The sequence below is a fragment of the Somniosus microcephalus genome, chromosome 31 (genome assembly GCF_052327205.1).
Source record: "Somniosus microcephalus isolate GS21.2 chromosome 31, FLI_Smic_1.0, whole genome shotgun sequence".
NCBI lineage: Eukaryota > Metazoa > Chordata > Chondrichthyes > Squaliformes > Somniosidae > Somniosus > Somniosus microcephalus.
The window spans coordinates 30034995-30142697 of record NC_141017.1 but is presented as its reverse complement, the minus strand read 5'-3'; the positions used below and the strand labels follow the sequence as shown (position 1 = coordinate 30142697).

The following is a 107703-nucleotide window of genomic DNA, read 5'->3' as shown; positions in this document are numbered from 1 at the left end:
GACAGGTATACACATGTGTTAGCTGTGGCTCAGTGTGTGGCACTCTCACCTCTGAGTCAGAATGTTGTGGGTTCAAGTCTCACTCCAGAGACTTGAGCATAAAATCCAGGCTGACACTCCAGACGTTAACCCGAGGCTCCGTCTGCTCTCTCAGGTGGATGTAAAAGATCCCACGGCCACTATTTCAAAGAAGAGCAGGAGGAGTTCTCCCCGGTGTCCTGGGCCAATATTTATCCCTCAACCAACATAACAAAAACAGATGATCTGCTCATTATCACATTGCTGTTTGTGGGAGCTTGCTGTGCGCAAATTGACTGCCGCGTTTCCCACATTACAACAGTGACATCACTTCAAAAGTACTTCATTGGCTGTAAAGCACTTTGGGATGTCTTGAGCGATGCTGTAGAATGCAAGTCTTGCATTTTCTTTTCACTTGATCCACTTCAGAAAGATTAGAAGGCTGAGTGAACCGTTCGAGAATTGGAACCCATAATTGTTTCTGAGCTTGAGTCCGTGCTCATCCCAACTCCACTGTATTCAGAATCATTTCTCCCGGTCAGGAGAGCCTACAGCAAAAGGAAGGCTAAGGCTAACCAATCAAATAAATTACGCCCCTTCGCTTGCCACTCTTTAACCCAGTAACAAATTTGTAATCTCCAAAAATAAGATTTTAAACTGAAGAAAAAAAATTCAAAGTTACACATTTCACAATAACATGGTTAAATTCACCATTCGAATTTCTGTATTTTAATCGTAGAATGATACAGGAGTGTGATGGAATACTCTCCACTGGCAGCAGAGGAGGCCAAAATGGATTATCCACTCGACACTTCTGACTGAAGATAGTTGCAAAAGCTTAACATAGAAACATAGAAGATAGGAGCAGGAGTAGGCCATTCGGCTCCTCGAGCCTGCTCCACCATTCAATGAGATCATGGCTGATCATCCAAATTCAGTACCCTGTCCCTGCTTTCTCCCATATCCCTTGATCCCTTTAGCCTTAAGAAACATGTCTAACTCCTTCTTGAATATATTTAATGAATTGGCCTCTACTGCCTTCTGTGGTAGAGAATTCCACAGGTTCACCACTCTCTGGGTGAAGAAATTCCTTCTCATCTTTGTCCTAAATGGCTCACCCCTTATCCTTAGACTGTGACCCCTGGTTCTGGACTCCCCGACCATCGGGAACATCCTTCCCGCTTCAGCCTTGTTTTTTTGCACTCTTGTGCTGGGCTCTGCCATCATTGAGGATGGGACTGTTCATGGAGCCTCCTCCTCCCGTTATTTGTTTAATTGTTCACCACCATTCACGACTGGATGTGGCAGGACTGCAGAGCTTTGATCTGATCCGTTGGTTGTGGGATCGCTTAGCTCTGTCCATAGCATGCTGTGTTGCAGCTTCCCCAGGTTGGCACCTCATTTTTAGGTATGCCTGGTGCTGCTCCTGGCATGCTCTTCTACACTCGTCATTGAACCAGGGTTGGTCCCCTGGCTTGATGGTAATGGTAGTGAGGGCTATGCCGGACCATGAGGTTACAGATTGTGGTGGAACACAATTCTGCTGCTGCTGATGGCCCACAGCGCCTCATGGATGTCCAGTTTTGAGCTGCTAGATCTGTTCTGAATCTATCCCATTTAGCATGGTGTAATGCCACACAATATGTTTTTTCTTCTCCGTGTGAAGACGGGACTTCGTCTTCACAATGACTGTGCAGTGGTCACTGCTACCAATACTGTCATGGACAGATGCATCTGCGACAGGTAGATTGGTGAGGACGAGGTCATTTTGGTTTTTCCCCTTGTGTTGATTCTCTCTCCGCCTGCCGCACGTGTGTGTATATGTATATGTGCACATATATTGCTGAGGAAAAAAATAATATCACAGTCGCATCTTGAGGTAGGTACTTGTCATTTCGTTCACTTGCCCAGAGATAGCTTCTTTAAGAGGCCCACAGCACTATAGGACACCAGAGAGAGCGTGGAAAAAATGGAGCTACTGCAATTGTGTGGTGTTGAGTTGGCTTCTAAAGACGATGCTTGCGTCTGCGCTCACTCGGAGGTCGAACTCTAAACCATCATAAACACCTTCACTGAAGCATACGAGAGCATAGGCCTTATACTAAACATCCGTAAGACAAAGGTCCTCTACCAACCTGCCCCCGCCACACAGTGCTGCCCCCCTGATTATCAAAATCCACGACAAGGCCTTGGACAACGTGGACCACTCCATACCTCGGGAGCCTACTGTCAACAAGGGCAGACGTCGTCGACGACGAAGCCCAACACCGCCTTCAGTGTGCCAGTGCAGCCTTCGGTCGCCTGAGGAAGAGTGTTTGAAGACCAGGACCTCAAACCCGGCACTAAGCTCATGGTCTACAGGGCAGCAGTATGCCTCAGAGACATGGACCATATACAGCAGGCACCTCAAAGCACTGGAGAGGTACCACCAACGCTGCCTCCGCAAGATCCTGCATATCCATTGGCAGGATAGGCGCACCAACGTCAGTGTTCTTGCTCAGGCCAACATCCCCAGCATCGAAGCTCTGACCACGCTCAATCAGCTCCAATGCACGGGTCACATTGTCCGCATGCCCGATAGGAGACTCCCAAAACAAGCGCTCTACTCGGCAAGAGAGCCCCAGGTGGGCAGAGGAAACGCTTCAAGGACACCCTCAAAGCTTCCTTGGAAAAAGTGCAACATCCCCACCGACACCTGGGAATCCCTGGCCCAAGACCGCACAAAGCGGAGGAGAAGCATCCGGGAAGGCGCCGAACACCTCGAGTCTCTTCGCCGGGAGCAAGCGGAAGCCAAGCGCAAGGAGCGCACGCCAACCCAAGCACCCCACCCACCCGCCCCTTCAACCACTGTCTGCCCCACCTGTGACAGAGACTGTAGGTCCTGCATTGGACTAATCAGCCACCTGCGAGCTCCTTTTTAATGTGGAAGCAAGTCATCCTCAGTTCCGAGGGACTGCCTAAGAAGAAGAAGAATCTGTTGATCTCAGCCAGGCAGCAGGGAGGGGCAGAATATGGTGGAGTGCTAATATTGACCTCACTGGGCCGAGCCAGAGGAGGGGTGAATCACTGGTGACCTCTGCTGGAAAGTGCATGCATATAGATCTTAGGTAAAAGATCGGATCAGACTTGGCTGTGATTTTTGTCCCTTTTTCCCCAGTTAAATATCTGGATGACGGGAACGGTAGCATAGTGGTTATGTTACTGGACTAGTAATCCAGAGGCCTGGACTAATCCAGAGACACACGTTCAAATTCCACCACGGCAGCTGGGGAATTTAAATTCAGTTAATTAAATAAATCTGGAATAAAAAAGCTGGTGTCAGTAATGGCGACCATGAAACTACCGGATTGTTGTAAAAACCCATCTGGTTCACTAATGTCCTTTTTAGGGAAAGAAATCTGCCATCCTTACCCGGTCTGGCCGATATGTGACTCCAGACCCACAGTGGTTGACTCTTAACTACCCTCTGAAATGGCCTAGCAAGCCACTCTGTTGTAACAAACCGCTAATAACAACAGCGGTTCAAGAAGGCGGCTCACCACCTTCTCGAGGGCAATTAGGGATGGGCAATAAATGCTGTCCTTGCCCGCAACGCCCACATCCCATGAATAAATAAAACAAAAATGACACTCCTCGTCTAGACTCTTGCATAAAGAATAGTCTCTTGGCTGAGGTAGTTGGCGTTGGATCACTCATGGCATAAGTAACCACCTTTAGGAGAGGGGGCACAGAAAGAGTATAGGCTATCTGGAGTTGACACTTGGGGAATAGAAATCTTTTAATAAAAGTTGTTTTGCCAATGTAATTATTGACCTGTTAATGGAATCCCATTCTCCGAAATATCATATTTTATAATCATGTCGTCGCACTATTTCATTACTGGTTCATTAATTACAGAAAGAAACCAGCATTAAAAGTAGAAGCCCATCATTGTATAGAGCGTTTCAGAATTGGTTTCATTGGGAGCTCGTCAGCCGTGGCTCAGTGGGCAGCACCCTCGCCTCTGAGTCAGGAGGTTGTGGGTTCATAGTCCCACTCCAGAGACTTGAGCACAAAAATCCAGGCTGACACTCCCAGTGCCGTACTGAGGGAGTGCTGCGCTGTCGGAATCCCCGTCTGCCCCCTCGGCTGGATGTAAAAGATCCCATGGCACTCTTTTGAAGAAAATCAGGTGAGTTCTCCCTGGTGTCCTGGGGCCAATATTTACCCTCAATCAGCATAACAAAAACAGATTATCTGGTCGTTATCACATTGCTGTTTGTGGGAGCTTGCTGTGCGCAAATTGGTTGCTGCGTTTCCTACATTATAACAGTGACTGCACTTCAGAAGTAGTTACAGGAAACTTTCTTTTATCCGGCACGGACGGGACCGACGTGGTGCCGGTTCATCAAAAATTCCGGATAACCGAACGCTATAGTAAAAGATAGGGAGAGCTGACGGCTCCGTATAAAGCAACAAACCCTGTTGCTTAGCAACAAGTGTAGAACAATGGCCACAAGTTGCAAGCGTCTCTGTAGCTTAGCAACAGCTGCAGCCACACCCTTGCACAGCAACAGACGGAGGAAGGCGAATACAATATGAAGTAAAACCTACTGAATTTTGCCGGTTAACCGAGATTTCCGGTTAGTTAGGTGCCGGTAAATCGAAAGTTTCCTGTAATTAAGGTGCAAAGTGCTTTGGGACATCCTGAGGTTGTGAAAGGTGCTATATAAATGCAAGTCTTTCTTGTACAGTGGATCAACTTGCGATGAGGCACCAGGAATTGGAGGAAGGTATTCCTTGCACTCCTCCTGGTGGCCACTATCAGAATGCAGTGTCACATTCCTGTCTTTTTGACTGTTGGTTCGTAGCCTAGGGAGATCACCAAATGAGAATGCGGGGGGAAGAAGTATCAGGAAAAGAGTTGGTCTCGCCCTCGAAAGAAAAAGAAATTGGATGTTAAGGTTGCAACATTCCCTTTTGACAATCACGCTGAGGTTGACAGTTTGCTACAGTGGGAGGAGAAAAGCCTGGGGAAATAGTACGGGTTAAACTCAGAGTAAAGGTATTCAACATTGCACTTTTAATAGCAGCCTCACATATTCTTTGCGCATTCCATCTGCAGCTTTCCCTATTCCAAAAAAGTGGTAGAGAGAAAACGGGGAATTACAGACTGGTAAGCCTGACATCGGTAGTGGGGAAAATGCTAGAGTCCATTATAAAAGATGTAATAGCAGAGCACTTGGAAAACAGTGACAGGATCGGACAAAGTCAACATGGATTTACAAAAGGTAAATCGTGCTTGACTAATCTACTGGAATTTTTTGAGGATGTAACTGGTAAAATAGATAAGGGAGAACCAGTGGATGTGGTGTATCTGGACTTTCAAAAGGCTTTTGATAAGGTCCCGCATAAGGGATTAGCGTGTAAAGTTAAGGCACATGGGATTGGGGGCAAGGTATTGACTTGGATAGAGAACTGGTTGGCAGACAGAAAGCAAAGAGTTGGAATAAATGGGTCTTGTTCCGAGTGGCAGGCAGTGACTAGTGGGGTACCGCAGGGATCGGGCCTTGGACCCCAGCTATTTCACAATATATATTAATGATCTAGACGAGGGAACTAGATGTAATATCTCCAAGTTTGCAGACGACACAAAACTGGGTGGGCATGTGTGCTGTGAGGAGGATGCTGAGAAACTCCAGGATGATTTGGACAGGTTGGGTGATTGGGCAGAAGCATGGCAGATGCAATATAACGTGGATAAATGCGAGATTATCCACTTTTGTGTCAAAAACAGGAAGGCAGATTATTATCTGAACGGCAATAGATTGGGAGAAGGGGAAGTGCAACGAGACCTGAGTGTCCTTTTGCACCAGTCGCTGAAGGTAAGTATGCAGGTGCAGCAGGCGGTTAAGAAGGCAAATGGTATGTTGGCCTTCGTAGCGAGAGGGTTTGAGTACAGGAACAAGGATGTCTTGCTGCAGTTGTACAGGGCCTTGGTGAGACCACATCTTGAGTATTGTGTGCAGTTTTGGTCGCCTTATCTGAGGAAGGATGTTCTTGCCATGGAGGGAGTGCAGCGAAGATTCACCAGACTGATACCTGGGATGGCAGGAATGACGTATGAGGAGAGATTGGGTCGATTGGGCTTATACTCGCTGGAGTTTAGAAGAATGAGAGGGGATCTCATTGAAACTTACAAAATTCTGACAGGACTGGACAGACTAGATGTTCCTGATGGTCGGGGAGTCCAGAACCAGGGGTCACAGTCTAAGGATAAGGGGTAGGCCATTTAGGACAGAAATGAGGAATTTCTTCACCCAGAGAATGGTGAACCTGTGGAATTCTCTACCACAGAAGGCAGTAGAGGCCAATTCATTAAATATATTCAAGAAGGAATTGGATATATTTCTTAAGGCTAAAGGGATCAAGGAATATGGGGAGAAGGCAGGGACAGGGTACTGAATTTGGATGATCAGCCGTGATCGCATTGAATGGCGGAGCAGGCTCGAGGGGCCGAATGGCCTACTCCTGCTCCTATCTTCCATGTTTCTATGGCCTTCGAGTGAGACTATAGGTTCACTGCCAAATCAGGTTTATGCAGTGAGTTCCTCCTGCCCAGTATGATCAGGCTCGAGACTGTCTAAGCTTAAGAAATATGTCAAGGGCAATTAGGGAAGGGCAATAAATGCTGGCCCTGCCAGTGATGCCCACATCCCAGGAATGAATTGTAAAAAGTTGGAAGCTGCGCTTGTCTAGAAACAAGCGACTGCACTTCAAAAAGTAATTCATTGATGGTGAAGTACTTTGCGGGATCCTGAGTCCTTGAACGGCACTATGTAAACACAAGTCTCGCCTGAGTCGGAAGGTTGTGGGTTCGAGTCCCACTCCAGAGACTTGAGCACAAAATCTAGGCTGACACTCCCAGTGCAGTGCTGAGGGAGTGCCGCACTGTCGGAGGTGCCGTCTTTCGGATGAGTCATTAAACCGAGGCCCCGTCTGCTCTCCCAGGTGGACGTGAAAGATCCCATGGCACTATTTGGAAGAAGAGCAGGGGAGTTATTGTCCTGGCCAATATTTATCCCTCAACCAACATAACAAGAACAGATTATCTGGTCATTGTCACATTGCTGTTTGTGGGAGCTTGCTGTGCACAACTTAGCTGCCGCGTTTCCCACATTACAACAGCGACTACACTTCAAAAAGTACTTCATTAGCTGTAAAGCGCTTCGAGACGTCCGGTGGTCATGAAAGGCGCTATATAAATGCAAGTCTTTCTTTCTAAGAGTGGGTTACTGTAGAAATAAGAGTCATGAAATCTGGGCTATGTGGGGCGAAACAGCTTTAGGCTAGCTCAAAAGAAAATGCTCCTCGTTACAGAAGCAGTGCAAACAAACAAGAGCTCTTACAGGGTGTAGCATAGTCTACAATCAGGGCACACCTTCACGTGCTTAATTTCTATTGATCCCTGTGTTTGCCTTGCCTCAAGCAGTGTGGGTTACTGTGTAAACACAAGTTAAATACCTGTACGATAGCAAAATACTGCGGATGCTGGAAATCCGAAGTAACAACAGAAAACGCTGGAAAAACTCAGCTGGTCAGGGCAGCATCCGTGGAGAGAGAAACAGAGTTAACGTTTCAGGTCGATGACCTTTCGTCAGAACTGGAAAAAAACAGGAAATGGAAAGCAGGTTTAGGGGCTGGGAAAAGGGGGCGGGGATGAAAGTACAAACGGGAAGGTCAGTGATAGGATAGAAAGCAGGAGAGATTAAGAGACATTAAGAGATATTCAAGGCGAGAGGAGGTGGTAATGGGACAGGTTAAGGAACAAAGGATGCTGAGCTCTTGGGGGAAGGTGCTATATGTTGGAATCATGAGGTTCTTTTGCAATTTCATGTCCTGTCGGCTGATGGGAGGGAGACCATAGTGTGAACCCTGATAACTGAAGTGCAGGCCCACCAAAATAGCAGCCAGGGTAAGAGAGCCAGTTTTTACAAGGAATTACAAAGAAATGACAGCACAGAAACAGACCACCTGGTCTATCCCAGCGTTTATGTTCCACACAAGCCAACGCTCACCCCACTTCATCTCACCCTATCAACATATCCTTCTGTTCCTTTCTGCCTGGTGTGCATACCTAGCTTCCTCTTAAATGCATCTGTTGCCTCAAGCACTCCACGTGGAAAAACTCAGCAGGCCAGGCAACATCCGTGGAGAGAAAATAGAGTCAACGTTTCGGGTCAAACCCTTTCGTCAAGACTGAAGGCCAGGCTGGGAGAGAACAAAAGAGAAGTGAAGAAACATTAAGAGGTATTCAAAACGAGACGAGATGGTGATAGGACTGGTGGAGACAAAAGACGGCTCTAGATTAGGTGTGAAATGTTCTGGCAGAATGGGAGACAGCTGCCATGTGGGAGAGAGAAAAAAAGAGGCGGGGGGGAAAGGGCCAAAACAAAGGTGTGGATAAAAAAATAAGTAAAAATGTAATGGGGGCCGAGGTTATGATCTGAAATTGTTGAACTCGATATTGAGTCCGGAAGGCTGTAAAGTGCCTAATCGGAAGATGAGGTGCTGTTCCTCGAGTTTACGCTGAGCTTCCGTGGAACAATGCAAGAGCCCGAGTACAGTGAGGTCTGAGTGGGAATGGGGCGGTGAATTGAAATGACAGGTGACCGGAAGCTCGGGGTCACCCTTACGAACTGAACAGAGGTGTTCCGCAAAGCGGTCACCCAATCTGTCATGTAGTGAGTTTGACATGCTCACCGCTCTCTAGGTCAAGAGGTTTCTCCTGAATTCCTTATTAGTGACTATCTCATATTTATGGCCCCTCGTTCTGGTCTTGCCCGCAAGTGGAAACATCTTCGCTACGCCTACCCTATCGAAACCCCTTCAGGTCACCCCTTTTCAGTCGGGTAAATGTAGGGAGCCCAGTTCATGTAAAAGCCGAGGCCCAATGCAGCTACTGAGGCCAGGGGGCTGAATGTCCACGCAGTGAATTCGTGCTGCTGAAAAAAGATCAGCGCAGGAGGAGGCCATTCGGCCCATTGGGCTTGTGCTGGCTTTTTGAAAGAGCTGCCCAATTAGCCCCATTCCCTCGGTGTTTCCCAATAGCCCTGCAAATCTGCCCTTAATCTTCTCTGCCCCAAAGGAGAACAGTCCCAGCTTCTCCAGTCCCTCCACATAACTGAAGCCCGTCATCCCTGGTACCATTCTGGTAAACTACCTCTGTACCCTCGCCAAGACCTTTACATCCTTCCTAAAGTGCGGTGCCTAGAATTGGACACAATACTCCCAACTGGGGCCTAACCAGTGATTTATAAAGGTTTAGCATAACTTCTATGCTTTTGTACTCTATGGGCAGGATTTTCATTGGGCCGTGGAGGCGGGATTGGAGGCGTGTGGGGGGTTAAAATCTCGAAATCGGGGGGCACGAACCCATCCCGCCCCCAACCCGCCTCCATGCCAGTTTCAAAGGAGGCGGATACCCGACCTGTGCTGGGACCCGCCTCCCCGAGGCAGGAAGGGGATTTGTGCCAATTAACTGCCTGTTAACAGGTAGTAAACAGGCAGTTTTTAGCCTAATCCCTATTTTTATTGCTGAAGTGTGGGATTCCCGACGGCTCCAAACCACGCCAAGTTAGCGAGGCGGACCGTCGGGCTGAAGGGCTTGGAGGGGTCGAGATGTCCGGTGTTCAGGTGAGTGATGGGTGCATGAGTGCAGAGGTAAGTGTGTTTGGTGTGTGTAAAGTGTTTAAAGAAGTTTTACTTACATTAACTTACCTTTACAGCCTTCCTTCATGTCTCGGGAGTCCCTCATCTCACCGGCACAGAAAGCAGAATGGCCGCGAGCTGTCAAAAGTTGCAGCATTCAGCTTTCTGTTCCAGAGAGATTCTAAATCAGCCTGAGAAGAAGGAATTAACTTAGTGTACAGATTGTCAGTGTTTGACAGCTTCAATCAGCTGTCAAACGCTGATATTTCACCTGTCAAAAGCTTTTGACAGATGAAATGTCAATCTGTGATGTCACCTGTTGCCGGGTGGCCCTTAACTGGCCTGCTGAGCCCGCTGGGTGGGCTCAACAAGGTCAATCAAGTGAAAATCGCGTGGGTTGGCCACAACTCGATGGAGGCGGGACTACAACCCCAAAAGTTGTAGTCCCGCCTCCTCAATGAAAATCCAGCCCTATAAAGCCAAGTATCCTGTATACTTTTTTAACAGCCTTATCAACTTGCCCTGCCATCTTCAAAGGTTTCTGTACGTAAGCCCTCAGGTCTCTCTGATCCTTTAAAAGTGTACTATTTAGAGAATATCAAAGAATGCCCCTTATAAGAATGTCCAAAACTGGACCCTCTGCAGCAAGCAGCCAAAAAAGATGGGAGCAAGGCACAGAGGAATGCAGAACTTTTCTGACTCTCCTGAAGGAAACTGAGGCGGCACCAAACCCTGGGTTTCCGTGCCAACAACCCTGCCTGGAATCTCACTCCGTGCCACCCGGATTGGAGGTGGTACTGGCACCTCGTCCCATCGAGGCTGCCCAGGAACAAGCTCCAAAGATGCAACCAGCGGTGGCTCCCTGGTCAAGCTGCTATGAGTGGAGGGCCTCCTCAATCCAATGACCCTTTTATCGAGCATTGAGCAACCAACCACCTCTCGCAATACAGACCCTCGGGCTGCACTAGGAGAAGCACCGGAAATAGGTGAAAGAAAGGCACATGCGACCACACAGGAGGTAGGAAAGAGGAGGTGGGCTTCTGTTCACTTTGGACTACATTGGCTCTCGGTCCGGCAATGCCTTGGCTTTAAAGTTCTGATCCTTGTTTTCAAATCCCTCCATGGCCTCGGCCCCCCTCCCTATCTTTGTAACCTCCTCCAGCCCTCCGAGATCTCTGCGCTCCTCCAATTCTGGCCTCTTGCGCCTCCCTGATTTTCATCGCTCCACCATTAGCGGCCGTGCCTTCAGCTGCCTGGGCCCCAATCTCTGGAATTCTCTCCCTAAACCTCTCCGTCTCTCTCTCCTCCTTTAAGACGCTCCTTAAAACCTGCCTCTCTGACCAAGCTGTTGGCCACCTGTCCTAATATCTCCTTATGTGGCTCGGTGTCAAATTTTGTAAGAAAACGCTCCTGTGAAGCGCCGTGGGACGTTTTACTCCCTTAAAGGTGCTATATAAATGCAAAGTTATTTTTGTTGTTCATTGTCATCATGCATTCATCCTTCAAAATTTGACCCTCCTTGAAATATTCAGGGAAGAAAATCCAATCAATGGATGGCTATTGGAAGACAAAGCCTAACCCCCTGCACCCATAGATAATGACCCCCAGTAAAAGTGGACTGAACAGCAGCAGAGGCGCACATGCCTCTGGCTGTGGCTCAGTGGGCAGCACCCTCGCCTCTGAGTCAGAAGGTCGTGGGTTCAAGTCCCACTCCAGAGACTTGAGCACAAAAAGGCTGACACTCCCAGTGCAGTGCTGAGGGAGTGCCGCACTGTCGGAGGTGCCGTCTTTCGGATGAGATGTTAAACCGAGGCCCCGTCTGCTCTCTCAGGTGGATGTAAAAGATCCCATGGCGCTATTTGAAGAAGAGCAGGAGGAGTTGTCCCCGGTGTCCTGGGCCAATATTTATCCCTCAATCAACATAATTAAAAACAGATGATCTGGTCATTATCACATTGCTGTTTGTGGGAGCTTGCTGTGCACAAATTGGCTGCTGCATTTTCTATATTTCCTACATTACAACAGTGGCTACACTTCAAAAAGTACTTCATTGTCCGGTGGTCGTGAAAGGTCTATAGAACTGCAAGTCTTTCTTTTACTAGATTGTCCATTAGGAGGACCACAGGGGGTCCTAGACAGATTGGAGGGATCTGCTCCAGAAAGTGTGTCATGAATAGTTGTAGCCTGTTGTGCCCTTCACAACTTCGCTATACAAAAAGGGCTGAACTTTGACCTACCTTGGTAGTATTTGATGGAGCAGGGAGTTCTCCCATGGCGCTGACCGTCATTCCTCCCCTCAGCTAATGCCACTAACTCGTCATTCAACTCAGTGCTGTTTATAAGAGCTTACTGACATGAATCAGTCATTCATGAAAGAAAGACTTATGAAATAATACTGAGCGGCCTGCGGGTGGTGCTGTCCAGGGAGAGTATAAATACTCGGGCACGGGCCCAGCTTGCTCAGGACATTCTTTTACAGGAACTAGTGAAGGACACAACTAGACCTCCATGTTGTAAAACAGTTGATTAAAGCTTTGTTTAATGCTTAGACCAAGTGCCTAGTAGTTTTCTTACGTTACTTACTATGCACAAAATGGCTGCTGTCTCAGCCCACATAACAAGAGTCAGTTGTAGGTAATTTTCGACTTCACTGCCTGGGCAGTAACCTGGCGAGCCTATCGCCCGCCCATTGTCGAATCCGCCCATTTTCGAATCCGCCCGATTTTCATTCCAATTTTTGCAATGGTTCTAAAAATGTTGGGTTATCTGCTCCGCCAGGATACCTCCCAGGAGGGGAAGTTGAAAATTACCCCCACTGTGCTTTGAGATGTTACTGAAACATAATAAGGTTCTACGTACAGGCTTTCTTCTATAGCCCGAGATTGTAGTTTTATTTATATCACACATTATTCTGATGGCGTAATCAAAATGATACTCATTGCTTGGCACTGAGCCGCATGGACCAGCTCGGTCTTCAGCTCGGTCTCTAGTCTGTCCTGAGTTAGTTAATCGCACCTTGGGGCAGCAGTGGTGCTAGGGTTAGTCTCAGCGCCCCTGAGCTAGGAAGGCTGAAAATCACCCAGCGTTTCCACTCCCAGTCGCTATCCAGTAACTCCCGCTGTCTTCTTAGGCAGTCCCGCGGAACCGAGGATGACTTGCTTCCACACTAAAAATTAGTCCAAAGCGGGACCTACAGTCTCTGTCACTGTTGGGGTTGTCCATGAGGGTCCTGACGTTCCAGGTCCCGAACTTCATTTTAAAGGGTGGAAGATGCCTGTGCGTGAATTCTTTTAACGTGGGGTGGCCGTTGCACACCAGCTACCACACGGGCTTGACAGAGCAAGGTCCTGGTCCAATGGCAGGGGATCCAAGATGATTGGAGACCAGGCTCTGCTACATCGGCCTAGCACACACACATACACAAACATACTGTGTGCATGTGGACATGGGGACCAGGACGGGAATCAAGCTCGGCTGTGATGCCCCATGCAGTCAAACAGTCTGCCGATAGTCACAAGGCGGTCTCGCTCAAGGAGATCGCCAACTTGGGGGGTAAAAGTGATTGGAGGGCAAGCTAGTGTCCGGCATGAATTGTGGGGGGGAGGGAAGGAAATAATGAATAAAACAGTGCCCACGTATATGTCGACTGATGGAACAAGTTTCAAATTGAACTTTAGTAACCTCACTCTGGAGGTGCAATCAGTTCAACACAAACAAGCTTCTGTATGCTCCCAGGAGTGTTTCAACACTGCATTCGTTCACTAAAGCAGTGATGTTTTCCCTGGAACCATTAGGATAACTCTGTCGGTGACTTATTATGCAGTGTATCCTAAATCGCACCAAGTCCCGCTCACCCATCACCCCTGTGCTCGCTGACCTACACTGGCTCCCCGACCGGCAACGCCTCGATTTTAAAATTCTCATCCTCGTGTTCAAAACCCTCCACGGCCTCACGCCCCCCCCCCCCCCCGCGCGTACCTCTATAATCTCCTCCAGCCCCACAACCCTCCGAGATCTCTGCGCTCCTATTCTGGCCTCTTGCACATCCCTGATTTCCTTTGCTCCACCATTGGCTGCCTGGGCCCTAAGCTCTGGAATTCCCTCCCTAAACCTCTCTGCCTCGCTACCTCTCTCTCTCTCTATCCTCCTTCAAGAAACTCTTTAAAAAACCTACCTCTTTGACCAAGCCCATTTCTATTATCTCTTTGTGGTAAACCACTGTTTGTATTCCACTGTGTACATGCCTGTACATGCCTCGGCTGACTCCTCCCACGAATCCAGGTATAAAGGTGACTGCTCCACAGCCCCTTTGTATTCTGGACCGGTCGACCACTTGAGGCACACCTTCATTCTCTTGTTAATAAAAGCCTGTTAATTACTCGCTTAATCTCAGTCTTTTGAGTTATTGATAGCGCATCACTCCTTATGTGGCTCGGTGTCAAATTTTGTCTGATAATACTCCTGTAAAGCGCCTTGGGACGTTTTACTACGTTAAAGGCGCTATATAAATACAAGTTATTGCGGTTGGTTTTAAACTCTATTATTATGGGCTACATATTGGTGCCTCCCCTTTTTGGATTGGGTGTTCTGTTCTTTCTGAACCGCAGATTGGATGACCGCTTTGAGGAACACCTCCGTTCAGTCCGTAAGGGTGACCCCGAGCTTCCGGTCGCCTGTCATTTCAATTCACCGCCCCATTCCCACTCAGACCTCACCGTCCGCGGCCTCTTGCATTGTTCCATGGAAGCTCAGCGTAAGCTCGAGGAACAGCACCTCATCTTCCGATTAGGCACTTTACAGCCTTCTGGACTCAATATCGAGTTCAACAATTTCAGATCATAACCTCGGCCCCTATTATATTTTTATATATTTTTTATCCACACTTTTGGTTTGTGCCTTTTTCTTTTTTCTCTCTCCCACATGGCAGCTGTCTCTCACTCTGCCAGCGCATTTCACACTTCATCTAGAGCCATCCTTTGTCTCTTTTACCTGTCCTATTACCATCTCGTCCCGCCTTGAATACCTCTTAATGTCTCTTCACCTCCCTTTTGTTCTTTCATCCCCTCCCCCATTTCCCAGCCCCCAAACTGGCCTTTTAATCTGTTTCATTTCCTGCCTTTTTTCTCAGTTCTGACGAAGGGTTTCGACCTGAAACGTTGACCCTGTTTCTCTCTCCACGGATGTTGCCCGGCCTGCTGAGTTTCTCCAGCGTTTTCTGTTGTTGTTTCAAACTATTTTATGCAAGACTAAAGGTACAATCTTTGTTAGGTTCAGTACTGGATGGGACATTTAAGGGCGCTCCCAACATGTTAGTAATATTATCTTATTTCTGTGTTGCATAACTAAGGTATTTGATTAATTTTCAGCAACAGCAATACAAACCTGAGATCGCAAACCATGATCTCACCCCGTGTACTGCCCTTATTCTACCCTCAGTCCAAATGATGGCAATGCCAATGCGATGATAGTACGTGAGCTCTCATTTTAAACAAACGACCTTGCAGGGGGTGTGAGCGCAGGTCGGGATGCTTCCCCTCTATGTGGGAGGGGTCGTGACCTCAGGCAGCTGTTGCATATTCCCTATCTGTTAGTTAAAAAACCAGCATTGGTATAAAGACTTACATTTCTATAGCGCCTTTCACAACCTCAGGACGTGCCATAGCACTTCACAGCCAATGAAGAACGTTTGAAGTGTCACTGTTGTAATGTGGGAAACGCGGCAGCCAATTTGCGCACAGCAAGCTCCCACAAACAGCCATGCGATAATGACCAGATCATCTGTTTTTGCTGATGTTGATTGAAGAATAAATATTGGCCCCAGGACACCGGGGAGAATTCCTCCTGCTCTTCTTCAAAGTAGTGCCATGGGATCTTTTACGTCCACCTGAGAGAGCAGACGGGGCCTCGGTTTAACGTCTCATCCGAAAGACGGCACCTCCGACAGTGCAGCACTCCCTCAGCACTGCACTGGAGTGTCAGCCTAACTTTATGTGCTCAAGTTCCGAGAGCGAGACTTGAACCCACAACCTTCTGACTCAGAGGTGAGAGTGCTGCCCACTGAACCACAGCTGACACTTACCTAAGGAGAATATATTTGCCTTAGAGCGGATGCAACAAAGATTCACTAGACTGATCCCTGGGATGAGAGGGTTGTCCTATGAGGAGAGATTGAGTAGATTGGGCCTATACTCTCTGGAGTTTAGAAGAATGAGAGGTGATCTCATTGAAATGTCTAAGATTCTGAGGGGGATTGACAGGGTAGATGCTGAGAGGCTGTTTCCCCCTGGCTGGAGAGTCTAGAACCAGGGGTCACAGTCTCAGGATAAGGGGTCGGCCATTTTGGACTGAGATGAGGAGGAATTTCTTCACTCAGAAGGTGGTGAATCTTTGGAATTCTCTACCCCAGAGGGCTGTGGAGGCTCAGTCGTTGAGTATATTCAAGTCAGAGAGCGATAGATTTTTGGGCACTAAGGAAATCAAGGGACATTGGGATCAGGAGGGAAAGTGGAGTTGAGGTGCCGTCCCCCGGATGAGACGTTAAACCGAGGCCCCGTCTGCTCTCTCAGGTGGACGCAAAAGATCCCACGGCACTACTTTGAAGAAGAGCAGGGGGAGTTATCCCCTGTGTCCCAGCCAACGCCCATCCCTCAACCAACATAACAAAGACAGACTATCTGGCCATCACCACGCCACCGCCCGTGGGACCCTGCTGCGCGCAAATTGGCTGCCGCGCTTCCCACGCCACAGCAGTGACTACACCCCAAAAGCACCTCATTGACTGCAAAGCGCCCCGAGACATCCGGTGGTCATGAAAGGCACTAAATAAATGCAAGTCTTTCTTCCTTTCTAAGGAGTAAGGAGACCAAAACTGTACACAGTTCTCCAGGTGTGGTCTCACCAAAGCCCTGTATAATTGCAGCAAGACTTCCTCACACTTATACTCCAACCCCCTTGCAATAAAGGCTAGCCAGCTTGCCTCAGTGGTCTTACTGAATCCATCAAGTTTACTCTGGTACATCTCCTTACATCTCCTGCTGCACAAGACCCTCTCCCCCCACCCCCCGCCCCACACACATCAGATTTGGGTGGCCCAGCACCCCATTACGCAGAGTGTAAAGGCGGCTTAAAGTTGGCCTGTGAGATCTAGAGAGCACTGGTCCATCCTTCAGATCAGCCGCGATCTCACTGAATGGCAGAACAGGCTCGAGGGGCTGAACGGCCTTCTCCGTCCTGCTCCTATGTTCCTCCCAGTAATCTCACCTTGGCAGCCTTTAAAAGCTGAGCCTGCTGAGAGAACGTTCAGAGGCGGGGAAAGAAGGGGATTCACAACACAACACAGTGCAACCTTGAGGCCCGCAAAAGTGATTGAACTTGTTTCTCTCTCACCTGCGTTTTGTTGAGTCTACTCAATTTGACCCCTGCGTAAAAAAAAAGACTCGTGGTTTATGATATGCCATCAGATGAACCCGATGTGGGAAGACCTGCTATGCTGCTATGTTCTTAGTGATTAAAATTGATATGCCATCAATGACTCAAAGACAAGGATTCAACTGAAGGCTTTTAATCACTAAGAACATAGCAGCATAGCAGGTCTTCCCACATCGGGTTCGTCTGGTAGTGAGTGACTCATGCAGCTCCTGAGACCTTTATATGGCAAAAGACAGGGGCGTAGCCAATACACACAATAGGAACAAAAGGGTGCGGTTCACACAATACAAGCAGGTAAAATACAAGCTGGTCTGATGAAGGCATATTTCATCACAGTTTATACAAGATTTCTCTCTACGGTCACTTTCTCATCACCAGCCACAGTCTGTTCGCCCTCCTACCATCTGGAAGACGCTACAGATGCATTCGCACCCGTACGACCAGATTTAGGAACAGTTTCTTTCCCAGGGCTGTCATCCTACTGAACTCCACAAATAAACACTAAAGCCTGCACATCTGCCGATGCACTTTATTATGGTCATATTTATGCTAATATATATGTACAAATGTATGTTGAAATGTTTAAGTGTCCTAATCCAAATTGTACACTCTCGGGAGCCGCAAGCCTACATTTCGTTGTACTGCACTTGTGCACTAACAATGACAATAAAAGTTGATTTGATTTGATTTGATTTGATTTGAGATCCTGTTTTTCTAGTCTGGCAGCTTCACTCTCCATTCCAAAAGTGAAACTGCCTCAGCCACTAGAACAAGCATTAATAGGCTTGTATGGTTACCAAGATTAACTGACTCAGGTCATACTGACATCAAAGTGGTGCAAAAATTCTCTACATTGCGTTGGTTCATACACAGTGGGGGTTTTATTTCATGCTAGTTGTCAAGTCAGCCGTGGCTCAGTGGGTAGCGCTCACGGCTCTGAGGCAGAAGGTTGTTGGCTTGGGTCCTGCTCCAGAGACTTGAGCACATAAAGCTAGGCTGACACTCCCAGTGCGGTGCTGAGGGGCGTGCTGCACTGTCGGAGGTGCCGCCTTTCGGATAAGACGCTGAACCGAGGCCCCGTCTGGCCTCTCAGGTGGACGTAAAAGATCCCATGGCCACTATTTGGAAGAAGAGCAGGGGGACGTTCTACCCGGCGTCCTGGCCCAACATTTATCCCTCAATCAGAAAAAACAGATTATCTGGCCATTATCATATTTCTGTTTGTGGGAGCTTGCTGAGCACAAATTGGCTGCTGCGTTTCCTACATAAGAACATAAGAACATAAGAAGTAGGAGCAGGACAACAGTGACTCCACTTCAATAGTACTTCATTGGCTGTAAAGTGCGTTGGGATGTCCGGTGGTTCTTTTTGTCTCCCCTATTTCCTGGTAGGCGTTGACACCTTGCTGGGTTACGGTTGCACGGGTGTTAGCGGCCCTCCCATGCTTCACCCAAATGAGCGTTCTTCATGTGTGCGATTTTTGAACTGCCGGTGGCGTCGCCGCCAGCCTCGATCATGCCCTCACCCGAAGTCTGCATGCACGCAATTCCATCGGGGGTGAACCCTGGCAGATCTTCGCGTCCCTACCGCGGGGGGGGGGGCACTGAGAAGCAATTTTAGTCCCACTACTGCTACCCTAGCTGAGACCAGCTAACTCAGCATCAAACCCTGGGATCTTCCTGATCTATAGTGGCAGCACGGTGGCATAGTGGTTAGCACTGTTGCCTCACAGCGCCAGGGACCCGGGTTTGAATCCGGCCTCGGGTGACTGTCTGTGTGGAGTTTGCACATTCTCCCCGTGTTTGCGTGGGTTTCCTCCGGGTGCTCCGGTTTCCTCCCACAGTCCAAAGATGTGCGGGTTAGGTTGATTGGCTATGATAAATTGACCCTTAGTGTTAGGGGGATTAAATACGTGGGGTTACGGGGATAGGGTGGGATATGTGTTGGCGTAGGGGTTACGGGGATCGGGTGGGATATGTGTCGGTGCAGGCTTGATGGGCCGAAATGGCCTCTATCTGCACTGTGGGGTTTCTGTGCTTCTGTGATATATGGCTCGACAACTTGCAAAAACGCCCCGAGGCGATTCACAAGACAGTAAATCAGATAGAAATTGACACCAAGCCAAGGAAGGAAATATTAGGACAGGTGACCAAAAGCTTTTTTTTTATTCGTTCATGGGATCTGGGCGTCGCTGGCAAGGCCAGCATTTATTGCCCATCCCTAGTTGCCTCTTGAGAAGGTGGTGGTGAGCCGCCTTCTTGAACCACTGCAGTCCGTGTGGTGAAGGTGCTCCCACAGTGCTGTTAGGGAGGGAGTTCCAGGATTTTGACCCAGCGACGATGAAGGAACGGCCGATATATTTCCAAGTCAGGATGGTGTGTAACTTGGAGGGGAACTTGGAGGTGGTGGTGTTCCCCATGCGCCTGCTACCCTTGTCCTTCTAGGCGGTGGAGGTCGCGGGTTTGAGAGCTTGGTCAACGAGGTAGGTTTTAAGGAGTGTCGTAAAGGAGGAGAGAGAGAGGTAGAGAGGGGCGAGGAGGGTCGGGGAGGGAATTTCAGAACTTGGGGCGGAGATGGCTGAAGGCACGGCCGCCAATGGTGGAGTGAGGGAAGTGGGGGCTGCACAAGAGGCCCAGAATTAGAGGAGCGCAGAGGTCTTGGAGGGTTGTAGGGCTGGAGGAGGTTACAGAGATAGGGAAGGGGGGGTGAGGCCGTGCAGGGGATTTGAACACGAGGATGAGAATTCACCGGCTCACTAGTGACACTCGCTGAGATGACGGGAGAGCAGCTTTTCCCCTCTCTGCTCCTGACTCATGCTGGGTGTGGCAGCCCAGGCACAAGCAGCTCTTTGCTCTGTTGCACAAATGCCCATTTTGCAATATGAGTCTAAACAGCAACAACAACAACCTGCATTTATATAGCGTTTTTGTCGTAAAACAATCCCACGGCGCTTCCCAGGAGCGATTATCAAACATAATCTGACACCAAGCCACATCAGGAGATATTAGGACAGTTGTCCAAAAGCTTGGGTCAAAGAGGTAGTTTTTAAGGAGCGACTTAAAGGAGGAGAGAGAGGCGGAGAGGTTTAGGGAGGGAATTCCAGAGCTCAGGGGCCCAGGCACGACCGCCAATGGTGGGAGCGATGAAAATTGGGGATGCGCAAGAGGCCATAGAAACATAGAAACATGGAAGATAGGAGCAGGAGTAGGCCATTCGGCCCCTCGAGCCTGCTCCGCCATTCAATGAGATCATGGCTGATCATCCAAATTCAGTACCCTGTCCCTGCTTTCTCCCCATATCCCTTGATCCCTTTAGCCTTAAGAAATATATCTCACTCCTTGAATATATTTAATGAATTGGCCTCAACTGCCTTCTGTGGTAGAGAATTCCACAGGTTCACCACTCTCTGGGTGAAGAAATTCCTCCTCATATCTGTCCTAAATGGCTTACCCCTTATCTTTAGACTGTGACCCCTGGTTCTGGACTCCCCTGCCATCGGGAACATCCTTCCTGCATCTAGTCTGTCTAGTCCTGTTAGAATTTTATAAGTTTCAATGAGATCCCCTCTCATTCTTCTAAACTCCAGCGAGTAGAAGCCCATTCAACCCAATCTCTCCTCATACGTCATTCCTGCCATCCCAGGTATCAGTCTGGTGAATCTTCGAAGAACTCCCTCCATGGCAAGAACATCCTTCCTCAGATAGGGCGACCAAAACTGCACACAATACTCAAGGTGTGGTCTCACCAAGGCCCTACAGAATTGGAGGAGCGCAGAGATCACGGAGGGTTGAAGGGCTGGACGAGGTTTCAACAAGTTGGGACTTTGGGTGATCTTGACCCCACTACTCCAGGGACACTGAGGCCAATTCTAGTGACTCCACTTCAGCGCAGAAAGACCAAAAGCGCCTTGGAACGTTTTACCACGTCAAAGGCGCCACATAAATGCAAGTTGTTGTTGTTGAGGATTGAGCCTGGTACCTTCCAGGTGGACGTAAAAGAACCCATGCCGCTATTTCAAAGACGGGTAAGGTAGATCTCGCCAGAGCCCTGGCCAGTATCTACCAACCAACATCAGTAAAACAGATGACATGATCATTATTACATTACTGTTTGTGGGATTTGCTGTGCGTAAGTTGGCTGCCGCGTTTCCTACAGGGACACCACTGTCAAACTGTTGGAAAGAGATTATCCCCCTGACATGTTAGTCTAATGACCGCGTAGTCACTATTCTCCTTGGGTGGAGGGGGGAGGTAAGGGTAGTGTAATTGGCTCCAAGGCAATGAGAAAATCGGAACCGATTCAACTGTGTGTGGCAGATCTGGTAATCCGGTGTATTAACCAGCAAAGACCTGCAGTACACCAGGATGCCATTGGTGATGATTGACCAGCCAGCTTTAACCTTTGATATGACCGCTCTCATCAGGGGCTGGGATTGTTCCCACCCGGCTCCAGATAATCCTTGGAATTCAATGGGAAGGGCGCTTCTAGCCGGACAAGTGGCTGGTGAGCTTAGCTTTGCTCTGTGGGGGTGGGGGTGGAGGGGCGAGATACATGGTTTTTAAAGAAAGACTTGCATTTCTAGAGCGCCTTCCTGGTCACCAAACGTCCCAAAGCGCTTTACAGCCAATGAAGTACTTTTTGAAGTGAAGTCACTGTTGTAATGTAGCAAACCAATTTATGCACAGCAAGCTCCCACAAACAGCAATGTGATAATGACCAAATAATCTATTTTTGTGATGTTGAGGGATAAATATTGGTCAGGACACCTCCCCTGCTCTTTTTTGAAATAGTGCCGTGGGATCTTTTACGTCCACCTGAGAGAGCAGGCGGGGCCTCGGTTTAACATCTCATCCGAAAGACGGCGCCTCTGACAGTGCGGCACTCCCTCGGCACTGCACTGGGCGTGTCAGCCTAGATTTTTGTACTCTTGAAGTGGGGACTTGAAGCCACAACCCTCTGACTCAGAGGCGAGTGTGTTACCCAGTGAGCCACAGCTGACACAGTGGTGCTGTGCATTCTTCAATGACTTGGTTTGGAGACACTGGTGTGTGTCCCACATCTGAGTGACCAGAAACAAAAATGATCAATCATGCCACAAGATCGCCAGGCTACATATATATATAAAAAAAAACACCATTTCCTGGTTCCCTTCCCCCTCCAAGCATGATGATTTCCCTTTAAACTCCTCCCCCATTTTACATTTAACTAACAAATTGAATGCTGCAGAATGGCCAGGATAGCTCAAAAAGGCATCTTTTAAGCGGAATGTTTTCTGGGCGGCGTTATTGATTGATCCAGTCGCGACGTGGATCCAGATGTGACGGGTGCAAGGGGGACAGGCGAGCAGCTGTACGTGTTGTTGTTTTTTTTAACCCAAAAAGGTCTACGGTGCAGTGACCATCGGCAGTAGGCAACCCCCTTCGAGCCGGCCCTGGGAAGTGCCGAGCACCAAGTTGCTCCGGGGGGCTGAGCCACTTCTCTGCGCTGTGCATTGTGTCAACTCCAAGGCTGGTGTGTCGATGTCACTGAACCTGCGGGGAGGGAAGCTGAGCGCAAGAAAGCATCTGGAGGGACCCCCCTTCCCTCCAAAGCATTGCATTGACTTGCCATCAGGAATCATTGCTTACTTTGGCTTCTAAATCTCTTCCAACAGTCTGGATTGGGTGCAGCTGAGAATGGCTAACTCCAAGGACTCCCCACCCAGCAGGCAAGTATTTGGGAGGGGGGAAATAATCAGCTTGCAACTCCTAGCATTGTGGATAGAGCAACCTGCCAAACGCGTGCAGCAACGGAGTTATAATTAGCAAGGTGAAATGCTTGATGATTGCGGGTTATTGTTTACAGACACTGTTAACCTCAGCAACAGCTTTCATGACTTTTTAATTTCTCTTCTCTCTCGGGAGAGGCACACGTTGCATGCAAAGCCTTTTTTTTACCCCTCCCTGACTTTAAGCCAGCCTGTTGAACGCTTCTAGAAAGGATGAGCCCAACCCTGGCTCAGCCAGCTGGTAATGTTGTCCTCTTCTGCCCTGCTTGCTTGAAAAGTTGCCACATGGCCTGTTATGTTAATGCGCTCACTGTAGGGAGGGGGTAACCAGTACGCAACAGGTGCAACGCACTCTCAAGGAGCAGGATCTCACCTGCGGAAAGTTATTTAGAACGAGGTGGATTCCATTGCCTTTCTTTGGGGGAGGGGCAGGTCATTTCATCCCTCCCTCCTTTCTTTCCCCTGTGGTTTTTTTTACTTAGAATCGTAGGGGATGAAATCGGTTTGTGCAACAAGGAAAATTCAGTTGTTTGCGCCTCCCGTTAGCGCCTTAAGAGGGCGCTAATGGGGCGCAAAGCAGCTCGTGCCCATGCGCGGCGATGTTTGCGCCGCTCGCGAAATTAACTAGACATTTTGTGGCGGCGCTAAACACTGCCGCCACGATCTCCTGCGCCGGCAGATCGTGATGTCAGTCGCGTGCGCAACGCCCCGGACCGGATATTGAGTGGCGCCCCCTGCCTTACCGCCTGCCGCTAGCAACGACAGGTTGAGGGGAGCGTTATGCTGTCAGGAAGGGACTGGGGGCGCGCTATTTAAAGGCGACCGCTTCCTGCCTTTTTTTGTCTGTGACATTTTTGCACCACGCATTCTGAGAGAGAGAGAGAGAGACTTCTGGAGAGATTCAACGCTGTGTGAAGGAGTTTTGGGTACTGAGCAGCACTTTGCAGGTTTATTTTGATTTGCCCTTCCTTGCTTCGCCAGCGCTCTGAGGTAGCGCCTCGCTCCTCGGCCTTTGCACCTTAAGACAGGTGTGAAGCACCTGATTTAGCGCTCCAATCACCTCCAGGGGAGATAAAAGCCAAGTTTGCCGTCGGAGGCGATAATTAGCGCCAGGCGCTAAACTTTGCGCACGGCCGATAATGGCGCCCCAAATGGGGCGATACTGAATTTTTTTTTTCCCCCCATGCATTTATATAGCGCCTTTAACGTAGTGTGATGTACCAAGGTGCTTCACATCAGGCATAATTTGATATCGAACTGCATCAGGAGTCATTGGGACCAAAAGCTTGGTCAAAGAGGTGGGTTGTAAGGCCTATCTTAAAGGAGGAGAGAGAGAGAGAGAGTGGTAGATGAGGTTTAAGGAGGGAATTCTAGAGCTCCGGGCCCAGGCTGATGAAGGCATGGCCACCAATGGTGGAGCGATGAAAACCGGATATGCATAAGAGGCCAGAATCGGAGGAGCCCAGAGATCTCGGAGGGTTGTCGGGCCGGAGGAGGTTACAGAGATAGGGAGGGGCGAGGCCGTGGAGCGATTTGAATGCAAGGATGAGAATTTTAAAATCGAGGCGTTGCCGGACCAGGGATCGAGCACGGAGGGGCGATGGGTGCGAGTTAGAATAAGGGAAGCAGAGATACGGATGAGCTGAAGCACGTTGATAGGGTGGGATGAAGAGGAGGAGGAGGCCAAACGGCCTGTTTCTGGGCTGTACATTCTACGTAAAAATGGGCCGATTTTCTCTTTTTGTAAACTTTAATGGAAAAGGGCAGGGTGTAAAACAGGTTGCCGATTCACTATTTCGTGCTTCCGGCATAGACCGATTTCACCCCCTTAGAGTTTTGTGGCACAGAAGGAGGCCATTCAGCCCATTCCCGCTCTTATCTACTTCGTACATAAGAACATAAGGGCCCTGAAATTAGGATCGGGTGCTTGCCGCGGGTGCAAGTCCCCGATGTGCACTCACCTTGCGCGCCGACATCTGAAGCCTGGGCCTGCTTGCATTTCCTGTCACTGGCCCGGTTCAGATGTCGGCGCGCTGTGCTTACCTGATCCAGCGGCCTAGTTAGTGCGATGTGCCGGCTGGGATCAGGTGAGCACTCTGCAGCCAATCAGGGGAGGGGAAACTCATTCATGAGTTTGACAGTAAGAGCTGTCAAACTCATGAAAAGTATGGGCTGCCAAAACACTACTTTAACTTCTAAATAAAATTTTAAAAAACATCCCACTGATTATAATAACTATAAATAAGTTTAAAAAAATGTTTTAAACAATTAACCAATTTTTTGAAAAAAAAAAAAAATAGGGTCTAAAACTAAACTTACCATCCTGTAAATTCTTTAAAAATAACAAACCTGTGGAAAAAAAAATGTCTACATTGTACTAAAAGCCCACTTACCTGAAAAACTAAATACTTATGTCTTGTTTTTCCACGCGTAAAGACCGGAGGCCTTTACGCGCGCGCAACTTTGAAAAAAAAAGGAATTTTACTGCGCACGCGCTGCCTGTGCAGTCGCGCGCGTTCTGCCTCTGAACCCCTTCGTTCAGAGGACAGGAAATGCCGGTTTTCCCCGCATGTGCTGTGCATGCTGAAAACCGGCATTTCCTCCGGCCAGACGCGTGAGTACCCCGACCGTACTCGCGCGTTGGGACAGGAATTACTGGCCCAAGAAGTAGGAGCAGGAGTAGGCCATACGGCCCCTCGGGCCTGCTCCGCCATTCAATAGGATCATGGCTGATCCGAATCTAGACTCACGTCCACTTCCCTGCCCTCTCCCCGTAACCCCTAATTCCCTTGTCTGCTAGGAAACTGTCTATCTCTGTTTTAAATTTATTTAATGTTGCAGCTTCCACAGCTCTCTGAGGTAGCAAATTCCATAGATTTACTACCCTCTGAGTGAAGAAGTTTCTCCTCATCTCAGTTTTGAAAGGGCAGCCCCTTATTCTTAGATTATGCCCCCTAGTTCTAGTCTCACCCATCAGTGGAAACATCCTCACCGCATCCACCCGATCAAGCCCCCTCACAATCTTATATGTTTCGATAAGATCGCCTCTCATTCTTCTGAATTCCAATGAGTAGAGGCCCAACCTACTCAACCTTTCCTCATACGTCAACCCCCTCATCTCCGGAATCAACCGAGTGAACCTTCTCTGAACCGCCTCGAGAGCAAGTATATCTTTTCTTAAATATGGAAACCAAAACTGCACGCAGTATTTCCCCTCTTCCCCAGATCCTTTAAAATAATCTTTTCCAGATATTTACCCACATCCCTGTTACAAGCTATTGTGGATTCTGCTTCCACCATTGATTCCAAGTCCGAACAACTCCCGTTTTTATTTAAATCTTCTCACTGATTCCTTCATTCTTTCGGTGATGATCTCAAATTTGTGACCTCCAATTACTGTCTCACCACACAGTAACGTTTTCCCTATTTACTGTATCGAAGCTTCTCTTAACCTTTGTAGACTTCTATTCGATCTCTTTTTTGTTCTGATGTAAGGAGCCCCATTTTCTCTAGTCTCTCCTCCATAAACAATTTGGCCCAGAAATCCAGTGGCAACACTCGCCACTGTGTTTCAGGCGCAAATTGGGCGCCCAATATGGCGGGCAGGACAGGCGCACGCTCGTAGTGCGGCAGAGATGCGCCGCCTGCCGTATCGGTAACGTCAGATAAAGAGGCGCCCAGGGCTCGTGCCTGAAACAGGCGCTGGGCCCTTTGTATGTACACACAGTGGGGTCTAAGGGGCCTGTTTGAGGCCACTTTTGCAAAATTGGGCCGCCTCAAATGCACCGACTCAGGGCAAAGTGGTCTACATGCCGTCCAACCAACGGATCTTGTAGGGATGGCCGGAGGCCACCACCAAAAAAGTTACTTTTTTTGAAAAAAATAAAATAAGTTGCCTGAACATGGAGCCGGAATTGCTCCTCCTGGGTCCATCGCAGTGCCCAAGACCGTCGCTGGCCCCCAATTGCTTGCCCCCCTCCCTTACCCAATCCTGATCGCTTGCCCCGCTCCCTCCCAAACGCTCATGCCCTCTCCCCGACCTATCTTGAGGGCTACTGCCCATGACGTAGCAGCCCGAAATTGAAATCCTCTTTCCTGCTCTCGTGCAGTTGAGGCCCGAGGCCCAATATTGGGCGTGCCGTGGGCCGACTCGTTCCGGTGCGAATCAGTTTCATAGAATGATACAGCACAGGAGGAGGTCATTCGGCCCATCGTGCCTGTGCCGGCTCTTTGAAAGCTATGCAATTATACGAACATACGAATTAGGAGCAGGAGTCGGCCCCTCGAGCCTGCTCCGCCATTCAATAAGATCATGGCTGATCCGATTACTCCACATTCCCGCCTACCCCGGATAACCTTTCACCCCCCCTTGCTTATCAAGAATCTATCTACCTCTGCCTTAAAAAAAATATTCAAAGACTCTGCTTCCACCGCCCTCTGAGGAAGAGAGTTCCAAAGACTCGCGACCCTCTGTGAGAAAAAAAATTTCTCCTCATCTTTGTCTTAAATGGGCGACCCCTTATTTTTAAACAAGAGGAAACATCCTCTCCACATCCACCCTGTCCAGATCCCTCAGGATCTTGTATGTTTCAATCAAGTCACCTCTTACTCTTCTAAACTCCAGCTCTCCACTGCCCTTCCCCCTTAACCCTGCAATTATTTTCCCCTTCAAGTATTTATCCAATTCCCTTTTGAAAGTTATGACTGAATCTGCTTCCACCGCCCTATCACGGAGTGCATTCCAGATCGCAACAACTCGCTTCGTTTTAAACAAAAAAAATCTACTCTCCTCTTTTTTTTTTTGCCATTTACGTTAAATCTGTGTCCTCTGGTTACTGAAGTTGAAACAGTTTCTCCCGATTTACTCTATGAAAGACCCTGGTAGGCCTACCGCAAAGCCAAGATCTACCCCATGAGTCTTGGTTTCTCCACAGACAGGATGCAGGTTAGAGAATGAGCGTATTCTGTTCACAGAGGGAATACATGCTGACGCAATCAGTGACACGACACGTTCTGGGGCTTCCAAATATTTTGAGAGAAAATAAAAATCCCAAGCACCATTTAATAGAAACATAGAAGATAGGAGCAGGAGTAGGCCATTCGGTCCTTCGAGCCTGCTCCGCCATTCAACGAGATCATGGCTGATCATCCAAATTCAGTACCCTGTCCCTGTTTTCTTCCCATATCCCTTGATCCCTTTAGCCTTAAGAAATATATCCAACTCCTTTTTGAATATATTTAATGAACTGGCCTCCACCGCCCTCTGTGGCAGAGAATTCCACAGGTTCACCACTCTCTGGGTGAAGAAATTCCTCCTCATTTCAGTCCTAAATGGCTTACCCCTTATCCTTAGACTATGACCCCTGGTTCTGGACTCCCCCGCCATCATAAACATCCTTCCTGCATCTAGTCTGTCCAGGCCTGACAGAATTTTATAGGTTTCAATGAGATCCCCTCTCAATCTTCTAAACTCCAGTGAGTATAAGCCCAGTCGACACAATCTCTCCTCATACGTCATTCCTGCCATCCCAGGTATCAGCCTGGTGAATCTTCGCTGCACTCCTTCCATGGCAAGAACGTCCTTCCTCAGGTAAGGCGACCAAAACTGCACACAATACTCAAGGTGCGGTCTCACCAAGGCCCTGTACAACTGTAGCAAGACATCCTTGTTCCTGTACTCGAACCCTCTTGCTACGAAGGCCAACATACCATTTGCCTTCTTAACCGCCTGCTGCACCTGCATGCTTACCTTCAGCGACTGGTGCACAAGAACACCCAGGTCTCTTTGCACTTCCCCTTCTCCCAATCTATTGCCATTCAAATAATAATCTGCCTTCCTGTTTTTGCCACCAAAGTGGATAACCTCACATTTATCCACATTATAGTGCATTTGCCATGTTTCTGCCCAATCACCCAATCTGTCCAAATCGTACTGGAGTTTCTCGACATCCTCCTCACAGCTTACCCTCCCACCCAGCTTTGTGTCGTCTGCAAATTTGGAGATATTACATCCAATTCCCTCGTCCAGATCATTAATATGTATTGTGAACAGCTGGGGTCCTAGGACCGATCCTTGCGGTACCCCACTAGTCACTGCCTGCCACTCAGAAAACGACCCGTTTATTCCAACTCTCTGCCTTCTGTCCGCCAACCAGTTCTCTATCCAAGTCAATACCTTGCCCCCAATCCCATGTGCCTTAATTTTGCACGCTAATCTCTTATGTGGGACCTTATCGAAAGCCTTCTGAAAGTCCAAATACACCACATCCACTGGTTCTCCCTTATCTATTTTACCAGTTACATCCTCAAAAAATTCCAGTAGATTAGTCAAGCATGATTTACCTTTTGTAAATCCATGTTGACTTTGTCCGATCCTGTCACTGCTTACCAAGTGCTCTGCTATTACATCTTTTATAATAGATTCTAGCATTTTCCCCACTACCGATGTCAGGCTTACCGGTCTATAATTCCCTGCTTTTTCTCTACCACCTTTTTTGAATAGTGGGGTAACATTAGCTACCCTCCAATCCATGGGTACTGTTCCAGAGTCTATCGAGTTCTGGAAGATGACCAGCAATGCATCTACTATTTCTAGGGCCATTTCCTTAAGTACCCTGGGATGTAGATTATCAGGCCCTGGGGATTTATCGGCCTTCAGTCCCATCAATTTTCCTAACACCATTTCCCTACAAATACTGATTTCTTTCAGTTCCACCCTTTCATCAGACCCTATGTTCCCCGGCATCTCTGGGAGGTTATTTGTGTCCTCCTTTGTGAAGACAGAACCAAAGTATGAACTTAGTTGGTCTGCCATTTCTTTGTTTCCCATTATAAATTCCCCAGATTCTGACTGCAAGGGACCTACGCTTGACTTCACCAATCTTTTTCTCTTCACATATCTATAAAAGCTTTTACAGTCAGTTTTTATGTTCCCTGATAGCTTACTCTCATATTCTATTTTTCCTTTCTTAATTAATCCCTTTGTCCTCCTTTGTTGAATCCTAAACTGCTCCCAATCCTCAGGATTATTGCTTTTTCTGGCCAATTTATATGTCGTCTCCTTGGATCTTATGCTATCCCTAATTTCCCTTGTTAGCCACGGTTGAGTCACCTTTTTTGTTTTATTTTTATGCCAAACTGGGATGAACAAATTCTGTAGCTCATCCATTCGGTCTTTGAATGTTTGCCATTGCCTATCCACCGTCAACCCTTTGAGCGCCATTCCCCAATCAATCCTACCCAACTCGCTCCTCAGACCATCGTAGTTTCCTTTATTTAAATTTAGGACCCTAGTCTCCGAGTCAACGACTTCATTCTCCATCTTAATGAAGAATTCGATCATATTATGATCGCTCAGACCCAAGGGGCCTCGTACAACAAGATTGCTAATTAATCCTTTCTTGTTACATAATACCCAACCTAAGATGGCCTGATCTCTGGTTGGTTCCTTGACATATTGGTCCAGGAAACCATCCCGTAAACACTCCAGGAATTCCTCCTCCACAGTATTGTTACTAATTTGGTTGGCCCAATCTATATGTAGATTAAAGTTACCCATGCTGACTGCTGTGCCCTTATTGCACGCTTCTTTAATTTCCCTTTTCATGCCATCCCCAACCTCCGCCTTACTGTTGGGAGGTCTATATACCACTCCACTAATGTTTTTTTCCCCTTAGTATTTCTCAATTCTACCCATACAGATTCCACATCATCAGAGCTAATATCCTTCATTACAATTCTATTAATCCCTTCTTTAACCAGTAATGCTACCCCACCTCCCTTTCCTTTTTGCCTATCTTTCCTGAATATCGAATACCCCTGGATGTTGAGTTCCCAGTCTTGGCCATCCTTGAGCCACGTTTCCGTAATCCCAACCAAATCATATTCGTTTACCTCTATTTGCGCAGCCAATTCGTCCACCTTATTACAAATGCTCCTCGCATTAAGACACAAAGCCTTCAGGCTTGTTTTTTTAACGCTCTTAGACCTATTAGAATTATTATTTACTGTGGCCACGTTTGATTTAAACCGTTGATTTCTCTGACTGCCACTTTTGTTTTTCTCCTTCCTATCTTTTGCTTTTATCCCTGTTTCCCTTTCCTCTGTCTCCCTGCTCAGGTTCCCAACCCCCTGCCATTTTAGTTCAAACCCCCCCGAACAGTGCTAGCAAACCTAGCTAGTAATGAGAAAGAAGCACTTGCATCTTGTCCCATCTCTCTGAAACATCCCAAACGCTTCACCTACAGTAAATTACTTTGAAGTGCAGTGACTGTTGTGCGGGGAGATGACAACAACTACAGGAAACTTTCGATTTACCGGCATCTAAATAACCGGAAATCTCGGTTAACCGGCAAAATTCAGGAGTAGGTTCAGGTAAGTTTTATTACTTGCCTTCCTCCATTTGTTGCTGTGCAAGGGTGTGGCTGCAGCTGTTGCTAAGCTACAGAGATGCTTGCAACTTGTGGCCATTGTTCTGAAGCTGTGCAACAGGGTTTGTTGTTTTATACGGAGCTCTCAACTCCGTAACTTTTACTATAGCTTTCGGTTATCCGGAATTTTTGATGAACCGGCACCACGTCGGTCCCGTCCGTGCCGGATTTTTAAAAAAGTTTCCTGTACTTAAAAATAAATAAATAAATAAATAAATAAATAAAAATAAATAAATGATTCCCAAGAAATAAGCGTCGCTGGCAAGGCTGGCATTTATTGCCCATCCATAGCTGCCCTTGATAAGGTGGTGGTGGGCCTTTTCCTTGAACCGCTGCAGTCCGTGTGGTGAAGGTGCTCCCCTAACACAGTTGGGTAGGGAGCTCCAGAGTTTTGACCCAGCGACGATGAAGGAGCAACGATATATGCCCCAAGTCGGGATGGTGTGTGACTTGGAGGGGAACTTGGAGGTGGTGGTGGTGGTGTTCCCGTGGCCTTGCTTCTAGGTGGAAGAGGTCGCGGGTTTGGGAGGTGCTGTCGAAGAAGCCTTGGCAAGTTGCTGCAGTGCATCTTGTAGATGGTACACACTGCAGCCACGGTATGCTGGTGGTGGAGGGAGTGAATGTTTAAGGTGGTGGATGGGGTGCCAATCAAGCGGACTGCTTTGTCTTGGATGGTGTCGAGCTTCTTGAGGTTTGCAGCTGGTATTCCATCACACTGACTTGTGCCTTGTAGGTGGTGAAGAGGCTTTGAGGGGGTCAGGAGTAGGCAATGGTAATGCCATTGAATGTCAACAGTGGATAGTTAGACTCTGTATTGTCACCGTGGCAGTCTTGGCTCAGCGGGTAGCACTCTCTCTCTCTTGCCTTTGAGTCAGAAGGTTGTCGGCTAAAGTCCCGCTCCAGAGACTTGAGCACAAATTCAAGGCTAACACTCCCAGTGCAGTGCTGAGGGAGTGCCGCACTGTCGGAGGTGCCGTCTTTCAGATGAGACGTTAAACCAAGGCCCCGTCTGCTCTCTCAGGTGGACGTACTGGAACCCATGTCACTATTTCAAATAAGAGCAGGGGAATTCTCCCTGGTATCCTGGCCAATATTTATCCTGCAGCCAACACCCAAAACAGATTATCTGGTCATTATCATTTGTGGGAGCTTGCTGTGTGCAAATTGGCTGCTGCATTTCCCACATTACGACAGTGACTACACTCCAAAAGTACGTAATTGGCTGTAAAGCGCTTTTGGATGTGAAAGGCGCTATATAAATGTAAGTCTGCCTTTTTGATGGAGATTACCTTGTGGCGCGAATGTTACTTGCCACTTATCAGTCCATACACTTATGTGTGGGGGGGGGGGCTCGCGTTTCTGTGCATTTATATAGCACCTTTTAATGTAGAAAATCATCCCACAGTGCTCCATAGAGGTGTGAGGGGGAAAAAAAATGGAACCAAGTCTTTACAAAGCAAGATCCCACAAACAAAGAAATGAATGACCGGAAAATCTGCTTTTGGTGATGTTGGTTCAGGGAGGCTGAGACACCAAGAGAACTCCCCGCTCTTCCAATAGTGCTGTGAGATTGGTTACATCCACCCGAGCTGGCAGAGAGGACCAGGGTTTAGTGTTCCTTCCAGAAGATGGAACCTCTGACCGTGCTGCACTCCCTCGAGTGTCCCTGCAGCGTTGGGCTAGGTTATGCGCTCAAGTCACTGGAGTGGGGCTTGAACCTACACCGTTCTGACTCGGGTGAGAGTGCTGCCCACTGAGCCAAGTTTTCACTTGGGACCCATCTCACCGCATGGGTCTGTTTTTCAGAGGTGAGTGGGAGGTGAAGGAAAGTCAAAGTAAAGTGGGTTCAATGATCTTCCCCCAATTCTTTTTAAGAGCGAGAGACAATATTTGAACTGCATTCTTACAGATTCGCTTTACTGTTTTCCTTGTATTGAGACGTTAAAGGAGAAAGCGAGTGGGGTGATAATGACGGACATTTAGTGATGGGAAGGGCCTACGTGGGTGTTATGACTGCCCTGCTTTGACGGAGCTACAAAATCCGTCCATCAGTTGAGACGCTGAACCAAAGCTCCTTCTGCCTGCTCAGGTGTATGTTGAACATCCCACGGCACTATTTGAAGAATGCAAGGAATTCTCCCAGATTCTTGGTCAACATTCCTCCCTTCAGCGACGCCACACACACCAAAAAAACAGACTAACTGGTCTGATGTCTGCCTGTGGGATGTTGCTGCAGCAGAATGGCTGTCTCACTTGCCTGTGCTGCCATGTTATCGCGACATTCAAGGAGCAAGTGAGTGGGGTAATTTGACAGACGAGGGTGTTCCGTGAGGGGAAGGTCCTAATGTGGGTGTTATGATGACACGGGGGACAGGGCGTTCACCTGCTCCGTGTGGGGGAAGGGATTCACTTGTATCGTATCACCTTATTGAACTCTAACTTGTTCACTCTGAGGCTTGCATAGAACGCACAGCACAGAAACCTGGGCCAGCTGTAATACCAGCTCTATGCCCCGCGCTCATGTCAGGTCTGGACAGACTAGATGCAGAAAGGATGTTTCTGATGGCCGGGGAGTCCAGAACCAGGGGTCATAGACTAAGGATAAGGGGTAAGCCATTTAGGACTGAAATGAGGAGGAATTTCTTCACCCAGAGAGTGATAAACCTGTGGAATTCTCTACCACAGAGGGCGGTGGAGGCCAGTTCATTAAATATATTCAAGAAAGAGTTGGATATATTTCTTGAGGCTAAAGGGATCAAGGGATATGGGGAGAAGACAGGGACAGGGTACTGAATTTGGATGATCAGCCATGATCTCATTGAATGGCGGAGCAGGCTCGAAGGGCCGAATGGCCTCCTCCTGCTCCTATCTTCTATGTTATGCAACGCATTGCTATGAATGATTGCAAACCATGTGAGTTCCACTCTCAGGCCTTTGAACTACACTCTGAGAATGTTGGTGCGCATATACTAATGCAATCATATGAAGCTCCTTCACTGGCTAGTTCAATGAAGAACTCCGAGTCAGGACATGGCTGGCTCACGCCCCTCACTGCAAAACTTCACAGAACCCAATCTGACCTGTCAGCACAGCAATGAGGGAGTGCTGCGTTGTCAGAGCTGCTGCCCTTTGGGTGAGACGTTAAACCGAGGGGGCCCCGTCTGCCTGTTGAAAGGAACGTTAAATGCCCTATAACAGCATTCGAAGAAGAGCAGCGAGTTCTCCTGGCATCTTGGCCAATGTTTCTTCCTTTTAAAGGGTGGGTTAAATTGTCACTCGTCTCATTGCTGTTTGTGGGTTCTTGCTCTGTATTTGCCTACGTGACAAAATTTGCCGATGATACCAAACTTGGAGGTGTGGTAAACAGTGAGGAGGATATCAATCGACTGCAACAGGACATAGAAAGGCTAGCAGAATGGGCAGACAAGTGGCAGATGGAATTTAATACAGAGAAGTGTGAGGTGATGCATTTTGGCAGAAGGAACAGGGAGAGGCAATATACACTTAATGGCACAGTTCTAAAGAGTGTGCAGGGACAGAGGGACCGAGGGTTCATGTGCATAGATCTTTGAAGGTGGCAGGACATATTGAGAGTAGTTAGCAAAGCATATGGGATCTTGGGCTTCATAAATAGAGGTACAGGAAACTTTCGTTTATCCGGAGGTTAAATGTCCGGAAAGCTCTATCCACCGGCAAAATTCAGGAGTCGGTTCAGATAAGTTTTTTTTTCTTTTCGTTGCTTTTTTTCTCCAGTCAGGCTCTGCAAGGTCTAGCTGAAGCTGTTGCTTAGCTACAGAGACGCTTGCAAGCTACGGCCGACTGTTTTGAAGCTGGGTTTGTTGCTTCACACGGGGCTTCTGAGCTCCGTATGTTTTAACATTAGCGCTGGTTTGTCCGGCAGTTTTGATGGGACGGCAGCAGCTCGGTCCCGTCAGTGCCGGATACCAGAAAGTTTCCTGTATTGAGTACAAAAGCAGGGAAGTTATGCTGAACCTTTATAAAGCTCTGGTTAGGTCACAACTGGAGTATTGCATCCAGTTCTGGTCACCACACTTTAGGAAGGAGGTGAAGATCCTTCAGAGGGTGCAGAGGAGATTTACCAGAAAGGGTCCAGGGATGAGGGATTTTAACTACTTAGTTAGGGTGGAGGAACTGGGGTTGTTCTTCTTGGAGCAAAGGAGGTTGAGGTGAGATTTGATAGAGGTGTACAAGATTATGACAGGTTTGGATAAGGTAGACAGAGAAAGGCTGTTCCCATTAGTTGATGGTACAAGGACTAAGGGACTCAGGTTTAAGGTTTTGGGCAAGAAATAGATGGGGGACGTGAGGAAGAACTCTTTTTATGCATCGAGTGGTGATGACCTGGAACTCGCTGCCGACGAGGGTGGTGGAAGTTGTTGTGTATGTACCTTTAAGAGAATAACTGGTCTCAGACTGCAGTACCGGCAGTGACCACCCCTGTATAAAAGGCGCTAGAGAGCCTCCGTTTTGTTAGATTCGTTTATGCCTTCCACCAGTAAAGTTCTGTTTGTTTCTCTCCTGCTAGTCCGTGTCTCAATCATTCACGGACTTAACAGAAGTGAAGACGATCAATTATTTCAAAAGGAAATTGGATAGGCACTTGAGGGAAATAAACTTGCATGGCTACGGGGATAGAGCGGGGGAATGGGACTGACTGGATTGCTCTACAGAGAGCCGGCACAGACTCGATGGGCCGAATAGCCTCCTTCTGTGCCTCTATGACTATGAACGGGTGACTGCACTTGATTCACTACACGTCATTGAGATGGTCCTGAACGGATGAGAATGCGGAATTTAAATGCAAGTCTGTCTTTCCAACAGTACAGATTTGTCTGTTGTTCCCTCGGACATTATCCTGGGGATGGACTTCTACAGCAAAGCCCTTGGTATTTTTACAAGACTGTAAGAGCTGTCTTGGCCCCTTCTACTTTTTTCTAACAATTAAGCAACTCCGTTTAGCTCATGACCACATGAGTGGCACTTGAGTGCTTTGTAACTGCATGGGAGCCCAGCGATTGTGTTGCTGTCGTTTTCACACAGCCCCAGCCACGTGATATGCTTAACTTGTGTAATTTGGTTTATCTTTGGGGAAAAAACTATATTTAAACCAGAGTTGTTGTGGGCTGCTGGGGTGAATGACACCTTTTCTTTCATTCCCATGGGCCTCCAAACCGTGGAAAGAAAGTAGTTTCCAAAAACAGACTAGCAGGGTCAGTTGCTTCATTGCTGTTTGTGGGATCTTGCTATGCGCAAGATGGCTGCGGCATAACCATAGCAAGAGCGACCGCACTTCAACTTAACTTGTTGTACGCAAAGAGCTTTGGAGTGCCCTGGGAGACATCACAGTGACCGTTCCAGCATCTTTTCATTCTTTCCCAGGATCTCTAGACTGTGGCGTTCCTTGCCTCTATCTGTCCTCTCTCCCTCCGTCCTCCCTCCGCCCTCCTTGCCTCCCTCCCTCCGCCCTCCTTGCCTCCCTCCCTCCGCCCTCCTTGCCTCCCTCCCTCCTTCCCTCTGTCTTCCTTTCCTCGTACAACCTACTGGTCGTTAAAACATGAGCACAAAGTCACTTGACTATTGCTTCATTATTGACCGCCTCTTCTTTCCTAACCTTTTCAATCTTGTTGATCTCTTTCACTTTGACCCCTTGGGTTATGATCTAGTTTATAGGGACTTATGGATTTTTGACCCACATTTAGGGAATTAATATTCCTCAATTTCCATCTGTTTTCCTGTGAAAACTGAAAATAAACGCTTTTTTGGGCGCTTTGATATTATTATGCTCACAGTACCTGACCCGCCTGGTAGCAATTTTGTAAGAAAATGAGGATGTAAATTACCACCACATACAAAGTGGGGGGTGGGGGGAGTGTGGGGTAGTCATTGCACTCCTCTATTGGAGTTGGGTTTAAATGTCGGGTTGGAATGGCTTTGCAGGGAAGAGAACCCTTGTACATTGCTGGTGCTTAAGCATCGAGCACTTAGGTCTGACATGGCAGTTGGGTAGAGAGTAAAACCTCTTCAGCTTTGCCTCAACAATGTTCCTCCATCCCAACCACAAAAAACATGCTCTACTGCACCAGTAGAGCTTTGGCCACTTTCCACAACCAACCATCCTTTGACTCTGGTGGGAAAGTCCAGAACAAGGGGGCATAACCTTTATAAGCATAACAGTATGGTATGGCAGCTGTAGCTACTATGACCGGAAAGCCCTGCAGCGGGTAGTCAAAACTGCCCAACGCATTACCGGCACCCGGCTACCAACCATAGAGCACATATACCAGAAACGCTGTCTACGGAGGTCACGGTCCATCATCAAAGACCCTACCCACCCCAGCCACAGTCTGTTCGCCCTCCTGCCATCTGGGAGACGCTACAGATGCATTCGCACCCGTACGACCAGATTTAGGAACAGCTTCTTTCCCAGGGCTGTCATCCTACTGAACTCCACAAATAAACTCTAAAGCCTGCACATCTGCCAATGCACTTTATTATGGTTATATTTATGTTCATATACTACAAGCCAAATGTATGTTGAATGTTTAAATGTCTTAATCCAAATGTACACTCTCGGGAGCCGCAAGCCTACGTTTCGTTGTACTGCACTTGTGCACTAACAATGACAATAAAAGTTGATTTGATTTTTGATTTGATTTGAATTAGAGCCAGGCCGCTCAGGGGTGATGTCAGGAAGCACTTCTTCACACAAAGGGTGGTGGAAATCTGGAACTCTCTCCCCCCAAAAATCTGTTGAGGTTGGGCGGGGGGCGGGGGTCAATGAAAATTTCAAAACGGAGATTGATAGATTTTTGTTCGGTAAAGGTATCGCGGGATATCGATCCAAGGTGGGTAGATGGGATTATAATACAGATCAGCCATAATCTAATTGAATGGTGGAACAGGCTCGAGGGGCAGACTGGCCAACTCCTCTTCCTATGTGGGTCATGTCCACTTGAATTTTGCTGAACCTGGGCATTCACTTTATATATAGAAGCAGACCAGAGGAGACTTTCATCTCGGCAATCTGGGTTGGATTTGAGCACAAGAACCTTTAAGAACATGAATAGACCATTAGCTTGCCCATTTAAAAAAAAAATGTGGTTTGCCTTCACGGTTGGCATTTTTGACTGGCCCGATTAGATGTTTCTTTTGAAAATGAAGAACTGTAATGTTGCTGAACTTTACCTTTCAAAAGGTTGGCCAAAGCTGATGGTTCTCAAAAGGACTCCCAACGTTACATTGAAGAAGTGGGAGACTTGAGGTAGTGTGGAAATGGAACAGGAGAAAGAAAGACTTGCATTTCTATAACGCTTTACAGCCAATGAAGTACTTTTTGAAGTGCAGTCACTGTTGTAATGTAGGAAACTCAGCAGCCGATCTGCGCACAGCAAGCTCCCACAAACAGCAATGTGATAATGACCAGGTCATCTGTTTTTAGTGATGTTGATTGAGGGATAAATATTGGCCCAGGTCGCCGGGGAGAACTCCCCTGCTGTTTTTCGAATTAGTGCCGTGGGATCTTTTAGCTTAAACTGAGGATCCGTCTGCTCTCTCAGGTGAACATCTCATCTGAAAGACGGCACCTCCGGCAGTGCAGCGCTCCCTCGGCACCGCACTGGGAGTGTCAGCCTGGATTTTTGTGCTCCAGTCCCTGGAGTGGGACTTGAACCCACGACCTTCTGACCCAGAGCACAAGTGTGCTGCCCACTGAGCCGCGGCCGACACCAGAAATAAATTATTTTTTTTGGTTCTGCTTTCATGCTATTTTGGACACTAACAAATGGACTGACTTTGTTGCCAACCCTAACCGTGAGGCTTTACAAGAAATGAACCTCGAGTGCGTTTGGCGAATGTACAAAGAATGCTGGGGAATGGTTTTTAACGTTGCTTTGTGGGAAATTCCAGCAAGCTCTTTGGTCATTGGCCTAACAATAGATTTGTGCTGACTTTTATTTCTGAGTAGTGCTGCCTTACAGATTGAATAATGGCCCAGAAATTCGGGTCGGGGGCTTCCCACAGGTGCAAGCCTCCGACCTGCACTTACCTAGCGCACCGGCCGTTGAGCTGTGGGCCTGCGTGGGATTCCGATCCTGGGCCTGCTCCAATTGCCGGAGCGCAGTGCTTGTGTATCCCAGGGGCGCAGTTAGTTCGATGCGTCCCGTGGGATCACGTGGGCCATGGGGAGCCAATGGTAGGAGGGAATGTTTCATTCATAAATTTGACAGGAAGAGCTGTCAAACCTATAAATACTATAAGCCCCAAAACATCACTAAAACTTCAAATACATTTTTTTAAAAATCACATTTTAAAAATAACTATAAATTACATGAAATAACTATTTTAAACAATAAATTAAATTTTTGAAAAAATTAATTACATTTTCTAACGAGGCTAAAAATAAACTTACCTTTCTTTAAAGTATTTAAAAATAATAAACCTGTGGAAAAAATGTTTTAATTTTACTTAATTCACCACTTACCTTGTTAAAAGCAGGCCTTGCGACTGCTTTTTAAAAACGTAGCTCCTGGAGACTTACCCTCCCGGAGAAACCTGTTTTTAAAAAAAAAAAAAAAAATGGAAGTTCCAGGCGTACGCGCTGCCTCTCCGGCGCACGCGTTCGACCTGTGAACCCCTTCCTTCAAGGGAACGGAAGTTCCGGTTTCCCGCGCATGCGCAGTGCATGCACGAAACCGGCACTTTCATTGGGCCTACGCGTGAGTACCCCGTGCGTACTCACCCGTGGGGACCCGAAATTCTGGGCCATTAATGAGTCTGAGGGAATTTCTACGTCTTATGTTGGGAAGAGGCAGCATGAACATAAACCGCCTAGACAAATCTAAACAAAGTTATGGCAGTTCCATGGAAATTCCCGGCCCTTGTTTTGCTTGAAGAGGTGATGCCAGTGTGCTGTAGGTGATGACAAATGACATGAGCTGTGGCCGTGGCGCGCTATCCCTCCTCGTCCTTCTTGACCTCTCTGCAGCCTTTGATACGCTTGACCACGTCCTCTCCTCCAACGCATCTCGTTCATTATCCAGCTGAGTGGGACTGCCCTCGCCTGCTTCCACTTTTACCTATCTAATTGTAGCCAGGGAATCTCCTTTGTCTCTTTACCTGTCCTATCACCATCTCGTCTCGCCTTGAATATCTCTTAATGTCTCTTCACCTCACAGAACTTACTTTTGTTCTTTCATCCCATCCCCCATTTCCCAGCTCCCACACTTGCTTTTAATCTGTTTCATTTCCTGCTTTTTCTCTCCGTTCTGAAGAAGGGTTTCGACCTGAAACGTTGACTCTATTTCTCTCTCCATGGATGTTGCCTGACCTGCTGAGTATTTCCAGCATTTTCTGTTGTTATTTCGGATTTCCAGCATCCGCAGTATTTTGCTATTGTATTAGTCTTTGGTTCACTGCCACCTCTCTTCTAGGAATGCCCAACCTGAAGAAGTTCTGCTCTTCTCTTCGACGGGATCTCCATTTGGCTCTTCAACCTTGTTCATCTTCATTGCTTTCAGTTTCTCTCGTGTTTGATCAGGTTTTCTCTCTCCCACATGGCAGCTGTCTCTCACTCTGCCAGCGCATTTCACACTTCATCTAGAGCCATCCTTTGTCTCTTTACCTGTCCTATTACCATCTCGTCTCGCCTTGAATATCTCTTAATGTCTCTTCACCTCTCCCAGACCTTCCCCTTTGTTCTTTCATCCCCTCCCCCATTTCCCAAGCCCCCAAACTGGCCTTTTAATCTGTTTCATTTCCTGCTTTTTTTCTCAGTTCTGACGAAGGGTTTCGACCTGAAACATTGACTCTGTTTCTCTCTCCACGGATGTTGCCTGGCCTGCTGAGTTTTTCCAGCATTTTCTGTTGTTATTTCGAATCTCCTGCAATGGCTTCTCTTCCCACCACTGCACCGTTACCTCCTGAAGAGCCCACAAGAATCCACCCTCTCCTATTTCTCACCGACACGCTGCCCCTCGGCGACATCATCTGAAGACACAACGTCCGCGGAGTTCCATGTTGTATGCTGACGACATTCAGCTCTGCCTAACCACCACCGCTCTCTCCCCCTCCACTGCAAGTTGCTGTTGTTGATAACTCTCGGAGTTTGATGCCCCTGGTGCCAGGTTTCCTCCAGTATCTCATCCAAATGGTCATTGCACACCTGTGAATTTAGACAGCGAGTGCTGGCAGTGGGTGACCGTGGGCAAATCACGGCTGAGGTACCACCAACACTGCCTCCGCACGATCCTGCCAATCCATTGGCAGGATAGGCGCACCCACGTCAGTGTTCTTACTCAGGCCAACGTCCCCAGCATCGAAGCTTTGACCACGCTCGATCAGCTCCGATGGACGGGTCACATCATCCGCATGCCCGATACGAGACTCCCAAAACAAGCGCTCTACTCGGAGCTCCGACACGGCAAGAGAGCCCCAGGTGGGCAGAGGAAGCGCTTCAAGGACACCCTCAAAGCCTCCTTGAAAAAGTGTAACATCCCCACCGACACCTGGGAATCCCTGGCCCAAGACCGCACAAAGTGGAGGAGAAGCATCCGGGAAGGCGCTGAACACCTCGAGTCTCTTCGCCGGGAGCAAGCGGAAGCCAAGCGCAAGGAGCACACGTCAACCCAAGCACCCCACCCACCCACCCCTTCAACCACCATCTGCCCCACCTGTGACAGAGACTGCAGGTCCCGCATCGGACTCATCAGTCACCTGAGAACTCATTTTTAGTGTGGAAGCAAGTCATCCTCGGTTCCGAGGAACTGCCTAAGAGAGAGAGATCACAGCTGAGCCTGACCATGTTCTCCCCTGACTTCCACGCGCATTCCCTTTCCAGCGGGGATCAGGAGCAGGAAGCTTGGCTGATTTTTCCCATCCTAATCCGGGGCCCTGTAGACTAAATTGTACCATCACAACTGCTACCACGGCTGAAATCAGTTAACGCAACACAGACTGAGAATGAAACCTGAGTAGCAGCTGGTCTCTACCACCCAGCTACACACTGTCCTTGCCAAATATACCATTAGGAGAACTGTCCTGAGATATAAGTTGCAATAGAGGAAGTACCTAACCCGTCCTTTGTAATCAAGACCGTTGGGTTGGGCTTTTTCCTGGCAAAATGGATGAAATCTTGGAATTAAAAAAAAAAATGTGTTTATGGGATCTGGGCGTCGCTGGCAAGGCCAGCATTTATTGCCCATCCCTAGTTGCCCTCGAGAAGGTGGTGGTGAGCCGCCTTCTTGAATCGCTGCAGTCCGTGTGGTGAAGGTACTCCCACAGTGCTGTTAGGGAGGGAGTTCCAGGATTTTGACCCAGCGACGATGAAGGAACGGCGATATATTTCCAAGTCAGGATGGCGTGTGACTTGGAGGGGAACTTGGAAATGGCGGTGTTCCCAGGCGCCTGCTGCCCTTGTCCTTCTAGGTGGAAGAGGTGGCGGGTTTGGGAGGTGCTGCTGAAGAAGCCTTGGCGAGTTGCTGCAGTGCATCTTGTAGATGGTCCACACTGCAGCCACGGTGCGCCGGTGGTGGAGGGAGTGAATGTTTAAGGTGGTGGATGGGGTGCCAATCAAGCGGGTTGCTTTGTCCTGGATGGTGTCGAGCTTCTTGAGTGTTGTTGGAGCTGCACTCATCCAGGCAAGTGGAGAGTATTCCATCACACTCCTGACTTGTGCCTTGTAAATGGTGGAAAGGCTTTGGGGAGTGAGGAGGTGAGACACTCGCCACAGAATACCCAGCCTCTGACCTCTTGTTGCCTAAGTATTTATGTTGCTGGTCCAGTTAATATGATCTCCAAAGCCCTTGATTCAATTCCCGGAATGCATTGTAATAAAAATGGAACTTGATTTATTCCGTCCTGCTCTTTACCAATCGTGTAACCCACACAATTTGAATGAGTAACAATATTTACATGAGGGTGGGTGCCATTTAAAGAAGCTGTGATGTAATATTTACTTTTGGAACGTTACCATATTATTTATGACACACTTTTCTCGAGCAGAGAGAGAAGTCATGTTTTTCTCGTGGCCGCTCTCCTGAAACAATGTTGGGCCAAACCTTTTTCAAATGCCTCCCATCACTTGCAGCCCAACAAGTCGCTGCATGGCTGTTCCTGACTACATTGCTTTCATTCCCAAGAAGGGAGATTTAACTAGCACTTCTTCATAAATACAGCTGCTCTTTAATGAGCCTAGGCTGGTTTTTAACGGCTTTGTATTTTCTATTCCTGTTTTTCTTTTGTTCCAAGAATGTTTTCCCTCTGGTGATTCCTGCTGTTCAACCAGTCATCTTTAAACGCGCAAGAGCAGGCCTGGAGGCTTCGGTTAAGAGTGGGGGAACCTCCTGCTCTACCCATGGCTTAGTGGGCAAGACCATCGACTTGGTGTGACACTGAGCTATACAGATCTAGGAGGTCCACCAAAGCGTGTCTGAGTTGGCCGATCTCTTCAAGACAGTAGTGGCATGGGCAAAGGATGGGGCTACCAGTCGAGATTCCTGTTCCTGATCACTTTTTATAGTGGCCCGGTTTTGTAAAGTGCATGCAGATATCAGATGGGGACAATATCGAGCTCAACTGTGTGTCCATCCACCACTATGACACGACCTATGATGGAATCAAGGCAGGTCGATGGAGTTGAGATGCAGGTCAGCCATTATCTAATTGAATGGCAGAACAGGCTGGAGGGGCTGAATGGCCTGCTCCTGTTCCTATGGCCTCCTGAAACTAAAACTGAAGAATAACTCGGCAAAGTGCAGGCTGCTGACGCCCCCGTAACTACAGCCCGGCATAAATCACCACCACTGGGATGGAAGACGGGAGAAAACTAGGGCGGGGGAAGGAATGGGAAATCTGGCTGAGTTTTCATGATTGCCGACTTTCTCCCCTCTTCTCATGAAAGGTGCTGTCTCTTTATTGAAGTACTTGATCATGAGAAACATCAAAGCCCCAGCTTGGGAGAACCCTCTACTGCCAGCCGGGCCAAGATCACTATCTGGTGGCTCCTGCTTGTTTATATATTCCGCACTGATACCGCAGTAAGGGACAGCATTTTCATGCAGAGAGGGGAGAAAAACGTCGATAACATAAGAAATAGGAGCAGGAGTCGGCCATTCGGCCCCTCGAGCCTGCTCCGCCATTCAATAAGATCATGGCTGATCTTCGACCTCATCTCCACTTTCCTGCACTATCCCTTGATGCCCTTAATATTCAAAAATCTATCGATCTCTGTCTTGAATATACTCAACATCTGAGCCTCCACAGCCCTCTGGGGAAGAGAATTCCAAAGATTCACCACCCTCTGAGTGAAGAAATTTCTCCTCATCTCAGTCCTAAATGGCCGACCCCTTATTCTGAGACTGTGACCCCGGGTTTAGACTCCCCAGCCAGGGGAAACATCCTCCCTGCATCTACCCTGTCAAGCCCTGTAAGAATTTTGTATGTTTCAATGAGATCACCTCTCATTCTTCTGAACTCTAGAGAATGTAGGCCTAGTCTACTCAATCTCTCCTCATAGGACAATCCCCGCCCGATCCCAGGAACCGGTCTGGTGAACCTTCGTTGCACTCCCTCTATGGCAAGTATATCCTTCCTTAGGTAAGGAAACCAAAACTGGACACAATACATTGACGTGTCGGCTGTCCTAGTAACTGCTGACTCATTGGTGGTGGTTTGGGAGATGGATTACAGTAAGTAGACAAAGATTTCACAAGGGCTTTCAGAAAAGAGGAGAGGACAACAAACCCTGACTGGAAAAAGCATTGAGGGATTGGATGGTGCAATGGGTTAGACATTAGCCCTTTCATTACCTTGAAGTTTTAAGAAGGCAAATTACGTCATCTATTACTTTTTAAGGAATCTATCTTCAGGAAGATTGGTGGCTAAATTTGGTTGATTTGCGCCCCCTAAGAGGGCGCTAACGGGGCGCAGATCAACTAGCGCCTGGGCGCGGCGCCGCTAACGCCTCCCGTGAAATTCAGCGGGAGGTTAGCGGCGGCGCTAACCGTTAGCGCCGCGCCGCCGGCGATGACATAATCGCCGTGCGCAGCGCCCTGCTCGCGCCCCAGCTGTAATATTGGGTGGCGCCCCCCCCTCCCGACTTACCACTGGACGCTATGTCCGCCGGGGTTAGGGGGGCCTACCTGCGGCTGAGGCGGCGCTAGTTAAAGAGGAGGCGGCGGGTTGCCATTTTTGTTGCTGGCCACTTGCCCCCGTTGCTGTCCCCGGCCCCCGTGAAGCCCCCCCCACCCCCCCGGCGGGGTGTTGGCTGCTTTCCCCAAAGGGGGCGCTACCCAATTTTTACCCCATTATTTTTTGTGGGGGACCTGGATTCAAATTCAGCTCAGATTGATGGTCTGTTCTGCCTACTTGCTGTAAGAGGCCCTGTGTAAAGTGACTTTTAGGGGTTTCAACCCAGTTCCCACTGAGCATGGGTCCACAATATAAAACCACATCTAACTCGGTGCTAAATCGGCAATGTCACTTTGCGACAGCTGGTGTGGGAAATAGAGAACTATCACGCTAAGTGCAGCAGCGGGGGATCTGTCCTTGGGTTGGAGCTCCAATGAGATTTGAGACATGTAGTTGGGGCAGAGCAGAGGGGGCTTTATTCTGCATCTAACTGCATTATTGCTTATAGGAAGGCATCTATGGAATTCTCTACCCCAGAGGGCTGTGGAGGCTCGGTCGCTGAGTATATTCCAGGCTGAGAGCGATAGATTTTTGGATGCTAAGGGAATCGAGGGATATGGGGATAGTGCGGGAAGTGGAGTTGAGGTAGAAGATCAGCCCTGATCATATTGAATGGCGGAGCAGGCTCGAAGGGCCGAATGGCCTCCTCCTGCTCCTGGTTCTTATGTTCAATAACTTGCCTCACCATTCGTTTCTCTGTGTTCAGAAGCCTCCTCAATACGTATTTGTTCGACCATATTTCGGTCACCTCTCGAACTTCCTGCTTGGTACCTGTAGCTCCTCCCGTAAAGCACCTTAAGACGTGTTTTTGTTTTTTTGTTATGTAAAAAGCAGTCATTTAAATCGGCGATGGTCGAACTGGAAATGGTTGCATTTCCAGCACTGATACTCCCTCGCCTCAAGGAGCACAAAATTCACAAAAGAAAAGTAGAGTGGAACAGAATTGGGAACCACTCCTGCTCGCCTCCCAACTAGGTTGTCCTGACTCCAGATACCACACGACACAAGTGGAATTAAAAGCGAGAATAAAAAAATTAAAAAAATTCTGCAGAACTGGTGAACTCCTGAATTGTGTTTATGGAGGGTGCTAGGACCTTGGAGTCCTTACTACATTGTTCTCTCATTTTTAGCCACGTAGTATAGACCAGGCAGTAGGTGTTGCAGTTTTAGCAGATCATAGGCAAATTGTACGAGATTTCGATTAATTGATAGTTGGCAGCTTCTCTCAGTAGATGGGGTGATTTAGGTAGTTAGCGACAGGACAAATAGTCCACGTTGTGTTTATGTAATGGGCTTGGCCTTTTCCTGTTCCATTTGTGTGTGTTTTTTTTTATAGATCCTCTCACTCCCAAGGGCACTGAGAAAGACTTGCATTTCTATAGCGCCTTTCACGACCACCGGGATGACCCAAAGCGCTTTACAGCCAATGAAGTACTTTTTCAAGTGTAGCCACTGTTGTAATTTGGGAAACGCGGCAGCCAATTTGTGCACAGCAAGCTCCCACAAACAGCAGTGTGATAATGACCCAGATAATCTGTTTTAGTGATGTTGATTTGAGGGATAAATATTGGCCCCAGGACACCGGGGAGAACTCCCCCTGCTCTTCTTCCAAATAGTGGCCATGGGATCTTTTATGTCCACCTGAGAGAGCAGACAGGGCCTCGGTTTAACGTCTCATCCGAAAGACGGCACCTCCGACAGTGCAGCACTCCCTCAGTACTGCACTAGGAGTGTCGGCCTGGATTTTTGTGCTCAAGTCTCTGGAGTGGGACTTGAACCCATAACCTTCTGACTCAGAGGCAAGATGGCTGAAGTGGCAAGCTATATCTATCTATCTATCATGTGCAACTGGAACCCCAGGAGGCACCAATACAATCTCCCATCTCCAATCTTTCCTGTTTTCTGTCTTGGCTCTTTCTAACGTTCCTTTTTTAATGTATTTTTTGTTCTCGATTCACACTGCACAGCCCCTCTTGTTGAGAGATTTCCTATTGTTTTCTCCTGCAGCCGTGAGATAGAACTAGCCCAGCATTCATGGCGTAGACCATATGGTTTTCATAGAGGACTTTCACTACTGTTGTGAATGCTGGGATCGTCTCACCTTCATAGTTTGCTGTTGCTTTCCCTTGCTCACTGCCGAGAGAAAGCAGAAATCGTCCTGCAAATTACTGGCGCAGTCCGTACTCGCGTGAGACCGCAATGCCGAGGAATGGTGCATGTGGAACTGTACCCCAGCGAGGGATCGATACCTTCAGGGGGAACTGGTACATGTGGAACTGTACCCCAGCGAGAGGTCGATGCCTTCAGGGGGAACTAGTACACGTGGAACTGTACCCCAGTGAGGGATCGATACCTTCAGGGGGAACTGGTACATGTGGAACTGTACCCCAGCGAGGGGTCAATGCCTTCAGGGGGAACTGTACCGCAGCGAGGGGTAAATGCCTTGAGGGGAAACTGGTACACGTGGAACTGTAGCCCAGCGAGGGGTCGATGCCTTCAGGAGGACTGGTACATGTGGAACTGTAGCCCAGCGAGGGATCAATACCTTCAGGGGGAACTGGTACATGTGGAACTGTAGCCCAGCGAGGGGTAAATGCCTTCAGAGGAAACTGGTACACGTGGAACTGTAGCCCAGCGAGGGGTAAATGCCTTCAGGGGGAACTGGTACATGTGGAACTGTAGCCCAGCGAGGGATCGATACCTTCAGGGGAAACTGGTACATGTGGAACTGTAGCCCAGCGAGGGGTAAATGCCTTCAGGGGGAACTGGTACACTTGGAACTGTAGCCCAGCGAGGGATCGATACCTTCAGGGGGAACTGGTACACTTGGAACTGTAGCCCAGCGAGGGATCGATACCTTCAGGGGGAACTGGTACACGTGGGACTGTAGCCCAGCGAGGGGTAAATGCCTTGAGGGGGAACTGGTACACGTGGAACTGTAGCCCAGTGAGGGGTAAATGCCTTGAGGGGGAACTGGTACACGTGGAACTGTAGCCCAGCGAGGGGTCGATGCCTTCAGGGGGAACTGGTACATGTGGAACTGTAGCCCAGCGAGGGGTAAATGCCTTCAGAGGAAACTGGTACACGTGGAACTGTAGCCCAGCGAGGGGTAAATGCCTTGAGGGGGAACTGGTACATGTGGAACTGTAGCCCAGTGAGGGGTAAATGCCTTGAGGGGGAACTGGTACACGTGGAACTGTAGCCCAGCGAGGGGTCGATGCCTTGAGGGGGAACTGGTACACGTGGAACTGTAGCCCAGCGAGGGATCGATGCCTTCAGGGGGAACTGGTACATGTGGAACTGTAGCCCAGCGAGGGATCGATGCCTTCAGGGGGAACTGGTACACGTGGGACTGTAGCCCAGCGAGGGATCGATGCCTTCAGGGGGAACTGGTACATGTGGAACTGTAGCCCAGTGAGGGATCGATGCCTTCAGGGGGAACTGGTACACGTGGAACTGTAGCCCAGCGAGGGATCGATGCCTTCAGGGGGAACTGGTACACGTGGAACTGTAGCCCAGCGAGGGGGTCGATGCCTTCAGGGGGAACTGGTACACGTGGAACTGTAGCCCAGCGAGGGGGTCGATACCTTCAGGGGGAACTGGTACACGTGGGACTGTAGCCCAGCGAGGGGGTCGATACCTTCAGGGGGAACTGGTACACGTGGAACTGTAGCCCAGCGAGGGGTCGATGCCTTTTAGGAGGGGAGCAAATAACAATGAAAAATATTCTAATTATTTTGTTTTAATTTATTTTGTGCAGTGCCCCAAGTGTAGACCTGAAGACCTCCCTGGATGAATGTATGTCAGCTATGGACATGTTTCTCAACAACCAATTCAGCGAGAGCCTGGAGATGCTGAAACTGAGGTAAACTTTCCATTGTTGCCATTACCTTTCACCTCCCCCCCCCCCCCCCCCCCCCCTCCACCCCAAAGCCCATTATACCCGACTTGAACGCATAGTCTAGTCGGTACTAGAGGAGTGCTGCATTGTCAGAGGTGCCATTCTTTAGTTGACACATTAAACCTAGGCCCCCATCGACCTGTTTAGTGGGTTCCGGTGGATGTTAAGGCTCACTGGCTCTATTGAAAAGACAAAAGTGAATCCTCCTGGGATAGAGTAAAGAAAGAAATACTTGCATTTATATAGCGCCTTTCACAACCTCAGGACGTCCCAAAGCGCTTTACAGCCAATGAAGTACTTTTTCAAGTGTGGTCGTTGTTGTAATGTGGGAAACGCGGCAGCCAATTTGCGCACGGCAAGCCCCCACAAACAGCAATGTGACAATGACCAGATAATCTGTTTTAGTGATGTTGGTTGAGGGATAAATATTGGCCAGGGCACACCAAAAACAGATGGACTGCTCATGCACCTCATTTGTGGGATCTTTCTGTGCACAAAATGGCTGCCACAACAACAGAAATGGAACTTTAGAGCAATCCATCGTATGTGAAGTGCACGCGGATGTTTGAGAAGTGCGACAAGCTGCTATGTAAGTTCTTTCTTTAACTTCAGACTGACACCTATGCAGTTTTGAACTGGTTGTCCAGAAATATCTAAATTATTAGACACCAAACATTGGGGGGTTTTTTTGGAAGAAATAAATTAATTTTTCCAGTCACTTCACATCTCCTGAGGATTGATTATCTAGATTTTTAAAGCATTTTCATGAATTTTTATCATCCAGGAAGGATGTTTGAAGCCTCCAGGTGTTCGGGCCTAGACAGCAATTGGCTTTAGCAATGCCCTTATACCGGGGACGGGAAAAATCAGCTAAGGTTCCTGCTTCTAATTGCACTGCAGTGAGCCCTGTTGGATGGATGTGTGGACACTGGGGGAGGAGGTTTGATAGCAAAATACTGCAGATGCTGGAAATCCGAAATAACAACAGAAAATGCTGGAAAAACTCAGCAGCCCAGGCAACATCCGTGGAGAGAAAATACAGTCGACGTTTCGGGTCAAACCCTTTTTCAAAACTGGAAAGGAAATGAAATAGATCGAAAGGCAGGACTGGGAGAGAACAAAAGAAGAGACGAGATGGTGATAGGACTAGTGGAGACAAAAGACGGCTCTAGATTAGGTGTGAAATGTTCTGGCAGAATGGGAGACAGCTGCCATGTGGGAGAGAGGAAAAAAAAGACCCATCCCAGCCCCGGGTTCAATAACCTGCGATGCTCACTCACGAAGCATCAACACTTGCACGGGGTACCGAGTGGCGTCCACGAAACCGTTCTCCGGCAGGCGTCGGAACCTTCCGGAAAATAATCGTTGGGGGGTGGGAGGGGGCGGTGTTGGGGAGGACGGTGGTGTGGGGAAAACTGGACTGAACCAAAAGAAAAGCCCGAAAGCTCGCAGGTGTCTTGTTGGCGCTGTCTCGGGTGATGGTACAGGATCTGCTGACGTGGGCTTGTGTTTGCTCAGAAGCTGGCTCCCAGGCCTTGAGTAAACGAATCTCGCCCGTCTCCTGCCTCGTGAGTCAACAGCAGTTCAATTATTCCTGCTGTGTGGATTCAGATCTTATCAGTGGTTGTCTGATACCATGTTCGCTGGGGTTGGAAATTAACAGAAACTAGGAAACTGGTTCAGGGTTAAGCAAAGCCTCGATTTTTTTTTTTTTTCTTTTTTAATTCTCATCCTTATTTTCAAATCCCTCCACGGCCTCGGCCTCGCCCCCCCCCCCCCCCTTCCCTAACTCTGCAATCTCCTCCAGCTTCCGGGATCTCTGCGCTCCTCCAATTCCGGCCCCTTGCGCATCCCCGATTTTAATCGCTCCACCATTGGCGGCTGTGCCTTCAGCTGCCTGGGCCCTAAGCTCTGGAATTCCCTGCCTAAACCTCTCCGCTTTTGGTCATCTGCCCTAGTATCTCCTTTTTGTGGCTCGGTGTCAGATTTTAACATAAGAAATAGGAGCAGGAATAGGCCACTTGGCCCCTCGAGCCTGCTCCGCCATTCGAGAAGATCATGGCTGATCTTGGGCTCAAAGCCACTTCCCTGCCCGCTCCCCATAACCCTTCACTCCCTTATCTTGCAAAAATCTGTCTATCTCCACCTTCAATGTATTTAATGACCCAGCCTCCACAGCTCTCTGGGGCAGAGAATTCCACAGATTTACGACCCTCTGAGAGAAGAAATTCCTCCTCATCTCAGTTTGATAACACTCCTGTGACGCGCCTTGGGATGTTTTACTATGTTAAAGGGGCTATCTAAATGCAAGTTTTTGTTGTTGGGATTTATTACCAGGGGTTTAATCATGCCGGGGCTTTGAGGGTTAAATTACGAGGCCAGGTTGCATAAACTTGGCTTGTATTCCCTCGAGTACAGAAGGTCGAGGGGGTGATCTGATCGAGGGGTTTAAAATGTGGAAATGATTCGAGAAACTGTACCCTCTGGTGGGGGGAAATCAAGAACGAAGGGACATGATCTTAAAATTAGAAGTAGGCCATTTAGGAGGGAAATCAGGAAGCGCTTTCACAACCACATGATGTCCCAAAGTGCTTTACGATCGATGAAGTGCTTTTTGAAGTGTGGTCACTGGTTGTAATGTCGGAAACGCGGCAGCCAATTTTGGCACAGCAAGCTCCCACAAACAGCACTGCGATAATGGAGCAGATCAATCCGTGTTTAGTGATGTTGATTTGAGGGATAAATATTGGCCCCAGGGCACCGGGGAGAACTGCGCCCCCCCCCCCCCCACCCCCCTCGCTCTTTTCCGAAATAGTGCTGCGGGATCTATTGCGCCCTCTTGAGAGAAGCAGGCGGGGGGGGGCTCGGTTTAGCGCTGTCAATGTGCTGACTCTGTCTGATGTCACCGCTTCGTTACTTTATACCTTATTTGTAAGTTAGAAAATCAGTATTTAGGTAAAATGCACCACAGTGGCTACTGGACGGGGGTGGGGGGGGGCGGAGTGTAAATTTTCTGCAACAATTTGCATTTATATAGCGCCCTTAACGTAGGAAAAAAAAAAAAATCCCAAGGTGCCTCACAGGAGCGTAATCAGACAGAAATGATTGTTGGGCCAAAGACGGAGATATAAGGGCGGGTGACTACAAGCTTGGTCAAAGGGATGGGTTTTAAGGAGCGTCTTAAAGGAGGAGAGAGGGGCAGAGTGGTTTGGGGAGGGAATTCCACAGTTTAGGACTGTTCCCTTGGCGGCTAAAGGCACAGCCACCAACATAGTTGCTCCATGGCCGAGTTTTCAACTGTTGCAGAAATCTGCGCCTACCCACACAACGTGCTGAAACATGTACCAGTGCTGTACACATTGATGGCAGTAGCTTATTGCTGGTATGGGAGGCAGGTGTGGGGATTGAGGAGGATAGGCTCACAGGAAGATTTACCACTTTTTTAAAAATTCATTCACGGGATGTGGGCATCGTTGGCTAGGCCAGGATTTAATTGCCCTCGAGTGTCTTGCTAGGCCATTTCAGAGGACAGTTAAGAGTCAACCACATTGCTGTGGATCTAGAGTCACATATCGGCCAGACCGGGTAAGGACGGTAGATTTCCTTCCTTAAAAGGACATTAGTGAACCAGATGGGTTTTTACGAAAATCTGGTAGTTTCATGGTCGCCATTACTGATGCTGGCTTTTGCATTCCAGATTTATTTAATTAACTGAATTTAAATTCCCCAGCTGCCGAGGTGGGATTTGAACTTGCGTTTCATGGATTATTAGTCCAGGCCTCTGGATTACTAGCCCAGTGACATTACCACTCTGCTACTGTAACCTCTTAGCCCTGCTTGTTGCAAAAGTGGTGATGAAGGCAAGTGCAGGGTAGAGGGGTAGTGAACCTGAAGATCTAAATGCCCCTCTCCTCACTCACGTGGCTGGTGTCATGTCCATAGTAGCTAGGATTTGGCTGTGTCTTTACAAGGAGTTCGGGAAGGGGAAGTAATTTCTTGTTTACTGCCTACAGTTCGCAATCTGCTAGTGGGGTTTCCTCCCTCTCCTTTCCATGGTTACCAGGTCAGAGGCTGGGTATTCTGCGGCGAGTGTCTCACCTCCTGACTCCCCAAAGCCTTTCCACCATCTACAAGGCACAAGTCAGGAGTGTGATGGAATACTCTCCACTTGCCTGGATGAGTGCAGCTCCAACAACACTCAAGAAGCTCGACACCATCCAGGACAAAGCAACCCGCTTGATTGGCACCCCATCCACCACCTTAAACATTCACTCCCTGCACCACTGGCGCACCGTGGCTGCAGTGTGTACCATCTACAAGATGCACTGCAGCAACTCGCCAAGGCTTCTTCGGCAGCACCTCCCAAACCCGTGACCTCTTCCACCTAGAAGGACAAGGGCAGCAGGCGCATGAGAACACCACCACCTCCAAGTCTCACACCATCCTGACTTGGAAGTATATCGGCCGATCCTTCATCGTCGCTGGGTCAAAATCCTGGAACTCCCTCCCTAACAGCACTGTGGGAACACCTTCACCACACGGACTGCAGCGGTTCAAAGCGGCAGCTCACAACAACTTCTTGAGGGCAATTAGGGATGGGCAATAAATGCTGGCCTTGCTAGCGATGCCTACAACCCATTAATTAATTTTTCTTTTTAAAGAAAAAAAATTCTTTCCCTTTGTCGTCAAAATGAATCAGCTGGAAAAACGCACTGCATGAAGGGAGCAATTAAAGAGCTGAGATAGTCAGAAAGAATTTGCATTTATGTAGCGCCTTTCACATCAGGACATCCCAAAGTGCTTCATAGCTGAATTACTTTTTTTTAAGTGTAATCACTTTTTTTTAGGTCATTAGTGTGGTCAGTATTGTGGTCAGTAATGCTGGTTGAGGAAGGAATGTTGCCCAGGACACCCCTGCTGATCTTTGAACAGCGCCACACAATCTTGTACGGCCACCTGAGAGGGTAGATGGGTTTAATGTCTCATTCGACAGGAGGCCCCTCTGACAATGCAGCACTCCCTCAGTACTGCAGTGAAATATCAGCTTGGATTATGAGCTCGGGTCTTGGGGTGGGGCTTGAGCCTCTAGCTCGGAGACGAGAGGTCGCTACTAAGACAAAGGAGGGAATTGCGATGTTGGGCCCGCTGTGACCTGTGGCTGTGGCTGAAATAAAAAGTGGTAACACTCCGCAGGTCAGGCAGCGTCTGTGTGGAGAGAGAGAGAGATAGAGAGACAGAGCTGACGTTTCAGGTCGATGACCCTTTCATCGGTATCAGGTACCACTGCTAGGCAGGTGGACCCGTGGTTTTCTCCAGCCGTCGCCATCCTTTGTGCCCCGCCCTGGGAACTATCCGGACCCGCTCTTTCTTTGTTACCATGGAGACGGCGCTTGTATTTAAATCGGGTAAATGCTGTGACCTAATCCTAAAGAAAGGGGGAAAAAAAACCTGTTTGTATATCAAACATTATCATGTCCTCAGGATGCCGCAGTGTTCCCTGCAACCAATGGATTCCTTTTTAGAAGTGCAGTCACTGCAGTAAGCAAAAAAAAAAGTAGCCGATTTGCACGCAGCAAGATCCCACACACACGCACAAAGGAATGCATCGGCAGATGATCTGTTTTTGGTGGTATTGGTTGAGACAAATGTTGGCCAGGGCACCAGGAGGAACTCCCTGCTCTTCTTTTAATAGTCCCGTGTCAAACAACAACTTGCATTTATATAGCGCCTCTAACATAGCAAAACATCCCAAGGCGCTTCAAACAAAATTTGACACCGAGTCACACGAGATATTGGGGTAGTTAGGTAGGTTTTAAACAGCGTCTTGAAGGAGGAGAGAGAAGTAGAGATGTGGCGAGGTTTAGGCAGGGAATTCCAGAGCTTGGAGCCCAGGCACCTGGAGGAGGTTACAGAGATAGGGAGGGGGGCGAGGGCCATGGAGGGGTTTGAACAGAAGGATGAGAATTTTAAATCTGAGGCGTTGCCGGACCGGGAGCCAGTGTAGGTCAGCGAGCACAGGGGGCGATGGGCGAACGGGACTTGGTGCGAGTTAGGATAGAGGCAGCAGAGTTTTGGATGAGCTCGAGTTTATGGGAGGCCGGCCAGCAGTGCGTTGGAATAGTCAAGTCTGGAGGTAACAATGTCATGGATGAGGGTTTCTGCTGCCGATGAGCTGTAGCAGGGGCAGAGACTGGCCTGAGCCAGGTAGATGGCACCTTGGATTAGCGTTACATTTGAAAGATAACACCTCCGACAGTGCTGCACTGGGGTGTCAGCTGAGATAATGTGCTCAACTCTAACGTCTTCTGATTCAGGGGTGCGAGTCCCACCAAGCTGGCACTAGGTTCAATAACTTGCCTCTCGTTTGTTTGACAGGGTAAAGGAGAGCATGTACCATGCACTGATGTATGCCACCATTTTGGAAATGCAGGCAATGATGACCTTTGAACACGATGACATCATCAGTGCCGGTCACACGATGAAAGAAGCACAGGAGATTTGTCAAAGGTATGGCACTAAGGGGGAGGGGAATGTTGGGTTAGTTGTCGGCTGTTGTTGTTTTAGTTGCAATGGCTTCCACTGGGGTCAAAGGTGAAGTGATGCGATAGTGTAACCGTTGTCTCTGTGCACAATAATATTCACGTCCTTCTGAGGTTATCCAGCTAATATTTTTAAGAGGAGGTGAAACTCTTGTTTTCAGTATTTTATCGCTCCACCCCTTTTCCCCCCCCCCCCCCACCCCCCCCCTTCGTGCCACATCCCCAAAGAGGGTGGGTTCATGAACTGCCACTGTCAGTGGTGCCATGAAATCTACCACTAGGAGACTGGGGCTAGAGGAATCATGGCTGAGGCCAGGAGGGGGGATCACCGTGCGAACCAATAGGGGCCCAGTGCACTGACCTGGGACTTGACGGTATTTGATCCTGAGGCTAGCCGGGACAAGGAGGAGGAGGATGGCGATGACACTGAGCTGCTGGGCATTGTCCTCTTGTTTAAAGAAAGACTTGCATTTCTATAGCGCCTTTCACGACCACCGGACGTCTCCGAGCATTTTACAGCCAATGAAGTACTTTTTTGAAGTGGAGTCACTGTTGTATTGTGGGAAACGCGGCAGCCAATTTGCGCACAGCAAACTCCCACAAACAGCAATGTGCTAATGACCAGAGAATCTGTTTTTGTTATGTTGGTTGAGGGATAAATATTGGCCAGGACACCGGGGAGCACTCCCCTGCTCTTCTTTGAAATAGTGGCCGTGGGATCTTTTACATCCACCTGAGAGAGCTGTTTAACATCTCATCCAAAAGACGGCACCTCCAACAGTGCAGCACTCCCTCATCACTGCACTGGGAGCGTCAGCCTAGCTTTATGTGCTCAAGCCTCTGGAGTGGGACTTGAACCCACAACCTTCTGACTCAGAGGCGAGTGTGCGACCCACTGAGCCACAGCTGACACAGGACCTCTGGTTGCCACCGGCCACTCCCCAAATGGGCGGGAGGGATCTGGCAACAAGGCCTCTATCGCCAGCCACCAGAAAGTGTGCCAGTGCATCCATATATAAGCTAGTCACTAATAAATCCACAAAAGGAATTCAGGAGAAACTTCTTTACCCAGAGAGTGGTGAGAATGTGGAACTCGCTGCCACAGGGAGTGGTTGAGGCGAATAGTACAGATGCATTTAAGGGGAAGCTAGATAAACACATGAGGGAGAAGGGAATAGATGGGGTGGGATGAAGTAGGGTGGGTGGAGGTTCATGTGTAGCATAAACACCGGCACGGACCTGTTGTACCGAATGGCCTGTTTCTGTGCTGCAAAATTCTATGTAAATCCCTGGGCCTACTTGCCTGAGTGAAGTAGCTCACCTTGACTCAGCAGTTCCCCCTGGATGACCAGGTGTCAATTGGGAACGCGCTACGTGTAGAATGGCAGCCAAGTGCCCCTGTAGCTCCTTGGCGTACGTGTAGTCCGTGGGCTACGTGGAGGAGGGCAGCAGAGGCGGCTTCAGACTCGGAAGCGGCAACGTGGAACAAAGCTGAATGTGAGGCAGCGCGTCAGGAGATGTTACTCGGTTGAGTTACAATTATCTTCAACGGCCCTGTGCGTAAGTGCACCATCTAGTGCGGTAATGAGCCGTAAAGACTCGCAAGGTCCCAGGTCCAATTCCCAATCTGCGCCATGCCATCTCGGGTGGGGTTGTGGTTAGGGGGCGCTATAAATGGCCCTGGATTAAGGTCGGGAAAAGTCGGGGGGGGGGGGGGGGAATCGGTTTGTTAGTGCCTCTGGGGGGCGCTAACAGGGTGCTAGAGACTTAGCACCCGAGCGCGGCGATTTTAGCGCCGCTCGTGAAATTGACCAGTCATTTTGCAGCAGCGCTAAACACTACCGCCATGATCTCCTGCGCCCGCAGATCGTGACGTCAGTCGAGCGTGCAACGCCCCAGTAGCGCCCCGGACCGGATATTGAGTCGTGCCCCCTGCCTTAGCGCCTGAAGCTAGGAACGACAGGTAGAGGGGAACGTTTTCAAGTCGGAAAGGGGCTGGGGGAGCGCTATTTAAAGGCGGGTGCTTCCTGCCTTTTCTTGTCTGCAAAATTTTTGGTACACGCATGTTGAGAGGGAGAGAGACGTCTGGAGAGATTTAACGTTGTCCTAAGGAGTTTTGGCCCTCCGCACCACTTTTGATGTTCCTCAGCGCCGAGCTCTTTCCCTGGGCCTATCCATTAGTGCTTCCAACACAATTGCCTTGGAGGTCTCTCCAGGCCGAGATTCAAGGCTGCAATGAGCAGGGAGTGGCTGGCCAGCAAGATGGCCCCTCCCCTTTAAGAACTGGATGGCGCCAGTCTGTCTGGCGTCCATGGTAACGGACATCACCTGAGCTTCGGTAGCGTTCTGAGGTAGCGCCTCGCTCCCTGACGTTAGTGCCTTAAGAGAGGTGTGTAGCGCCTGATTTAGCGCTCAAATCACCTCCAGGGGGCTATAGAGGCGAATTTTGCAGTCAGAGGTGATAATTAGTGCCGGATGCTAAACTTTGCGCCTGGCCGATATTAGCGCCCCAAAATGGGCGATACCAAATTTTTCCCCCAGGGTCCCTGCCGCTCTTCACTGTTCCGCGTACCCTTCCTGGAAATGTTCATGTGTGACCGTCAGGTAAGGAAAGGATTATGTTCGGCTGAACACCCTACCGACGCTCGCTGTCGAGGCTTAAACTTGAATAACGCTCCTTTTGAGCAGGGGTACCAGGGCCAGGGGTACCCGAGGAACCTTACCGCAGGTAGGAGTCAATGCCTTCAGGGGGGTGAGGTGCTGAGGCTGCCCAAGCAACCAAAATCCAGGTAGGCGTCCAATGTTTTCAGAAGGGGGGAACGAGAAAGGACAAAATTATCAAGAAAAGGAAACACTGTCCTGCAAAGGGAAGGCACTCGGCCAGAATAAGTTCTAACCAACCCTACCAGAAGCCGATTAGCTGGTCGTGCATGTTGTTTTCTGTTTGTGGGATCTTGCTGCAAGTGAGTTGGCTGCTGCGTTTGCCTACATGACGGAGACTGAGGACCCTTTTACAAATGCAAGTACTTTTGTTCTTCGTTTACTGGGGGAAGGAGGAATTTTACCGAGTCTTTCCTCAAGCGTTCAAAATGGGCGTGGGTGGAATGGAATGGATTGTTACATGGGCTCAATGGCCTTTTGTTCGTTATCTTAACTTCTGAAGTATTTCATCCAAATACCATTTAGATTCTGATTACAGTACTGTAATCTGATGAAGGGTCATCGACCTGAAAACGTTAACTCTGTCTCTCTCGCCACAGATGCTGCCTGACCTGCTGAGTGTTTCCAGCATTTTCTGTTTTTTTTTATGACAGTAATCTGGTTGTTAATTAAATTTAAATGAGAAAACCAGAGATACTCTCAATTACCAGGTAATGTCCCCTAGACAATGAAAGAGAGAATTTGCATTTTATAAAGCAACTTTCATGTCGTCCGCTCGTCCCAAAGCTCGTCGCAGCCAATGGATTTCTTTTAAGCGCAGTCACGGTTGTTACAAATGTAGGCAAGTGCAGCAGCCATTTTGTGCACAGCAAGGTCCCACAAGCAGCACTGGGATAAATAACCGGGTCCTCTGATTTTGATGTTGCTGGAGAGGTGAATGTTGGTCAGGGCACGATGAGAACTTCCCCGCCCTTCTTTGGGGAGAGTTACCTGGACACTTTGATCCAGGAGCGGTCTGCACAGAGCGGGATTAAACGGAGTGGACTTGAACAGAGTGCTTTGTTTGGGAATTTGGGAAGAGTGGGAATTCGGAGAAGAGGGGGAAGGAGTTGTTTCTCTTTTGCCTACACTCCTTGTTGTGCTTTGTGTTACAGGTAGATATTTAATTTCAGTGCCCTTAACTTAATCTAGATCAAGTAAGTAGTCAGCAAACTGCACTGTAAACTACATTACCTAATTAGACAATTAATTAAATAAAACAAAGTCATATTAGGGGTGGCAGTGCAGGCGGTGTGCAGCAACTGCAGCATGTGGGAGTTTGTGGAGAACATTGTGATCCTGGACAACCACGTTTGCAGTAAGTGCCTGCATCTTGAGGAACTTCAGCTCAGAGTATTTGAGCTGGAGTCTGAGGTGCAGACATTGCAGGGCATCAGGGATGGGGAGAGTTACCTGGACACTTTGACCCAGGAGGCAGTCACACACCTTAGGTTAGGTAGTGGTCAGGGATGGAGGGTGTGACTGCAACTCAGGCAGGTAAGGGGACCCCAGGTTCAGTGCTGGGGGAGCCTCAGCCTTTGCCCTTGTCCAACAGATATGAGGTTCTTGCTGCCTGTGTGGCTGAGGATTAAAAGCCTGCATGATGGATGAGCAAGCTGACCATGGCACCATGGTGCAGGAGGCCATTCAAGTGGGGGGAGTGAAAGGGAATGTAGTTGTGGTAGGGGACAGTAAAGTCAGGAAAAAGAGAAATAAGGCAGGGAAATAAAAAAAAATACTTTGTGTCTGCCTTCATGGAAGAAGACGTAAAAAACTTCCTGGATATAGTGGCGAACCAAGGGTCTAGCGAGAATGAGAAACTGAAAGAAATTCATACTTTTTTATTAATAATACTGGAGAAATTAATGGGACTGAAAGCCGATTAAATCCCCTGGACCTGATGGCCTACATCCTAGGGTTTTGAAAGAGGCGGCTATAGAGATAGTGGATGCATTGGTTGTCATTTTCCAAAATTCCATAGATTCTAGAACGGTTCCCGTGGATTGTAAGGTAGCAAATGTAACCCCACTATTTTAAGAAAGGAGGGAGAGAAAAAACGGGGAACTACAGACCAGTTAGCCTCACATCAGTAGGAGGGAAAATGCTAGAATCTATTATTAAGGATGTGGTAACAGGGCACTTAGAAAATAATAATGGGATTGGGCAGAGTCAACATGGATTTATGAAAGGGAAATCATGTTTGACAAATCTGTTGAGAGTTTTTTGAGGTTGTAACTAGCAGGATAGATGAGGGGGAACCAGTGGATGTGGTGTATTTGGATTTTCAGAAGGCATTCGATAAGGTGCCACACAAGAGGTTATTAAACAAAATTAGAGCTCATGGGATTGGGGATCATATACTAGCATGGATTGAGGATTGGTTAATGGATAGAAAACAGAGAGTAGGAATAAACCGGTCATTTTCAGGTTGGCAGGCTGTAACTAGTGGGGTACCGCAAGGATCAGTGCTTGGGCCTCAGCTATTCACAATCTATATCAATGATTTGGATGAGGGACCAAATGTAATATATCCAAGTTTGCTGATGATACAAAGCTGGGTGGGAATGTAAGTTGTGAGGAGGATGCAAAGAGGCTTCAAGGGGATATAGACAGGCTAAGTGAGTGGGCAAGAACATGGCAAATGGAATATAATGTGGAGAAATGTGAAGTTATCCACTTTGGTAGGAAAAATAGAAAAGCAGAGTATTTTTTAAATGGTGAGAGATTGGGAAATGTTGGTGTTCAGAGGGACCTGGGTGTCCTTGTACACGAATCACTGAAAGTTAACATGCAAGTACAGCAAGCAATTAGGAAAGCAAATGGTATGTTGGCCTTTATTACAAGTGGATTTGAGTATAAGAGTAAAGACGTCTTACTGCAATTATATAGGGCCCTGGTGAGACCACACCTGGAGTATTGTGTACAGTTTTGGTCTCCTTACCTAAGGAAGGATATACTTGCCATAGAGGGAGTGCAACGAAGGTTCACCAGACTGGTTCCTGGGATGGGGGGATTGTCCTATGAGGAGAGATTGAGTAGACTAGGCCTATATTCTCTAGAGTTTAGAAGAATGAGAGGTGATCTCATTGAAACATACAAAATTCTTACAGGGCTTGACAGGGTAGATGCAGGGAGGATGTTTCCCCTGGCTGGGGAGTCTAGAACCAGGGGTCTCAGTCTCAGAATAAGGGGTCGGACTGAGATGAGGAGAAATTTCTTCACTCAGAGGGTGGTGAATCTTTGAAATTCTCTACCCCAGAGAGCTGTGGAGGCTCAGTCGTTGAGTATGTTCAAGACAGAGATCGATAGATTTTTGAATATTAAGGAAATCAAGGGATATGGGGATAGTGCAGGAAAGTGGAGATGAGGTAGAAGATCAGCCATGATCTTATTGAATGGCGGAGCAGGCTCAAGGGGCTAAAAGGCCTACTCCTGCTCCTATTCCTTATGTTCTCTAAATAGTGGCATTGTCTAACTTTACATCCATCTGAACAGGTAGACAGGGCCTCGGCTTAGCATCGCAACCGATAGACAGCTCCTTCAACAATGGAGAAGTCTGCACTGTTAAGTGTCGGACTAGATTAGATGCTCGAGTCTTGGAGCAAGGCTTTGAACCCACAACTTCTGACTCTGAAGCAAGAGAGGTATTGTTGAGCCAAGTTGATACTGTAACTGTGGAAATGTAGAGTCCCTGATGCGGCTTGTGGGTCCATTGATTTATTTTTCAGCGGTTTTATTAGAAGCCGGTGCCACTGTGTCATTTTATCCTTTTTAAAGGGAATCCGCATGTAAAAAACGATTAATTAATTTGGACGGTGTAGCGTTGGTTAGCCATAATTTGCATGTTCTTTGTCAGTTCACAGCAAAGCTATTACAGAGTCTCATAAACCCCACCAGCTCATGTATTTGCCTGAAATTATTTACATACCGATAAGAATAAACTCGTTTCCAGGCCACAATCATTTTGACCGAATGTGGCTATTATACTCAACAGATGTCAACTGTTAATAGCTGTTACTTTTGAAGACTGACGTAATGGGGCACTGGGACACAACGCCAGCTTTCGCCTCGGGGACCGGGGTTCAAATGTTGTTCTTGTGCCAACTTTGACCCCTTTTTTTTTCCTCCCTTCATTCCACTGACGTTTTGCTGCGGCAGCAGTATGGGTACACTGTGGGCCCCAACAGTCCTGCAGCACTTCATACAAGAGCAGGCCAGAGGCTGGGAATTCTGCGGCGAGTGTCTCACCTCCTGACTCCCCAAAGCCTTTCCACCATCTAAAAGGCACAAGTCAGGAGTGTGATGGAATACTCTCCACTTGCGTGGATGAGTGCAGCTCCAACAACACTCAAGAAGCTCGACACCATTCAGGATAAAGCAGCCCGCTTGATTGGCACTCCACCCACCACCTTCAACATTCACTCCCTCCACCACCGGCGCACTGTGGCTGCAGTGTGTACCGTCTACAAGATGCACTGCAGCAACTCACCAAAGCTCCTTCAACAGCACCTTCCAAACCCGCGACCTCTACCACTTAGAAGGACAAGGGCAGCAGACGCATGGGAACATCACCACCTACAAGTTCCCCTCCAAGCCACACACCATCCTGACTTGGACCTGTATCGCCGTTCCTTCACTGTCGCTGGGCCAAAATCCTGGAACTCCCTTCCTAACAGCATTGTGGATGTACCTACACCATATGGACTGCAGCAGTTCAAGAAGGCGGCTCACCACCATCTTCTCAAGGGCAATTAGGGATGGGCACTAAATGCAGGCCTAGCCAGCCAGCGACGCCCACATCCCATCAATGAATACATTTAAAAAAAAAAAATACAGATGGCTATTGCGCATTAGACAGTGACCATTGGTGCGCTGTTTGATCGGGAGGAACACCACAGTCGAGCCTGATCCTGTCTTTGTGCTTCCCATATGCACATTTTCCATCAGGGATCACTGGATAGAGATCGAGGATGGGACAGTGTAAGGGGAGTTCTATACACTACCTAACCTCTGCTGTACCTGACTTGGGATGGGGCAGTGTAGGGGGAGTTCTATACTGTATCTAACCTGTGCTGTACCTGACTTGGGATGGGGCAGTGTAGGGGGAGTTCTATACTGTATCTAACCTGTGCTGTACCTGACTTGGGATGGGGCAGTGTAGGGGGAGTTCTATACTGTATCTAACCTGTGCTGTACCTGACTTGGGATGGGGCAGTGTAGGGGGAGTTCTATACTGTATCTAACCTGTGCTGTACCTGACTTGGGATGGGGCAGTGTAGGGGGAGTTCTATACTGTATCTAACCTGTGCTGTACCTGACTTGGGATGGGGCAGTGTAGGGGGAGTTCTATACTGTATCTAACCTGTGCTATACCTGACTTGGGATGGGGCAGTGTAGGGGGAGTTCTATACTGTATCTAACCTGTGCTGTACCTGACTTGGGATGAGGCAGTGTAGGGGGAGTTCTATACTGTATCTAACCTGTGCTGTACCTGACTTGGGATGAGGCAGTGTAGGGAGAGTTCTATACTGTATCTAACCTGTGCTGTACCTGACTTGGGATGGGGCAGTGTAGGGAGAGTTCTATACTGTATCTAACCTGTGCTGTACCTGACTTGGGATGAGGCAGTGTAGGGGGAGTTCTATACTGTATCTAACCTGTGCTGTACCTGACTTGGGATGGGGCAGTGTAGGGGGAGTTCTATACTGTATCTAACCTGTGCTGTAGCTGACTTGGAATGGGGCAGTGTAGGGGGAGTTCTATACTGTATCTAACCTGTGCTGTAGCTGACTTGGGATGGGGCAGTGTAGGGGGAGTTCTATACTGTATCCAACCTGTGCTGTACCTGACTTGGGATGAGGCAGTGTAGGGGGAGTTCTATACTGTATCTAACCTGTGCTGTAGCTGACTTGGGATGGGGCAGTGTAGGGGGAGTTCTATACTGTATCTAACCTGTGCTGGACCTGACTTGGGATGAGGCAGTGTAGGGGGAGTTCTATACTGTAACTAACCTGTGCTGTACCTGACTTGGGATGGGGCAGTGTAGGGAGAGTTCTATACTGTACCTAACCTGTGCTGTACCTGACTTGGGATGGGGCAGTGTAGGGGGAGTTCTATACTGTATCTAACCTGTGCTATACCTGACTTGGGATGGGGCAGTGTAGGGGGAGTTCTATACTGTATCTAACCTGTGCTGGGCCTGACTTGGGATGAGGCAGTGTAGGAGGAGTTCTATACTGTATCTAACCTGTGCTGTACCTGACTTGGGATGGGGCAGTGTAGGGGGAGTTCTATACTGTATCTAACCTGTGCTGTACCTGACTTGGGATGGGGCAGTGTAGGGGGAGTTCTATACTGTATCTAACCTGTGCTGTAGCTGACTTGGGATGGGGCAGTGTAGAGAGAGTTCTATACTGTATCTAACCTGTGCTGTACCTGACTTGGGATGGGGCAGTGTAGGGGGAGTTCTATACTGTAACTAATCTGTGCTGTAGCTGACTTGGGATGGGGCAGTGTAGAGAGAGTTCTATACTGTATCCAACCTGTGCTGTACCTGACTTGGGATGGGGCAGTGTAGGGGGAGTTCTATACTGTATCTAACCTGTGCTGTAGCTGACTTGGGATGAGGCAGTGTAGGGGGAGTTCTATACTGTATCTAACCTGTGCTGTAGCTGACTTGGGATGGGGCAGTGTAGGGGTGCATGTTCAAATACCCCATGAGCTTTGTTGATTAACCTTTTAATAAAACACTAGTTAGGCCTCCGCTGTAGTATTCACAGAATCACAACAGTGCAGATAGAGGCCATTTCGGCCCATCGAGCCTGCACCGACACATATCCCACCCGATCCCCGTAACCCCACGTATTTAATCCCCCCCTAACACTAAGGGCCAATTTTTATCATGGCCAATCAACCTAACCCGCACATCTTTGGACTGTGGGAGGAAACCGGAGCACCCGGAGGAAACCCACGCAAACACGGGGAGAATGTGCAAACTCCACACAGACAGTCACCCGAGGCCGGATTCGAACCCGGGTCCCTGGCGCTGTGAGGCAACAGTGCTAACCACTATGCCACCGTGCTGGTTATTGTTCCATTCTGGGCACCACTTTAGGAAGGATGTCAAAGTTTTGGAGAAGGTGCAGAAGAGATTTACTAGAATGGCACCAGGGATGAGGGACTTCACTTACGTGGAGAGACTGGAGAAGCTGGGGTTGCTTTTTATGAAGTAGAGGAGATTTGATAGAGATGTTCAAAATCATGAACAGATTTGATAGAGTAAATAAGGAGAAACTGTTTCCAGTGGCAGAAAGGTCAGTAACCAGAGGACACAGATTTAAGGGGATTGGCAAAAGAACCAGAGGTGACATGAGGAAACATTTTTTTAATGCAGTGAGTTGTGATCTGGAATGCACTGCCTGAAAGGGCGGTGGAAGCAGATTCAAGAGTATCTTTCAAAAGTGAATTGGATAAAAACTTGAAGGGAATAATTATGCAGGGCTATGGGGTAAGAGCGGAGGAGTGGAACTAATTGGAGAGCTCAACCAAAAAGCCGGCACAGGCACGATGGGCCGAATGGCCTCCTTCTGTGCTGTATCATTCTCTGATAGAGGGGGCGGGGGGGTTATGGAGCTTTCCCTGATGGGAGTGCTGTACCTGGGCGCATTGACCTCTCTGCCCAAAATCCTGATATGCGCCACATTGTGGCTGGGCGTGCTAATTTGGAAAACTGATTCATGGATCTTTAGACTCCTGTTCAGAGAGACTGGTGGCTTTTATCTTCTCTCCTCTCCAGAAGGTTCGAGTCCTTCTAGGGCATAGGAACGTGTTCCGACGTTTCAGCTGGGGTACAGTTCCATGGCTGCCGGCCATTTTCTGGTACCTCACCAAAGTCTCCACTCTTCATGCATGACCGTTGTTTTTTTCAATCGAGAAGCCTAGCTGAAAGGTCAAGGCTCAAAGCGCAGGAGGTCCAGCAAGACTGTGGAGAGTAGGACCAGGTAAATTCTGGAGCAGTGATTAGATGACGCCAAGGTTGGGTTTTAAAATGTGTAGGAGGATAGGAAGATTGTGGAGGATAGGAAGATTGTGGAGGATAGGAAGATTGTGGGAGTTCCCACCTTTTTTGAGGTCCTGTTGCAGTGCTCCGACAATGTGCCCAACCCCAAGCTCGGAAGAACGACCTGTGCTGCATCAGTGCGACATTTGCCCTTCCTACACCAGGCATCCTTATAGTCTCTCTAAGATTGCCAGTGTGCGGTGTATTGCAGATGACTTTTGTTATGAACTTCACTAAAAAGAATCTTACAGCACAGAATGAGGCCATTCGGCCCGTTGTGTTTATGCCGGCTCTTTTGAAAGAGCTGTCCAATTTAGTCCCACACCCCAGCTTATACTGTGAACTTTAGCACAATAGGGTCACTCTCCCTCCTGCATGCTCCCAGCCTGGCCGGACCGTGTAATCGCGCAGCCCACGTTTTCCATCCGTTCATCTCGTGGAGTGTCAGCCAGTGGCGCAGTGGGTCACACTCTCACCTCTGAGTCAGAAGGTTGTGGGTTCAAATCCCACTTCAGAGACTTGAGCACATAATCCAGGCTGACACTCCCGGTGCAGTACTTGGGGAGTGCCGCACTGTCGGAGGTGCCGTCTTTCGGATGAGACGTTAAACCAAGGCCCCGTCTGCTCTCTCGGGTGGATGTAAAAGATCCCGTGGCACTATTTTGAAGAAGAGCAGGGCGAGTTATCCCCGGTGTCCTGGCCAATATTTATCCCTCAACCAACATCATTGAAACAGATTATCTGTTCTTTATCACACTGCTGTTTGTGGGAGCTTGCTGTGCACAAATTGACTGCCACGTTTCCACAGTGACCACACTTCAGAAAGTACTTCATTGGCTTTAAAGCGCTTTGGGACGTCCTGAGGTCATGAAAGGCGCTATAGAAATGTTTTCTTTTTTCATGGGCTGTGGGCGTGCGGTTTTCCAAATGTAGGCTTGCGGCTGGTGAGGCGCCGACGTCTGGAGCGCTCGACTGGACCGTCTACCCTAATAGGTCACTTGTGTTTCCAACAGGTTTCGAAAGAAGTCGACCGTCGTTGGTTCCCTCTCGAGTCTTGTGAACAAACCAGCTGGTGACCACTTCACAGAAGGTTTGTGTTGGTGCGATCTGCAAAGAAAGTGACGCCTTGGAGATGAGGACATTAATTGCTTTACTAGTCATAGAAGTTTACAACAACTTGTAATAATACAGCGCCTCTAACGTATTAAAACGGCCCAAGGCGTTTCACAGGAGCGATTATCAAACAATACTTGGCACCGAGCCATAGAAGGAGAGATTAGGACAGGTGAACAAAGGCTTAGTCAAAGAGGTAGGTTTTAAGGAGCATCTTAAAGGAGGAGAGAGCGAGGCGGAGAGGTTTAGGGAGGGAATTCCAGAGCTTAGGGCCTTGGCAGCTGAAGGCACGGCCGCCAATGGTGGAGTGATTAAAATCAGGGATCCACGAGAGACCAGAATTGGAGGAGCACAGAAGGAGGCTATTTGCCTCATTGTATCTGTGCCAGCCCATCGTGTCTCCCTTTAACCATTGTGAATATTCCTTCGTGCTTTTTCGGAGTTCTAGTAAATTTCCCCTACTCTGGTTGGGGTACGGTTCTATCTAACCAGAGTGGCCTGGGGGTGGGTGGGGGGGGGGGTGCGTGTGTCCAACAGCTCAGCATGATTCTGTCCTCACCCAACACACGCCCGCACTTCCCAGGGATGCTGAGGCCATTTCTTCACCTGTATATCGCTGGTCCATCTGAGATCAGATAACTCAGCACTGATTGGGAACTTTCTTGGGACCAGATAGGCTTACAGGAGGAGGCCATTCAGCCCCTTGAGTCTGTTCCACCATTCGATTACATCATGGCTGATATGTATCTCAACTCCATTTACCCGCCTTGGATCCATAGCCCTTAATACCATAGACGCACTTAAGGGGAAGTTAGATAAGCACATGAGGGGGAAAGGAATGGAGAATATGCTGATAGGATGGGAGGAGGCTCGTGTGGAGCATAAACACCGACATAGACCAGTTGGGCCAAATGGCCTCTTCCTGTGCTGTAAATACTTTGCGACACCCTTGCATTACAAAAAATCTTTCAATCTTGGTTTTGAAATGTTCAATTGACCCCCAGCCTCAACACCTATTTGGGGGGGAGAGAGTTCCAGATTTCCACCACCCTTTGTGTGAAGAAGTGCTTCCCGACATCACCCCTGAACGGCCTGGCTCTAATTTTAAGGTTATGCTCCCTTGTTCTGGACTCCCCCCACCAGAGGAAATAGTTTCTCTCTCTTCCCTATCAAATCCTTTAATCCTCTTAATCACCTCAACCAGATCATCACTTAATCTTCACTACTCAAGAGAATACAAGTCTAGTCTATGCAATCTGTCCTCATAATGGAACCCTTTTAACCCCAGTATCGTTCTGGTGAATCTGCGCTGCACTCCCTCCGAGGCCAATATTTCTTTCCCGAGGTCTGGTGTCCAGAACTGAAGGCAGGTACTCCTATAGGCGCTCTAACCAGAGCTTTATACAACTGTAGCATAACTTCCGCCCCTTTGTATTCCATATTGTAATCCATGTCTGGGACCTTCCTAGTCTGTGTGGCTGAGTACAAACCTGGGCAGTACATCCACCCACTCGGCTATTGCGCGGGGGGGGGGGGGAGATGGTGAGTGGTGCGCGGTCGGGATTGCAATCAAATCCTTTTTTTTTTCCTGTGTCGTTCCCTTCATCTCCAATCTTCTTTGCTGTCTTGGGACGCTCTGCGGCATGTTCCCTCGACCTCATCAACCAGCTGTTCAGGTTCATGAAAAGCTGTATTTTTTTAAAGGGCCACTCTCTTCATGGAGGAGTATCCGGCAAACTTTTTGGGCTTGTTTGCGAGAATGCATCGCACTGCTGAAAGTTGTGTTGAGGTGCCTCATCAATCATGACAGGGCGTTGAGAATTAACCAAGTAACTGGAGTCACTGGTAGGTTAGGTCGGGGAAGGGTGGCAGTACCTTTCCTGAAAGGACAACGGTGAACCAGTTTGTTTTCTTCAGGCTATCTTGTAGCTTTCAAGGTCATCTGTCTAGCCCACGAACTGACAATTCTGCAACTTGCCTTATTGGGATTGGAGCGCAACCATGACGCGACTGCACCCATGACTCAACAAAAGACTTGCTCTGTTTATGAAGCAAATGGTAAACACAGGACTGAAAGGGTTAATGCTGTCTCCTGCCTGACTTTGTGCCGATCAGATGCCCCGGTTTGTTTTACAGAGGAGGTCCATGCGGAGGTCTGCTACGCGGAGTGTTTACTGCAGAGAGCTGCCCTCACCTTCCTACAGGTAAGTGTGGGGCAATCACTATTGGATAAAGCAGCTTGATCTTTTCCACCTATCGTCTTCTAACTATCACTGAGATGTCACTGCTCTGAACACAGTGTGCAGATGTCAGCATTAGGCCTTGCCTTTATTGACCTTGCATGCATAAGCATTTCTCTACTTTATAAAGGTTCCCGTCTGTCCTCTCGGGTGGGCGTAAAAGATCCCGCGGCACCATTTCGAAGAAGAGCAGGGGCGGTCTTCCTGGTGTCCTGGGGCCAATATTTATCCCTCAACCAACAATCAGCAAAAAAACAGATGATCTGGTCATTATCACATTGCTGTTTGTGGGAGCTTGCTGTGCGCAATTTGGCTGCCGCGCTTCCTACATTACAACAGTGACTCCACTTCCAAAAAAAAAAGTACTTCATTGGCTGTAAAGTGCTTAGGGGCTTCCTGGGGTTGTGAGAGGCGCTATAGAAATACATGTGCTTTCTTTAATGATATCACATCTAACGCGTGTTTTGACCATCACAGTCCAATCATCACACCTTGCTGCAGAGGCCAGATAATCTGAGGAGAAAAAAGAACCCACAGCACGGTGGCATAGTGGTTAGCACTGTTGCCTCACAGCGCCAGGGACCCGGGTTCGAATCCGGCGCTCGGGTGTGTCGAAGTTTCGACTGTTCAATAAGACTCTGTGAAACAAAGTGATCGTCAAAGGCAGACTTTATTTAACTACTTGCTAGCAAGGGGAGCAATCACGTAGGCAAAGGCTATCGTGACTTCTCCGAATACATGGACAAAAACACCTCTTTTTATACACAAAGATCAAAACCTTTTATCACATGGTATAGTATTGAGAGACACAATTAATAACATTAAAAAGAGATGAGTAAGGAATGTTTAAGGTCAACAAGAAGATGACTAAAGGGTCAGCAGAGCCTCGGTGTCTTAAGATAAGGTTAGCCAATAGATAATCAAAAGTCATGATGCAGGAATACCTTTAGATAAAGTTAATTAATTTTATACAATGGAGACGGTTTGTCTCTCACTTTGGTTCTGGACATTCATATGAATGTTTACAGTACATGTCCTTCGGTTATCATGCTTTTTGTTCTGCTAAGCTTATCTTGTTTACTGGAACTGCTTAGCCTGCAAGCTACAAAGGAGTCACATCCTCTTCCTTAAACCGCTTCCTAATATGGGCCTGCCCGTTTCCCCTTATGTTATACTGTGTGAAGCCATTTTGGCCTGTTGAAACAGTTCCAGACTCCATTTTAATATAAGAGAGTATGTGTGCTTATTTTATACTAATATGTGTGGATATATATTTCTATGCTGATGCACTTCTACAGGTGACTGTCTGTGTGGAGTTTGCACATTCTCTCCGTGTTTGCGTGGGTTTTCTCCGGGTGCTCCGGTTTCCTCCCACAGTCCAAAGATGTGCGGGTTAGGTTGATTAGCTATGATTAATTGACCCTTAGTGTTAGGGGGATTAAATACGTGGGGTTACGGGGATCGGGTGGGATATGTGTCGGTGCAGGCTCGATGGGCCGAAATGGCCTCTATCTGCACTGTGGGGTTTCTGTGATTCTGTGATGTGACTCACTCGGTGCTGGTTGCTTCTGACCTGGAGCCAAACTTCAAAGCGCTTAACACTTTCCAAAGTCTCCCGATCAACCAGCATTAAATTCTGACCTGCGGCTCTGGCTTACTTCAGTAACTATCCCACAGTCGTGGCTTTAAAAGGGATACTGTTCTACCTTAGCAGCAGAATCTTTCACTGCGGATTACATGGCACAACAATCAGGTCCTTTATAAACAGCATATCGTCCCAGTTATCATAAGAACATAAGAAATAGGAGCAGGAGCCGGCCATTTGGCCCTTCGAGCCTGCTCCGCCATTCAATATGATCATGGCTGATCTTCTATATCAACTCCACTTTCCTGCACTATCCCCATATCCCTTGATTCCCTTAATATTCAAAAATCTATCGATCTCTGTCTTGAATATACTCAACGACTGAGCCTCCACAGCCCTCTGGGGTAGAGAATTCACAAGATTCACCACCCTCTGAGTGAAGAAATTCCTCCTCATCTCAGTCCTAAATGGCCGACCCCTTATTCTGAGACTGAGACCCCTGGTTCTAGACTCCCCAGCCAGGGGAAACATCCTCCCTGCATCTGCCCTGTCGAGCCCTGTAAGAATCTTGTATGTTTCAATGAGATCACCTCTCATTCTTCTAAACTCTAGAGAATATAGGCCTAGTCTACTCAATCTCTCCTCATAGGACAATCCCCCCATCCCAGGAACCAGTCTGGTGAACCTTCGTTGCACTCCCTCTATGGCAAGTTTATCCTTCCTTAGGTAAGGAGACCAAAACTGTACACAATACTCCAGGTGTGGTCTCACCAGGGCCCTTTATAATTGCAGTAAGACGTCTTTACTCTTATACTCAAGCCATTCGCGTATATAAAATATTTGTGAATGTGTAAGGTAACAGTGACATTTTATTTTCTTTCTAATTATATTTTTGGCGGTTTTACTATTGTGCTCATCGGGTTATTAGTACTAGGGAATAGAATACTTTCCTCTTTTTAGGCAGTGTCTGCTGCACTCCCAGAAAATGGGCAGATGGTAATGGCAGTTTTGCTTTTTGTTAAGGGCCCATGCCCATTAGGAACTTGGTTAAAAATACCAAACTCATCAAGGAGCCCATCTAATTAGATGGATTTGAACCAAGGTCCCACAAACCAAGACCATTGTTCAAACCTCCTGTACCACCCAGTTCCTAATGAGAACATAAGGAATAGGAGCAGGAGTCGGCCATTCGGCCCCTCGAGCCTGCTCCGCCATTCAATGAGATCATGGCTGATCTTCTGCCTCAACTCCATTCAACGGCCCTATCGCCATATCCCTTGATTCCCTTAATATCCAAAAATCTATCAATCTGTGTCTTGAATGAAATTCTTCTGTCAGCTGTGGCTCAGTGGGTAGCACTCTCGCCTCTTGAGTCCGAAGGTCGTGGGTTCGTGTCCCACTCCAGAGATTTGAGCACAAAAATCTAGGCTGACCCTCCCAGTGCAGTGCTGAGGGCAGTGCTGCACTGTCGGAGGTGCCGTCTTTCGGAAGATCAGCCATGATCTCATTGAATGGCGGAGCAGGCTCGAAGGGCCGAATGGCCTACTCCTGTTCCTATCTCTATGTTTCTATGTTTCTATGTTAAACCGAGGCCCCGTCTGCTCTCTCAAGTGGACGTAAAAGATCCCAAGGCTACTATTTCGAAGAAGAGCAGGGGGGAGTTGTCCCCGGTGTCCTGGGCCAATATTTATCCCTCAACCAACTTCACTATAACAGATTATCTGGCCATTATCACATTGCTGTTTGTGGGAGCTTGCTGTGCACAAATTGGCTGCCGCGTTTCCCACATTACAACAGTGACCACACTTCAAAAAGTACTTCATTGGCTGTAAAGTGCTGTGGGGTGTCCGATAGTTGTGAAAGGCGCTATAGAAATGCAAGTCTTTCTTTCTAAGTTATGATGTATCTTGTTCTTTATATATATTAATTAATGCTAAAATAGCACTGCTAGTGTTAAAATGTGAACTCCTTGTACTTTCAGGATGAGAACATGGTCAGCTTCATCAAGGGTGGGATTAAAGTCAGGAATAGCTTCATGATTTACAAGTGAGTTCAGATTTTTATTCCAGTTTTTGACCCGCAATTTTCTCCCCTCTCGCTCCCGAAGGTCTTGACCCCTTCCTTTTGGTCACCGGTCCGAATGTCTCCTTCTTTGGCGCAATGGCAATTTTTAATTTTTTTTTGTCGATAATCGCTCCTGTTACTATGTTAAAGGTGCGGCCATAAATACAGGATAGTCATTGGATTATGCACTTGAAGTGCCCTAACCTACAGGGCTATGGACCAAGAGCTGGACAGTTCTTAGGCTGGTTAGTTCTTTTTTGGCCGGCACAGACACGATGAGCCGAATGGCCTCCTGTGCTGTAAATTTCTGATTCTTCGACTGATAAATCCAATGGGGAATTCAGGAGAAACTTCTTTACCCAGAGAGTGGTGAGAATGTGGAACTCGCTACCACAGGGAGTGGTTGAGGCGAATAGTATCGATGCATTTAAGGGGAAGCACATGAGGGAGAAAGGAATAGAAGGAGATGTTAATGGGGTGAGATGAAGTAGGGTGGGAGGAGGCTCGTGTGGAGCATAAACACCGGCACGGACCAGTTGGGCCGAATGGCCCGTTTCTGTGCTGTAAATGCTTTGTAAAACTTAGTAATGTAAATGAACGCTGGGTGTACTGGTTGGAAGACATTGCTCACTGTCAGCTTCTTCATCCATGTGGCTATTCTTCCTGTGCAAACCTTCACAGCGAGTTTCAGCGGGCTTGTCGACTGCCCAGGCATCACGGCCAAGTTCTACCGTGTCTTCACCCAACCTCCAGTAGGGGGGCACTGGCTAGCGAGCAGTAACAGAAACCCTGGCTGATGGGGAGGGTAACTCTGGGGGGTGTTGAGGCCAATTGTTGTACCCTGACTGCTGCCCCTGGTGAGATCAGTTAACTCGGCACAGTCCGGACATTGAACCTGGGACCTTCCTGCTCTGTATAGCCCAGCTACTCACTGGATCAACTCCCCGAAACACTGTCTGAGCCAAGTTGCGTCTTTTTAAAAAATTAATTCTTGGAATGTGGGCCCCCTAGTTGCCCTCTGAAGGTGGTGGCCTTCTTGAACCACTGGGTAGTGGTTTTGATAAAATTGGGTGGCTTCGGGGCATCCTGAGGTCGTGAAAGGCGCTATGTAAATGCAATTTCTTTGTTTCTTTCTAAACTGGCAACGCTGCCACTTCCAGCCTTACTTAAAACAACCGTTTCATAGCGAATACTCGATCAGCTCCGTCTACCCCAATACCTGTCCGCCGTGGCTCAGTCGCCTCTGAGTCGGAATGGTTGTGGGGTTGAAGCCTCACCCCAGAGACTTGAGCACAAAAATCCAGGCTGACACTCCCAGTGCAGTGCTGAGGGAGTGCCGCACTGTCGGAGGTGCCGCCTTTCAGATGAGACGCTAAACCGAGGCCCCGTCTGCCCTCTCAGGTGGACGTAAAAGATCCCACGGCACTATTTCAAAGAAGAGCAGGCGGAGTTCTCCCCGGTGTCCTGTGGCCAACATTTATCCCTTAATCAACATAACAAAAACAGATTATCTGGTCATTATCACATTGCTGTTTGTGGGATCTTGCTGTGTGCAAATTGGCTGCCACATTTCCCACACTGCAACAGTGACTTCACTTCAAAAAGTACTTCATTGGCTGTAAAGCGCTTTGGGACGTCCTGAGGTCGTGATAGACGCTATAAAATTGCAAGTCTTTTTCTATATTTCATTTCCAACCAGAGATTTATCCAACTCCTTTTTATTGCCTCAGTGTTTTTTTGGAGTCTGTCCCACATCCACAGCTGTGTGGGGGACACGTGTTTCTCCTAAGCTCCAGTCTCACTTGAGGTCCTAACTTTGTGAACCTGACAAATTTGCTTTCCCTTTGTTGTTGTCAGGGAGCTCCATAATTTTTTGCAGTCGAACCTCTTCAGCAAAGGGCCGAATCACTCCCATTTAGAAGGCGGCGTTTCTTTGGGAATCGGAGCGTTTAACCTGGTGAGTTGGAAACTAGATATGGCTTGTTTTAAAAGGAGAGGCTCACTGCATGGGGAAAGTATCGTTGCTCCTCGGGGGGGCGAGGGGGGATGGTGGAGCTCGTCGCTGGTCTGAATAAAAAGGTTGAGCTTTCATTAAAGAAATTAGATTCAACAATACATCGGCTGTTCGCCGTGGCTCAGTGGGCAGCACTCTCGCCTCTGAGTCAGAAGGTTGTGGGTTCAAGTCCCACTCCAGTGACTTGAGCACGTAAACCTAAGCTGATACTCTCAGTGCAGTGCTGAGGGAGTGCTGCACTGTCGGAGGTACCGTCTTTCGGATGAGACGTTAAACCGAGGCTCCTGTCTGCCCTTCCAGGTGGACCTAAAAGATCCCACGGCACTATTTCGAAGAAGAGCGGGGGAGTTCTCCCCGGTGGGGATTCGATAGTGAGGGGAGCAGACAGGCGTTTCTGCGGCCGCAGACTTGACTCCAGGATGGTATGTTGCCTCCCTTGTGCCAGGGTCAAGGATGTCTCTGAGCGGCTGCAGAACATTCTGAGGGGGGAGGGTGAACAGCCAGGGGTCGTGGTTCATATCGGTACCAACGACATATGTAGAAAGAGGGATCAAGTCCTGCAGGCATATTTTAAGGAGCTAGGAATGAGATTAAAAAGCAGGACCTCGGAGGTAGTAATCTCCAGATTACTCCTTGCCACGCGCGAGTGAGTATAGAAATAGGAGGATAGAGCAGATGAATGTGTGGCTGGAGAGATGGTGCAGGAGGGAGGGCTTCAGATTCCTGGGGCATTGGGACCGGTTCTGGGGGAGGTGGGACCTGTACAGGCCGGACTGGTTGATAATCAACAGGGCCGGAACCAATGTCCTCGCGGGGGTGGGGGGGTGTTGGGTGGGAGGGGGTTTGCTAGTGCTGTTGGGGAGGGTTTAAACTAATTTGGCAGGGGGATGAGCACCAGGATGTAACATTAGAAAGGGGAAATAAAGTGCTCAAAGGATTGGAAGAGGCAGAGAGCACTAAAGTAAGAAATAGTAAGGTATTAGGTGGGGTCAAACTAAGAGAGAACACAGGATGGTCTAAGATGGGTTTACAGTGTATGTATGTGAACGCATGAAGCGTAGTAAACCAGGTCAGTGAGATGCAGGCACAAATAGCCACATGGGAATATGATGTTGTGGCAATAACTGAGACCTGGCTCAAAAAAGGACAGGATTGGGTATTAAGTATTCCTGGTTATAAAGTGTTCAGGAAAGATAGGGAAGGAAAGATAGGAAGTGGTGTGGCAGCATTGGTTAAGGAGAATGTTACAGTGCTGGACAGGGAGGATGTCCTGGCGGGGTCAAGGATAGAATCTATAAGAAATAATAGAGGTGCCATTACACTACCAGGTGTATTCTATAGACCACCAAATAGTGGGAAAGATATGGAGGAGCAAGTTTGCAGAGAAATTACAGAGAGGTGCAAGAACTATAGTGATAATGGGGGACTTCAACTATCCTAATATAGATTGGGATAGTAATAGTGTGAAGGGCAGAGAAGGGGAAGAATTTCTGAAGTGTGTTCAGGAGAACTTTCTTGATCAGTATGTTTCCGGCCTGACGAGGGAGGATGCATTGCTGGATCTGGTTCTGGGGAATGAGGTAGGTCAAGTGGAGCAAGTGTCAGTAGGTGAACATTTAGGGAACAGTGATCATAAGGTTTAGATTAGCTATGGAAAAGGTCAGGGAGCAATCCAGAGTAAAAATGTTTAACTGGGGGAAAGCCAATTTCAGTGGGATGAGAACGGATCTGGCCCGGGTAAACTCGAATCAAAGATTGGCCGGCAAAACTGTAATGGAACAATGGGCTGCCTTTAAAGGGGAAATAGTTCAGGTACAGTCGAGGTACATTCCCACTAGGGGGACAGGCAGGGCAACTAAAGTCGGGGCTCCCTGGATGACGAAAGAGATAGAGAATATGATGAAACAGAAAAAGAGCGCGTATGACAGATGTCAGTTGGAAACTGTGGTGTATGTGCCTTTAAGAGCAATTATGGTGTATGTGCCTTTAAGAGCCCCAGGTGTGCGTAATGCCGGTAATTGCCACTTGGGCTATATAAGCCTGTGTATTGTGTATATCCTTTAGAAACCCCCCCCCACCTGCTTAGTAAATACCTATGAACCAACTCCTGTCTTCAGTGTCTTTATCTACACACGGACACTACAGAAACATTACCTGTAAACATCTGACATGATTCTCTGACTATATAAGCTGTGTCTTTATGCATTTCTCCACTTCACCTGACGAAGGAGCAGCGCTCCGAAAGCTTGTGATTTCAAATAAAGCTGTTGGACTATAACCTGGTGTTGTGTGACTTCTTACATTTGTCCACCCCAGTCCAACTCCGGCATCTCCACACCAAGGTTGCAAATACATTTGAGAATCAGGCTATATATAAAAAGGTCAGAGGAGAAGTGAAAAAGAAATTAAGAGGGGCAAAGAGAGGGTATGAGAATAGAATGGCAGCCAACATAAAAGGTAATCCAAAAGTCTTCTATAGGCATATAAATAGTAAGAGGAGGGGTGGGGCCGATTAGGGACCAAAAAGGAGACCTACGCATGGAGGCAGAGGGTATGGCTGAGGTACTAAATGAGTACTTTGCATCTGTCTTCACCAAGGAAGAGGATGCTGTCATAGACATAGTGAAGGAGGAGGTAGTGGAGACATTTGAAGAGATATAAATTGATAAAGAGGAGTAATTAGAAAGGCTGGCTGTACATAAAGTAGATAAATCACCAGGAGCGGATGGGATGCATCCTAGGATGCTGAGGGAATTGAAGGAGGTGATCGTGGAGATACAGGCCATAATCATCCAATCCTTCATAGATACGGGGGGGCGGTGTCAGAGGACTGGAGAATTGCAGATGTTACATCATTGTTCAAAAAAGGGTGTAAAGATAAACCCAGCAACTACAAGCCAGTCAGTTTAACCTCGGTAGTGGGGAAGCTTTTAGAAACAGTAATCAGGGACAAAATTAATAGTCACTTGGACAAGTGTGGATTAATTAAGGAAAGCCAGCATGGATTTGTTAAAGGTAAATCGTGTTTAACTAACTTGATTGAGTTTTTTGATGAGGTAACAGAGAGGGTTGATGAGGGCAATGCGGTTGACGTTGTGTACATGGATTTCCAAAAGGCGTTCGACAAAGTGCCACATAATAGGCTTGCCAGCAAAGTTGAAGCCCATGGAATAAAAGGGACAGTGGCAGCATGGATACGAAATTGGCTAAGTGACAGGAAACAGAGAGTAGTGGTGAACGGTTGTTTATCGGACTGGAGGAAGGTATACAGTGGTGTTCCCCAGGGGTCGGTTCTAGGACCACTGCTTTTCTTGATATAAGTTAATGACTTGGACGTGGGTGTACAGGGCACAATTTCAAAATTTGCAGATGACACAAAACTTGGAAGTATAGTGAACAGTGAGGAGGATAGTGATAGACATCAAGAGGACATAGACAGGCTGGTGAAATGGGCGGACACGTGGCAGATGAAATTTAACGCAGAAAAGTGTGAAGTGATACATTTTGGTAGAAAGAATGAAGAGAGGAAATATAAACTAAATGATACAATCCTAAAGAGGGTACATGAACAGAGAGACCTGGGGGTATGTGTGTACACATCGTTGAAGGTGGCAGGGCAGGTTGAGAAAGTGGTTAAAAAGGCTTACGGGATCCTGGGCTTCATCAATAGAGGTATAGAGTACAAAAGTGTGGAAATTATGATGAACCTGTATAAAACACTGGTTCAGCCCCAACTGGAGTACTGTGTCCAATTCTGGGCACCGCACTTTAGGAAGGATGTGAAGGCCTTAGAGAGGGTGCAGAGGAGATTTCAGGAATGAGGGACTTCAGTTACGTGGATAGACTGGAGAAGCTGGGGTTGTTTTCCTTGGAGCAGAGAAGGTTGAGAGGAGATTTGAGAGGTGTTCAAAATCATGAGGGGTCTGGACAGAATAGATGGAGAGAAACTGTTCCCATTGACGGAAGTGTCGGGAACCAGAGGACACAGATTTAAGGTGATTGGCAGAAGAACCAAAGGCGACGTAAGAAAGAACTTTTTTACGCAGCGAGTGGTTAGGATCTGGAATGCACTGCCTGAAAGGGTGGTGGAGGCAGACTCCATCTTCTCTTTCAAAAGGGAGTTGGATAAATACCTGAAGGAAAAAAATTAGCAGGGCTACGGGGAAAGGGCAGGGGAAGTGGGACTCGCTGAGAGTCGGCACGGGCTCGATGGGCTGAATGGCCTCCTGGCATGCTGTAACCATTCTATGATGCCCTTTGTAAAGTGTGTATTAACCCAATTTCTAATTGGAATGGTCCCATAGCACAAAAGTATCCATAATTGAGCAAAGATCTGCAATCCCGTTTAGAGAAGCCATTAGGATGGTTTGAAAGCATACCATAGAGGGGCACTCTTCTGTGGGAAGGGATGTGTCACACCATTGGGACAGAGTAGAGGGAGCTTTAGTCGGCATCTAAACTGCTGTACCGTACCTGACCTGGGAGCTTTGATGCTGACACTGGTTGCCAGAAATTGGAAATTCTTCCAATCCCCATCCATGACCTCCCTCACCTGGAATAGCAGACAGTAAACATTACACAGAGTAAAGTGCACAGTCGTACAACCACCCATTGGTGAAAGAACCGCCCCCTAGTAGCTCGGTCCTTCACGGGGTAACGACGCGAGCTCGAGTTTGAGAACTCGCTGGTTTCTGCGACTTGAGATTCTGAAAGAACTTTTTTTTTGACTTGCCTTTCGTTTTGTCCTTAGACGTTGTCACTGTTCCCCACACGGATCCTGAAGTTGCTGGAGTTCGCTGGCTTCTCTGGTGACAAGGTAAGGACAAGATCACCACCTTCTGCCGCTTTCGCCTTGAAAGGAGGTGACGGAGAAGGGACCTTTTTATAGACGTACATATGGTATCAGATGGTGAATCTGGAGCAGTACTCCAAGGTACGCCACTATACTCGAAGAAGGGACATAGGCTAAAACTGGTGAAAGGAAATTTTAGGACAAGTACAAAGAGTGACCGATGCGTGACCTGTTCTTTGTGGAGGTTAGTGGAGGCGAAAACCTTTGACTTGCTCAAGAGGCAGTCAAATGAGGTGATGGAGGGAATGTAGGTCTTTTACTCTGGGCAGCTGTGTAGTCTTCTTTAAGGTAATTGGCAAAAGAACCAAAGGCGACGTTGAGGAGAATTTCTTTTCCGCAGCGAGTTGTTGTGATCTGGAACGCGCTGCCTGAAAGGGCAGTGGAAGCAGATTCAATAGTAACTTTCAAAAGGGAATTGGATAAATGCTTGAAGGGGAAAAATTTGAAGAGCTATGGGAAAGAGCAGGGGGGAGTGGGACTAATTGGATAGCTGTCAAAGAGCCGGCACAGGCACGATGGGACGAGTGGCCTCCATCTGTGCTGTGTCATTCTATGACCCAAGACTCCGATCGGTATCTACCTTGTGATTTTGAGTGCGGCTTGTGCTAATTGGAGAGATGACCGGGCCAGTGTGAAACCGATCATGTCACTTTCTTTGCCAATTAGTGTGAATCATTATTTTTGGCCGGGCTAATCAATGTATGATAAATAATGCAACAATGAATGCATCTGGCTTTCTCCAGCATGACTTTTCAGACGCTGTATGAAATCAGTACATGTTACGTGCTTTGATCTATTATGAAAAGGTTTGAGAGGTTAAGTAGCAAAGGGTAATATTCATTGACCATTAAATTGGTGACAAGGCAGGGTGGGCAGGAACTCGGGATTAGTACCAGAAGCAAAAGGGGGAGGTTCAAGGGAGTTTTTTCAGGTAAAGGGTTAATGGGAAATGGAATGCTTTACTACAAGTGGTGATTGAAGTTGCGTTGTTCAGTGGAGATCAATTTTAAAAATTTTGTTCGTGGGATGTAGGTGTCGCTGGCAAGGCCAGCATTTATTGCCCATCCCTAATTGCCCTCGAAGGTGGTGGTGAGCTGCCTTCTTGAACCGCTGCAGTCCGTGTGGTGAAGGCACTCCCACAGTGCTGTTAGGGAGGGAGTTCCAGGATTTTGACCCAGCGACGATGAAGGAACGGCGTTGTATTTCCAAGTCAGGATGGTGTGTGACTTGGAGGGGAACTTGGAGGTGGTGGTGTTCCCATATGCCTGCTGCCCTTGTCCTTCTAGGTGGGAGAGGTCGCGGGTTTGGGAGGTGCTGTTGAAGAAGCCTTGGCGAGTTGCTGCAGTGCATCTTGTAGATGGTACACACTGCAGCCACGGTACGCCGGTGGTGGAGGGAGTGAATGTTTAAGGTGGTGGATGGGGCGCCAATCAAGCGGGCTGCTTTGTCCTGGATGGTGTCGAGCTTCTTGAGTGTTGTTGGAGCTGCACTCATCCAGGCAAGTGGAGAGTATTCCATCACACTCCTGACTTGTGCCTTGTAGATGGTGGAAAGGCTTTGGGGAGTCAGGAGGTGTGACACTATAAAAAGAACAATTTTAAAGGGTTCGGGGAAAGACAATTCGAGTACAGAGCTCCAATGTGTAGTTGGCACCAGCACAGGCCCCATGGCTGAGGCACATTGTAGGGGCAGATTAGAGAGGATTTACTCTGCATATACCCTGTGTCATGATTGATCTGGAAGTTGATGATATGAAATGGGAAGATTCTCATTTCCAATTGGGAAACATCTCGCACCTTGATGAGGGCAACAACAGAAATCACCAAAGTAAATCAATAAATGCTGGTTTTAATGTGGAAGTTGGCAGGATTGAAGCTATTGGAGCGAGGCTGAGAGCCTGATGGTCAACAACTACAGTTTCAGACTTTGAGACCTGAGCAGGAGAGCCGAGTTTGAACCCAAGCCCTTGGCGGTGCCGAGGGGGGGAATGTTTCATCTCGGCCTGTGAAGGATGAGATGTCTTCCTTGGCGCTGGTAGCTCAAGCCAGGACTCTGTGTTTGTGAACTGGACTATTCTGAGCTCCCCTAGCGATTTGAGGGTGGGGGAAAGTCCTAATTTGGCAGAGGGAGGGGAATTAGGTTGGAGGAGGCGGAAGGAATACCTGCATTTGAGTTTCGGGCTGCTCCTTGCAATGTGATGCACTGAAAAACCCGGCCTCTTGTCTACGTGACTCAACTCCGTTAGCCCAACCTTAACGGCTCAAACTCATTGCGCTCTCAATGTGACGTGGCTGATTTGTTTTCCAACAGGAATACGGTCTGGCCCAGTTGCACGATGGAACGCTGGCGCCCAACCTCCGAGCGATTCTGTGCGTCATGCTGCTGCTCTGTTATTACACCTTCCTCACTTTCATACTCGGTAAGGGATTTATTTGAGTCGGACTCCTGCCGTTCTTTTTCTCTTGCATTTTGTTTTCGAAGGGATCTTCTCTCCTTTTTTCCTCGGTCCTCCTGCGCCGTGCACCGCTGCCCGCTGAGAAAATGGGCAATTGACCTGCCCGCCTTCAACCAGTAACTGGTTAAACCGGTAACTGTTAATGCAAGGCCACTGGAAAACAACCAAGTTACTGCAGGATGGAGGCTCCTTCTGGAATATATTTATTTAAGCATTCCAACGCATGATGTTGATTATAGAAACTGTATATTCAGCACAATCCCTAGAATCAACTAAGTGTAATCTGAAAATAATTTAATGTTTCAAATAAAAATGAAGGGGTCACAGTCTCAGGATACGGGGTAGGACATTTAGGACTGAGATGAGGAGAAATTTCTTCACTCAGAGGGTGGTGAACCTGTGGAATTCTCTACCACTGAAGGCTGTGGAGGCCAAGTCACTGAATATATTTAAGAAGGAAATAGATAGATTTCTAGACGCACAAGACATCGGCCCAGAAATTTGGGTCCCAACGTGTGAGTACGGACGGAGTACCCACGCATGGACCCGATGGAAGTGCCGGTTTCTTGCATGCACAGCGCATGCGCGGGAAAACGGCACTTCCGGTCCCCTGAACGAAGGGGTTAAGAGGTGAAACGCGTGCAACATATGAGGCAGCACGTGTGCGTTGAACTTCCGGTTTTTTGACAGGTTTGCCCGTGCGCGAAGGCCTGCACTTTTTCCACATTTAAAAACCAGACGTAAGTACTTAGTTTTAAAAGGTAAGTGTCTATTAATTAAAGTTAGAAAATTTTTTCCACACGTTTATTATTTTTAAAGACTTTACAGTAAGGTAAGTGTATTTTTAGACCCGATTTAAAAAAAAAAAAAAAAAAAAAAAAAAAATTTTCAAAAATGTTATTAATTGTTTAAATTAGTTTTTTTTACAGTTATTAATAGTTCATTTAATTAGTGGGATTTTTAAAAAACTTTTATTTGAAGTTTAAGTACTGTTTTGGGTGCCCGGAGTTTTCATGAGTTTGACAGTTCTTACTATCAAACTCATGAATGAACTTTTGCAACCTCCGATTGGTTGCCCAGTGCTCACGTGATCCCAGCCGGCTCATCGCACTAACTACACCACTGGATCACGCAAGCACGGCGCGCCGGGAGCTGAACCGGGCCACTGACAGGAAATCCACGCAGGCCCAGGCGTCAACGGCCGGCGCGCTATGTAAGTGCAGGTCGGGGGCTTGCACCCGCGGGAAGCCCCCGACCCGAATTTCTGGGCCATCAAGGGGTATGGGGAGAGAGCGGGAATATGGTATTGAGATAGAGGATCAGCCATGATCATATTGAATGGCGGAGCAGGCTCGAATGGCCGACTCCTGCTCCTATTGTTCTATGTTTCTATGAAAGAGCCCTTAAGAACAGGGAAAAGCCATTCAAGGCAGCCACCCCGTCTTGTTTTAATCCCACCTCTCTATCCCTCAATCCCGTGTCTCTCCAGAAAACACGTCAATTCTGCAATCACATGCTTCCAGCGGGGCGTTGCGCACGCAGGGAGCACGGGCGATTGACCTCTGACCCGGGCTTGACCTCTGACCCACACTCCGTTCAAGTGTGGCTTCCCCGCTGGGAGGGCAGCATTGCGGAATTAACCTTCTAGTTTCTACTGGTCAATGCGGTGGCCCCTCCTGCTAATTTATTACACAATTCTGTTGTCATTCATGAGAAGACGAACTGCTTGCCTGCCTTTAATTTTTCTTCATTTCCTACATTTTGACTTCTGGCCTCTGGTATCTTAACCCTTTGCCACAGTAAACATTTTGCCTGTGTCGGCTGTGTTAATCTGCTTCAGAATCTTGAAGACATTAATGAAGTAACCGTTTATTTTTTTTAAATTCATTATCGGGATGTGGGCATCGCTGGCAAGGCCAGCATTTATTGCCCATCCCTAGTTGCCCCCTGAGAAGGTGGCAGTGAGCTGCCTTCTTGAACCGCTGCAGTCTGTGTGGTGAAGGTGCTCCCACAGTGCTGTTAGGGAGGGAGTTCCAGGATTTTGACCCAGTGACGGTGAAGGGTCGGCTGAATGTGACTTGGAGGGGAACTTGGAGGTGGTGGTGTTCCCTTGCACCTGCTGCCCTTGTCCTTCTAGGTGATAAGAGGTCGGGGTTTTGGGAGGGCTTTTTTTTTATTCGTTCATGGGATGTGGGCGTCACTGGCAAGGCCAGCATTTATTGCCCATCCCTAATTGCCCTTGAGAAGTGGTGGCGAGCCGCTTTCTTGAACCTCTGCAGTCCCGTGTGGTGAAGGTGCTCCCACAGTGCTGTTCCAGAGGGAGCTCCAAGATTTTGACCCAGCGACGATGAAGGAACGGCCGATATACTTCGAAGTCAGGATGGTGTGTGACTTGGAGGAAAACTTGGAGGTGGTGGTGTTCCCAGGCGCCTGCGGCCCTTGTCCTTCTAGGCAGAAGAGGTCGCCGGTTTGGGAGGTGCTGCCGAAGAAGCCTTGGCGAGTTGCTGCATTGCATCTTGTAGACGGTACACACTGCAGCCACGGTACGCCGGTGGTGGAGGGAGTGAATGTTTAAGGTGGTGGATGGGGTGCCAATCAAGCGGGCTGCTTGGTCCTGGATGGTGTCGAGCTCCTTGAGTGTTGTTGGAGCTGCACTCATCCAGGCTATTATGATTGTTATTGTATAATTAGCAGCTTTATTTAATGGATCTTGATTTCTCCCAAACTGGGCAATCCGCCTCCAGCTGCTGTTTTCTATGGAGTTTCCCTTTTCCTGGTGGATTGATGCGGGTGTTGTCAGACGTAACTTCCTGCCTGAGGGTTCTCCCGCACAGTGAATTCCCGCTCGGAGGCCGTGCTGAGGAGAGCCCTGATGCTGCCCTCTGGGCGATCAAGTTGGAGGTTTAATCACATCGGGCCACTCCTCTGTTCCTTGCAGCCCCAAGCACCCAGACTCTGAAATGCTGCTTTAACGCTGCTTGTTTTCCCTTGGCTTTAGGAACAGGAGAGGAGGAAGTCACGGACGCGGTGGTTCTGCTTCAGCCCTACCTCACTCGATATCCCAAGGTAGGAGCCGCACCTCCTCGCTGGTTTTTAATGTTTAACCAATGACATTGATGCAGTCTGGGGTTCGGCCTGTCTCTTTAAGGTCACTACCCAAGTACTTCCCATGGGAGTCCAGCTCTTTGTAGTTCCTTATAAATTCCTGAAGTGAATGAGAGGGCAGTATGTTGCGTGTACGTTTCAGGCTGCCGGTCAGAACCCTTGAATTGCTTGTCTCTCTCTGTTTGTTTTATATCAGTAATGGTGTGTGACACCCGTGTGCTGATGCAAGATTTTTTTTATATGAATAGAGATAGATTTGAGATGTTTGATCATAGAGAATAGAAAGATAGACTTGCATTTCTATAGCACCTATCACAACCTCAGGACTCCCCAAAGCGCTTTACAGCCAATGAAGTATTTTTGCAGTGGGGTCACTGTTGTAATGTGGGAAACGCGGCAGCCGATTTGCGCACAGCAAGCTCCCACAAATAGCAATGTGATAATGACCCAGATAAACTGTTTCAGTGATGTTGGTTGAGGGATAAATATTGGGCCAGGACACCGGGGAGAACTCCCCTGCTCCTCTTCGCAACAGTGCCACGGGATTTTTTTATGTCCACCTGAGAGAACGGTCTTATAGAGGTCTTTAAAATTATGAAAGAGTGGATACAGAGAGTGTTTCCACTTGTGGGGAAGAGCAAAACTAGAGGTCATAAATATAAGATAGTCACTAATAAATCCAATAGGGAATTCAGGAGAAACTTCTTTACCCAGAGAGTGGTGAGAATGTGGAACTCGCTACCACAGGGAGTGGTTGAGGCGAATAGTATAGATGCATTTAAGGGGAAGCTAGACAAGCATATGACGGAGAAGGGAATAGATGGCTATGCTGATAGAGTTAGATGAGGAAGGATGGGAGGAGGCTCGAGTGGAGCATAAACACCGGCATGGACTGGTTGGGCCGAATGGCCTGTTTCTAGGCTGTATATTCTACCTAATTCTATGAGGTCAATCATGTCCTCTCCTGGTGTCCATGCAGAGCGCACACATGCTCTCGAGCACCCACACACACACAATTTTCAGAAGGATGGTGATCAGCGCTGAGAACCCTGGCTGCTTTGTTTTTTTGACCCCACTCCCAGCTCGCCGCTTGGGCGCCGATTGTCTGCTCTGGCGGGGATGGGCTACCCCAAGCACTGACCGCGAATTAAATCTTAGGCTTTCTAGTCTGTGTGGCTCGGCGGGCACAACCCATTATAAACCAGGAGAGCTACGAGTGTCCTCGATCCTATTTCCCTACCTCTCACCGTCAGCACTGCACCAGGACTACTGCACAAAGTTGCAGCTTTGTAAAATGGAAGAACCAAAGCTTGGCAGTGAATTGAAGGCTGTGATTCAAGCTGGGCCTCCTGCTCGATCGAGTAACTGTTCTATAACTCGCTGCCACCCAGCCATAAACCCTGAGCTAATTCCATGGATGACTTGTAATAGCAGCAATTACTTTTTGCCAACTATTGTTCTGCCCGGGACATTTTATGTGGAGATAATCTGGCCGTGGAACGTTTGGCTCCCAACCCATTCTCGTTGGTTTGAATCCCAGTTCAAAGACCCACTCCTTTCACTTAACCTACTGCCATGGGTTTTCACATTGACCTCAAGACTGACTCCGTGACACTTTTCAGCGCCAATTTGATCGGAGGTAGATTGCAGAAAAATGAGCTCTGTCCGACAGACTAATATCCCTCTGCTTGCTCAAGTATAGAGTAAGCCGGTGGGGGGGGTGCGGGGGCGAGATCTGTGCTAAGAAGTGACCTGCCCTCCTTCCTCGTGGCATTGAGCCTTGCTGGGACAACCTTTCTTGGCTGTAAGTAGCAATTGGGCCACGCTGCTACTGGGTACCGCATCTGGCCACTTCACCAACAGTCCTTGTACACCTCCCCGCAACCCCCCCCCCCGCCCCGCCACCCGCCTTTCCATCACTAACATATCACCATCTACAGAATCTTTCCCAGGTTACATCACTTTTGGCTCATGGTTCTCGCGCTTGCAGCCATTGTACAAGAAGTTCCAAGAACCAGGAGGTCACCCCGAGGACGGGGGAAGGGGGGGGATTGGAAACTGGGGGCGGGGAACAGGAGGAAAGAAAGAAAGACTTGCATTTCAATAGCGCCCTTCTTGACCACCGGACGCCCCAAAGCGCTTTACTTTACAGCCAATGAAGTACTTTTTGGAGTGCAGTCACTGTTGTAATGTGGGAAACGCGGCAGTCAATCTGCGCACAGCAAGCTCCCACAAACAGCAATGTGATAACGACCAGATAATCTGTTTTTGTTATGTTGGTTGAGGGATAAATATTGGCCCTAGGACACCGGGGATAACTTCCCCTGCTCTTCTTCAAAATAGTGCCATGGGATCTTTTACGTCCACCTGTTTTCAGTGATGTGGATTGAGCGATAACCAGGACACTGAAGGTGGGGGAACGATTTGTGGAGGAGAAACTGGAGATCGGAGGATCTTTGATTCCGCCACTGGTAACTGGCTGAAATTGCACTGGTAACTAATTAGAATAGTGGTAACGCTCCGATTCCCCTCCTAACCAACAGTAATCCAATGACTCGCTGATGGGCTAGATGGCACTGCCCTCTGCTACCTTGCCCCGAGTAGCTGTTTTTCATGTGCAAGCGTGGGCGTTGAATGTTGGCGAGCTTTTTTGTGCATGGAGGGCCTCACAGCTGAGTCTTGCCCTGGCTTCACGTGCGCGCCGCCGTCCCTATTTTATTGGGAGCCAGTAGCGGCTTGCTCGGGTTGCCAGCCCCCCAGGATTGGCCGGGAGTCTCCTGGACACTGCCGCGAGCAACCCAGGAGAAAATCCATTGGGAGGTTAATAAATAATTGGTGCGTTTTGTTTTTTTTTCTCTCTCTCGCTTTTTGTTTAATGTTATAAAATATTGGAGGTGGCGGGGAGGTCATGTGACCGGGCGGGGTTCAGTTGCAGTCGGGAGGTCATGTGATGAAACTCTAATAAAATTCTAACAGGATTAGACGGACTAGATGCAGGAAGGATGTTCTTGTCATGGAGGGAGTGCAGTGAAGATTCACCAGGCTGATACCTGGGATGGCATGAATGACGTATGAGGAGAGATTGGGCTTATATTCGCTGGAGTTTAGAAGAATGAGCGGGGATCTCATTGAAACTTATAAAATTCTAACAGGACTAGACAGACTAGATGCAGGAAGGATGTTCCCGATGGCGGGGGAGTCCAGAACCAGGGGTCACAGTCTAAGGATAAGGGGTAAGCCATTTAGGACAGAGATGAGGAGGAATTTCTTCACCCAGAGAGTGGTGAACCTGTGGAATTCTCTACCACAGAAGGCAGTTGAGGCCAATTCATTAAATATATTCAAGAAGGAGTTGGATATATTTCTTAAGGCTAAAGGGATCAAGGGATATGGGGAGAAAGCAGGGACAGGGTACTGAGTTTGGATGATCAGCCATGATCTCATTAAATGGCGGAGCGGGTTCGAGGGGCCGAATGGCCTACTCCTGCTCCTATCTTCTATGTAAACCTCCAGGAACACGGCCAATCAGAGTTGGCAGCCCTATGATTTGCTAATGAGATCCTGATGCCTTTTTTTGTTGTTGTTGCAGGGTGCAATATTCCTGTTCTTTTCGGGGAGAATTGAAGAGATCAAAGGCAACCTCGATGAGGTAAGGACCCTCCCCGTGAGGACCTGCGACTGTTGTTGGGGCTGGGGCCGCCTCTCTGGGCTCGGAGGAGCTGCCACGAGAGGCTGCAGCTACCCAGCGGAAGACCCAACGCTCTTGCGTTCGTGACGTGGAGTCCCAAATATCTTTTCAATAGTCCCTGTGATTTTGTAATTGGAATCATAACTGACGTAAGAAAATTACTAGGCACTTGGTCTAAACAAAGCTTTAATCAACTGTTTTACAACATGGAGGTCTAGTTGTGTCCTTCACTAGTTCCTGTTAAGAATGTCCTGCGCAAGCTGGGCCCGTGCCCGAGTATTTATACTCTCCCTGGACAGCGCAACCTGCAGGCCGCTCAGTATTAGTTCATAAGTCTTTCTTTCATGAATGACTGATTCATGTCAATAACGATCAGGAAAGATTGAACAGGCTGGGACATTTTTCCCTTTAGAAAAGAGATGGCTGAGGGGTGACCCTAATTGAGACCTTTTTAAAATTATGAAGAGGCTTGATCGGGTAGACATAGAGCAGATGTTTCCGCTTCTGGGGAAGTCCGAAACTAGGGGTCATAAATGTAAGATTTTTAAAAAATATTCGTTCATGGGATGTGGGCGTCGCTGCCAAGGCCGGCATTTATTGCCCATCCCTAATTGCCCTCGAGAAGGTGGTGGCGAGCCGCTGCAGTCCGATGGTCACTAATAAATCCAATAGGGAATTCTGGAGAAACCTCTACCCAGCGAGTGGTTAGAATGTAGAACTCGCTACCACAGGGAGTAGTTGAGGCGAATAGCGTAGATGCATTTAAGGGCAAGCCAGAGAAGTACACGAGGGAGAAAGGAATAGTGGTGTATGCCGATGGGGTGAGATGAAGTAGGGTGGGAGTAGGCTCGTGTGGAGCATAAACACCAGCAGAGATCAGTTGGGTGGAATGGCTTTTTTCTCTGCTGTGAATTCTTGCCTCTCTCCATCACAAACTTTCTTTGTTAATTATGTTGTGTTCACTGCTGCTGTGAACTCTCCACTCTTGCTCTGCTCAAGGCCCAGAGAGCCCCCCCCCCCCGCCCACCTTCTACACTCATTTAGCTGGGCTGAAAACAACCTCCATCTCATCATCTCCAACTCTAACTCATTCATTAATAAGGGGAAAAAAACACTAGTGGGCGTAGTCTATAGGCCTCCGAACAGTAGCAACTCTGTTGGATGGAGTATCAATCAGGAAATAGTTGAGGCTTGTAATAAGGGAACATCTATAATTATGGGGGATTTTAACTATCATATTAATTGGACAAATCAAATTGGGCAGGGCTGCCTTGAGGATGAGTTCATTGAGTGTATTAGGGATGGGTTCCTTGAGCAGTATGTAACTGAACCGACCAGGGGGCAGGCAACCTTGGATCTGGTCCTGTGTAACGAGACAGGATTAATTAAAAATGTCCTAGTAAAGGATCCCCTTGGAATGAGTGACCATAACATGGTTGACTTCCATATTCAATTAGAGGGTGAGAAGGTTGGATCTCAAACAAGCGTGCTAAGCTTGAATAAAGGAGACTATGAAGGTATGAGAGCGGAATTGAGTAGAGTGGATTGGGAAAATAGATTAAAGGGTAAGACGATACATGATCAGTGGTGTACATTTAAGGAGTTATTTTACAACTTCCAAAAAAAATACATTCCACTGAGAAGAAAAGGGTGTAAAAGAAAAGACAGCCATCCGTGGCTAAGTAAAGAAATTAAGGATAGTATTCGACTAAAAACAAGGGCATATAAGGTAGCCAAATCTAGTGGGAGGATAGAGGATTGGGAAAACTTTAAAAGACAGCAAAAAATAACAAAAAGATTGATTAAGAAAGGGAAGATAGATTATGAAAGTAAATGAGCAAAAAATATAAAAACAGATAGTAAGAGTTTTTATAGTTATATAAAAAGAAAAAGGGTGGCTAAAGTAAATGTTGGTCCCTTAGAGGATGAGACCGGGAAATTAATGGTGGGAAATATGGAGATGGCAAAAACACTGAATATTTTACATCAGTCTTTACAGTAGAAGACACTAAGAATATCCCAACACTGGACAAACAGGGGGCTAAAGGGGGGGAGGAGCTAAAAACGATCAAAATCACTAAGGAAGTGGTACTCGGTAAAATAATGGGACTCAAGGCAGATAAATCACCTGGACCTGATGGCTTACATCCTAGGGTCTTGAGGGAAGTGGCGGTAGGGATTGTGGATGCATTGGTAATAATTTTCCAAAACTCCCTGGACTCGGCAAAGGTCCCGGCAGACTGGAAAACTGCTAATGTAACACCCTTATTTAAAAAGGGCAGTAGACAGAAGGCTGGAAACTATAGACCGGTTAGCCTAACATCTGTGGTAGGTAAAATTTTGGAGTCCATTATTAAGGAGACAGTAACAGGACATTTGGATAATCATAATTTAATAGGACAAAGTCAGCATGGTTTTATGAAGGGGAAGTCATGTTTGACAAATTTGCTGGAGTTCTTTGAGGAAGTAACGTATAGGGTGGATAAAGGGGAACCAGTGGACGTAGTGTATTTAGACTTCCAAAAGGCATTTGACAAGGTGCCACAAAAGATTATTGCTTAAGATAAAAAATCATGGGATTGGGGGTAATATTCTGGCATGGATAGAGAATTGGCTATCTAACAGAAGGCAGAGAGTTGGGATAAATGGTTCATTCTCAGACTGGCAATCAGTAACTAGTGGTGTTCCGCAGAGGTCAGTGCTGGGTCCCCAACTCTTTACAATCTATATTAACGATTTGGAGGAGGGGACCAAGTGTAACATATCAAAGTTTGCAGATGATACTAAGATGGGAGGGAAAGTAGTGAGTGAGGAGGACATAAAAAACCTGCAAGGGGACATAGACAGGCTAAGTAAGTGGGCAGAGATTTGGCAGATGGAATACAATACTGGAAAGTGTGAGGTTATGCACTTGGCAGGAAAAATCATAGAGCAAGTTATTATCTTAATGGCAAGAAACTGGAAAGTACTGAAGTACAAAGGGATCTGGGGGTCCTGGTGCACGACACTCAAAAGGTTAGTATGCAGGTGCAGCAAGTGATTAAGAAGGCCAATGGAATGTTGGCTTTCATTGCTAGGGGGATAGAATATAAAAATAGGGAGGTATTGCTTCAGTTGTACAAGGTATTGGTGAGACCGCACCTGGAATACTGCGTACAGTTTTGGTGTCCATACTTAAGAAAGGACATACTTGCTCTCGAGTCAGTACAAAGAAGGTTCACTCGGTTAATCCCGGGGATGAGGGGATGGGCATATGAGGAGAGGTTGAGTAGATTGGGACTCTACTCATTGGAGTTCAGAAGAATGAGAGGCGATCTTATTGAAACATATAAGATTGTGAAGGGGTTGGATCGGGTGGAAGCGGGAAGATGTTCCCGATGATGGGTGAAACTAGAACTAGGGGGCATAGTCTTAGAATAAGGGGCTGCTCTTTCAAAACTGAGATGAGGAGGAACTACTTCACTCGGAGGGTGGTAGATCCATGGAATATGCTGCCCCAAAAAGCTGTAGAAGCTACATCATTACATAAATTTAAAACAGAAATAGACAGTTTCCTAGAAGTAAAGGGAATTAAAGGTTACGGGGAGCGGGCAGGAATTTGGACATGAGTCTAGGTTCGGATCGGTCATGGCCCTGTGGGTAGCGGAGCGGGCCCAGGGGCCGTGTAGCCTGATCCTGCTCCTATTTCGTGTGTCTAATTCTGTTAGATTCAGGAGATGGTTGTGTGATAGTGGATTGGCGGTTAGGATCAGATCAGCCATGATCTTATTGAATGGCGGAGCAGGCTCGAGGGGCTGATTGGCCTACTCCTGCTCCTATTTCTTATGTTCTTATGTTCTTTCCCAATGCGTCAGAGGTCGTAGAACTCCTTGCTCCCCTCTGTCTTCTCCTCTGGCTTTTCAAACTCAAGCTTGCCAACACCTAATATCTTGATTTTTATCTCGATTTTCACTCGCCAACCTTGCACCGTGGATGTGGTTTCACCAAGTTTCTCCATAACAATATGTTTCCCCAAGAGTTTAAAGGTTAGCGTAGCAGCAAAAGTTTTTTTTTCTTTTGGTAAATAACACTCCCTCCCTTAACGAAGGAATAGAAACAAAAGAAAAAAGCTCCCACCTGGAGGAAGATATTTAAGTTTTTCTCTCACTTCCAATGGAGACCTTCATTTTTGGTGTCCTCGGAGCTGGGAGAGGTTGCATAGAAACATAGACGATAGGAGCAGGTGTAGGCCATTCGGCCCCTCGAGCCTGTTCCACCATTCAATGAGATCATGTCTGATCATCCAAATTCAGTACCCTGTCCCTGCTTTCTCCCCATACCCCTTGATCCCAGTTCACAACAAGACTCTTGGGGAGTGCAGCACTGAAAGCACTGCCAATTGGCGCCCCAACTGGCCCTTGGTACTAATCCGAAGGGACTCAAGAGTATGTTTTATTTATTCATTCATGGGATTTGGGCGTCGCTGGCAAGGCCGGCATTTATTGCCCGTCCCTAATTGCCCTTGAGAAGGTGGTGGTGAGCCGCCTTCTTGAACCGCTGCAGTCCGTGTGGTGAAGGTGCTCCCACAGTGCTGTTAGGGAGGGAGTTCCAGGATTTTGACTCCGCGACGATGAAGGAATGGCGATATATTTTCCAAGTCAGACGGTGTGTGACTTGGAGGTGGTGGTGTTCCCATGTGCCTGCTGCCCTTGTCCTTCTAGGTGGTAGAGGTTGCCTGTCTGCTCTTTAAAATCTTTATACTCATAAACGTTTAAAAAAGCTGAAACTAAATATCCCCTGGTGGTTAAGGGAATAAATATACTGCCAAAGTGTCAATACTGAGCTATACAGACCAGCAAGAACATAACGCAAGAAATGGGAGCAGGACTCGGCCATTCGGCCCCTCGAGCCTGCTCCACCATTCAATAAGATCATGGCTGATCATCGACCTCAACTCCACTTCCCTGCACTATCCCCATATCCCTTGATTCCCTTAATATTCAAAAATCTATCGATCTCTGTCTTAAATATACTCAATGACTGAGCCTCCACAGCCCTCTGGGGTAGAGAATTCCAAAGATTCACCACCCTCTGAGTGAAGAAATTCCTCCTCATCTCAGTCCTAAATGACTGGCCCCTTATTCTGAGATTGTGACCCCTGGTTCTCGACTCCCCAGCCAGGGGAAACATCCTCCCTGCATCTACCCTGTCAAGCCCTGTAAGCAAGGTTGTGGGTTGAATCCCCGGTATGTACTGAGCAACGTGGGGTGGTTGTAGGGGTGCTGCAAGTGACTTTGATCTCTCTCAGCTAGAGGGGGAGAACATTTAGTGATGGGGTTTCTCTCCCCCCTGATTGCTATTCTCTAACCCTGCTGGAAAGCACAGATTGAGTGAGGACATGGATTGGGTTTGGCTGTGAGGATCTGTGTGGTAAAATAGCCTGTTAACACTCAGAGGGCTGGATTTTCATTGAGTTGTGGAGTCGGGATTGGAGGCGTGTGGGTGTTTAAAATCCCGAAATTGGGGGTCCCGCCCCCAACCCGCCTCCATGCCAGTTTCAAAGGAGGTGGGTACCCGCCCCACACTGGGACCCAGGAAGGGGATTAGTGCCAATTAACTGCCTGTTAACAGGTAGTTAACAAGCAGTTTTTAGCCTAATCCCTATTTTCATTGTTGAAATGTGGGATTCCCGACGGCTCCAAACCACGTCAAGTTAGCGAGGCGGGCCGTCGGGATGAAGGGCTTGGAGGGGTCGAGATGTCCGGTGTTCAGGTGAGTGATGGGTGCATGAGTGCAGAGGTAAGTGAGTTTGGTGTGTGTAAAGTGTTTAAAGAAGTTCTACTAACCTTTACAGCCTTCCTTCCTTCAGGTCTCTGGAGTCCCTCATCTCACCGGCACAGAAAGCAGAATGGCCGCCAGCTGTCAAAATCTGCAGCCTCTGTTTTCTGTCCCGGGGAGATCTCTAAATCATCCTGAGAGGAAGGAATTAACCTGGAGTACAGATTGTCAGTGTTTGACAGCTTCAAACAGCTGTGAAACGCTGATATTTCATCTGTCAAACTCGATGGAGGCGGGACTACAACCCCAAAAGTTGTAGTCCTGCCACCTACCTGCCTCCTCAATGAAAATCCAGCCCTCGGTGTCCATTTGGGGGAGGTAGTAGATGGCAGCTAGGACCTTTTTGGAACTGGACCCTCGGCAAGAATCAACTGCTTCAGGAGAAGATGGGAGAAAATGTTAAGCAAAATAGAAAACCAAACTCGGTGATTTGTTTCGTTGCAAATGTTTCTCGGTGACTGACTGCTCTGAAGCAGTTTTTGGAGGGGCCATTCATGACTGTCCCAGGGGCTGAGCTAGTGAACACTCCCATTGGACCACAAGGCTTCCCCGTTATTGCGGAATTGCTAGTGTCAGACTGACTAACAGGGCTGTTGCCTGAAGGTGAAATCTGACAGTGGGCCAACTGTTAATCTTGATTCTCCTCGCATCAACAATACGCAAGAAAAGGCTGTTTGACCCAAAAACTCATCCCTCGCGTCCCTTACCCTCCCAACTTTCAGCTGCCCGGGCCCAAAGCTCTGGAATTCCCTCCCTAAACCTCTCCGCCTCTCTCTTCTCCTTTTTAAAACACTCCTTTAAAACCTACCTTTTTGACCAAGCTTTTGGTCACCTGCCCTAATATCTCCTTATGTGGCTCGGTGTCAAATTTTGTTTGATAATCGCTCCTGTGAAGCGCCTTGGGATTTAATACTAGATTAAAGGCCCTATATAAATGCAAGTTGTTGTTTGTTGATAATGCCCCTACTCTAAAGCAGATTATCTTCAGCATCCCCATGATCTATTAGTATACATTAAATGGGTTAAGAACATAGGAACAGGGGGAAGCCATTCAGCCCCTCAAGCCTGTTCCACCATTCAATGAGATCATGGCTGATCTGTGACCTAACTCCATGTACCCGCCTTTGCCCCATATCCCTTAATACCTGGTTAACAAAAAGCTATCACTCTCAGATTTAAAATTAACAATTGATCTAGCATCAGTTGCCGTTTGCGGAAGAGAGTTCCAAACTTCTGCTACAACTGTACAGGGCGTTGGTGAGACCATACCTTGAGTACTGCGTCCAGTTTTGGTCTCCTTATTTAAGGAAGGATATACTTGCATTGGAGGCAGTTCAGAGACGATTCACTAGGTTAATTCCAGAGATGAGGGGGTTGACTTATGAAGAAAGGTTGAGCAGGTTGGGCCTATACTCATTGGAGTTTAGAAGAATGAGAGGTGATCTTATTGAAACGTATAAGACACTGAGGGGGCTCGACAAGGTAGATGCAGAGAGGATGTTTCCCCTCGTGGGGAAATCTAGAACGCGGGGGCACAGTTTCAGAATAAAGGGTTGCTGTTTTAGAACTGAGATGAGGAGGAATTTCTTCTCTCAGAGGGTCGTAAATCTGTGGAATTCTCTGCCCCAGAGAGCCGTGGAGGCTGGGTCATTGAATACATTTAAGGTGGAGATAGACAGATTTTTGCAAGATAAGGGAGTGAAGGGTTATGGGGGGCGGGCGGGGAAGTGGCTTTGAGCCCAAGATCAGCCATGATATGATTGAATGGCGGAGCAGGCTCGAGGGGCCAAGTGGCCTTTTCCTGCTCCTATTTCTTATGTTCTACCAACCTTTTGTGTGTAGAAGTGTTTCCTAATTTCACTCCTGAAAGGTCTGGCTCAAACTTTGAGACTATGCCCCCTAGTCCTAGAATCCCCAACCAGCAGAAATAGTTTTTCTCTAAGGACCCTATCAGTTCCCCTTAATATCTTGAAAACTTTGATCAGATCACTCCTTAACCGTCTAAATTCCTAGTTGGTTGTATTGGTTAGTACCATTTGTTAAAACATTGGACAGAGGAATTTCAGAACGAACTTGTTGACTTGTTTGTCACTAATATCACGCAGTGCGATTTCACCCCATTTGAAGCCAGAGCAAAGTGGACGTTACAGTAAGTTCTACTTTGTGTGTTTACGCAGGCAATCCGCCGGTTTGAGGAAGGGTGTGCGGCACAGCAAGCCTGGAAGCAGTTCCACCACATGTGCTACTGGGAGCTGATGTGGTGCTTCACTTACAAGCAGGCGTGGAAGGTGGCCTACTTCTACGCAGACCTCCTCAGCAAAGAGAACCGCTGGTCTAAGGTGAGGGCCGCACTAACGGTGGAGTGGCTGGGGGATTACTCTCTGTTGAGCCTCGGTAATGCTGAACGGCCCTACGCCGCGGAATGGTGGGGATACGGGCCCTGCAGCTGAGATTCCCCTGGCACGATGAGCTCCTGATTTGAATGAATGGGCGATCCGACAGAGGTCACGACGATAGGGTCAACGCAGGGAAAACGTTTCCACTTGTGGGAAGACCAAAACAAGAGCTGACGTAAGAAAACTACTAGGCACTTGGTCTAAGCGTTAAACAAAGCTTTAATCAACTGTTTTACAACATGGAGGTCTAGTTGTGTCCTTCACTAGTTCCCGTTAAGAATGTCCTGCGCAAGCTGGGCCCGTGCCCGAGTATTTATACTCTCCCTGGACAGCGCCACCCGCAGGCCGCTCAATATTATTTCATAAGTCTTTCTTTCATGAATGACTGATTCATGTCAAGAGCCACTAACAAATTCAATAAGGAATTCAGGAGAAACTTCTTTACCCATGATGTCATGATCTCCGGGTGCAGAGGATCGGGGGGGGGTTGGAGAAACCGGTAGCGCCGCCGCTAACCTCCTGTTGAATTTCGTGGGAGGCGCGGTTAGCGTCTCGGGGGGCGGGGGGGGGGCGCGAAGTCATTTGCGCCCCGTTAACGCCTCCCATCGGCGGTGCAAACGCGGGGAATTTCGCCCCCCCGTCCCCCCGTCCCCAGATGTATTGATGGGGATTGGACATTTGCTATTTAAAAAAAAAAAAAAATCATTCTTGGGGCGTGTGCGTTGCTGGCAAGGCCGGCATTTATTGCCCATCCCCAGTTACCCCGAGAAGGTGGTGGTGGGCCGCCGCCTTTAACAACATGTTGTCGCGGTTTGATAACAACTGAGTGGCTTGCTGGGCTGCTTCAGAGGGCAGTTAAGAGTCAACAATGCTGTGGGACTGGAGTCACATATAGGCCCAGACCGGGTACGGTCAGCAGGTTTGGCTATTAGTCAAATTTACGATTTACAAGGATGTTGCCAGGACTGGAGAATTTTAACTATGAGGAAAGATTGGATAGGCTGGGAAACAACAACAGAAGACGCTGGAAAAACTCAGCAGGCCAGGCAACATCCGTGGAGAGAGAAATAGAGTCAACGTTTCAGGTCGAAACCCTTCGTCAAGACTGCTGCAGTATTTTGCTATTGGAGAGGCTGGGGTTGTTTTCTTTGGAACGGAGGAGTCTGAGCGGAGACTTAGTTGAGGTGTATAAAATTATTAGGGGCCTAAATAGAAAGGACCTATTTCCCTTAGCAGAGGGGTCAATAACCAGGGGCCACAGATTTAAAGTAATTGGTAGAAGGATTAGAGGGGAGTTGAGGAGAACTTTTTTCACCCAGAGGGTGGTGGGGGTCTGGAACTCACTGCCTGAAAGGGTGGTAGAGGCAGAAACCCTCATCGCATTTAAAAAGTACTTGGATATCTTCTTCTTCTTAGGCAGTCCCTTGGAACCGAGGATGACTGGCTTCCACACTAAAAATGAGTTCTCGGGTGACTGATGAGTCCAATGCGGGACCTACAGTCTCTGTCACTGTTGGGGTTGTCCATGAGGGTCCTGACGTTCCAGATCCCGAACTTCATTTGAAAGGGTGGAAGATGCCTGTGCGTGAATTCTTTTAATGTGGGGTAGCCGTTGCACACCAGCTACCACACGGGCTTGACAGAGCATGGTCCTGGTCCAATGGCAAGGGGATCCAAGGCGATTGGAGACCAGGCTCTGCTACATCGGCCTAGCACACACACAAACATACTGCTACTGTCCTCCTCCCTCCTTCCCACAGGTCCTCTCTGCCTGGGTTTCATAGGCTGCAGTGTGGTCCTCCCGACCCCGCTGCTGGTCCACGCTGCGCCACTCCTGGGCCTCGACCTCGCTGCTGGGCTCGTCCTTAAAAGATATCACGGAACAGTTGCAGAACTTTCTGGATATGCACTTGAAGTGTTGAAACCTACAGGGCTACAGGCCAAGAGCTGGAAAGTGGGATTAGGCCGGGATAGCTCTTTGTCGGCCGGCACAGACACGATGGGCCGAATGGCCTCCTTCTGTGCCGTAAATTTCGATGATTCTATGAAACTGGGTTTGGGTGGGGAGGGGGGAGGGGGAAGGGAAAGCGTGACCCTGCTGCAAAGTGCAGATGCCAGGTGAGAACAAGATCAGACCTGACTGTTACAGCCGCCACAGTCAAGTAGCTTTTATCTGCATGGTTTTAACACCATCATTTACAAATGGTTTCCCCCCTGTTTCCTTCAACAATGTTTACATATCCAACATGCCACTCGGTGTCAAAGAACCTTTAGAAGCATCAATACCGAACAAAATTAGCTTGAGGCCTCAATTAGGATGAGGTCCTGTGAGGAAGGAATAAAAGAACGCACATTTATAACCCTAATTATTTAGCCGCTTATCACAATCCATAAGGTCCAGGAAGACTTCTCCCACAATGAATTGCAGTCTGACAGTTTCTTCTGTTGTTCTTCAGGCGATGTACGTCTACATGAAAGCAGCGTATCTGAGCATGTTACCCGCACATGAATCGAAACCCTTTGGAGACAATGAAGTAGAACTGTTCAGGTAGGTCAAGATTCTTCGAGGCCATCGCCCTCCCGTTGTGCGTGGGATCTCCCCTCTGCATTTTTTCAGTTCCCCATATACCTGTGCATCCCACACAGCCTGCTCCCAGGCCGCCGCCCAATTGTGCTTTGTAAATTTTGAAGATTGTTGGAGACTAGACCAAGTTGGGGGGGGGGGGAGGGGGGGTGCGGGGGAGCATGCCGGGGGGGGGGGGGGAGGAGGGGGGGAGGGCGAGCATGCCAGGGGTGGGGGGGGGTGAGCATGCCAGGGGTGGGGGGGGGGGAGCATGCCGGGGGGTGGGGGGAGGAGTGGGGGGGGGGGAGTATGCCGGGGGTGGGGGGAAGAGGGGGGGGGGGGAGCATGCCGGGGGTGGGGGGAGGAGGGGGGGGAGCATACCGGAGGGGGGGAGGAGGTGGGGGGAGCATGAAGGAGGGGGCATGCCGGGTTAGGGGGGGGAGGGAGGGGAGCATGCCGGGGGTGGGGGGAGGAGTGGGGGGGGGAGCATGCCGGGGGTGGGGTGGGGGGGAGCATGCCGGGGGTGGGGGGAGGAGCGTGGGGGGGGGGGGAGCATGCCGGGGGTGGGGGGAGGAGTGGGGGGGGGGGAGGAGGGGGGTGAGCATGCTGGAGGAGGGGGGGAGCATGCAGGAGGAGGGGGGGGAGGAGTGGGCATGCCGGGTTGGGAGGGAGGGGAGCATGCCGGGGGTGGGGGGAGGAGGGGGGGGGAGCATGCCGGGGGTGGGGTGGGGGGGAGCATGCCGGGGGTGGGGGGAGGAGCGTGGGGGGGGGGGAGCATGGTGGGGGGAGGAGTGGGGGGGGGGGGGAGTATGTGGGGGGAGGAGGGGGGGGGAGCATGCTGGAGGGGGGGGGAGGAGGGGGGGAGCATGCAGGAGGAGGGGGGGGAGGAGGGGGCATGCCGGGTTGGGAGGGGGGAGGGAGGGGAGCATGCCGGGGGTGGGGGGAGGAGGGGGGGGGGAGCATGCCGGGGGGGGGGGGAGGAGGGGGGGGGAGCATGCCGGGGGTGGGGGAGCATGCCGGGGGTGGGGGGAGCATGCCGGGGGTGGGGGGAGGAGTGGGGGGGGAGCATGCAGGAGGAGGGGGGGAGGAGGGGGCATGCCGGGTTGGGGGGGGGGAGGGAGGGGAGCATGCCGGGGGTGGGGGGAGGAGTGGGGGGGGAGCATGCAGGAGGAGGGGGGGAGGAGGGGGCATGCCGGGTTGGGGGGGGGGAGGGAGGGGAGCATGCCGGGGGTGGGGGGAGGAGGGGGGGGAGCATGCCGGGGGGGGGGGGAGGAGGGAGGGGAGCATGCCGGGGGTGGGGGGAGGAGGGGGGGGAGCATGCCGGGTGACTCAACGCGAGGCTTGGTTTGATGGACTGAGTGGATGGGGCATTGATAAAGTACCAGGTGTAATGTCTAGAGATATTGCTAATACTTTAAGAATTGCATCCTATCACGCTGCACTTGGGCAATCAACTTGCTTTGCTTAAATACACAAGATAAATTCGACAGAATTCTTTCAGAAAATAACATTTTGGGATACAGTATATGAGTATTTTGAGACATGGCGTTTGGCAAGTGTAGCATGTTTGGGAGGAATTTCATACGGCTGATGTAGATGTGGAGCAACAACTGTAATTTTACATTCAGGTGGTTAAGCCAGATAATGGCGTCAGGAGTAGCGGAGTGTGTCGCTGTGATGAAAGAAGACAGACTTGCATTTCTAGAACGCCTTTCACGATCACTGCGGACGCCTCAAAGCTCTTTACAGCCAATGAAGTACTTTTGAAGTGGAGTCACTGTTGTAATGTGGGAAATGCAGCAGCCAATTTGCGCACAGCAAGCTCTCACAAACAGCAATGTGATAATGACCAGATAATCTGTTTTAGTGATGTTGATTGAGGGATAAATATTGGCCCCAGGACACCGGGGAGAACTCCCCTGCTCTTCTTCCAAATAGTGCCACGGGATCTTTTACATCCACCCGAGAGAGCAGGTGAGGCCTCGGTTTAACGTCTCATCCGAAAGACGGCACCTCCGACAGTGCGGCACTCCCTCAGCATTGCACTGGGAGTGTCAGCCTGGATTTTGTGCTCAAGTTCCTGGAGTGGGACTTGAACCCTCAACCTCCTGACTCCGAGGCGAGAGGTGCTGCCCACTGAGCCACAGTTGCCTCCTTTGTATTTGTGAATGGGGCATTGAGTCGTCCTATGTTCCGCGGTCCGTTCTGGGTGACCACAGTCGCACACTGGAGAGCTTTTCATTCTCCCAAGTGTCTGCATTCTGCCACGGCTCATGCGGCCGCGGTTTAGGGTTTGCCCCGTAAGCTTCTCAGAGGATCGAAGCCGGGGATCTTCCGCGCCGGGTCTTTCACGAGGTGTGTGTTTGTTTGAACTTCTTGTGAATGCCATTCGGCTTTCTGAACATCGTCAGGTTGGACATCGCGTTGCCGAAGGATAAGCGCGTGTGTCCAAAGGAGCTTGCGCGACTCTTGAGCGGCGGTGAGCATCGTTGTTGAGACCCCGGTGGACGGGGAGACGCACCGTGATTGCAGAAAGCAGAGAGTACAAGATCCAAGTCTATGACTTGCAGCCTCTCTGCAGCTTGTTATTAATGCCTCTATAAACAGCATGCACGTATACAGGAAACTTTTTTATATCCGGGACCGACGTGGTGCCGGTTTATCAAAAAGTCCGGATAACCGAAAGCTATAGTAAAAGATACGGAGCTGAGAGCTCCGTATAAAGCAACAAACCCTGTTAACGGGTTCAGAACAATGACCACAAGTTCCAAGCGTCTCTGTAGCTTAGCAACAGCTGCAGCCACACCCTTGCACAGCAACAGATTGGAAGGCAAGTAATAAAACTTACCTGAACCTACTCCTGAATTTTGCCGGTTAACCGAGATTTCCGGTTATTTAGGTGCCGGTAAATCGAAAGTTTCCTGTATGTATGATCATTTTTTACTCCGAACCCATCAGTCTGTTTTCTCTCTCTCTCTCTCTCTCTCTCTCTCTCTCTCTCTCTCACACAGACAGGTCCCCCTCCTGAAGCAGAAGATTGCTGGCAAGTCCCCTCCCACTGAGAAGTTTGCCATCAGGAAAGCCAGAAGGTACAAATCCAACAATGCGGTGCGGCTGCCGGTGCCGGCACTGGTGAGTACCACACCCAGTCCTACACAAGCGGGTACAGCCAAAGCCAGGAGTTCTGCTTACAAGCAGGCCACCCTTTTTTTAATGGAGAAAACTCAGTGAAAATCCCAGAGCGCAGGACACCATCCAGATTGAAAGCCGCTAGAATCCTAGAAGTTTACGGCACAGGAGGAGGCCATTCGGCCCATCGTGTCCGTGCCAGCCGACAAAGAGCTATCCCGGTCTAATCCCACTTTCCAGCTCTTGGTCCGTAGCCCTGGAGGTTACGGCACTTCGAGTGCGTATCCAAGTACTTTTTAAATGTGATGAGGGTTTCTGCCTCTACCACCCTTTCAGGCAGTGAGTTCCAGACACCCCCCACCCTCTGGGTGAAAAAAGTTCTCCTCAACTCCCCTCTAATCCTTCTACCAATCACTTTCAATCTATGCCCCCTGGTTATTGACCTCTCTGCTAAGGGAAATAGGTCCTTCCTATCCACTCTATCCAGGCCCCTCATCATTTTATATATCTCAATTAGGTCTCCCCTCAGCCTCCTCTGTCCCAAAGAAAGGAACGGAATAGGGAAGGAAGTAGTGTTTAGTTTGACACCTTAGTCTGGGCTTTAAATCTGTGGATTGTAGGAGGAGGATAAGACTGAGATAGGCGAGAAGTTTTTTATTTATCCGTTCATGGGATGTGGGCCAGCATTTATTGCCCAACTCGGGTTGCCCCTTGAGAAGGTGGTGGTGAGCAGGAGACAATGTGGTGAACCTTCAGAGTGAGGATGTGGGGGGGGGGGGGGGAGGAAAATCACGCCAGTCAACCTGATGGCCGTCTCGGGTCTGGGCTAGAGCACCAGGACCCGGAGTTGGGGTTCGTGCTCTAGCCTGATCCTTCGGTCCAGTACTGAGGGTGCGCTGCACTGTCAGCGGTGCTGAGCTTTGGTCAAACTGAAGCTCTTGTGTGCCTCTCCCGGTGACTCAGAGTGGCGTTAAAGGTCCCATCAGTGGGCATTTAGAGGAGGGGGTAAATGTGCGTGTTCTTTACTCTTCAAAATCAATACAGTTTGTAGCATTGAACATCACAGATTTACTAAGTAGGCAATAAAACAGACACTTAATGAAGCAGTGCTTGCGACCAATGTTCCCTTAATCATTTTTGGGTGCGCGGCCCCTTTAAGGGACTGCACGGCTCATTCAAAATCCCGTGCATGCTCGTTTTTTTTCCTATTTAAAAGCCGGTGAGCCGGCTGCACAGGAGCTGTAGAGCGCCGCACGGCCGTGCAGCTTAAAGGGAACATTGCTTACGGCCAAACCTTGTGAGTTTAGCTGCAGAACTCCAACGCGTTCCAGTTTCCGAGCTCGGAATACAGGCTGCGGACCTTCGAATCCTAAGGCCGCGATTTTATCGATTGATGCGGCTTGGGGGCAGGTCAGCTGGTTTCCGGGTTCCAGTCCTGCCCCTGCGGGCTTGCCGGCCAATTAAGAAGAAGCTTTTCTTAAAGGAACCATGCACAATTTTTCTTTGACCGCTCATTTCTCAGTGTTTGACAGCATTGAGGTGTTGCAAACACTGACGATCACTGTACAAGGGTGAGCCCTTGCACCCAGGCTCTCCAGTGACTCCCTCCTTAGGCTAGAACAGATGGCAGCTGCAGGTGAGGTTACAGAAGCAATCTGTCACTGGTGAGAGAGGTTCTCCCACTGAGGTGGGACTACACATACAATTCAAAACTCGTTACCTACAGAAAAGCCTAAAAATGAATTTCCCAACATTTCCTCACCTCTGAAACTCACCAGTGCACCATTGGATCCTTCACACCACTTCTGCAGCTGTCATCAATGCAGAAACATTACAGCAGACTCACAACACGCCACACTTGCCTGGCGTGGTGTCCGGACGTCAGGAAGCCCGAAGTAGAAGTGTCAAAATTGCAAAAAAAGGCCTTTTAACTGCCTGTTAACAACCTTTAACAGGCAGTTAAGTGGCTATAATCCTCTTCCCGCCGCTAGGTGTCGGATCCGTGCGCAAATCGGGGACCCGACACTTGGGAAGATTGATTGGAGGTGGGTTGACAGTGGGTTTCCTGCCCGCTGTCAATCTTTGCGATTTTGCCAGAGGTTCCGCCTCCAAACCCGCCCCCAAAATTCCTGCCCAAGTATCTGTAACGCCTGCTTTTTATACACTTTTCTTACACCGGCGGGATCAACTCGCGCCTTTCTGCAGTACCGAGTACAACTCCATATAAGGTGAATTATAACGAGCTTCTTCCTTTGTCCCTTATCAATAATTTTAGTTTTACCAAGTTCTTTTTTCCATAGACCGGTTCAACTCTCCCCTACTTTGCTAGGGATAGTTTTCCTCTTGATGCTCTTCTATCAAGTGAAACTTCTAATTATAAATCTATACCAATCCCCTGCTTCTAAAAAGGACGATGTATTCGTAGATGTGTCCTTCTTTAGAATTAGCCTGTTACCAATTGATTAAAGCTCTCTGCCGTATGCATGGGAATATTTTTTAATTAGGTTTATTAACCACTGATTTAAGGTCACTCTTAATTATTATCTTAATATTAATATCTTAGTAATGGGTCGGTAATCAGAGGACACAGATTTAAATTAATTGTCAAAAAAGCCAGATGAGAAATTCTTTCACGCAGCGAGTTGTTGTGATCTGGAACGCGCTGCCTGAAAGGGCGGTGGAAGCAGATTCGATAGTAACTTTCAAAAGAGGAATTGGATAAATACCGGAAGGGGAGAAATTTTGCAGGGCTGTGGGGAAAGGGCAGGGGAATGGGACCAATCGGAGAGCTCTTTCAAGGAGCCAGCACAGGCACGATGGGCAGAGTGGCCTCCTTCTGTGCTGTCATTCTATGACTCAGTGGACTGGTCACTGCATCTAAATGGACTTGTACATCCTCATTTAACAGGCAAAAGCTAAAGGTTGTTACTGCTACAATATACAGAGAAATCAGTAAGATCAGCAGACTTCAGGACAATCTGATTAACCCTTTCCTTACAAGTGTGTTAACGTCTGTGCCAAAACAACACTAGGGGGAGGGGACTGGTTAACCCTTTGTGCGCTCTTTGTAAATCTTTTGGGGAAAACAAGCCTCTTAGAAGCTGACCAATGGATTCTCTCTTTTTTTCCCCGACCCCCCCCCCTCTCTCTCTCTCGTGGTCCCTCTCTTTCTTTCTCTCTCTCTTGTGCCCCCCTCTCGCTCGCTCTCTTGTGCTCCCTCTCTCTCTCTCTCTCTCTCTCTCTCTCTTGTGCCCCCCTCTCGCTCTCTCTCTTGTGCTCCCTCTCTCTTTCTCTCTCTCTCGTGCCCCCTCTCTTTCTCTCGCTCTCTCTCTCTCTCTCTCTCTCTCTTGTGCCAACAGGAGATGATGTACATGTGGAACGGCTTCACGGTCATCGGCAAACAGCGGGGGCTGACGGAAGAGATGCTGAGAACGATCAGTGAAGCAGAGGCAGCGCTGGAGAAGGCAGGACGTATGTACGGACAAGGGCAGCCCCTGCCATTAACGCCTAACCGCATCCCTCTCTCTCTGCATTACATTTAGCAAATTGCTTTAGAGCGCCCCTTGCTGTTAACGTAGGCAAACGCTGCAGCCAATGTGCGCACGGCAAGATCCTACCGGCAGCCAATGAGATGAACGCCCAGCTTACTCCGCTGTTGGTGGCGTTGGTTGAGGGAGGAACGCCGGCTGGGTCCGGGAGCAGCGATTGAACTCCCAGTCGTAGAATTGAGGAGGCTACCGACTCGGCCAAATCTCGGTCATCGTGTAGTTGGCTGACTGCTTCGCTGGCAGTCGGTGTCACAGACTGGTCAATGTTTGGGTTTGTGCCAAGTGTCTCCCTCTGGGCAAATTTCCTTCCCTTCTCCATTGCCCCCTCCTCCCCCCACAATCTCTGCTCTCCCCTCTGGGAGAGGGGCGTCTGTGTGGCTCTCCACAGAAAGGAAGGG

At 48.5% G+C, this 107703-nt stretch overlaps 1 protein-coding gene across 1 annotated transcript; it reads left to right on the top strand.

Moving 5' to 3' along the window:
* Nucleotides 1-22377: 22377 nt before the first annotated feature.
* Nucleotides 22378-100617, top strand: LOC147097685 (tetratricopeptide repeat protein 39A). The gene is made up of 13 exons (XM_085971692.1): nt 22378-22843; nt 49298-49402; nt 55814-55945; nt 67750-67826; nt 69986-70053; nt 73656-73720; nt 75596-75695; nt 80503-80568; nt 82915-83023; nt 86058-86125; nt 89754-89813; nt 97847-98008; nt 100522-100617. The coding sequence occupies exons 1-13, from the start codon at nt 22812-22814 to the stop codon at nt 100615-100617; spliced, it is 1140 nt and encodes a 379-aa protein (XP_085827818.1). The 5' UTR covers nt 22378-22811.
* Nucleotides 100618-107703: the final 7086 nt, after the last annotated feature.

Coding starts and splice junctions, on each gene's coding strand:
- LOC147097685 (XM_085971692.1), top strand. CDS start 22,812: ATGGCTAACTCCAAGGACTCCCCACCCAGCAG. Junction 70,054..73,655: donor CTGCCCTCACCTTCCTACAG/GTAAGTGTGGGG, acceptor TTGTACTTTCAG/GATGAGAACATGGTCAGCTT. Junction 80,569..82,914: donor CTGGCTTCTCTGGTGACAAG/GTAAGGACAAGA, acceptor GTTTTCCAACAG/GAATACGGTCTGGCCCAGTT.